This window comes from Raphanus sativus, chromosome 2 (assembly GCF_000801105.2).
Source record: "Raphanus sativus cultivar WK10039 chromosome 2, ASM80110v3, whole genome shotgun sequence".
In the NCBI taxonomy this organism is placed as follows: Eukaryota; Viridiplantae; Streptophyta; class Magnoliopsida; order Brassicales; family Brassicaceae; genus Raphanus; species Raphanus sativus.
This window is the reverse complement of record NC_079512.1, coordinates 31,104,189-31,240,042: the sequence shown is the minus strand read 5'-3', so window position 1 is coordinate 31,240,042 and position 135,854 is coordinate 31,104,189. Positions and strand designations below refer to the sequence as shown.

Sequence of the window (135,854 nt, the reverse complement as noted above, 5' to 3'; positions counted from 1 at the left end):
AGAGGCCTCAGACACAGCTAATGCAATCAAAAAGGTAACTATAACTTTTTTTTTCAAATTCTTACACCCAATTGTTCTTCACTTATTAATCATTCTCAAAACGTGAAATCGTTTGCAGATGAAAACCGGGATCACAGCCTACTTTGAAGGAAATGACAAGCTGCCTCCAACATAAGTTTCAAGACAATGGCAATGGAAAAAATGCGTAACTTTCATTCCCTGCATATAATTTTATCAGCGTATTATCAATCTAGTCACAAGACTCGCAACTACTTGCTACATGTGTAAACCAATGAGTCTTGATTAAACCGGTTTATGCATTTTGTTCCGATTAACTGACACGATCAATGAGTGATAACTTTGGTGTTTGTTAGATTATTTTCACAACTTATTACGTAAACAAACATATTGTGACACTTTATTCGCAGCCATAAGATTCGTTGGGAAATGATCATCTTTGTGACTTTACTTGTAATCTTTTATCAAATGATCTATCATCTTGTGACTTTACATTTAATTTCAAAAAATTAACAAACTTTTTCGTAATAATATAAAATGACACTGTTGGTGTATTGGTGGACATTCATAATGGATGACTGGGACTCAAGTCACTCAACAAACAACCTATTGTGATCGTGTACTTTCTACCGACAATATCACACTTCACAGCGAAACTGTTTGTTTTGTGATCTATTCTGAAGTGTTTACTACTTAAATGTCAGAAGCATATTATTTTCTGTGCAAGTAAACATGTTAATAATTACAAATTTGAAAAGTCAACAAAACTAATTCGAAAACACATTTAACTGAAAATATGCATGGCCGAACGACCACGGAACTAATTAATCTTATATTTTCTCGTAAATGATTATTTTATCTTAAGCTAAGATATTCACAAGTCAAGTCAACTAATATACAAACACTCTACGCCAGACAGTTGATTCTTAGTCATTAGTTACATGATCACATTTATTAATCCTGCAACAATCCACGTAATGAAGTTGATAGTACACGTACTTAACTTAGAAATATAAAAACTTAATATGTTAACAAGTCAAACAGATATGCTAACGTATAAGAGCTATAATTATAAGTTATTCATTCGTGGTCATAATACCTACTTCTTCATGTACGCTAGTGCGTCATTACTAGCATCAATGCATTTGAATACGACATATATTTTTAATTATTTACAATATGATTACTTATTACCACAGTATATACAAACTCAAATATGTTGAGAATCGTCGATTGGCCCGATTTAGTTTAATTAGATGCCGAGGAGATATATTTTGGTTCACAATATTGGTTGCAAGGGTCCATCCACGATCGTATTTGTTTGATGAAAGATGTGGGATTTTTGGAGGTGAACAAGTGTAAATTATTTTTTCGCCAAATTAAAAAAAATATATTCTAGAGAAAATAGCAATAATTTAGAAAATCATTCAACTTCAAAAAATGTAATAAATGGGATGTTTATTTTAAAATTTCATAAATTACTATTATTATCATTTCATCTGTTTCTTTTAGTCACCAGTTTTTCTACAACTATTAGTCACCAGTTGCAACCTAAAATAATACTCTAAAATATAAAAACGAATAACTATACATATACAAGTTTTCCAGAAAGTATAAACCTTTATATATAATATGAAATTATTGTAAAACAAAATAATGCAATCTCATTACACGGACCGGCATATTGGGGACTATTGATCATGAAATACCTTTATTACTCTAAATTTAAAAGATGAACGTGAAAATCATGGAGCATGGTACATTTTTATATAAAAAAATATAAAAACGAACAACTATACATATACAATATGACGTAAAGTAATACAACTAATGTCCCCCTAAAAAAGTAAACATAACAATTATGATCAAGCCATCTTGTTTTAAGTCTATAGTACAACTTATTTTTTTGTTGAGAATGGTTATATATACATATATACATAATATGTATAGTATATACTAACTATGTAATTTTTAACGTCTGATTAGTTATGCTATTATAATGCTGAGATATATTACATAGACGATTTTACGGCTGACAATTCTACCACCATATGAAAATATATGTTTGACTCTATCATTCCGATCCGATGATACGTCATGCACTATACTAAAAATCTTTTGTGATTTTTTTCTCAATAATCTGCATGATTTGCGTTTTCTAAGATCTATGTTCGATGATACACCATACACCATCCTGAAAACTTCTTGTGATTTTTTTTCCATAATCTGCATAATTTGTGTTTTCTGGAATTTGAACTCGAGATCTTCTAGTGTAAAAATACTAATGAATCATTAGTTAAATCACTATTTCCAGTGCCTTTAACCATGTCTTTTGTTCTCATTTTGAATGGTAATCGTGTTTTATAACTCTCACACATCATTTGGTTAAAACAATAATTTTTCCATCTGGTTGTGATCGAACTTTACAGAGATATTTTTGTTTAGATTTTCCATTGGACAAGTTTACAGATTTATTTTTAATATCATACAGTTGGTTCATTTGTCCATTGCCCATAAGATACTACTAATATCACGCCACAAGTTATATCAAAATACATATACATACGTCAAAATAAAACGATAATAAGGCAGACAGTGACACGAAATTGATAGCCCGTTTGATATATTTTCCCCGAGGAGTCAAATACAGCTGTACATCAATATTCTCAATCATGGTATAATGTAGCTCACAAGTAAAAAAAAATCAAATAAAATAATACTGGGATGATGATGGTCAAATGTAATTACAGCGACGATTTCAACATAACTCACGGGTGAAGGGTGATGATGTCCAAAGTCGTCCGTCAAATTATTTGAATAGATTAGGATTTTTTCTTGTTCTATATATTATATAACAAATGTCTATGGTGATTGTCGCGATTCTAATCATTTTATTGAGTAGGTTTAGTAAATGTGATTACTGATGTGGTTACTTGAGTCTACAGACAAAATGTGTAGTAGGTGTAGTAAATGTGATTGCTGTATTGAAATGTTCAAGTTAACATTATAAGTTAGACCCAAAATTTAAAACAAAAACATGATCAAGTAAGTTAAGTAATATTTTTATAATTAGATAAATCATGGATCGAATTAAATATTCTCAAAACTTGCATAAACAAACATTTTTTTGCCATTTCAATGTTTGCTAGTCTGCTAGAGGTGCAACTACTAAATTGAATAATTTAATTATCTTTTATATAGCTGTAGCTTTCTCTTTTTTCTCTTAATCCCAATTACATTTGCATAACATATGTTTGATAGCAGGGCCTTCTCAATTTAATTTTAAACCATGTTCAAAAATATTATCGATATATTTAACAATGTAATGAAATAGTTTTAACTATCTATATGAATATTTAATGTTTTAAAGGTTATTATATGCTCTAAATTTAGATATAAAGTTTTAGAATATAAATATATACATTTATTAAAAAAATATAATTCTTTCTATTTTTTATTTGAATCATGTTCGGCTGTTTACTTGCATATTCTATTAGACGGCTATGTTTGATAGTTCGGCTCTTAAATATTTTTACTCATTTCTTATATTACGATGTTTTCTGTCATTTTAACGAAAAATGATTTTTTGTATAATAAACGAAACAAGCAACACAAACTGTAAATATTTATGTGGGCGTCTTCAGAAAATCAATTCACTTGTTAGAACAACATGGAAACTCTCCAATTCAGGACGAATCAGTTAAACATATACATGAGATATTTCTTTTTGGGAAGGAAAAAGAAACATTAGATATTTTATCTAACGTTTTACCTGAATTTGAAATTTAGTGACCAACTTTTCCCTATCTTAAACTAAAATTTCAAACTAAAAATGAAACAAAAAAACTAAGAAAATAAATTAGACTTTTCTCTGTACACTTGGTGCCTTCTCCTCATCTCCCATTTTAGGTTTTACATATCAAAATCTTGATTCATTTTCCCTTCACCTCTCCCTATTTTCTTTAGCAAGAAAATAAAGAATAGTTTAATTTCTTTCTCTAGTCCCCCTCTCTTTCCAATTATAGAAAGCTAAGGGCAATCACGTAGTAGTACTACATATGGATCTCCGACTTCCGAGCAAGCATAATGGGCAGTCCGTTTTGGGGAAGCGCAAATGGCCCATACTGAATCCTGTCACTAGCTCCAACTATTGACCATCTGTAATAATAAAAGTTTCCCTTATCAAAAACATAACTAGAGAGATGAAATAAATCACTTTCTTGAAGGTAGAGAGAAGGCAATAAACTAATTAAATAGTATACACACCTGTACGTGGTGGTCAGATGATGAATCATGATAGATATTTCAAGCTTGGCTAATTCATTTCCAGGACACGAGTGTGTCCCATTACCAAATGGCATGAAAGTATTGGGTTTTGGAGCCACCTATACAGCAGAGATACATTATGTCAACATAAATTAGTCTTTACAATACAAAAAAAAAAAATAACTATCAGAAAGGTCCTGATAGAAAGATAAATAAATATACCTCAAATCTTGATGGGTCAAACTTCCCAGGATTCGAAAAGATATCAGCACTATGATGAATGTTTCTGAAAAGCGGCAACACTTTCCATCCTTTAGGAATCAAATATCCTGTAAAACAATTAAAAGGAAAAGTCTGATTCTTTAGAATAAGTTCAAAGAGTAGTTTGGGATCATCATCGATTATAGTACCTTCGTATTCTACATCTTCCACAGCTTCTCTGAACGTGAAAGATAAGATTGAAGCGACTCTTAACGTTTCTTGAATAACTCTTGAAGTTATTGGCATCTTCTTTGTATCAACCCACGTTAGAGACTCTCCTTCTTCTTTGTCTTTCCTTATTGCCATTTGCTCATCCTATTAAACACCAAAAAACAAAACTATCAAGAACACTCTTCTGTTTCTATTACTGAAATAGGACAAATACGTGTCAGTATATAAGTAACTTACAGTAACGGCCTCTAGAACGTTGGGATTCTCAGCTAAGTACTTAAGTATCCACGTCATCACACTCGCCGTGGTGTCTCTAGCGGCGAAGATAACTCCGATTATGTTATCAGCGATCTGCTCGTCGCTTAACTCTTCTCTGTCTCCCATGAATGACCCGAGAAGATCGTTGTGTGAGGATCTGTTCTCTCTTCTCTCTGATAAGATTCTTGCTAGGATCTGCGAGAGCTCCTTGCGAGATTTCATGGCTTTGTGGAAGAGTGTACCAGGGAAGTTTATAGGCATCGAGTTGTAACCTTTCTCGAGGATGTAGTAGCATCGTTTTAGATCTTCTCTGTATAGAACCTCGTCTTTTCCGAAGATCGAAAGCAACGCAACGTTGAATGTGTACTGATGAAAGTAAACAAGATAGAAACAGTTTAAAAACAGAGGAAATGGAAAGAAACAGAGATGCTCTGTTTTAAAACAGAGATGCTCTGTATTTAACCGCCAAAAAAAAAGGGGAAATATGTGTCTTACTGTCTTCATTTCTTGGTAAGTGTTGATCATGGTTCCATCCCAATTACGTAGAGAATCTTGAGCAAGTGATTCGATATCTGGAACCATGTCTCTGATAGAATCGGGCATGAAAGCACGAAGAACGAGCTTCCTGAGTTTAGCGTGATAATCACCTTGGTGGAAGAAGATGGCTTGTTTCCCCAGCATCCGCTCTTTACTAGCTGGAAAAGTCGGTTTAAAGAGATGTGACTTAGTCACCAGCACGAACTTCGCAGCCTCAGGACTAGAGATCATCACACAAGGACATCCTAGTACATGTGTCTTGAACACCGAACCATACCTGTGTAAGAGACCAACCTTTCAGTTTCTTACAACTTCTCAAGTTTTTTTTTTCAGATTTTTGAAACAACGCACTGACCTTTTCTGTTTGGATGCGAAAAAGACGTTAGGGTCTTGAGAATAGAGCTGGAAAGTCTCGCCGACGTAAGGCCAGCCCATTGTTCCCGGTGGGAGTGGGAGTTTCGAGGATCCATGGTGGCGTTGAGAGATTAAACAGCGGAGAAAGTAGAGGAAGAGAATCACGGCGGAGAAAGTTAAAAACAAGGCGGAGGAATCCATTTTGACAGTAGGAAGGGGTACGTAGTAGCTGAACAACAAAGAACTTGTGACTTCAAGCTATATAACCAAAAGTGTTTTGTTGTGTAATGGGAAGATGTATTGTGTGATGCAAAAGTGGGAGATGTGAAGGGGTTATATAGGGTTTTCTCATATGGTAGAGGAGAGAGAAAAAGTGATGGAGGGAGAGTGAGAGAGAAAGAGAGGAGGAGGAGGAGGAGGAGGTTTCAAATAGAGATTCCTATTACACCTCCAACCATTAAAAATCTTTATTAGAGTTCTAAGTGATATAAAATTAATAGTTTATTTAGAATTAAGTTAAATAATAAAATTTAGATATTTTGTAAAATATATTCCTTCAGTTTTAATTTTTGTTTTAGGTTTACGCACAAATTTTAAAATATTTAGTTTTCATATTTTAAAATAAAATATCATTGTTTATATACAATTATACATCACTATATTTCAACTAATAAAAATGTATGGTATTATATAAAATTTATAAATTTAACATTTAAGCAAAAATTATATTTCTTTTGAAATAGAAAATTTTATTCTAATAAAAATTAAAACAGAATGAGTAATAAATAATAGTTAGGCATGGACTTTGGAATTTGGATATCTGGAGAAGTTCTTACGATGGTTTGCAAAGAAATTGATTCTATCCTTCCTCTCCTCTTTTCTAGTACTTTTTATTTATTTTTAAAATAGCTTAGATACTCTTTTAAAATACACAGTCGGAAGGGCTCTAGAGAGACAGCTCATTTGAGAGAGACGAGATAGCACGTGTCACAGAGCATGCAAAATGAACGTGTGAGATTTTGACCAAACAAACTAATTAAAGAGAAGCAACTAAATTCAAAATGATGGAGAACCACTCAAAATGATTAATTAGTTTAGTTTTCTATAAAGCCTAATGTTTGGTTAATTAAACAAATGAATAATTAGAGCATTTAGCCCTTAAGTAGAGACAAATGTAGGGTGAGAGGGAAAGGTTTATGTTTTTCTATTTATTTATAATTAATTATGCTGGAACTTTTTATTTAAATTTAAGGCTATGCTTTGAACTCTTATTTGGTGTAAGATGTGACCTCTTTATGTGCTTATAAAATAATTTTTTGAAAGAAATTATTCTTGATAATTTAATTCAATACTTTTCAAGAACTAACCATCATTTAACACCAAAAGTATTAAAAAACACCAAAAAATTTATCAATACCCATCAAAGCACGCTCACACCAAAAAACTAAATTAATACTGTTGGAATCATAATATTTTATTAATTTATAGAGTTATTAATTTACAAAAAAATATATTTTTAAGTGTTTTTATCTTTTGTAAAATAAGTTTATATGTCAGTTAAACTTTTCATAATATTTTATTGTATTATTTAGTGTATAAGAAATATTATAGAATTTAAATTAGTTTTAGATATAATTTTACTAAGTATAACTAAAATATATTGAATTATTAAGAAAAAGTAAAGATAAATTATATTTGGAACATAAACAAACAATACAATGTTTTGTTTATACTTATACAAAATTATATATATATATATATATTAATTATTTTAATGAGACCATATATTTACATAGAACTTTTTAAATATTATTATCTTATTGATTTAATTCATATTTGAACTAGTTAAATTCAGAATTTGTGAAATTTATTAATTTATCGAATATTAATATATAGAGTTTTTACTATACTATGTAAAAAGTTCATCCCAACATGATTTGTCTACTTAGTAACTTAGAACCCAATTACACATCTACTAATCTTTTCTTCTTCTGCCATGAATAACCTACATTGCATTTCAGCCAGACCAAGGGAAGGATTTTCCACTTCTTATTTTAATCTTTCTCTCCTATGGCTTGACATTTTAAAATCAACACTTTGGGACAGAAACCATAACAAATATCCTTGAGTTAAATCATCTAGTCAAGTTGCATCTGAATTTAAAAAAAAAAAGTTGCATCTGAATATAGAAATTTCAAATCATATGAAGGAAAAAGACGAACCAAATTTTATGTTTTGGCAACACCGAACAACATACACGGACGAACAAACATAAATGGATATCGTTGATAATTGTACGTACCGATGGTATGACCTAATAAAATTTAACTAACATATAAACTATATATAACTAACTAGCATCCTTGCTAATCACTAAATATATATGATAATCATTTCAGAAACCTATCTAAATATGTGCAATCTCATAAGTATATGTTTCAAGCTTTACCGATTTCTTAATTAGCTTACGTACTTTACTAGAATTTATAATATATCTTATAAACCAAGTTACAACAGTGATCATGATCATCAACATGCAAATGCTACTTGTGGTCTGTAGCTAGTACTAATGTTTGTTTGTTTTTTGAACTGAGGCTTTCTATTATTAGCTAGTACTAATGTTTGGTTTTAATCTACGTACAACGATTTCCGTCCATTTAATAATTTTAAAATTTGATAAATGCTCGTGAAACGAATAGTTACGTTTGAAAAAGAAAAGTTACGTTTGTATGCGCAATAGCACACGTTAGCAATCCACGTAACTTAATAATACACGAGGATAATTACGAAAAACTAAATATCCCAAAGGTAGGTCATTCTTCGACCGACCATATTTTCATAACATGCAGACCTTTGTTTGCGTGCCTGACAGAAGCTTACTTTATATAGAGTTACGTTAGCAATTTCCCAATCAGGAAATCTAGATATATCTTTTCTCTTAAAATTAAATAAACAAGTATATCTTCTTTTTGTCCAAATAAATACTATGAGGGAAAGAAGATGGTGACGAATGAGATATGGGCACCATAAAAAAAAGAAACATTGATTAATAATTTAAATGACATACTCGAACTAAGTAGTGTGTAGTTTTTTTCAATTAAAAACTACTATTTACATCAATCACAATAGATACGAGTTATAGATGTAGTTATGTAGCAATATAATGCGAAATATATTTTGATCTTACCAAAAATAAATTATATTTTTGAATAAATAAATTATATTTTGAATAAATAAATTAAATCCCCTTTTAGTTCACTTTTACCTTTCTGCACTAACTTCATAGCGACGACACAACGTAGAAGACTTTATTGAGTCAGTTCGCTATATTTTCTATATATGACCACTATTGTACATTTATTTATCCTTTTCTGAAAACTATTGGGTTTCGTCTTTTTTTTGCCGAGGAATTTTGTTGGTTTTCGTATCACTCAAAACTGTTCCCACGGATGGAGAGGTATCCTACATGGCAGAGATTTACTAAAATCTAATCTGGGAAAAGCTATCGGAAATGGTCAAACTACTAAACTCTGGAAAGACTCTTGGATATCCTTAGATGAAGTTACAAAACCTATGGGCCCTATTGCTGAAGCTTCACTAGACCTAACGGTGGCAGATCTCCTCACAACTGATCTACAATGGAGGAAAGAAAAGATAGAGAGTCTGTTACCTATATATGCGACGCAGATCCAGTGCATCCAACCGAGTCTTAGAGGTGCTGAAGACTCGGTGATCTGGCACAACACCAGCTCAGGAATCTACACTACACGGTCAGGCTACTTTGTGGCATCGAACCATGAACCTACAGCAAACCAAGCAGAAGCATTGATCAGTTTTGATTGGATTAAAAATGTTTGGGCGGGGAATTTCTCACCAAAAATGAGGACATTCTTGTGGGCTATGCTTCAGAACTCACTCCCCCTTGGCGCTAACCTACAAACAAGAGGTGTATTGTCGGGAAGACAATGTGTTAGATGTCAAGAAGTTGAAACAGCAACACACTGCTTTTTCACATGTCCTTTTGCGAAAAGAGTATGGGAGTTGATACCGCTGCAAAGGTGCCTGCTAATATCTGATGAAGACTCCCTCCAGAGTATTGTCAGGAAGTTTCGATCAATGGTTTGCCTCCCCCCTTCAGGGATTGCTTTCAACGTCTTGCCATGGGTACTATGGGCGATTTGGACTTCTCGAAACATTCTAATTTTCGAGAACAGATCAATCCTGCCAGAGGAAACTGCAGTGAAAAGTCAACGATTGGCAATCGAATGGACGCAATCACAAGGGCAAGCAAAAGGAAACAAACACTTACAGTCTCAATCTCAGACGCGATCTAATCCAGCAGACACCAATCCTCCAGACGCTGACACTGTGACATGCAGGACCGACGCTTCATGGGACAAGACTTCGAAAGCAGCCGGACTCGGATGGGTCTTCTCAGGAGGATCGACAACATCTCCAGTACACGGATCGACGGGACGAAGCTCGATTGGATCCCCTCTAATCGCAGAAGCATTGGCGATGCGCGAAGCTCTCACTCAGGCGATATCCCTCGGGTACAGGAAGCTCAGGGCCTTCTCCGACAAAACAACGCTCGTAAGAGCAATTAACGGCGACGGACAGTCCAAAGAAGTCATCGGAATCATCGCTGATATCCGATCGATCTCCTCTGACCTCGCATATTTCTCTATCTCTCACTTTCCTAGATCGCAAAACGCCTTGGCAGACTCTCTAGCAAAACGGGCCTTACAGGCTTTTCTCATTTCTTTGCAACCAACTTTTTTTTTTTTTTTTTTTTTTTTTTTTTTTTTTTTTTTTTTGAAAATTAAAATTTTATTCAGCCCGAAATACGGGAATTTAGATCCGGTTACAAGTATGATTTGAACAAAATTTCCCATATCAGTGTATTACATCCTAGCTTCGCCCGCCCACTAAACCCGGCACAATCCACTAATCAGTTTTTAACATCCTTAGGAATCAGTTGCCGTTCTCACCATCGACGACAGCCTCGAGAAAGTGAGGTTGTCCTAGTTTCCTAGGATGCCGGGATTTCCCAAGTCGTCTTCGGTGTAGCTAGCTTCCGATGAACTCCTCAAAACTTATAACCATCACCGATGATGAAGCGCTTGACAGAAATAGAAGTGGAGGTTTCAAGTTACTCTTACCAAAAGAGCTCCGAGAAACCGAGCTTTACACACCTATATTTCGCCACGGACCATGCAAAAAACGAGTTGATCTCACCATCACCACCAAATCAGGTTATCTCCAATCACCTGCAAAGTAAGTCATAACACACTACCGCAAGGGATCAAGCGAACATTACGGCACCGGGAAATGAATATGACCAAATGTTTGACACGGAAACGATTAATGACCCCCCGAGAATCGATTCCACATTTGTGACCGCCGAGAACCGGAAGTCGATTACTCTGTCGTAAGAACCCAGACCCGTGTCAAGGAGAACTAGGATAAACCAAAAAGCATAGAGACTCGAATCCAAAATGAAAGCTGCCGCCTTAAACATTCAGATGAACTGATAGGCAGCCGTATTGAAAAGGACCGAGGTGATGTAGCGTGGAAAGATGCCTTCGACAGCCATAGACGACAAACGAAATCCACCAGAAAGTGAATACAACAGCTAGCCACACCCACACGAATCTGAACAGAGCTGAGCGCCATCTCCTCCTGCACACTGAAACTCACGACTCGCCTCTGTTGGCCAAGGAAACCATCAGAGCTCACCTAACTACCAGAAAGAAGGCCTGGACCGCTGCGACACCGAAGGAGCCCGAAGAACCTTAACCCCGTAGAAGATTGCTTCCCAACCAGAAACCGGCAGAGAACCACCGCTCAGTCGGAAGCAAACCGAACCTCATCAATAACGATGGTGAAATGAAGCGAAGAAGATCTAGAGACTGAAAATCGATCCTCTCCCAACTCAAAAAAGCCGACTACTCCGCTAATCTACACCTCGACAACCTCACTGCGGAACCAGTAGCAGCAGGAACATCACCGGGAAGAAGCTCTTGCGCAGGGAGCACCACCGGTTAGAAACCCTACACCAGGACCTGCAATATGTTGGAAACGAAGGTAGAAGAAGAAGAGCAGCAAGAGACGAAGAGAAATGAAGAAGAAGGTGCGCCTCCGGCACCGGCCGTCGCGCTCACGCGCTCACCGGACCGGAGCTTGACTCAGATTTAGTTTTTTCTTTTTTACAGAGGAGAGGATAAGGAGAGAGAAAGCTTCTTTTTTACAATAGTTGAAAACCAGAAAATTCTTTGCAACCAACTTTGTATTAGACCTTTCAAGATTGAGCCAATTTTGGGCCCCTTCTTGCTTTCTTTCATTTATGGTAATATGCAGTGATAAAAAAAAAAAAAAAGTATAGAGTGATATGATGGAAAAATATAGACGACTGATAAGTATTTTTATTATATTTTGGCTGTGGGATATAAATGCATCTTTAGACCATTAGCAATGGAAATTTCTTTTTATAGTCTATCACATTAAAATAAATTAAAAATGAAAAGGAAGAGAAAAATGTAAAAGAATTTCTTCTTTAAAAAACTGTTTAACCATGGAAAAAACCCAAACGATATGTGCTAACTTATAAATAGTGTTATTTAATTTATGTTTAAATTTTATCTATACAGAAAATTATACTAATATTTAATGGATGAGATATTACATGTGAAACTATATGATCGATGATGTTCTTAGTAGGAGGAGTTTTTCAGAATTTCAGAAAAGTATTTAAAAATTAGAAGTATGAAAGAGAGACTAGATTTAGAAAAACGTATTTTTTTTCCTAAAAAAACTTTCAAAAAGATCCTGCGACACTAGTTTTACACCTGTCATTATTTGAATTACACAACTGAGTTTTAAACATTTAACTTAAAATATATAATAAAATTATTTTACAATTACTAATAAATTTTGCCTAAAATCCAACGTTGAGCAACTAACGATTAAGATGCTCTATGTAATTTTGCAAAAGATTTTTTTTTTTTTTTTTTTTTTTTTTTTTTTTTTTGCAATTATAAGTACCTTTTATATAGTGAAAGTTTCCCTTTTAAGGGATCTGTTACAAACAGCAGCTAGGAAAGTGCACAGAAGACACAAACGAAAGAAGACATTATAATGATGATTATGGCTGGAAATATTGAAACCAAACGGAAAGGTAAGATCGTTGGTTAGCTTGGACTTGTGCTGCATGCTGATTTAGAGAAATGCTCCGATCCATTCCACAAAGTTTTGCTCTCATGACCACCTGAACTTCTTTAATCAAAAGGTGAACCGGTCTACTTGATGAATTGTGCAATCTCTTGTTCCTCTCATGCCACAAAGTATAGCTTACTGCATGGAGCAAAAGCTTACATATTAACTTAACTTTCTTGTTTGGAGAAGATCGCAGGACCCAGTTGAGAGAACCATCAAAAGAGAGAGGTGGTATTAACCCTTGGTAAGCAAAGAAAGATGTCCACACTTCCTTGGAGACGGAGCATTGAAAGAACAGATGTGAATGGGATTCATCTGAATTTCCACACAGTAAACAAACACTTGGAACAGTCATTCCCCACCCCAGTAGCCTGTCCCTTGTGGGGAGTCTATTGAGAGTTACAATCCATGCCAAGAAAGCATGTTTTGGAATATTTGAGCTGAACCAGACCGATTTGAACCATGAAACCTGAGCAGGGCCTGGATAAAGAGATTTCCAAGTCTTTGTCCATGAGAATACTCCAGGGACCGAGTCAGATGAATGACGCCACTGGAAGAAGTCTTGTACAGATGGATCCATAGTGGAAGAAACTTCAGCTAAGGTCGCTCGAAGAAACTGATTTAAAGGATGCCTCCCTCTTGGAATACGCCAGCCAGCAGACGACGCTGCCTCAGAAACCGTGGCTGAGTAGCTAATACCTGAGACCATAGGTCCAAGGTCTCCACATATCTCAAACAGAGGTCCCAGGCCTGTCCAGTTGTCATGCCAGAAGAGTGCTCTGGTTCCTGACCCTACATTACATACCAAGAAAGCACGCGCAACAGATCGGAGCTTCATAAGACTTCTCCATATCCAAGAACCAGTGTTCTGAAAATCCGTGTCCCAAAACATTCTAGATCCAATCAAATGCTCTCGTGCCCAAGCAACCCACAAAGACCCATTTGCTGCAAAGAGAAGCCAGATTAACTTTAAGCCATATACTTGATTAGAGTCAGCCATTCTTCTCAAGCCTAATCCTCCTGATTCCTTGGTTGTACAAACCGAGACCCATGACACTTTTGCACCACGTGCTGAGTCTGGTGTACCATTCCAAAGGAAAGCATTACACATTTTTTCGAGAGAATCAGTGCAAGCTTTTGGTAGAGGAAATACTGCTGTCCAGAAATTAAAAATTCCATACAAGACAGACTGAAGAAGCTGAAGTCGCCCTGCGAATGATAGCCTCTTGACTGCCCAGGAGTTAATCCGAGATCTGAATTTGTCCAAAAGAGGTTGATAATCTGGAGCTTTCAGCTTGCCAGGCATGAGAGGAAGCCCGAGATATCTTGCCGGCAGAGATCCCTGAGTTAGACCAAATCTTCCTGCAAGCGACCGAGTAAAAACCAAGTTCCCTCCATCAACAAATAAACAAGACTTTGACAGACTTAATCCCAGACCAGACACATGATGAAAATCAGTGAGAGTTTGCAAAATAGCTGCTAAAGAGCTCTCTGAACCATCAAAGAATATGAGCATGTCGTCTGCGAAACTCAGGTGCGTGATAAGAGGAGAAGAACACTTCGGATGGGGGGAAAACCGGTTTGCCAAAGCGGCCTGATCCAGCTTCTTCGACAAAATATCCATGACTAGAACGAATAGAGAAGAAGATAGGGAGTCCCCCTGCCTCAAGCCCTTCTTTCCTGGAAAGAAACCCACTAGCTCCCCATTCAAACAAACCGAGTAGTAAGGCGTCATATAGCAAATCCGAATCCACTCAATAAAAACATCCGGTAAATCAAGCGCCTTGAGAATGTTGAGAAGAAACCTCCAATCCACATTATCATAGGCCTTGGTGATATCTATTTGTAAGCATCCCCTCGAAATCTGTCCAGGTTTGTTGAAACCGTCTACCAACTCTGCTGCCAGCAGAATATTTTCAGATAGCTGTCGGCCTTTTACAAACCCCACCTGATTCCTTTGGACTGCCAGAGGAGTTATGCACTTGAGTCTTTCACTGAGTATTTTTGATATCACCTTGTACACCGTGTTGCATAACGAGATTGGTCTGAAATCTGATAACCTTGCAACTCCTGGAAATTTCGGAACAAGGGCTATGACCGTTGCATTCAGCTGACGAGGCATTGAAGGATTTCTGAAAAAGTCTTGGACTGCTGATATCAAATCAGACCCAACCACACTCCACGATGAACAGAAAAACTCCGAAGTAAAACCATCTGGCCCAGGTGCCTTGTTTCTAGGCAAAGCAAAGACAATAGCTTTAATTTCCTCCGCTGATGGAATTGAACAGAGAGAGGATGACATGGAAGCTTCACATCTAAAAGGGTGCAACTGTTGAATTTCATAGACAGAGAGGGGAACCACATCTTGATTTTCAGAGCCCAGAAGATCGGAGAAGTAGTCAACGGCCATCTCCTTTACCGCGGCCGGGTCATAGATTCGAGTATCAACTCCTTCCAACAGGTAAATAATTTTATTTCTTTGAAGATGCGCCTTAACATACTTGAAAAAGACCCCCGTGTTTGAGTCACCCACAGTTAACCAGCGCACCCTCGACTTTTGATGTAGAAAAGACTCCTCAGCAGCAGCAAAGAAGATCCAAGAAGCACGAGCCGATTGTTCATCATCAAATAGTTGGGGTGTTGGAGCTATAAGAACCTGTCTCTGAATACTCTCCAGGTTTGTGAAAGCCTCCTTTGCTCTCTTCTGAATGTCGCTGAAGTGATTTCTGTTCAGGGTCTTGCAACAGGCTTTTGCCGATCTTAACCTTTGGTAAAGTGAAGATATCGGTTCAGATGGTATGATGGGCTGTCTCCAAGCTTCTTCAATCAAGGTGAGATAGTCTGGATGAGCAGAGAACATGTTGTAGTAAAGAAACCTTGTTTTCCTGACCCCCGTCTCAGTTCCCAAAGATATCAAGCAAGGAGAGTGATCAGAAGATCCCGGTGCATCGAAATAAGCATTAGACTCCGGGAATCTTTCACACCATGCTTCATTTATAAGCGCTCTATCCAGTTTCCTGGCCTTGGGATTAGTGGGGCTTTTGTTTGTCCAGGTGAAGTAACAGCCTCTAAAAGTTAAGTCAAAAACTCCGCTCTCAGCCAGACATTCACTGAAGTCTTCCATGCCCTGAATGCAAAGTATTGGTTGAGATAAAGAGTATACTTCTGAGACCGAGAGAACCTGATTAAAATCCCCGAGGATGATCCAGGGAGACTGACTAAGCCTGGTTGAATTCGCTAGATCTTTGATTTTTGCCCATAGAGAAACCCTTTGCTCATATCTGTTCCTAGCATAGACGAAAGCCACTGAAAATTCTTGTCCTGAAACCGGGTTAAAGATTCCACATAATATCATCTGCGGGGACTTGTAATACACAATAACTGAGATAGCCGGGTCCCAAACCACCACAATCCTTCCATTCGTTGCATCTTCCGAATAATTAGCTTCATATCTCCAGCCAGGAGTAATAGTACTCAAAAGTCCACCTAAATTTTCTTCTTGCACATGTGTCTCAAGTAAAGCACCTACTAATGGCTTATTAAGCCTTATCCAATCTGAGACAGACGATTTCCGAGTTTCGCCGTTTAGGCCTCTAATATTCCAAAAAAAGCTCTTCATTTATGAAGGCTCAAAAGGGGTTAGTGCTGGGCACTAGGCTTCACCAGATTGGACAGAGCACTGGGGCGCTTGTCCAACTGAAGCGGGCGGTAAAGCAGACTCTGAATCCGGGACTTCACTTTCCAAGTCTCCAGAAGATGAAGAAGTCATTAGATATATTTTCTGTCTAAGTTTTCTTCTCTGATGCTTCTTGAATCCAGAAGGTAATCCCTCAGGAGGTTTCGATTCCATCGCCGTTAGACGACTTCGGAGGATGGATTGAGCCTTCTGTATTATCTCTTCTTCTGCTGCAAAATCATCGCTGGAGAGAGGAATTGGATTTGGAGCCTTTAAGGAACCACAGCCTGATGTCGAGGATTTTGGTGGGAGTTTGGATCTATAAGCAACTTCAGTCCAATCATTAGAAGATGATACATCATTGTTCTCCTTAGCAGGTGGATCTGGAGTCAAAGAAGCCAGGTTAACTGAGCGAGACAACTCCCCGGGAGTCGAGGAAGAACTAACAGCCACAGGATCTTGATGAGGGATGATGGAAGGAGACTCAGAGAGAGGATACAGAGGAGCTACCGTGCTCCCAACCAAAGGAGCTAAACCGCTTCCATCCTCAAGAACTACCCCGCTTCCGGCCAAAGGAGCTAGCCCATTTCCAGCCAAAGGTGGCCTGCTTTCCTCGGGAGGAGCCAGAGGTGAGAAAACTGTTGCAGGGGGGATTGCAGGTCCTGGACAGCGCATACGCAGATGACCGAATTCTCCACAAACCACACATTTAGGAGGCATCTTTAGGAACTCAACTGAAATCAGAACTGAATTTCCAAGTTTGTCAGTTATACGAGCCACAGTAGGCCTCTTTTTCTCTAGTTCCACCACAACTCTGAGCTTAATGATTCCATTTGAGTATGGCTTGATATCAGAGAATTCTGAGTGCACTGGAAAACCAACTGCCGAAGCTATGGTACTGAAACCCTGTATCGACCATAACTCTTGTGGAACCTTCTTGAATAAAACCCATACCGGAGCGTACAACAGCTTCGTAGTACAAAAGATACAACTAGGGGTTTCATTATGGAAGAATACCGCAATTAGCGTGCATTTTTAATGTACCAATTAGTTTTCGAATGCATCACTAACAGATACGTCTTTAACAAAAACATACATTAAAGGGTAAGAATTTTGCCCAAAAAAGGGTAAGAACAAAAGTCATTTCGCTATATTTTTCAAATAACGATTTTAAAATAAAGTGTTCTTTTAAGCTAAAAAAAACTGAATAAAGTTTTCTTTTTAGTCTCCTCTGGTCGTAAACTACCACTATACATGTTCTGTCGAATCGTAACATTCTTGCGGAGCCCTGGCTTTAATCTAAGAAAAAAAAATCCATCTCCTTATAACAAACACAATTTCAACTGCAAGCAACTGATCCATGAATAAATTATTGTAGTCGGCTTAGAACACTATCATTGTATTTTAAGAACGTTCTAAGACTAATCCCCACTACCCGCGACGGGCTCGATTTAGATTTGAGACGGCACGTGTAACTACCTTGATCTCTCGCTTCATCTATATTATATATATATAGTGTATAATTTGAATAAACACTTGATTTATTCGAAACTTTTAATATTAGATAAATTATAAGTTTTCATTTAACATTTACCAACGTTTTAATCGTTTTCCATGAGGTTTAAAATTCATTTATTTTCATGCTTTAGTTTACTCAATTTTTTGAAGAAGTCCAAAATCTCTAAAATTTGTTCCATAATAGAATCTATTAGTAATGAAGATATCTAAAAGTAGTTTGCATTATGTCAGAGTAAATTAAACATCCTACGATTAATCTTTTAGACGGAATACATGTGGAGTAGGTGAACTTTGAACACTAACGGGAGATCGATTACAAATGCAAAAGGAATGTTAAAATCCTGAAAAGTTGATAGTTTTAGTATCCAAATTAATGTATATAACTAGATAATATTGGCTACGAAGCTTCTGCATTGTTGCTTACGTATACATTATAAACAGATTTAGTAACACGTTTTTTATAATTCCTATCGGCTAGCCTATTAGTTCGGAGATGACACACTTAGGGCTATAAAATAGATTAGTCCGAAAATGTATTAAATTATCTAAATCAAATTTAAATATCTTATGACTATTGTTAAAAAATGAACCGACGGCTTTTAGGGCATCTGCATTAGTGAACTCCATAAGAGGAGTTCACCAAGCATTTTCTTATTATTATTTTTTTATGTTTGACTTTTTTTCCAAAAAAAAAAATATATATATATAATCGAATTAGTCGCGGGCTGTCACGTGTTGTGGAGTCCGCGTAACAGTCATGAATCGGTTCACTAGCAAGAGGCGCACATGCACAAGTTCATTCTCTCCTTTCATTTTAATATTTTTTTTTTGGGAATGCTGTGAACCCTCCACAAAAGCTTTTAATGCAGATGACTTTACGATCCACTATATAAATCACCTGTACCAAAATTTATTGACCAAATAAAAATTTAGTTTTCAGCATAAATTAAACTCAAAACGACGTATATACCCACTAAACCTCAAAAGATTACCACTAGATTGTTCATTTAGTAACATGTTTTATCAACATTATATTATTTTGGTATGCATAATTGTTTTAAATTATGTATATAGTACATTGTGCATATATATGAAAAGGATTAGCTGAAAAAACTCACAAAAATGGTAAAGCATTTATATAAGGATAGAGCCTAACGCCTATAACCATGGCCGATCGAGAGAACTTTAATACTCGTGCAAGGCCCAACTCTCACACGTGTCGATGCCTCTCTCTCTCTCTCTCTCTCTCTAAGACTTTTAGGGTTTCGTATACCAAACTGATTCGATCATATGTATATAATTTTTTTTTTTGATAATTATGTAATTAATCAAACGTTCTCTTTTCTATCTCGACGTGTCTGGTACAGTGTCTATATGCGCTGTTCTATTATTCTATATTGAGGGTCATATATATAAACGTCATCATCGGTATTAATTAACTAAATTATCTTATAAGTTCTACTTAAACATTAATACTGCTAATCATGGTTAACGTGTAAAAGCGTAGGCTGAGTAGCTAATATCGAAATTTTCGGTAAATGATCTGATAAAAACAATTTATAAACAAAATATTTTTTCCCAGAGTAAGTTCCAAATTTATTTGGATCCGTACTAATCCCATTCGGTCAGCAATCTATTAAACGGGCCCATTGTTTCCGGATGTTCTACAATATGAAAAATTTAAAATATGCTTTTATTACTATATGAGCTAAAACCCCTAGGCCCTAACTGATAGCTTCATTTGCATAATTTCGGACATGATCTATCTTTTAAGGATGGTAAAGCTACTAAACGAATATATTTTATGGAATAAAAGCTTAATTCTGTTACATTTTTATAATATTTACCAGATAAAATGAAAAATGTGAAATGAGTATTCCTTCTTATTCTATAGTAGTCTATAGCATTCTAAAAAGCAATATATCTTTTCTGAAAAGCCATTCCACGTTAAAAATATTAGTAAAAAAAATTGCAATTTTCATTCCACTAAAATCTATTAATATTTTTAATGAAATGTATTCTTTTTACTAATTACCAATTAGAGCTACTATATTTGATCAAATAAATAGTACTATTATTCATGATAACCAATGCATCAAAAATTAATGACGGTTTTTAGTCATTATTTTGCTGAAAGAACAATTTAGTAAGTATGAGATTACTTTATTAAATTCTCCCTTACCCTCTCATAAACATCAAACCTCATATATCAAGTACTCATATCAAGTACTCACCTCAAGCCTGAACAATAGAACATCCGTTTGATATCAAAAAAAAAAAATACTCGCTTAACTCGAACCATCATCTCACAGTTTTCCTTTTTTTATGTCTACAAAGTATTTTATGGGTATGATCTTCTACACTCAACAAGCAGACACACTTTTACGTGCATTACTATTAACTTAAAAAAATAACAAAATGCTCAATTGCTAGGTGTAGTATTAAACTGAAGGCTTTTTAGATTTCTTCATGTTAGTTTCATAGAAAATGCTATTTTAAAGTTATAATACCGGCATGCTTCGTGTGTTTTTTTTTGCTTCTCTAAATAAAACTACAAACCTTTCAGATCGATATGTATGAGTCTTTTTTCAATTTATCTACATATATTCAAAATTCTTCCCTTCCAAACTTTTGTCGAGATAGTGATGTATTGTATATATTTCTTTAGGTCAAAGGAGATATTCAACAAAACATTAATAAAGGGATAACAAGATCTCAATTTACTTCCCAAAGCTCAAACTTTGTAGGTTCTTTAGGACAAATGATATTATATATCTATATAAATTTAAAAGGAAAAATATATAACTATATTATCCGCACGTAGCGCGGACACGAACCTAGTTTTATTAAAAGTGAAGTTAAATGTTATTAATTATATGATCAGACGCATATGTTAGTTATTAAAACAAAGTATGTATCACTTTGCTTACCATATATTTTTATAGTTTGTAATTATTCTAGAATTGCGTATCATCCCTTCCAATTGTAAACGACATAAAATAATCCTTTGAAAAGGACAAATTGTTTGTTTTATTTTATCACTTCCGTTTACCATTAACCTCTCTTCTTTTCAATAACAGTTTATCTTCACATCCCAAAATTTTTAATTCAAAAAAAGAGTTTATTTTACAGCTAAAAACTGTAACCACTTTAGCCGGCCAAAAGAAAAAAAAACTATAGCCATTATAAATCGTCAAACGGATTGTCTAGCTTTTGCTCCAATCAGAACAAGTTTTGGTGTTTATTCTAAATCTTTTGATGGCGACAAAAAATCTGAATAAATAATTAGATATGATAGGATTCGACCACATGTCATATATAGACTGCAGATTCACAAATATAGGTTAATAATTCTTTTTTACTGCCTATTTATCTATAATTGTTGACTTGTCATGTACCATCTTTTGTGGTTACAGCTCTCTACAAAAACTGTATTAATGAATAATATTTTAATACAAAACCATTCTGGAGGACTCGTGTCTGGAAATTATGTGCAAGCTGCGAAGAGAAAAGGTAAAGAGCATCTATCGTATCATCTCCCAAAAGCGACAAGCAAAAGTGAGACTGAGCCTACTCGTTACTCACACACTCCACGTTGATCGTTACATAAATGATTGGCAACCTCAATAGCTATCTGTCACACAAATAGAAACCTCAATAGACCTTCAGTTAGTTTTTGTTGTTTATATTATAAAGATGAAGTGGATTGACTAAAAGTCTAAAAGATAGTAAATGTAGAGAGAAAATATTAAGGGTTACTACTACATCAACAAGATTTGTTCGTAGTCTTAGATATCCATTAAAAATCAATAATAAATTGTATTTATCACGTCAAATCTATATAATTATCACGAAATAATGAAAAAGAAAGACAGTATATAAGTTAGTGATACCAAAAATCACATCAAATTTTAGTAGTTAATCATATGACTCGCATCAACTCAGTCACCCACATCCATTCGAGATCGTGTTATTATCCAATCGATAGTTAAATATATAGCGTGATGATTTAAAATCCATCAACTGGAAAACCTATATAGTTATAACCAAATCTAGATCAACTGAAAAAGTTAAATGGTAACACTGATATTGAGCTTATCGTCTCTTATCTCATAATCTTTGCATCCTTTTTTACTTTCAAAACTGTATCCATTTTCTTTTCTTTTTTTTTGGGACGGCAACTATATATCTTTTTTAACGACTGCAACTATATCTATTAGGTCAGTAGTTTCTTATGATGCCGACCTATATAAATATGATAAATCTAAACCATGATCTTGTTGCTTTTGGCTGCAATCGTTAATTAATCCGTATATATACATGATTTTTTAATTAAATATGTCACTATTATTTGTTATTTTTTAACTGCCGCCCCAAATAATTTACACTATATGTGTTTTAAGTTGTTTTTGTTAATAAAATATTTTTTCCTTTCTTGTTGTAATATCGGCACAACCAAATTCTTATCACATATATTGAACCCCTTAACTATAACCCATTATAATATGCATTGTCTATACGGGTGATAATGACAAAATGAAATAATTCGTTCAACTCATCTCGGTTCATAGTGAACTCGGATCTTTCATGAGCTAACTCAATTCGTCTGGTTTATTATATAAACTTCAATGTGTAAACTCGAACCAAAATCATTTAAATCACGAGTTAAATGAACTAATTCATGATCAAAAATAAAAATAAAAATAATAAAAAATATAAAATTAGTTTCCTTACAATGTAATATAAAATTTAAATATTTCAAATCTAAAACATTAATATTAAATAGAAAATAAAATCAACACCTATATATTAAACAAAGCTAAATCAGTGATCCAAAAATTCCACAAAAAAGTTTTGAGATGATTCATCTATTCAAATCGTAAAGATATATATATATATATATATATATATATATATATATATATATATATATTCCACATGAGAGTTTTAGGAACATTTTGATTTTTATATTTCGATTTTAAAGATATATGATATGAGGGTTGATATTAATATTTTTCATTTTATATATATTTAAAACTTTTGGTTTTACATTTTAATTTTAGAAAATAAATATAATTGATATAGAAACTATATTTTTTACTTAAGAAAAATAAAGTCATATATATATATATATATATGACCAAGATAATGAATTAACTCATGTTCATTAAAGATTGTTCATATAACTCGTGATCTAATTTAAATTTGATCATTAAACTCGTCTATTAAATGATCCTAGAAAATTGAGTTGAGCTGAACCAACTTATGAGGTATAACTCATTTTGACACCCTAAATGTATGTGCGCCTCTTTGGAAATATTTCTCTGGCGATGGGGCAAATGATTATGGAGTACATTAATCATAAAGAATCACGTAAAATCTTGAAAGTGGCATCTACTGATATTTTAAACTTTGAAGTTTTTGGACTAACATTTTAAACTTTAAAAGTGATACTAGATTCTGAGTCGCTCTTTGAAAAGGGTGAATATATATATATATATATATATATATATATATATATATATATTTGAAATTTTTAATTTTTTATATTTAGTTTTTAATAATCATATTTGTGTTCAATATTAATTTAATTTGATAGAATAGTCTCTTAAATAAATAAAATACACAGTTGGACATAACATTTATCAATATCATATTCTTATTTTAGTAGAATAGATTTGTATCACAAAATACCTTCAAGATGGCTTAGTTGTTCATCAAGTAAAAAAATTAACTTGCTTTATAGGTAAATGTAATGATATATTGTTTTTTTCTGAAAGAATAGTTATTTAATTAAAAATAAATAAAAATTAAATAATGAGTCAGAAAATTAAATAAAAAATCAGAAAACTAAACAAAAATACAGAAAATAAAAGAAAACAAAAATAAAACCAACATCACCATCACTGATATGTTTGAAATTGTTATTTTCAATGATGATATATTTGTTTTCTTTAAAAAAAAAATCTTGTAATAAAAAATATTTTGAACTTATTTTTTTTTACAAAAAAACAACTTGTGATTTTTTTCTTTATTCTTTTAATTTTATGAATTTTATTTAATTTCTGCAATTTAATTTAATCACAATATTTTTTTTTGAATTTTTTTAGTTTTCTGTATATTAATTAACTCCAATTTATTTTAAAATTTTATATTATTTTCTAAAATTGTATTTAATTTTCTGAAATTTAATTTAGTTTTCTGATTTTTATTTAATTTTTTGATTTTTATTTATTTTTTTAGTTTAATAATCATTTTCTAGAAAAAATGGACATATCATCACATTTATTTGTATAGCAGGTCCATTTTTTACTTGGTGAACAAATAAGTCATTTTGAAGATTTTTTGTGATACCAGTGCCACCTTGAATGTTTAAGGTACTATTAAAAAAAATCAAGATTTAAAGTGTTAGACCATCTTCAATGATTTATTCTATTTTCTACTGTAAAATAGAGTGACTCTATAATAGAATTGAAGTTTGCTCCAATGATACTATATTTTAGAATAGAAAATAGAATGATGAACAAAAAAAACAACTTACTTTATATTTGGTACTTTATATTTAGAGTAAATCTATTTTTCACTCTATTATAGAATGAGAAATAAAGTACCATTAGAGTGAAAAATAAAGTGAGTTTGGAGATGTCCTTAGTAGGTGCTACTTTAAAGATTTTTATGCGATTTTAACCTTGAATTTTTCATATAAATTTTAATAAAACTTTCGAGAATAAATTGTTTACTTCCTTTGGTATAAAGAAAAGAGTCAATTGACTCAAAATACTAAGAGAACGTGGAAATTAGGCAGTTGCCTAAAACAAAAAACTTGGGAGTCTAGCAATCAAGACACCAGCTTGTGGGATTTGGTGTATTCAACTAATTAGTGAGAACGTTTTGCATATAAGGTGCAATTTCTCTTGTTCTAATTTGATTTCCAAATCAATTTTGCCATGTCATTCGAAACCCCAAAGACATTGACGTATTTCTTTTTATCGGGCTCAGAAGTCAACTCTAAATTTGTTTACCGACCATCTATTTTCCTTATCTATTTATATAAAGTAAGGTTGGATCTCTCCTGCTGACACATCAGCATCCATGTCACTAATTCGAGTATCCAGACGTCGACACGTGTCCCATTCATGAAACTCAGCGTTTCATTTTCTGTTGAAGCACTGCTCTTCTCCGCCGTTACGATGAAGCTCCAACTCTAGGGTTTCGATTCATCTTCTTCCTCAGAGCCTGATTTTCACCTGTTACACAATCATCTTCTTAAAGTGCTCATTGATTCCATTATACACTATCTCAATTTACTGCATCTTCTTCCTTAGAACGCTGTTCTCTTGAAATCATCCTGACGTATTCAAACATATCCTTCCTCCGACAATGGTACGTCAAAACCCGCTTCTCGATTCTGATCCTGATTCTGCAACCACCAAAGAGAATTTCGAAGCCTGCTTCGGCTTCTGTAGAGGCAGTGCCGGTTAAATCTCCAACGGAAAGCTTCTCCGCATCTGATAATAGAGAATTTAGGCTAGGATGATGCAATCGAAAGGTACTAATACTCCTTTCACCTGTTACTATATTAGTATTCATGTTAACACATCTTTGTTACAGCAAGAGATCAAGCATACCATAGAAAACAAGCTTCACTGGAATGCGGGTCCAGAAGATCTAATTGCAACAGAAGAAATGGAATCACTGAAAATCCAGGAAAATACAGTGGAGACTTTGTGTAGCAGTTCAAAATATTCCATAATGAGCTTAAGGATTTCTTGAATGCTGGAAGGTAGCATCGGAACTTTCTGAAGCCAACTCTATTTTTTTTTATCAATAGAAGGTAATAGCGCCATTGTGTCTTTTGTTGCAGCCTCACTGAACAACTTGATTCTATGAAAATATCTATGGATGAGAGAGGTCTTTCTTCTCTCAGTCTGTTTTTTGAATGTAAAGAGGTAAGCTCTCTCACTGTATGGGTCCATAGATCACATCATTGTAAAGTTTGTTATATTGCAGTCTCTTTCGTGAGTCTTGACTGCATAAATTTTATATTTACCAGCGCCTTGACGCAACAGGAGAATCAACCAATGTTTTGGAGTTGATTAAAACTATGCATTCTCTGGCTTCTCTAAGAGAAACAATTGTTAAGGAACTCAATAGTGGCTTAAGAAATGATGCTCCTGATACTGCCATTGCAATGCGCCAGAAGGTGAGCTTTAAAAAAAAAACTCAATTCCAGCATTATCAATGTAGATGTTTGTTTAATTTATATAGTTTGCTACCTTTGAATAGTGGCGCCTTTGTGAGATTGGCCTCGAGGACTGCTTTTTTTGTTCTACTAAGCAGGTCTGCCTAAGATTTTTTATTTATTTTTGAGCTTTATTTCTCCGCTTCACTTCTCTTGACAATGGTTTTGAGTAGATTCCTCAACGCTCTTGAAACTATGGGAGGAGCTTTTCAACTGGCGAAAGATGTGAAATCATAAAATGTTTCCTCCTGGAATTATCCTCTAGATGCTTTGGTCTTGGGTGTTCATCAAGTAGGTCTATCGGGTTGGAAGCAGGAAGAATGTTTAGCCATTGGAAATGAACTACTACCGTGGCGAGAGAGAGACCTACTTGAAACAGAAGGTTACTTCCTTCTCTCACTTATGTCAACTCTTTTCTATGTAAATCTTCCTGATCATTATTATTTTTTTCATGCAGGGGAAGAGAATGGTAAAACATACACTTGGTTCTGAGGGATGGGACGTTATTGTACCTGGATCCACTTCTGGGCCATTAGTTCTGAAGGAGCAAGCAAGTCAGATTCTGCGGGAAGAAAGGTCTATAGGTCATAGATGATCTGATCGATATGGAAGTCATGAAAAGAAGAGAAAAGAATCTGACGAAGGAAACAAGAAGAAGCCATGAAAAGGTGGGAGATTTGCTTCTTTATAGGCAAAGTGAGCAACTTTGACTAAAAGCCAACCAAACACATCGCTGTTCAGATGTGTATTCATGAACCAAACCGGTTGGTGAGATAGATAAACGTGTTATTGTATTGTGCGTAATACTTTTGCTAATTTTTAATATGTAGTATATAGTCAGATATGTGTGTGTAATATATTAAAATAAAATAACATATAATAAAACAATGAGGAGATATGTGTGTGTAATATACTAAATGTATATAGTCAGATATGTGTGTGTAATATATCAATCCCCACCTTTATAGAGTAACCAAATGTAGAAATGTTGCTCTATAAACTCTTAACTAAAAGCGTCTTACTTGCTACGTGGTTAGAGAAGTAATGAGGTGTTAAAGACAGTTCAAAGGAAAAATAGTTCATGATGCTTCTGAAACAATAGGTCTACGTAAGAACTCACCTTAACTAAAATAATATCTTTCAATTGCTCTTGAGGCCATGGACTTAATATGGATTGCAGATCCACTATTTTTCTTTGGCAATGATCGACAATTTATAGGATTACCCATAGCTTTGCAATGCATAGCCATTACGTTTGCCATATATAAAATAATTGTCTAATTATAAAGATTTAACTATTCACTTTTTCATTAATTTTTAAAATAATAAAATTTATAATAATAATAAAAATACCAAGAAATTCAAATATAGTTCGAGTCTAAAGACCACACGAGCAATAAGAACTATACTCTGCTTACTATATATAATCCAATAAACATTTTAAAATTGTATAACCATCACAACTATATATAAATAATAGTTTTAAATGATTACATAAATTTATGATCTAAGAATAATAACAACAATAGTTTTAGATATATTTTCTAGAATTTAAAATCACAACAGAAAGAGAAATAATAATTAAAATAGTACAGTATCTCATAATATTTAACCATAAATAAAAACAAAAACATATCAAAATAATAAAAATACTAAAGAACATCTTGAATACAAAATACCTTCTTACGGACTTGGAATATTTGACAATATAGTCTTTTTACCATCGATTGTATTATTTTACTTACGCCAAAACATTCTAAATATCAAGTTTACGTTGACGTTTGAGTTTTATGAGAAAATGATATATTATATGTTTTTCATGTAGAATAATTTCTAACCGCTAACAGTTAACAGTTAATGAAAACTAAATAAATAATCAAAACATAAAATTTTAAAAATATAAAACAAAATAAAACATAAACAAATAACCATCTACAATATAGGTAAATACATAATAGAATCAAAGATAGACAAAAACTGGTGTTACATTTCCTGCTCCTGTGCACAATAAGTTCCAAAGAACTATTTTTTTTTTGTCAACTCTCCAAAGAACTGCTGATCTTTTACTTGCGTGTCCTGCAACAACACAAACATTCTTGGAGTGCTCTGGTATATTAGATCATATGTTTATTTCCGTTTCGAAAATCCTCACATACAATCAACATTTCTTACATCCCGCCCGTAGGGCGGGCCGGTCCTAGTATATTAATATGTAAATCTTTATATATAAAGACGTTTTTCTATAGCAATAATGGTAAACATGAATAACTGAATAAATACAAAAGAACAACATTATCCCTATACCACACAAAAATATGACTAGTAATTACGTTACCAAACATATGAAAATGAATCCATAGAGACAGAACAGAACAATGGGCTTAACGAGGCGGTATGTATTGAAAGTTTGAAACCATGGATAGTTTTCTCTTCACTCCAAGGTGCTAGTTGTCGCACCAATTTTTAATTTATTTTAGCATGCTGGAATACATAATTTTATATAATTTTGCATTTCAGTATATAAAAGTTCATTATACATATTGGGATGCATACAAATTAGACAAGACAAAATGATAGTTGGAAATATTATATAAGAAAATGTAAGTATAAAACTAATAATTCATTATTTTTCCAAAAGGAAAAAGTATCATTCCTCTTATAAAATTTGTTAAATTACCATCACAAGAAAGTTTAATGCTTTGATAAGCTTTTGCAGAATAAAACAAATAGTAAAGCCTGCATGAGAACCTTTGGTAGTTCGAACCATCAATGTTATGTTGTTTTAAGTTTAAACTTCCAACCAAAGTTCATAAAGCTATATAATAAAAGTTAAACGCAGAAAATTTGGTAATAATATGATAATCTAACATTTTACCAAAGAAAAAGTTAAACGCTAATTGGCCAATGTAATTCATGTACAAGTTGATACTTGATACCAGGCTTTACACGATTAGCAAATTTGATTTAACTAGCTCATGCACTGTTGTCCAAAAAAGGGAAGATCGTGCACTCATAATATTTTCAAAATACTATATTTCAACAACTTATATGAGTATATATATTTACTATGATGTGTATGTTTATCTAGTAACTTATTAAAATATATAAATACTCCCGTGATCATAAGTACATATTTAACCAATATTATTGATTGAACCAGTTATCAATGATTAGTTTGTTTTTTTTGCTAAATTTTGGTGCATATATCATAAAAGTGGCAAAAGCATTAGTTAAAATAAAATGTATATAATTTGTCAGTTGTATCCTGTTATAATAGGCAAAACTCATCCACATGCCTGCCGATCATGGGTTTACCAGCTAATTTGCCTTTACTTAATCATTTTTATGATAGATTCGTACTAACTTTGGATGCATAGTCATTATATAATTACTTAACATCGTATGTCAACGCATATCTAATAATTGCTCAATACATTACTCAATCAGGACAAATTAATTATAAATATAATACACTAAATCCTAAAAATCAATCATAGCTTCATGTGTTTAACTGCGAAACTTAGAACCTTCGCCCGCACCACCACTAATAACAATAAAAATCTTTACATATATTTATATAGTTTTTTTTAACAACAAGTATATATCTATATAGCTATATATTTTTGTTTTTTTGATAAAAAAATAAAAATAAACAAAAATATTTTTTTGTTACAACTAAAACAACATCGTAGTTTTTTTTGCAATTGTGCTGCATGTTACTATTCGAATCCTTGATATTAATACTAAAACAACTCGATCATCATTCATGAGTCACTCATTATAAGGTGTTTTGATGACATAAAATGATGTTTTGACTTTAATATAGACAAAAAGGAGCTTGATATGAATGTACTAGTACTGTAGAAGACAAGTGGTATGGTTAGTTTGATAGCGCGAAAGCTGGTGTACGTCACACGTTATAGAAAGTCAATCTGCATTAATAAACCTATGTAGTTAACGGCAATTAATGCAGTTTAAATCAGATTTAGTAATAAGATTCATTTCGAATAACACAAAAAGCGATCGATAATACTTATAACTATAACAAATTACTACTCTCTCCGTTTCTTATCAAGCGTTGTTGTAAAAAGAAATTTTTTATTATAAAATAGATATTATTTTAGTATTTTAATGTATAATTTATTAACTTTATTTTTAGTCTATTTTTATATTGGTCAAAATATAAATAGATATATGGATAACAATATTTTATATAGAATATATAAAAAATTAAATAATTTTTTAATATACATACACAACTCTAAAACAATAGTTAAAATGAAACAGATAGAATAACATTTATATGCAAATACTTTGGGAGAGGTAACGGGTACAGTACTATCTGGGAGAGACTATAACTAATCATTACCCCAATAAACTATTTAAACATTATGATTCTGAGTTATTTTTAATCGCCAAAGATCATATGTTCAAGAGCCATTGGTACCTAAACAAAATTTCAAGATTTTATTCAATTTCTGATAAATAATGTCTCTTGTCAAACTAATCGCACAACTACGATGCAGTTATCTTATGTTTATTTCTTTTCATATTGAGTGAAATTGTTAATATCCATCACTAATTTATATAATTTAGAATACTCAGTTCTATTTTAAAAGAAGAAAATGGGGTGAAGAGATGCGAATTCATGTACCAAACAAATAATTACTAAAAACCATAGACAATAGAGATGCATAAATAATTAGTTGCGACAACAAATTAGGAAAAGCCCAATTACTTAGATCAGGTAGAGACCCAATTAGAAATTTTATATGGTATAGTAATTTGATTCATCAAACGCTATTTCTCGGCGTTATTATCTAGTATAAATCTTTCGAAAATATGTCCACTAGTTCATTGTTTGGAAATAGAGGCTGGTTTGATATCTAATTCTAACTTATGCAATACACTGATGAATGCAAAAATGCGAGGATTTGAGCTCTGTGGAGTGTGTATTCCACACATATGGAGCCCTGAGACATTGTTCCTTGGAACCCAATCGTGACTAAATGTCTCGCAAATAGTTATTCAAGGAAAGTGTTTGAACTACTTCAAGTTGATTACTGGTTCAGGACAAGAAGCTGATAATGTGACGACTTTCTCATGCGTTATATCTCAGCTTGTGCCTTTCTCTTGAAGATCTTTCTTTAGGTGAATCCTTCCACCGTGGTTACAGAGACTTTCATGTTATCTCTTAGTGATGCAAAATCAATTGGTGTTTAAACTCAGGGGTGAGATCAACTGATGCTTGGAACTACGCTATATGACAAGTCTATATAACCGCAAGGAAAATAAATAATAGGCAGTTCATTCCTTATGAAATCCAAATACAACAGTAGATTAACAGCTCAGAAAGTAGAAAAGCCAAAAGAAACAAAGGTTAAAAAAAAGATTCAGAAACTCTTATTATTGCTCAAAAACTGATGAACAACAATCAAAAGATTTGAGAAGAGTAACATCTCCTAAGGAACTCAGAAAACATCGCAAAATATATCATCTCGAGCTCATTTAGATCAACTTCCTCACATCAAAACACCTTCATGTAACTCGCAATGATTTGTGATCATGTCCTATGTTCTGTGATGAACCCATAAAGGAAACAAAGAGAGAACAACAATCATTTCAGATATTCGCCTCTCCATAAAATGCTGTGTGATTGACAAAACGATCATTGGGTTATAGAGATTAAGAACCTCATGGTAGTTGTCTTAATCGTCCAAGTAGTAGTACGAGCCTGCAGACTTTTGCTCCCTGTCTTTAGTCGACTCTAATTTGTTGATTCTTGGTCTGAAATTTGTGGGATCCCTTCTGAAGGTGATGTTCAGATGCTGCAGGGTAAATATATAAATCATTAGCACCAAACATTAGTTCCATTCCTCTTGAAGAAAGTGATTAGGACACTTACGGATAAAAAGAGATTCATCCCAGTGAGCAGTGACTGAGGACAATTTGCGACACAATCAATGGATGGTTGTCCTTCATAGACGATGACTCGGTCTGCCAGATAGGTAGCCATTATAAAGTCATGCTCAACTACAAATGCGGTTTTCTTCGCGTGGAGAATGAACCGCTTGATGACTTTAGACGCCACAATACGCTGCTCTGAATCGAGATATGCACTTGGCTCATCGATCAGGTATATATCCGCAGGCTGCAAAAGGGATTCACAAAGTTTGTGTATGCATGATGAGATCACCACTAAGGACAAAGCTATGATTCTAACACAAAAATACTCTAACCTTTCCGAGGCACAGAGCTAATGCAACCCTTTGCAACTCTCCTCCTGAGAGATTGACGACTTGTTGATCCATCAGCTGCTCAATCTGCAGTGGTTTCATCACGTCCGACACAAACTGAGGGTGCATGTAAGAATCCCGAATCTTCTGATGTAGCAAGTGTCTAACTGAATTCTCGAACTTGGGACTGATCTTCTGTGGCTTGTAAGAAACATTGAATTCGGGAATCTCTATGTCTGATCCTTCAATCTCGTCAGGTTTCAACAAACCCGCCTGCAAAAATACAAGTTTAGAAGTCCAGCCAGCACTCACTAACCAAAAGAGAAGAAGATATCATGGAGGAAGGAGAATACCAGCATCCGGATAAACGTTGTCTTCCCTGTACCATTCTCCCCAAGCATAACAATAATCTGGGAGTCGGTGAATTCACCTTCTGACACTTTCAGCCTGAAGTTTCCTTGTGTTTTGGTCATGGTTGGGTACTTGTACCTAGCGTACGACTGTATTTCCTCAGCACTTTCTTGTGGAGTCTCAGAAACCTTCACAACAAAAGAACAACCATCATAACACACACAACGTTGATTATCTTTGTGAACCGCTGCCACCATCAAAAAGAAAGAAAAAAAGTTTACCTTGAAGGTCAGAGATTCATCTCTAAAACGTAGATTTTCAGTGGGAACAAACCCAGCCAAGAAAATGTTGATTCCTTCTCTGACAGAGAAAGGGAGAGTCACCACACCGTAGGCTCCTGGTTTCCCATACAGACAGCAAATGAAATCGGACAAGTAGTCAAGAACACTGAGATCATGCTCCACCACAATGACGTAGCTGGAAAATAGGAAAAAAACACTTTAAGTGGGTTATCTTATAATAATCCCATTTAGATGAAATAATCAGAAGATGAACCTATTAGGCCTGAGGAGAGAACGAACAACTTGAGCAGCTTTGAGTCGTTGCTTAACATCAAGGTAACTAGAAGGCTCATCAAACATGTAGATCTCAGCGTTTTGTATGGCAACAACAGCGATAGCAAACCTCTGAAGCTCACCACCAGATAAATTCACAACATCACGATCAATGACCTGGTTCAGCTCCAGATCAGCACACAGCTCTGCCTTCATGTTTCTCTCGTCCTTCTGGTCTAGGACCTCTCCAACATTGCCTCGAACAGCTTTCGGGATGTGGTCCACATATTGTGGCTTAATGATGGCCTGTCAGGACCGGATACCACAAACTTGTGTCATTAAAGCACACCCTCTAGAAACAAAATTAAATGTCAAAAATTTACACTATACCTTTATATTATCTTCAAGAATACGAGTGAAGTAGTTTTGAAGTTCTGACCCACGGAAGTGAGTCAAGATCTCTTGCCAGTCTGGAGGGTTCTGCACAAGAAGGAAACTAATTATATATCTCAAATCGTCAAAAAGACAGAGCTTACAAATAAAAGATCATATACTTAAATTCCTAAGAGAAAGTTATTACAGAGAATCGGCCCAAATTTGGTTTGAGCTTCCCCGCCAAAATTTTGAGAGCAGTTGACTTTCCAATACCATTAGTCCCAACCAACCCTAAGACCTGCCCTGGCCTTGGAACAGGGAGCCTGTGCAGCTTGAAAGTGTTAGGCCCATAGCGATGGGTCGTATCTTTCTCCAAGTCTCGGGGGAGATTGATAATCTGAATAGCTTCAAAAGGGCATTTCTGCAATTGTAACAACAGCAGAAGGTGTTACAGTGTCCCCAGTTTTGGGTACATGTAGAGAGAGAGAGAGAGGTATATTCGGGTTTTAGAAATAAGGACATACCTTGACACAAATACCGCAACCAATGCACAACTCCTCTGAGATAAAAGCAACCTTGGAAGCAACAGTCACCTCAATACAAAGTTTTCCTAAGAATAATAACATATGTTAATATGTATAGGGTGGGTGGCAGGTTGGCAACTAATTGGCCATGCAGTCACTGGACATAAGCAACCGAGTAAATGACACAACAGCAATAGGAAATCCATATGCAAGAACACAAATTCAAAAATTGGAATAAGAAGAAAAAGGCACCTGTCTTGACCACAGGACAGCTCTTCTTACACTCTTGGCGACATTTCTTAGGCTTGCAACGGTCTGAACTCACGATAGCAATACGTGTCAACCGATCGGCCATCTCTCAAAGATCTAAGAAAACAAATAAAAATCAACAGATTAACAGCCTGACGAAGATTCAATAATTATAAATCAATAACAAAAGCTCGTAACTAGAATTATGATTCCACTCACAATCAGAGCAAAGAAAAATGATTTGATTACTGAATACCCCCCCACCCCCCAGATTTTAACAATAATTGATGCAGCAGTTTTCATGCAAAATCTAAATCGTCAAAAAAAATTATTCATAACTTCAAAGTGTGACAATAAATAACAAATTCGACCACACATCAACAGAGATAACTACAAAGGTTGAAACTTGCCCAAATATCGAAGGTTTCGATTCACTTCCAGATGTGAAACAAAACTAGTAATCGATGGAGTACCAAACACGACCATGAAATCAAAAAAAAAAATATCAAACGATGAGAAAGGGAGAATATGAGAAAGGACCTGAGATTGATTGAGAGATTCAGATTGACAGCTCTGAGGAAGATCCAAGTGAAGAAGCGTGTGCCGATTCTTTTTTAAGGAGCCAGCGGAGAGCACACGCACCCTGACCTGAGAGTTCTTTTTCTTTTTTGCACAATTGAAACACTAAAAGAAAAAAAAAAACTTAAGAGGTAGGGTTTTCACTTTTCAGAATTATCTGTTTCCGACAGGTTTGCTTTACATTGGGCTTGGTCTAGTTATGGGCCCAACATTGCAATAAGGATACAGAGAAGTGTCTGTTTTTTATGGGTCTTGTCTAGTTATGTATGTTCCAGTGACTACACTTCAGTGTCTGTTTTTTTTAAAAAGACTACCGAGATTGGACAAGGACCAAAAGATGAGAACTACAACATCATTTAACTTGTTGTGCCTTTGATTCCGGAAATGGATGCATCTCTTTAAAGTGTGGGTGTGTGTGTGACCTTTCTTCAAGTAATGAGATAATATATCTTCTCTATTTTGTGAAATCAAGATCATAGCATATACAATTTGTGTTTGTTCTCCACTGTTAATATAGTTCATGAGTAAAATTAAAAAAACTCGGAGGAGCTCAGTTTGAATATTTAATCACATAATCATATCCATAATCCACTAATGAGGTTTTTCAGTTACGGGAAGTGCTGGCGCTAAGGCTCTGGAAGAGCTCAGGAAGATGTGCATTGGTGAGTTTGGTTCTCTTGGTGATCTCTTGTCTCCTCTTCTTCTTATGCTTCGGTTTACTCATCACTATCCCGTACTTCTGTTCACCAGCTCTCCTCGCTGCAGTGTCTGTCACCGGCTTCAAACCGTGCTTCTTCAACTCCTTCTCCACTTCCAAGAAGTCGCTCGGGACCTCTGTGTCTCGGAACAGAGCTTTGAAGTCGTCGTCAACCGTAATCTCGCACTTGAAATCATTTGGATACGCAACGTCCTCTTGTGAGTTTGATAGCAACCAGATGTCTTCCGAAGCTTTCAAGGCCTGATGAATATAATAACACAAAGGGCAAAATATTAAAGACCTTATCTTGTTTGGTATATACATGTGTGTCGTTGGTACCTGCAAATCCTCCATGACGTTAGGGTAAGCGTCTTTGAGTTCACTAGACGCAATACCATCAGGATGTTTGTTTATCAAGGAAAGAAGCTCGCTCTTGTCATTTACATTGTGCTCAGCCTGTGACGGCAAGAGAGAGATAGAGCAGAGTTTTCATTGTAAACACACAATGATGAAATCTTTTAAATGAGAAGAAATTAACCAGTCCCACCTTGTAAGAGAATCTTCTTCCGTCGTAGTGAGCTTTTGGGTTCTTTCTCATACTGTCAAAAACAGCCTTATTCGCATGCATATCAACGTAACACCTCTCATTTATCTGCTCTGGAGTAAAGGCTTGCCTTGTCTACAAAGCAAACAAAAAAAAAAGAACTCAATATCAACTTTCATTCTGATTCATATAATAGCGAAGAAGAATTAAAACACATCAAGAACAAACCTCAAGGAGAAGACTGATGACACGCTTGATTTGAGCTCCAACAGGAGCTTTTCTCACACTGTTGATAAGCTGAAGCCGCTCTGTATCGCTTGAAAACTTGACAGGAGCACAAGGCTTACTGTGACTTATAGCCGCTGCAGGCACGGGCCGCCTCAAGAAAGAAGAAGAAGAAGAAGAAGGCCCCGGTCTTGAAGAAGCAATGTTTGAAAGCGTGGTTTGGCATTTTACTTGCTGCTTCTTGAAGTTATCTAGTTGCTCTTTTAGAGACATCTGATACGTTTTTTACACAGTACAAAAACGTAACCTTCTAGCCGTTAATACGAATATTTAGTGATGATGATTACGAATGCTGAAAATTTAATAGTAATCTGATCAAGTCATGGTCCAGAATACATAAAGCATGGACAACATAACATTCTAGAGAAAACATCTTCCAAAAATTTAATTAGGGTTAATTTCAATGGATTCATACAACCAAACCGACCATGGACTTATTATCAACCGATCGTGGTGGAGAATCCTAAAACTTACGGTTTCTCAGTATTTACAGGTTCCCAATGAGTTTCGAATCCTCAGAGATCTTAGAGCGCAAGAAACTAGGGTTTATTTATGTATCAATAGATACAAACCTTCCTTGATCGGTGATGAACGCTTCTTCTCTAAGTTGTTGATTTATAGATGGACACGATGGTGAATATGTCAATTTAATGGAGAAGTTGAGAGAATGGGTTTGAGTAAATTAAGCCCATTTAGCAGTTAATAGTCGGTTTAGTGACCAAATAAGGTAAAATAAATAACCCTAACCTGTTGTTGCAGGGATATTTTGGTTTTCAAAACTCTCAAAAAGAGTCAGAAATCAAACTCATCTCTTCCTGAAGCTGATCACATATTGTCTACGCCCCTCAATTTTGCGTTAGGTGTTATATATTTTTCCTTATTTCTCTTAACACTCTTGCGTTTAATTTCTCTGATCCTTTGGATTCCTTTTCGCACTACCTGATGATTGGGTGTATTCATGGATTCTTCTCTGGTGATTCCTTTTGATCTTGCTGCTAGTTTCGTTTTGGGAGTCGAGTCTTGTCATCTGAGCTCGTATTCCGATCTGATAGCATCTCTTGTTGGTTCATGTGTTGTTATTGAACGGTTGGTGGCCCTTAAGCATAGTTTCTTCTGACACTCTACCCAATGCTGTCCTCATAGCCTTGAAACACTGAAACACTGAAAACATAGCTCGTGTCCTTTTATCGTCTTCACGTTTTTGTTTATAAAAAAATCTTACGTTTCCTGTACTGCCCTGTTTTTGAGTTTGCTCTCATTGCCAAAAGTAATCTTGTGCTTCCCAAGTTTGTATCAAACACAAACCTAACGCTGGTTCCTCCCGGGCTGTTATTTGTAAAAGTATCTGGTTTGCTAAACCCGATGGAAATATCAGTCCCCCTGCAAAAAGCCACCGTTGTGCCCAAGCCTTTTATCAGGTGATCTCTCTCTTACACCATGAACACTTTTAGTTTCATATACAAGTGTTCAAGCAGGGCCTTTTTTATCAATTTTTTTTTTGTATTCCCTATGTTGCTAATTTGCATTAATATCTTCAGGCTGATGAGGCTTTTAGCAAGGACTCTCTATGATGATGATAATCTTACTACGTTAAGCGATAATCAGAAGAAATCTGCAAAATGTGACAGCAGAGGGAATATCGTTATGGTGCTAGATGCTCTTATGAGGTCTGTATTCATCTCTTTACCCGTTCTATCCCCCCAAAAGTCTATTATGTGATATAAACTCGTCACCAATGGTCTTTTCATTTATGGTATGTCTTGTGTTCTACGTCTTCTAGGCGGCAATGGGTTAGAGAAGAAGACTTGGCAAGAGACTTGAAGAAGAACCCCAAGCAAGTTCGAAAAATATTAAGACATTTCGAAGAAAAACAATTGGTCACGCGTTACCAAAGGAAAGAGGTTTGTGCAAGAAACTAGTTGCTCTGTTTTCAGATTTGGTGTTTTTAATTAACGATTCTCAATCCTTTTCAATAATAGACTGCAAAGCGTGCGAAGATATATAATGTTGCAGTGGCTGCGAGAACTCATGGCCGTGCAGAGGACAATGTTAAGTTCAACACACACTCTTATTGCTGTCTTGATTATCAACATGTAATGCTTCTTCATATCCTTACTACTTTATTTTGCCTTTATTTTATAAAAATTAAACTAGCATATATCACTTTCTTCTCTCGTAACAGATGTATGACACTGCTCGTTTGCGTCTGCAAAAGATTAAAAGGAAACTCAAAGATGAACTAGAAGATAATAAGTATACTCTTCAGAAGTATATCTGTCCTAACTGCAACAGGAAGTAATAAAACTCCACTACTCTTTTTTACTTTATAATAAAATATTTACATTTATCATGGCACTGAACCTGAATAGATTCTCATTATATGGTATTAGATATAGTGCACTAGATGCCCTGAGATTAATTTCTATGGAAGACGACGCTTTTCATTGTGAAAGATGCGATGGTGTACTTGTTGTGGAACGCAATAAGCTATCTTCCAAAGAAGTAGTAGATGGTGGTGACAATGTAAAGAGACTGCAGCGCCAAAGACTCCAGTTTGCGGAGGTCTGCGTAATAAACAAGAATTTGATTTGCATAACGTTCCATGAATACTAGTTTGTGCGTTGACACAACTGAAAGTGAAATGCAGGCTCTGATGGATCAAATTAATAGAGTGAAAGACCTACCGTTTCCTGTCTATGAAAGTTTTCCGGAATGGGAGGCTCGTGCAGCTATTGATGCTCGTGAAAATGGTGATCTTAATCCTGATGATCCTCTGAGGTCACAGAGTGGATATGGTTCAACACCAATGCCGTTTCTAGGAGAGACAAAGGTGATCATTGTTGTTACACTTCTCAATGCATATAAAAGTTTTCTTCACATATACAAGAAAATATATGTTGTGCTGTAAAGTTTAGTATATAAATGTAGTTTTGGTTTTCCTGTATATTTCAATATATTTTTATTAACCAAATTAGAATTTCCTCTCAGAATCTATAATTGTCTAGATGGAAGTTATCCTATAGATGTTGTATCCATGCCTGTTCAAAATGTGCAATCATAGTATTCATTGGGAAAGGAAATGATAATACAATAGAACTTTTATCCTTTTTCAGTTGTGGTTAGCCTGATTTCTTGAATCTTACTTATCACATATGGTTAGGTTGAGATTAACCTTGGTGACGGAAAAGAAGATGGAGTTTCTAGCATCAAACCGATGCCTCAATGGATGATTAGGCAAGGAATGAATCTGACCAAGGAACAAAGAGGGGAGATGAGTCAGGAAGAAAAGGTTGGTGGTGTCTCAGAACGAGGAGAAGTAAAACTTTCTGATGACAATAAACCATCAGCCATGGGAAATGACAATGATACTTACTTGAAGGTACCTTTTGCGAGCTTTTTTTTTTGTTGTATTTGTTTTAGATCCCTACAGTAGCACCTTGCGAGTTGTATTCGGAGAATATTGATACATTTTAGTTTCAGGAAGCTTACCATGCTGCTCTCCTGCAGCAGCTAGGGATTCCATCTGCTACTACAAACTTAGATCGTCAGGTTGGTATGAAATCCAAACGTGAAGAAGCAGATGCTGAATGTGAAGAAGGGCCTCATGTTTCAGGTCAGTTTGAGTTTACCGATACTTCAGTCCTAATTCGCTAACCTGTAAGCTGATCAAAATGTGACAACACATTACCTTAGCTATAAGGAACCTCTTTTAGTGTTTTTAAAAAGTATAAAACTGAAGCAGAGCGTTTGCATCTGATCAGAATACAGAAATGACACATTCTTTGAATATGCAGAAGATACTTGTTAATCCACTTAGTTCAAATTATATTAGTGGACCATAAATGATAAAGAGAGACATATCCTTATATATGTATTATGTGATGCTCTGGTTGGTAACTTTTCATGTACTTCATTTTGCAGCAAATGGAGCAGATGTTGAAGAAGAAGAAGACGGCGTCGAGTGGGAAGAAGGCTGAATGCAAATGGATCAAAGCCATTGATAATAGAATTATATAAGGTTAACTGTCAAATTGTCATGTGCACTCTATAGTGATTGGTAACGTATTGTGAATCTCATCATCCGCATCAGTTTTACTCAAACTCTCAAAGGTTATTAAGTAGAAGAGCAAAATACAAAATCAGTATCTACAATAAGGATTCACCAACATCAAGTCATCAAACATAATATTTAAACTTAAAGAAAAAAAGAACCAGAACAAACACAAACTGTCAATTACAAAACCAAAATCATAGATAAGTTTCAAAGCAGATACCAGATCAATTTTGAAATTGCTATTATTTAATAAAATATATTTTGATTAAAATTTATACACAAATATGATTACAAAGAAAAATACGAATATAATCATAAAGAAAACACAAATATGAGAGTTAAATTAAAACAAAAAATATACCCGCCCTTTAAAGGGCGGGTCAGAATCAAACATAATATTTAAACTTAAAGAAAAAAAGAACCAGAACAAACACAAACTGTCAATTACAAAACCAAAATCATAGATAAGTTTCAAAGCATCTGCTATTGAGAGATTGAAGAAACCTCTTCTACAGATACCATAAGGTTTTTACATTATACTATCACTCTCCATTTTATTTTCTCTAAACCAGCAATCTCTAAACCGATATATAGTTAAATTGTAATTATTTTGAGAGGGGGTTTGATTATTAGAAACATCGGCCAGGTAATGAGACTACTGGAGAAGAGAATCTCATAGGTTATTTTTTCTGTTTGAGATTACTTCCACTTCTTGAATTTGCCTCCTCCAAACATACCGTGCTTCCCATGCTTTCCATGCTTGAACTTGCCTCCGTGCTTGAATTTGCCTCCATGCTTTCCGTGCTTGAACTTACCATGACCATATCCACCGTGACCAACGTGGCCAAACCCTGCGGGCCCTGCATGCCCGTACGGGTTGTGTGCTCCATGAGCAATGTGGTGAGCTCCATAGGCAGCTGCGGCTGCACCAGCTGCACCGGCGATCATACCTCCTAGTCCACCACTAGAATGTCCTGATGAAACACAAATCAATTCAATAGTTTGCACAAGTGTGCATCAAGTTAAAGAGAGGATAGGATAATAAACTCGCCATTGCATAGCATTTGCATAAACATAACTAGCAAAGTTTTAAAAACTATTGTTCTTCAAAATATATACTTCAACTCGAAAACATTACATAGCAGACACATCAAACTACAAGGAAATTGTCTTAGGCTTTTGCATAGTATAACAGCACTGAGTTTACTATTTACTTTTCCTATTACTATTCAAACAAAAAAGGTTTATAATCCAACAAAACAACAAGAACAGTGCTTAGCTTTTAGCATAGCAAACATCGAAATATTAGAAGCTATTGTCCTATGATTCTTCAAACACTGCACAACTATTTAGCAGTTTGTTGATGCAATAAACTACAAAGGAGAGTCTCTACCTGCATGGTGAGGAGCAGGATAGCCTGCAGGAGGATAACCTCCGGGAGCACCAGGAGGGTATGCACCGGGTGGGTAACCTGCAGGTGGGTAGCCTCCAGCTGGAGGATATCCTTGTTGTGGCGGGTATCCCGCGGGTGGGTAACCTCCAGGTGCACCGGGAGGGTAATGATGTCCACCTCCTGGAAAACCATGAAACCCTTTGTCTTGCTCATCATGATGCTTGTCTTTACCACCTCCCATTGTTTTTACTAACTTTCAGCAAACCAAAACCTACAAGAGTTTGACATTTACATCATTGTCAAAGATCACAACAATCAAAATGATATACAAACGATCATATAGAAAAGTGTGAAATAATTGAGAAATAATTTACCGATACGAACTTCGAAGATTGTTTCAGAACGAATTAAAGCAAAAGAACAGAGCCTTATGTGTGTATATATATGGATAGGCGTGCTGCGTCTGCATCATTGATTACTTAACGCGTTACCATTTTTGAACAAGTGTATTTCTATATTTTTAGTTTTTTTTATTGTTTTACTTAGTCCTCGTATTTGTATTACAATAACAAATCCAACACTTTAGTCTTCATAATTTTTAATCGAGTCCTAAAGTCTAAATACTTATAACGGAAAATAACCACCGTAAAATAATAATTATTGTGATGTTATGAGTGTAATGATGTGTGAAAAATATTATAACTCTTTTCTGGTTATTTATTTATGAACCTACTAGGATGTTTATATAACTTATAAAAGTAAAAGGGTTAAAATGAGAATATGTAGAACTAAGAGGTGAAGTGTGATAAATAAAATTATCTACGTCGTGGGAACGCGCAAGTAACACGGAGTTCCACGAATATGATTAAGTAAATATATTTTCCTGTAATGATTTATCTTTTAGTGGCGGAGAAGTCTTTATCCTTTAATTTGACAAACGCCAAATAACAATGGTGGTGGTGAATAAAACGACAATAGAACCTGGTCCTCCACAAATCAGAATTATCTTTTACTTTATATCTTCTTGATTGACTATTTAAACATTCAAATGCTGATAAATAGTGGAATCGTACTAAACACAAAAATAGATGGTGGTGGGTTCATCATTAATGGATCGACATGAATATAGATCTGTTGGAGTGTGGGGCCTCTCGGTATCCATTGAGTTAAACAAGGCTCACGTGCTGAGCCTGAAGTGAAGTCAATAAAAACTTGAAAACTTTGGACACTTGGGTAAGTTCAGTGGCCGTTCACAATTTACAGTTCTCATTGATCTTCTGACATTAATATGAGGAACAGAAAGTACATCCTTGCTTCCACCAAGTTTCGTTCGACTTCTTCAGACAAGTCTTGCTGCACTTTGCAAACTTAAACAAGTGCAATGAAAAGTCATGTCTGCCAACAAATTTTGCTTGTTCCTCCTTGAGACTGCCACTTCGCAGGTTATCCTCATATGATTATCGGCAAATAATGAGATGTTTCTGGCTGTTTTATATGAATATAGGAAACAAAAAATGTTATTGTTTGGAACCAACCTTCTGATCAGGAATCTGAAGTTCATGAGATTGTTTGGAATATACCCATTAAGCTCTATAAAGATTAAAAGCACATCACACAAACATAAAACCAGCATAGATATTTCACAATCTCATTCAGACTGGAACCAGAACTCTCGTATTCAAGTGACAACAGACTACACTCCGTTTCTCCTTTGCTTAGTGCCTGTATCGATGCTTACGAGTCTCCTCTTCTTCCGATGACACCTAACGCTTCTGCTGCTTCTTTCTACTAACCGAACCAGATTCTGATTTCTTCGCGCTTCTGTATCTATCAGAAAACTCTCCAGGATCATCAGATGCATCATACACATGCTTTTCTTTGCCCTTCACACTCCTGTGATGCCTTCCGGAATCATGATCATCATCATATCTCGGTTTCTTATCGGATCTATGACGCTTCTCGGACTCAGAATCGACATATCCGTGTCTTCTCTCATCATATCTCTGCTTTTTCTCAACTCTATGAAGCTTTCCAGACTCCAAACTGTCATGCCTCAGACTTTTCTCAGAAACAAGATCATTATTGTGCACTTGCTTCCTCTCCCTATGGTGGCTTTTGTGATCTTCTGATCTTTTCTTTCTACTACTGTGGTACCTATAATAATCAGAATCATCAGATGACGCAGAAGGTATATCCACCATTTTCTTCCGTTTCTGGTGCCTCTCGTCCTCGGGATGATTTTCTCTGTGGCTGTTTCCTTGGTGGCGAACCTCAGTTTTTAATGTCTCCGATGAATCTAAATGCTTGCTGCGCCTTCTTCTGCTTGAGCGGTATCTATCAGAGTCTGAATCTTCAGAGGAGAGTGAGTCAGAATCATATTGATTCTTGCTCTTCTTCTTCTTAAGTTCCTTTCGCTTCTTCTTCGATCTTCTCTTCTCCCCACTATCTTCTGAGCCTGTGGAAGATTCATCAGTTTCCTCAACAGTCCGAGATGAGTGCTTCTTGTGGTTTTTGTTCCTTTTGGACTTCTTTTTCTTATCAGACGCTATACTCCTCAGTAATTCTAATGGGAGGCTGCCCTCAAGGAACCCTGTGATGTCACAACGAATTGAGAAAATTAGTATATACAATCTTATGATGAGATGGGTCTTTATATGGAATCAAGAACTTCACCTCCATACTCGTCAAATATATCTTCAGCGACAATTTGTTGATTTGGATCTTCGGGATCAAAACCACCACGAGGAGGACTCAAGCCAGGCTTTTGTTTCAACTCCCACTTCAGAGGCTGCCAAGAATTAGAGAGAATTTTCAGTTTCCTAAAACTAAAGTCTTCAAAGATTTTGAAGAATGAGAACGCAAGGGAAATTAAGACCAACCTCGCCAGGATCTGTATGTGCAATAATAGTAGTCAACGGATCATCTCTTTTCAATCGTTGTTCTTCACTTGGCATCACTGTATCCTTCAATGGACATTCACGATCACCACTTTGGTGCCCAAAGTTACCACACCTGAGACATTTCACATTACGCAATTCAACTGCAAATGGCTTTGCTCTTCCGGCAATCCCAGTCTCCAGCCTGCACAATTCCGATCATAGTATGTGATGAGAAAAAATGTCCACTCACATGTCACCGTTGCAATATTTTCACTATGACACTTGGAACACTAGGCTACTAACACATCAGAAAAGAGTAAGAAAGTACCTTGGTGCATTTTTAAGGACATCAAATTCTTCTTCAGTAGGAAGAGCACGCCCAAACACATCTTTGGGTCGTGGTTTCTTCCTTTCCTGACCTGTATGTTCACTCCCGAATACTGGCTCTGCTGGTCTGCAAAAAAAAAAAATATTCTAGTTAACATACAGAGCAAAGAAAGACAGAAGTAAACAAATTTGTCTGTCAACATACATAGAACCAACGTTGTCGTCCGCCATTGGATCCTGACTAGAAGAACCCTGACCCTGGTGTTTCTCTTCCGCGTATTCTGCTGCTTTGGCACTCTCAGGGTCATAACCAGGTGGGCGGATATACATGAAACTCACAGCTTTCATCATTTCAATCTGCGAATTAAGCTCAGCAATTAATATCACAAACATGCTTCCAAACACAAGATTTGGATAACATAAACCCTAATCTAAAAGCATTAGGGGACACTTGCAAACAAAGTTATATACTCAAACACAAGATCTGGATAAACATAAACCCTAATCTGCCAGCTAAAAAAAGCCTAACCTTCTCTCTTTCTTTCTTGGAGATGAGAGCTGCTTGCTTGAAGAACTCCTGCTCTTGCGCAAACTGCCAAAAAACACGAATAGAATCAAATCGAATTCGAGACGACCATGTACAGATGCTGCCACTTACCTCACGTGCCACCTCTTCGGCTCTGCGATCGTGCTGGGCGTTGGTCTGCTCGGCGATCCACTTGCGTCTCTGGTTCGGATAAGAAAGCGGATGCCATGGCTTCTGGTTCAGGAACGAGTGGCTCCACGCCGTTCCCGATTTCGTCTTGTAATCTACCTCTAAGCCAGTCCCGGTGACTTTCCCGCCGGCGAATCTCTTGCTCAGCCGTATCCCGCTCCCTTCTCCGCCGCCGCCGTCCATCTGATTCCCCCTTCGCAATGTGGCCCCTCTCGATCGATTGTTTTCGCCCTCGTGCTTTCTGAGATAACCCAACAAGGAAACGAAACTTATTTAATTGCAATTTAACCCCCAAATAAAAATTGCAATTTAGCCCAAAATAAAATGAATATTACAAAATTAGAAATTACGTAAAGCGAGTGAGTGAGAGAGAGAGGAGATTTTGGTTGAGCTTTAACCAAACGGAGTAAAGGACCTAACTTTAATTACTTTGATTGATTAGTCTCTCACGGAAGATCTGTTTTCATCTCGATAAGAATCCTGAGAAACGCGAGATCGAGATCGAGAGAGTGCGGGGGAAGTGTGAATCGGAAAGATGACGGCTGCGGCGATGGTGCTGAACGTAGGCGGATCGGCGGCGGAGAGAGACGCGAGGTTGGCACATTACGCGATGGCGTTTGTTCAGCTGTTTAACGGAGGATACCATGTGATTACGAAAGTAGCTCTCAACGTTGGAGTCAACCAGCTTGTCTTCTGCGTCTGCCGTGATCTTCTCGCTCTCTCTATCCTCGCTCCTCTCGCCTATTTCCGCGAAAGGTTTCCTCTTTTCTTTTTTTTTTTCACCCTTAACTCGTAAAGTTTTGTGCTTCGGATTCTAATTAGGGTTGGTTTCTCTCATAAGACTTGGGGGACAATGTGTGTTGAGTTAAGTTCATTCTGGAGAATGTTTTATGTGTTATGATCAAATAAGTGAAATATTTTGTGTTGGTAGATAAGATTTGGACACTTATGAATTTGAGATCATTGGTTGTTGCTCTTTGTGGATTATGTTCTAATACTGTTAGTAGATTTGTTAGTCTCTTCTTCTCGGTAACTACATTTGAAACTAGGATCAGGTTTCATGATCTACTGTAATATAGTTCTTTGTTTTTAAAGGCGCGATGATCTAAACGCCTTATGCTTCTATGGCGAGGTGTCCTCCCTATAGTAGTATGTTGTTGGTATCTTCTATCTCTTCTCCTCCTCCTTCCCCAACGAGATAGGTTACTTATCAGAAAATGAAGGAATAGTGTGGGCGAGGCTGTAACTCGTCTATGTTTATGCTAGTTTCACTTGTAGGCTTTGTGATTAATAGTTAAGCATTCATAACCTAATCAAGGAATACTGTTCCTTTTTTTTTCATATATGCAGAAGGATCAGGCCTCCGATGACTAGAAGCCTTCTCTTGTCATTCTTCTTTTTGGGCTTAGCTGGGTAATAAATCATTTCTTTTCCTGTCTCAATATCTTGTAATCAATGTTTATTGCAGAGTTAATTATCTTGCTGATGCTTCCTTTGCGTTATCCTGAATCTTATAGGGTATTTGGCAATCAGTTGTTGTTTCTTGTCGGTCTTACATACACAAATCCAACTTATGCTGCTGCCATTCAGCCATCCATCCCGGTCTTCACCTTTCTTTTGGCTGTAATGATGGGGTGAGTATGATTATTTCTTTTCCACAGAGTTCACTTTTTTAGATGTGATTCCACTTTTCTTTTTTTTTAACGTCGCTTACTTTGTATGCAGTACAGAAAGAGTGAACTTGATGAGAATCGAAGGTCAAACTAAGGTTGGAGGAACACTTGTGTGTGTTTTGGGTGCCGTATTTATGGTTTTATTTAGAGGTCCGGTCTTGTTAGGAGATAAAGATGCAGACTTTGCGATGCACAATGAAATTAGCGCTAAAGGTCAACCTGAGCCTACAGGGTGGCTAGTCACTGGCTTTCTAGACCTTGGATTTGAGCAGTGGCACATTGGTGTTTTATGCTTGATTGGAAACTGCATGTGTATGGCTACTTTTATTGCTATTCAGGTGTGAATCACTTCATTGTTTCAGTTACGTTTTTAGACAAACCCATATATATATAAGCCTACTAAGCTCAGTGCATGTGTCTTTTGATATGTGGATGTAATGGACACTCTCCAGGCGCCGGTTTTGAAGAAGTATCCGGCAAATCTTTCGGTTGCTGCGTTATCATACTTCTCCGGTACAGTACTAATGGTCACAACAGCTTTCTTTATGGTAAAGGAGCCATTAGATTGGAAGCTAACACAAGCTGAAGTTCTCGCGGTTATATATGCAGTAAGTTGCACCAATTATTATTTTTAATATCTTCTCACACGTTTCTCTGTTAAATCATTTACACAATTTCATCTGTGGTTTGTCTTCTCTTAAAAGGGAGTTGTAGCGTCAGCACTAAACTTTGGAATGTTAACTTGGTCCAATAAGATAATTGGTCCTGCCTTGGTTGCTCTCTACAATCCTCTTCAGCCTGCTGCATCAGCTTTCCTATCGAGAATCTTTCTCGGTAGCCCTATCTTTCTCGGAAGGTGAATACACATTGAAGCATCCATGCTCTTCAACTTTACTTTGGATTATCAACATCTTTATTGATCAATCATCTCACACAGACTTGTTTTCGTATGTGCAGTGTTGTGGGTGGGTTCTTCATCATTCTAGGACTCTATATGGTGACATGGGCATCGTTTAGAGAGCGGAAAGCAGTGGCTTCGGGGATTGGGATACCGTCTCATAGTGCAAGAACCTCGGAGCCTCTAAAGAAGAACCCAGTTGTTAGCAGACTAGGGCAGTTGTTCTCTGGACTAGCCAGTTCCTCTATGAAATCTGCAGACTAAAAAAGAAAAGAAACCATAAAGTTAAAAGAAACAGACCAGAGAACCTATTTTTTTACAAAAAGATTTTTAACTCTATTTTTGTTATAATTCATCTCATATTATTATCTTAGTGGATTCTTCCTTGGAATTCAAGACTATTATGTATATGACATGTTATCTTTAACTTTTGCATATGTTTAACTTAGCAGTGGATTCAGTGCGAGATAAATTGAATAGAAGTGTATCTGGTTTTAGGAGGGTTTTTCATAAAGTTGGAAAAAAGGCATTCGACAAAAAGATGTGGCCGTTCTGGTAAGAAAACATAAACACTAGTGGGAACTTTACGAATTTCTAAATGTCTATGCCAATTTTAGTTATTTTTATAATAACTTGTTAAAAATGATTTTAAAACATACGACCTAGTATGATTTTTTTTATATTTCAAGTCCACGTACGATTTTCAATTAAATTAGTTTTTATTTATGTATCATTTCGAAACAATTAAATTGGTATTGACACCAATTCACATTGTCGGACACACCATAAGCATTGTTTAACTAACAATTAGACCGACGATTTTATAGATTTATTGGAAATTAGGAAAAATTACGTTTTGACCCCAAACGTTATTAATATTCCAAATCTTCCCCCAACCAACCCACCAGGTAATGAAAATTTCGCAAGACGTTTTCTGTTGTAGAGAAGTAGAAAAAAAAAAAACAGCATAGAGAGGAGGAGGAGGTCGTTCTCCTGCACAAAAACGGATCTCTGTCGTCTTCGTTTTTCTCTGGTCCGAGTGGCGGTTTTAGCACCGATACTCCTCAGATCTGCTGAAGAAGATTCTCTATTCTCTTCCACAAAGAGAGAAAACGATTGGTTGATTTGTAAATGCGCTTCACCTACCTTCGGATACACGAGATCTAATGCTGGCGAAGCTTTTGACGGTGGCTTGAGTTGTCCTCTTCTCTCTTCTCCAATGCGCCTTTCTGGTATCGTATTCTGCCTTCGTTAAGTCGATTTTAAACTGCAAGATCGCTCCCTTTGTATTGGCTTATCTCTTTTCGGAATGCATTTGATTTTGATTTGTGTAGTTAAAATCTTCCACTGAAGGAGGAAGAATCTGTATCTGTGCTGCTTCTTCTTCTTCTGCATTTGAGGCTTTTTTAAGTGTATGTAGGCAAAGAGAGAAGATGGTTTTCGGCAAGATCACTCAGCTCTTCACACCAAACCGCTACGGAACTACTACACAACCTTCAGTTCCATACATCCCTACTGGCTCTTCATCACCAGACGTAGGCACCTCAGCTCCAGACTCCATCGCCTTTGGAAACGGTGGACGCAAGAGCAAGAACGGTCTCAGACACTCTGCCTCTCTCCAAGACTTCTCTTCCTATCACGGCTTCGATCCTGAGGAAGCTTTCACCGACTCAAACGCTAAACATCAGCGGCAAAACGGGAATAGTTTCTCCAAGGACAAGGGAGGTGTCCCCAGTGCCACGACCAGTCCATCCACGCGCCGTGGGCGTAAATGGATCCGCGCGGTGATGATCGTTGTGTGCATGTTTCTGTTTGCTTCTCTGGTGTATATAGCAGGCATGTATGTTTACACGAACTGGTCTCGCGGAGCGTCGAGGTATTACGTTGTGTTTGACTGCGGGAGCACGGGGACTCGGGCTTATGTCTACCAGGCGTCTGTAAACTACAGGAAGGATAGTAGTCTCCCTATCGTGATGAAGTCTTTGACTGAAGGTATCTCTAGGAAGACCAGTGGCAGGGCTTATGATCGGATGGAGACAGAACCTGGGTTTGACAAGCTTGTCAACAACAGAACTGGATTGAAAACCGCGATTAAACCACTTATTCAGTGGGCGGAGAAGCAGATCCCCAAGCATGCTCATAGGACAACGTCTCTCTTTGTATACGCAACAGCGGGTGTTAGGAGGCTTCGTGCTACTGATTCGAGCTGGCTTCTAGGTAACGTGTGGTCTATACTTGCGAAGTCTCCTTTCACTTGCCGGAGGGAGTGGGTTAAGATCATCAGTGGTACTGAGGAAGCTTATTTTGGATGGACCGCTCTTAATTACCAAACGAGCATGTTGGGAGCCGTGCCAAAGAAGGCTACGTTTGGTGCGCTTGACCTTGGTGGCTCGTCTTTGCAGGTAACGTTTGAGAATGAGGAGCGAGCACATAACGAGACCAACCTAGATCTCAGGATTGGGTCTGTTAACCATCATCTTAGTGCGTATTCTCTCGCGGGGTATGGTCTTAACGATGCGTTTGAAAGGTCTGTTGTTCAGCTTTTGAAGAGGGTGCCAAATGTCAATAAATCTGAGTTGATTGAAGGAAAATTTGAAATGAAACATCCTTGCTTGAATTCTGGATACGAAGGGCAGTACATATGTTCTCAATGTGCTTCTAATGTCAAACGAGGTAAAAAGGGGAAGTCAGGAGTTCCTATCAAGCTAGTCGGTGCTCCAAATTGGGGAGAGTGCAGCGCTTTGGCCAAAATAGCTGTTAATAGCTCTGAGTGGTCAAAGCCAAAACATGGTGCTGACTGTGATTTGCAGCCTTGTGCCCTTCCTGATGGTTACCCTCGTCCTCACGGTCAGTTCTATGCTGTATCTGGATTCTTCGTGGTGTACCGATTCTTCAATCTAAGCGCTGAAGCTTCCCTTGATGATGTGTTGGAAAAGGGTAGGGAGTTTTGTGAGAAGGCCTGGCAAGTTGCCAGAACCAGTGTTTCTCCACAACCTTTCATTGAACAGTACTGCTTTAGAGCACCGTACATAGTCTCTCTGTTACGAGAAGGTCTGTATATTACAGATAAGCAGATCATAATTGGTTCTGGGAGTATAACTTGGACACTAGGAGTAGCTCTTCTGGAAGCAGGGAAGGCTTTATCTTCTACACTGGGACTAAAGGGGTACGAGACTCTGAGCATGAAGATAAACCCAGTAGCCCTTATATCTGTTCTGTTCGTCTCACTGATTCTGCTTCTCTGTGCACTGTCACGGGTCAGCAACTGTACGCCAAGATTCTTTAGAAAGTCATGTCTCCCTCTTTTTAAGCACAATAGCGCCTCAGCTTCGTCCATTCTCAACATTCCGTCTCCCTTCAGAATCCAGCGATGGAGTCATATGGGTACATGTAAATTCAATTTGCATAATCTTGAGTTATTGCCGGTTCGTTGTATCAATCTTTTGTCTATGTGTTCATTCAGGGGTAAAGCAACCGTCGAGTCCAACAGTGAGGAGTTCACCGCGTAGGCCATTTAGTTTTGGAAGCAGCATGCAGCTGATGGAGTCTTGTTCATTGTACTCATCGAGCAGCAGCGTTATGCACAGTTATTCTTCTGATAGCTTAGGGGAGATGCAAGTTGACAACAGTGGCTCCTTCTGGTCCTCCCGGAGTCAAATGCGTCTCCAGAGCCGGAGATCACAATCACGAGAAGATCTTAGTTCGTCGCTGGCTGATGCACACATGCTCAAGATGTAGTAGGAGAAAGACGTTTTTGGGTACGGTTTTTTTATCACTTCGACAGCCTCTCACTTTTTTTTTCTCTTTTCTGGTATCATAGAATATAAAAAGAAAAAGAAGAGAAACTTCATGAGAGCAAAGATATTCCTTGTTTCAGTTAACTTTAATTCATTCTATACCACCATATATGATTATTAATTTAACCCAATTCAGCTATGTATCACTCTCGTGCTCTTTATCCTTCTTGTATCCAAGTTCTCTTTATAATATAGAACATGACGGTCTGAGCAGCTAGAAAGAGGAGAATATAATACCCTGGATTGCGTTTGACATATTGCCGTGTATGTTTCATCTCTAGACCACACCTTGTAAGTGCTTGTTTTCTAGTCACTGATTCTTATAAAGGAAGGTAAAAATAGAATCTGCTATACATAGTCGTGTACTTCATTTCAATGCAAGATTCGAGGCTAAAAGTGTCTTTTTACTTTACCATGGAAATATCTACTTTCAACAATGTACTTATGTTAGATTGTAGAGCTCTAAATAAATCCTTTGGGGGACCATTGTGTGTGGTTGGCATTTAGATAGATGGATCAATCATGGTAACTATCACCTGAACAATGACTTATAGATCACGTTTAAAAATATATGGCTTAGATTTTTTGCAGATTGTATCATATCAATGATATCATCAAATTCATTAATTTGAATCCAGGGATTAATTTATTTTCAACCCATCCTAACCACTTCTAATTGTTTACCAAATAAAAAGGTTTATCTCAATGCAAGTCCGACTTTACATTATACTGTAGTTGGACGCTAAAGTATATGTAACAACTTTTTCCATAACTTTTGATGCTTTTGAATATTTTATATAAGTTTTATGGTTTGCCCAAATCGATGATTTTATGGTCTGTAATCTATGTTTTCATTTTGGTCAAGTTTAAAGAGGCACTTTTAACCATTGTTTGTTCTTTAATTAGTCCAATGGCAATAAACCTACACAGACTAGTTTATAGGTTTGGTTTCTTAAGAATCGTTTGACAAATGTGATTGATCAATTATGTGACAAAACGAGTATTTCTCAATATTTTTCATCGCTATAGATGTCGAATATTGCTCTCGATTCTGACATTTGGACAGGAACATTTAGTATATCAATCTCAGCCATTGGTTGCAATTGTGGCTTAATCCACAAGCAAAATAATTGAAAACCTTTGGTGTCGAGCGAAAGGAAAGAAGTCTATCTTCGTCACTCTCGTTCGTTTATTGCCATCGATCCCATGACACCCAACTAAACCAATCACAATATAATTCAATCAGAAGGTCAAGTTTTTCATAATTCTTGAAAAACATTTTATTTTAGAAGACAGTAAATAAACAAGGACGTTGCGACATATCCCTTATCCATGTTCATGTCTTGGTCAGAATAATGTCTCATTGGTCGTACCACTCGCTTAAACATAATCTTTTTCACGTTCCAGTTTATTTATCCAACGGGCACCACAAGTACCTTCTTCTTCTTCATAAATACCTTTCTTTTTCTTAAATTAATTGATATCCATCATTATATAACTGTAATCACAGCTGTCATATTGTTGTATTTGGTACACAATTTATTTTCTTTAATTTATTTTTCAAAAAAAAATTCTATTTCACTATTTTTTCCTTTATAAAATTATATTGAACATTCAATGAAAATAACAAAAAAAATGGATATCATATAAGAGGTTCTTCAACTCATTGGTATTTCCACCTCTAAATATCATAGCAAAATAAAAAGTGTTTCGGTCTATTTCTATTTCTTCTTTTAAAATAGAAATTGTTATTTTTTCCTCTAAATATAAAGACGAATCTAGCATGTATTTATTATAGAGTTATATTTTTATTTACAAAATAATTCTTTAAATTTTATACTTTTATAGTTATAATCAAAACAAGTACTTTTTAGAAAATACAAATTTTTATTAACATAAGATCACATTTTATTTATAAATGTCTTTGAGAAAAGAATTTTACTTTGAGAAAATTCATAATTTTATGAAAATCTTGTAAAAATTTAAAATATATAGGGTTAATGTCAACTTTCATAAGTAAAGTTATGTGTTGTAAAATTTAAATAGATTTTTTAAAAATATTCTTTTTTTAGAGGCAAGCATATAAGATTATATTGGAGAAACACATTTTTATTCTAGAGTTATTATATTTAAAGATAAATATATATATATATATATATATATATATATATATATATATTGGAGATGGTTTAAACAGTGCTTCTATGCTCTATTAAACTCAAACTTTGTATAAGTTCTACCTTTTTCTCTCACCTTATCTCTCGAGGGTTTGTCAGAATAAATTCTGTTTCAGCCCTAGACTCAAACCTTGCAAGTGCTCATTCTACTCCGTGGTTCGTATCGTCAGAATGTGCTCTGCAAATGTGTGCACTTCGTTTCATTGGGAGATTTGAGGCTAAACTTGAATTTTTTCCTTTACCATGAAAATATCCAATTTCAACAAATTTACATATGCTAGATAGTAGAGCTTCAAAATTCTTTGGGACCATTGTGTGTGGTTGGCATTTAGATGTATAGAGCAAATATGGTAACTATCACTTGAACAATTACTTATCTTTACTATGGATCACATTTACAAATGTATGGTTTAGATTTTTCCATTTTTGCATATCGGTATCATCCATTTATTAGTTTGAATCAACAGATTGATTTATATTCAACACATCTTTAGGGTATCTCTAATGGTGGTTTATAATCTATTATATTTTTCATTTTAAAATATTATAATTCTATTGGTTTATTTTATAATAAAATTACTTGGAGTGAAATATAGAAGAATACTATCATTTTATTATATTTTTAAAGCAAAAAAGCAACATTGAATTACTCTATTATAGAATGAAATATTGAAATTAATCTAATTATATAATAGCTGACCAAAAAAAATCTAATTATATAATAGAATTACCTTATTTTATAATCAAATATATAAAAAGTTATAGAACCATTGGAGATGGTCTTAGCCACTCATGATACTTGAATTATGAAAAGAATATGATTACCAAATAAAAATGTGTATCCCAATGAACTATGTTTTCATTAGTTTTGATCAAGTTTACATAAGCATCATTAACCATTTCTGTTCCTAATTAGTCAAGTGGCTACAAATTTACATACTAGTGTTTCTTTTGTTAATTGCCGACTAGATTAAATCAAGCTACGGTTGGTAAAGAAATTACTCCGTAATCCAACTCCGCCTAACCAATTTTAGCTTACATAGAAGAATAAAAAACTGTGTTCGTGTAGAGAAGATGATACAAATATGGTTTTAAAGAGAAAATCTATCGGTTTACCGGATTTTCAATAATTTCCTACCAAATCTAAGTAATCCATCTCATTACAGATCATAGTAATCTGTTTTTTTTTACAGGTTGTTATAGGTATGGTTTTTAAGAATCGATTGCCAAATATGGTTGAGCAAATTATGTGACAAAACGAGTCTGTCTCAATAGTTTTCATCGCCTTAAATGTCAAATATTGTTTTTTGTAGAAATTGCTCACTCATCACGTGAAATTTGATTCAGAGATTTGGACAGGAACATCTAAATCAATGTCAGCCATTGGTTGCTACTTAATCCACAGGTAAATAATTGAAAGCCTTTGGTGTGAAACGAAAGGAACAATGTAATATCAGCGTCACTGTCGTTCTTTTATTGCCTTTGATTCGACAACACACAACAAAAATCGATCACTATAATTTTATGAGAAGGGTATTTTTTTTGGCTCAACAACTTTTTCATTAACTAAAGTTTTGGAACATACAAATTATAACCACAATGCCTCACTAGAGGCTTTAACCATATGTTATCAGCTGGATGAAGATATAGTATCACAATGAGAAGGGTGTTAATTTCAAGCTTTTTCATAGTCCTAGAAAAGAAAAAACTTTAAAACACAGTGGATACACGGTTAAAAAGAAGAAGAAAATGACGTTGGACCATATCCATATGCTCATGTCTTCCTCGGAATAATTAATGTCTCGTTGGTCCTACCACTCACTCAACCACAATCTTTTTCACGTTCCTAATTATTTTCGTGAATTAATTATTGATTCGTTATCCAGGAACTGATCATTCCACCGATCAATTTTTCCAATTTAATTTACCACAATATTTTTTTAAGAGAAAAAAAGTTATTTCCAACCAGTCGACTGGTTGCATGCATATTGTCATGAGTATATGATTTTTTAATTTAAACCTATCTTTTTAATAAAAACCTTTACTAATTTTATACTCTTAAAATAACATTTATGTAAGGCTTTACAAGAGACTATACTTTTCGGAATAAAATACTACTATTTTATGGATGGAACATAGAAGAAATGAATAAGCTTCATTGCCCAAAAAAACAAAAAAAGCATAATACGTTTTTTTATTAACAGGCTTTGATATTTTTTATATACATTCGACCACTACCAAACTATATCTATACTATAATGTTTAAAATGCAACAACAAACACTATATAATATGTTCTGTTTCCATTACACGGAACGTGATTAAGAACTTAATCCTTTGTTTTTAGTTTTAGCTATAGACTATAGTTAAAGCTTATTAAGATCACTCTCCTTAACAAATAGACCATGGAATCCGTACGGAACTCTTCGCGGCAACCTCACCGCGGCCACGACTTCAAGCTCGGGAGACTTGGCGTCCATCACAAGAAACCTCGACTCTCCCGCCACCTCGTCATGAACATACGTCACCACGTAACCGTCATCCTCCTCCGCCTCCGGATCACCAGGATCCCTAGCCACGAAAAACGGCTCCCCTCCGTAACATCCCGGACCGTACATCCTACGCGCCACCGTGCAGTCGTCCCCGTCTCCTCTCGCCACGTCGAGCTTCACCACCCCGGAGATCTTCGGCATCGGGTCTCCGATCGCCGCGTAGACGTACCGGTTCCGTCTCCCGATGAACGCCGGATTGACGACGGCGAAATCGAGGTTCCTGGCGGAGATCGGGTGGCGCGTCACGATCCCGGTGACGAGATCGATCCTCACCTTCTCCACGAGGGCGTGGACGAGCTCCATCCTCTCCAGCGTGTGCTCGATCGACATGATGTTGGGAGCGATCAGGACGACGGCGTCTCCGTCGTCTTCGTCCCAGGCGTTGATGGCGTGGATGATGTTGAACCCGGGAACCTCGAACCACTTCATCTCCGATTCGTCCTCGGCGTAACGCGGGATCACTCCGAGCCGCGGCGTTTTGCCGTTATCGGCGCCGACGGGAGATCCTCCCTCGAGCATCGAGTCCATCCTCATCTTAATCTGAATCTCCGAGAAGATCGCGTGGCGCTTCGTGATCGCGAAGTCGTGAAGGAACGAGGGCGAGGTCATGGAGAAAACCGGAACGTCTTTTTGCTTCTTCCCGGTCGAATCGAACCGGAAAAACGTTAGAAACGGGGGAACCGGACCGTACCGGAAAGCGAACGTCTCTCCGGTTTCGGGATCGGTTTTCGGGTGAGCTGTCATGCTCATCGCTAACTTCCCGTCGAAATCGTGCCGTCCGATCGTAACGATATCTCCGCTCTCGGTTAATCGAACGGCGTACGGGAGATCGGATTCTCCTAACGCGAAGAGACGGTTACAGAAGAAGGCGAGACTCGTGTTCGCTAGACCAATGCCGTTGATGGGATTAAACTGTCCAGCTAAAACCCTAAGCGCCGATAAAGCTCCGCGAGCCATCGAGGCCGGTACGCCGTTAAATCCCGAAAACACGTTAGGGATAACCGGAGAACCGGTTTGTTTCTCGACGCTGTACTTGTAAGTCTTGACGTATCTGCTGCAGAGCGTGGCTTTACCGTCGCGGATGCGAATCGCGTGAAGCATACCGTCACCGTCGAACAGGTGGTAGGGACCACGAGGGAGGAACTGCGGGTTGGGGCCGTTACGGATGTAAGCGCCGTTTAGAGACGGAGGAAGAGAGCCGTGGATGATCTCGCACTCGGTGGGGGGAAGCTCGTCGAGGACGGGAGCGAAGTTGTCCGAGAGGACGTGTTTTGGATCTACGGAAGGACGTGACGGTGGGTCGATGAACGTGTTGATGACTTCTTCGAAGGTGGTGAAGAGAGCCGTTGCGAGAGACGTTTGCGGTCGGGGTTTGGAGGGAGATGAAACTGCGGTGCGGTTGTTGGTTCGAGTGTAGAGTGGTTTCTTAGGTTTGGTCGGGGAAGGTCATTGTTTTGGGTTGGGTTACTAATGATGGGCGATCGTTCTTCGACGACGGCGGAGTTGACACGGAGGAGACGGCGAGAGGAGGATGGGCGGTGAAGAAGAAGAGAGGATGAAGGAGAGAATGTGGAGATAAAGGAGGAGGAAGAAAGAGAGTCCATTGCTCTCTGCTTTGTGTTTTACTTTCTTTACCTCCACGTTGAAGCCTGTGAAAAGATGAGTGTGTGTGTGGGGCTATATAATAAAAATCATGAAATGAAATAAATCGTTTTTTTGTTCAACATGAAATAAATCGATAATTATCTTTTCTGAATATTATATTTTATGTGAAGCTAATATTATCCTTGGGTTCGTTGGTAGTTATGTGAAGTTCTAATCTACAGATAGTAATTTGTCTCCTTCATGATATTATTATTTGTTATTTTCGAATAAATATTAATATCCCAATCTCTTTCATTTGTTTGATATTTTGAATTTGTGTATTTGTAAGTTTTTAAAAATAAAAACTAGGCTAAACATAATAGTAATCTAGTCCTAGACTCATAATAGCAAACCTACACACTTTATAGTTGTTTTTCGAAGTAAGTTAAGATATTATTTCTTGTCAATACTTTGAGTTTATTTTTTTGTGGAAGTAAGAGTTCAAGAACGATTTTACTAGACATTCTCTTACCATGATTTGAATTATCCACAGTTCAAGAAAAGTAGAACCTTGATGACAACTCCATAATGTCCAACGAACTGACACATTTTGGATAAGTATGCCTAAGAGCTGATATTGGCCGGAATTGTAGTACCCACACATGTTGAAAGTATAACATGTTCGTTCGGTCACTTTGGTCGGGGTTAAAAAAAGATATATTTTCTCTTTAGTAAATAATGAATCAGGAACTTTTTCTTTTTGATATCTTTTAATTAGTTAAGGAATTGAGGGTTTAGAGGCATAATCATCAGAGTTCGAAGAGAGAATGACAGGTAATGGTACAAGTGTTGCATACATGGAGGTTAAATATTGCCACTTTGGTTTTCTATGCATGTAACGGTTGATGCATCACTACGTCCTAGATACGTGTTCATTTTGGCAAGCTAATAATGTACCAAGTTATTGTAAACACACAGATTGTGTGTCATATACTTCTGTGACTCGATTGAGTGTAGATCATATATATATAATAGCCCCTTTTTCTTCAAAAACGTAGATTGTGTGTCAATATTTTTTTTGCTTGCTTGAAAGAAAAAAGAAGGAATATTTTTTTTGGTAATATGGGTCCCAATAAAAAACTTTATTTCCTCTTTTTGGGTAAACTTTGGAAGTTTATACTCTTAACTCTCAAGAAAGGCATGAATTCTCAATCATCCAATGTTGTAACTGATCACTTTCTAAATCTGCTTTAGTTTGCAGATGTATTCTCATGGGAATGTTAGCATGTTGGGTGGAAAGTACAATGTTTGTAACACACCAAAGCTACTTAAACACCTAACCAAGCTCTATACATAAGGAAAGGATGTAATAACACACGTATTCGATCAATAATGGTCGGGATTTTCACAATTGAACAGTAAGAACAAAAACAAGACAAAATGGATAGCAGTTGCTTAAAATGCATAAACACTAATAAGAAATATGACGAAAGAATGATAAGTATGGTACATGTGTTACATAATACACAAATGGTATGTGTCCGCGACTCTTGCATTTTTTAATATGTCCTGGTCTGGTTGACCAAGAAAAAACGTGAAAAGTTAATACTATATATCAGACTAATTATTATATTGTCTGAGTTTAGAATATATTCCGACTAATCTTAAAAAATTGCGATATTGTAGGTTGTAAGTTTGTAATTGTAACCCATCCTAAAGTGACTAAATAGCATTAGCTTTCTTCTCATCTAAGATCGAAAAATCACACTCGAACCAGACGAATTTACACCATATCCTAAGTCAATCCTCACCACTATACTACCACTACTTATTTTCTTGCCACTATGCATGCATGCATCCATGTTTTGTAAAGACATCAATTACAATTCGCATGTTTAAATATTTTAGATTGTATGTACAGTAGAAGTATTCAATCCTGATAACTGGTTCAATCTTCTGGTTTGGAAAAAATATTAACCTTAGTATAGGTTCTGGTCTAGGTTTAAAGGCTGAGTGTAGAAAACAGAATTAAACCGAAACTGAAAACTAAGATTTCAATCCGGTTAGTTTTGGACTGTTTACTTGTTTGTTTCATAATAAGCTCAAGTCCATGTTTTGTCCCATGGGGGATATCAATTATTACTCTGACCATTAGAAAGTAAAAGAGTTACACACAACAAAAGTTACATGTATCCCACAAAAGGGTTTATCCAAACACAACAGAGAGATAGAAAAGAGTATTTACAAGTGAAGTAGAGAAACAGAGAGAGTTTTTTCAACGAACGGCCAAGCGATCAGAGCCAAAGAGCGACGACTTCAACGAAGACAGTAGATGAAGTTTCTCAACAAAAAGCGTCAACACTTTTGCTTCTTCTTCATCAAATGCAAAGGCTATACATATGCTAAGCTCTTGAATCGCCTCTCTACTTTGCCTGCTCAAGAATTAACCATTACATCAAAACTAAACCAACCAAATACCAAATGTTTACACAACCGTGACAAGCAACTAATCTATTGACTTAGAAGGGGTGTTACCTGGCGTAGTAGTGCATCATACCAAGGTCTCTTCGAAGTCGCCAGTTAAGAGGTTCCAATATCAACAGCCTTTCAGCAGCCGCAATAGCCAACCTTTCATCAGCATAAAACCTTAGGTTAGATGAATCAATCAAAGGCCTTCCCTTCTTAATGTGCATAGTACCTAAGATCTTGAGGTCGCAACAATGGAAAATTAGAAACACTGTTGTTAAGTTGACTAAGAGGAGAAGTCAGCATTAGTCCAGGTGATGGCTTCGAAGCACGTCTCCAGTGAACCCTCTAAAAAAAGCAATAGAGAATAGAATCTGTATCAATGTGAAATCTTTTGAAAAGGTTAAGAATGTGTAGATTAGTTAATAGGTGGATAGGGACTTACAATCAAGTTGGCGAGAGCAATCCCTATAATGTCTCTGTTTGTAGCAACATCAAGGTCCAGAAGTGACTTTCCGGTTAAATCTGATGCCATTGAACCAGGATCATCGACGCACCTTCCATTGATAATAGCAAACAAGCTCTGTCCTGAAGTCACTTTGAAGAGTTCTTCAGGATTCTCCGTCTTAGGCCAAATCAAAAACTCTTCCCCAACTCGAGCTCCCACAATAGGCAAACCGAGACGCTGACAGACTTCAATGTATATTACGCTAAACAAGAATGCTGCACAGTGGAAAATTAAGATTAGAGACAAAGGAGATGACTCATTTCGAGAAAGCTTAAGAAACTTTTTGTTTTACCAGTGCCGCATCTAGAGTCAAGTACAGAGTGAAGGTAGGAGAACTTGGGGTCTAAAGTCAAGCTTTTTGATGTCCTCTGGAAGCCTCTGGTGTCGAAGAGAACTGTATTTACAGCTTCGAGAAGTTGAACCGAGTGGCAGCCGATGTCTCGTGAGACTAGTTCTGCCTCTACTTCTTTGGAGATTGCATCTAGTTCGCTCAGCCATTGGGATATACTCTTTCCATCTAGCTGCAATAGCTCCTCCTCCTCAGAGTCTGTCTTACTCGGATAAGATTGATCTTGGACACTTTCCAGCTCCTGCTCAGAATCAGATTGGTCTTGGACAACATTTTCCTTCTCTCTGAGGAAAGACATAGCATCCATCTCCCGGTTAAAAGCCAAGAAGGCTTCATCTTCAGCAGCAATGGTCAAGAGAACCTGTGAGTCCATTTCCACAAGCATATGAGTTAAAAAAAGAGCTTCTCGAGGGTATATGACATAAATAGAAACATCACCACAGAAGTGTTTGGTTTTATCAAAAAAGCATGAGACTTGGCAACTCCTTAAAACAGGGTGGGTCAGTCAATAAAGCCGAAACCAAACTCATGTTGAATAATGGTCTCAAGCAAAAGCAGATGATCAAGAGACAGGGATTATACCTTAGAGAATAGTAAGTTCTTATATATACCTTAGCAATCGAAATATCAGAGTCTTTCGATTGTGCAGAGATCTCTCGAGCAAAGATCTGGCGGAAAGGCTTAGTGACCTGTAAAATTGAAGTAAACAAAGAAACAGCAACATGAGCAAAACCTTATGAAATTGCCCAAGAACAAGAATCATCTTAGTTACAATTTCTTATTTTTGCAAAGTAAACCTCTTTGTAAGTTTTGGGTCTTCGTGAGTGTTTCTTAAGCTGATTGAGAAAGAGAGGGTAAGCAGAAGCTGAGGCAGTTCTACGGGGAGGAGAAGGGTTCCTCTTTTGAAACCCAATAGAACAAGGACGACGTGGATCATGATCATACCTGATGATGATGATGGTTAAAACAACATAAACCCACCATGTTATGTATGTATCTTCAACAACCAAAGAAAAGACCCAACCTTTTGATCATATATATAAGTTAAAATAGGATGGATCATGCACCTGAGAGTAATAGGATGACCGGCAAATCTGGAAAGTGGTGGTGAAGAAGCAGCCATAGTCATAGCAGCAGCTGATGCATGACCAAACGAAGATGACGACGACAACACACACAACATTCTTTTTTTTTTTATTCTTTATTATGATATAAAAAAAGAAGATTTTGAAGATTGAGATTGAAGATCATAAGAAGCATGGAAGAGAAATATAAGAAGAAGAAGGTTTGGGAATAGAATTGAAATTGATGGCTCCTATGGTGGCGTCTGGATAGTCACTTCCAGCTACAGAGTAATCGGAGAATCTAGATGGAGAAAAGCAATTACTCATGTACAGTCGAGATTTACCCAGTTCCATATCAAAAAAAAAACAAATTGAGAGAAAGCAAATACAACAATGGTGGATGTTAATTCTTTTTTTTTACACGAACAGAGCTCCGACAGTTGTTGAGGAACAGATAAGTTGGAGCATTGTGGGATTCGATGTGGGATTTTGGACAAGGAATCGAGGGTTTTTGTGTCGGAAGGAGAGAAAGTTGATCTCTTTCTTCCTTCTTCTATGATAATGGTGTGGATTTGGTAAAAGGCAGAGAGGGGGGGTTTGGTTTTAAAAGGGGAGAGAGAGAGAAATTGTGTTTTTTTCTTTCTTTTGCAGAGTAAATATATTATTATATACATATGGAAATGACCTTTCTCTTCTTCTTTTTTTTTCTTTAATTCTATTACAACCAAAAATTTAGTTTTTTAGATCTAAATTTCTACCAAGATATATAAATATTATTTTGCATATAATTTGATTTTTTAGATTAAAGAAAACTCCACCTTTTCTACATTCTTACACCACAATATCTATTAATTACCCTATGAAAAAATAACAAAAAATTGTATCTTAAATAAATAAAAAATAGAATTAAAATTAGATAAGAATTTTTCCCCAAATTTCTTTATATAGTACATTAGGAAAAAGAATAATTTCATAACACTATGTCTTAAACCTTTGACAAAAAATAATTTAATTAGTGTAGAATTGAAAAAAAAAATTCATCATATTTTTTTCTTATAATTATTAATTAAAATCTAAAGTTTTCATAAATTGTATTATTCATTACAAAAATAATATAGAAAATTTCAAAAAATTGACTGGAAACTATGATTTAAACAAAAGAAAATTTGGAAATTTGTTTGGTTATTATTATTTTTTTGAATAAATTTTAAATTTATTCAAAAAAGCATTTTTACAATAAGTGTGAACCAGATTAAATCAACGAAACTCAAAAGAAACTCATAAGAGACTTATAGAAAACTTCAACACTCCGAGCAAAACCCCACTGCAAAACTCTTACTCTCTTGTTTGGAACCAAAACTGGAGAACATCCTCCATACCCTTCATTCCCTTCTTTTTTTTTTTCCTTCATTCCCTTCTTACTAACCAGACTTGTCTGAGCTTATTTCTTATCCCTTTATCAATGAGTTTAATATGACCACAGGCTTCTCTCCATGCTTAGTTATGTTCCTCTCTCGCCATATAGCATAGATAACTAAATTTGTTTGGTTAATACGTTACTTAAGAATATTGTTTATTTACACTTTAACGTTAAATGTTTTAAATTTGCTATAACACATTTCATTATGGAAATTCATCATGAAATTATGCAGATATGAACCTATTAGTTATGGTTCAATATATCTGAAAAGAGAATTCATCCATAAAATTATATTTTCTTTTATGAATTAATTTAAATCACTCTCTATATTTCAAAATATCTCCATTTTAAAGAAAGAAGACGAAAATTATAGCAAAAATAAGAACGGGAATCACGAGAATACATATGAAATGCATGAAACAACCCTCTATAGAAACATACAAAATTTCACCACTAAATAGTATTGTAATGTAACAAGTTAAAAAAAAAGTATTGTTTTGACCCAAAAAAAAAGTATTGTAATATAAAACTTTTATATTACCAAGATATGACGGGTCTATTACACAATATATATATATATATAACTTACTAACAGATCAATAACGTGGATCATTAGTTAGGTTGCATAAACAATCTACATGTTAAACTTTTTTTATAGCTTTGAAATGATCAATTATGCTTTATATTAATTTTAGGTATACGTGTGCTAAAATTTATTTTTCCATATTTTATATATTTGTAGATCTATAATAAATTTATGTACGACTCAGATTTTAAAATAATTACATTTACTTATTAACAATTATCATCAATGTAGATAAAAATAAATTAACTCAAACGTTAATTTGTATTAATATATATATATATATATATATATATATATTGTTTACCTAATATAATTTTGAATTTTGCATCATAAAAAGTTTCTAAATTTTTTATGTTTTTACCACAATATTTTTTTCCCGTTCGTTTTACAAAACTTATATAAAAGCTGTCAAAATGACTGAAAATTATGATAAAAAGATAATTAAGATTTGGAAATTTGTTTGGTTGGAGTTACTTGTTTTCCTACTTACACTTTAACACTAGAAGTTATTTTTTTTGTGATGTCAAATTATGATTTTTTAACAAAAATATGTAAGTATAGCAAAAAAATAAAAGCGATAATCACGAGAACATGTATGATGCGCATGACAAAAATAATGTATCTCGTAAGTGTTTAACATAAATTTTTAAATGTTTAACATAAAATTTTAAGTGTTTAACATGAATTTTTATTTAGTCATTTTCTCTATAAATAATGTATCTCGTAAAAAAGATATCAACGTAAATGAAAATAAACCCAGGAAAATATATTGTCAATGGAAGGAAGATAAATCATTCCAAGTGTTTAAACAAAGTTTCAGATGTCTAAATAGATGACAATAAACCAACTCGATGGTTAATTTGCGTAAAGATGATGTCGTATCATAATTTTATATATTGAAAATTTATAGTGTGTGTGTAAACTGTTTTACAATAAAAAAAAATGAACTAAAATGCATATTGAAAACCATATATACTTGTTATCCCCCTATTACAGATCATGCATGGTGTAATATAAACTGTATATTGAAAATGTAATTAGCCATACAAACGTTACTTAATTTTGTCCTTTTGGAATCAATTTTTCAAAAATATCTTAAGTTAGGTCCGGTATATTTCTTAGATTCCTCAAAAGCTGAACCTACATATTAAACTTTTTCTCCTTACTTGCCAAACCTACAAGATAATTGGTGTACTTAATATAGAATAATTATAAGATAATATTAATTATGTCGACAACTTTTAGGTAGGTCTGAATGGATGCATTGGTTTTGGAAGTGTTTCTACTTTTATAAGAATTTAATCCTCAGAACATTAGCATATATTCCCGCAGATCCCTTATACAAAGAAATCCCGATAATGTTGCCGCTAGTCTATATTGTAAGGGATCTATGCAGTGTTTTGAAACTTCGTCCAAATCTGTGGTTGAACCAATAAAACTCGTGATTCATACTAAATTCAATTTAAATTTTATGAAAATCAATATTTAAAAATTTAATACAACTTGCAAAAGCTTATTAAAATCCAAAACACAATTACTAATTGAACCATTATATAACTTTTACTTATTATTTTTATAGTTTTATCTGAAGTAAATGAAATGAACGATAGTAAAAAGAACCAAAATTAACTGATTTGTTTTAGTGTTGATTTATTTTTGTTATCAACAAATCTATTAATAATGTTATACATTTAGTTTATTTTGGATATAAATTTTAGTTTTATTATTCACATTAGATTTTTAAATATTTATAAATTTTTAAGTTTTGATATTTTCTTGTAGATTTTATAACTCTTAACTTGTTACAAAAAATTAAATAGTCTAAACTATTTTCTGATATTTTGTATGTCAAGTGAAAATAAATATAAAATTAAAATTAAGTATTTTTTAAATATCTAGACTATTATTTTATAAAACACTTAACTTTAGTTCTATATATCTTTTTGATAAATTCTATATATTTATTTTCATAGCTAATATATTTGTACATAATAAAAATACATCATTTGCTAATTTGTGGTTCACTTACGGTCGATCCGATAATGTAGTGAGCTGAAAAGTCATTTGGTTCAGTGTTGAGTAGGTTTTAAAAATATTGGTTCTATGGTATATATTTGTATACTTTGCAAGTGGTTTACTTTAATAGGATCGAATAATCTAATGAAAATTACATTATGATATAAAGGAATAAAATAATATGTTGCTTCTTTATTTTCACAGGTTTTTTTCTTGGATTTTAATGCAAGTCGTGAGTGGATGAGATCCTCATCCACAACAGTTGGCAGGTACAGGGCATATAATTTTTTTTTTTTTTTTTAAGGCTTACAGGGCATATAATTGATATGAATAATTTCGTTACGCTTACATTTACATTTACACTTACACGTATATACGTTATATGTATCTAATTGTAACAAGTATATATAAGAAAATAATTTAGCGTAACACAAACGAATCGCGTGAATAATCCACATATCATTCATTAATTATATCTTAGTAATGTTGGGTCGTCATCTTAACCAAACCATATTATCGTAAAGCGACATTGACTTGCAATTTTACGATGGTATATTACTATTGAGGTAATGACGTTTGATATCACCAAAGTATCAACTTGAAAGGAGTGCTTATTCAAATTGTACCCCACATGACGATTGCTGATTGACAAATTTTTTTTTTTTGTAACACAATTGCTGATTGGCAATAATTCTTAATGATTGTATAGATATATATTTGTCCAAATGCTTTAGTTTTTATTTTTAATATAAATTACATATATCGTGGAAACGCAGGTCTCCGTATCTGTATGGATACAATATCCCAAACTCCATTATCCATACCATTTTCTAGATTTTTATTTTTTATCAGAAAAAGAAGTATATAATGATTATTTCACCTTTGATTGGAAAAATACAACTTTATTAAAAGGCCAAATTAGAAGGATTCCACGTATGTATGACGCTGATCAATTGACTGCTTCTGATTTTGATATTTTATAATAAAATCGGTATAAATGTGAAATAACAAACACTGTTTTGTAAGTCATTGTAATTGTGACTTTACAATGTTGACATTCGTTTTATTTGCTATAGAACGTTATATCCTTTGTTGCGATTCTCAAATATCACTGGTAGGACAATTTTTTAAAAATAAAAAATGTCGAACAAACAAAAGAATTACATAGTTTATAAAGGGTATATACGTTTTATGTGGGAATCCTTTATGAGTTTATCATTTATAACTTATAAGTTGATTAGATGGAAAAATGCTCGAAGATTTTTATTTACAGTGTCATGGATCACTCATAACTTCAATTATATGCAACTTGCTGTATAATACAACTAAATATTTTGTGTTTTATATAGGATCTGAATTTTGGAAATTATAATATGATGATTTGAGGAACCTTCCCATGCAAATTGGACCTATCTTGGTCCTTTTTTCTAAGTTGGGATCATATCCCTTTACCCGGTACGGCCTATCTAATCTTTTTGTTCCAAGAATATATTGTATATTTGTATCTACTTCCATTTAATTAGTTTTTGTAACTTGGGAGACAATACTTTGAATAGACTTTCTTATTGAACAAGTAAGACCGATACATCGTATATATACAACTCGAATGACAAGATATTCCATAACAGAATTGGAAATATCCCTAATACAAAGGAAGTTATCCTAATCTCAAGAATGAGAATATTCTATTCCCTAATACTCCCCCTCAAGTTGGAGAGTGAAGATCTTGAACTCCCAACTTGGACAGTAAAAACTCAAACTGAGGTCGACCAAGAGCCTTCGTAAGAATATCCGCCAGTTGATCCTTGGTACGAACATGACACATTGATATCAAACCAGAGCGAACCGCATCACGTACACAGTGACAATCCCTTTCTATATGTTTGGTTCTTTCATGAAAGACCGGATTGGAAGCGATATGAATAGCAGCCTGACTATCACAATAAAATGAAACAGGCGTCGAAGGTATAACTCCAAGATCTTTAACAAGAGGTACAATCCACTTCATCTCTTTAACTGCACAGGCCATTGCCCTATACTCCGCTTCAGCTGAGGAGTGAGATACCGTATCTTGTTTCTTTGTTTTCCAAGCAATGGGAGAGCCTCCCATCATTACTACAAACGAGCTAAGAGAGCGACGAGTGAGAGGACATGATTGCCAATCTGCATCACAGTAGATAGACAATTCTAGGTTGATATCGGCGCGCAGGAGAATACCTTGACCAGGTGACCCCTTAAGATAGCGGACGACACGCAGAGCCGCTTCCCAGTGAGCTTGACGAGGAGTCTGCATGAACTGAGACAAAAGATGAATAGAATAAGAGAGCTCAGGACGAGAGATAGCAAGATAGACCAATCTGCCTATCAACCGTCGGTATTGACCAGGGTCCGAGAACAAAGGACCATCATCGGAAGCAAGTTTATGATTCTGTTCCATGGGTGTACTAGCAGGTTTCGATCCAAGCAAACCAGTTTCACCAACGATGTCAAGGACATACTTTCGCTGAGATAGAAAAATTCCCTCTTCTGATCTAGCAACTTCAATTCCCAAGAAGTATTTCAATCTTCCCAAGTCTTTCATATGAAAACAAGTACCTAAGTAGGCTTTAAACTTTTCAAGTCGGTCCAAATTATTGCTGGCAATGACGAGATCATCAACATAAACCAGAACTCGTATCTCAACATCTCGTTTGATGTAGATAAACAAAGAAGCATCCTCGTAAGACTGCTCAAAACCAAACTTGATAAGAGCTTGAGAAAGCTTAGCAAACCAACAGCGAGGAGCTTGGCGCAACCCATATAATGACTTACGTAACCTACAAACTTTGCTAGGATCAGAATGCGAGAAGCCAGGAGGAAATCTCATATATACTTCTTCTTCGAGATCGCCGTGAAGAAACGCGTTATGAACGTCCATCTGATGAACCTCCCACTTCTTAGCTGCCACGATTCGGAGAAGAGCTCGAACCGTGGTCATCTTAACAACTGGCGCAAAAGTTTCATTAAAATCTTCCCCCTCTATCTGGTGATTTCCACGTACAACCAGGCGCGCTTTATATCTTCGAATAGTTCCATCAGAATTATACTTAATTGTGAAGACCCAGTGACAACCAAGGGCTACCTTCCCTGGTGGGAGCGAAGTCACATCCCATGTGCCTTGGTCTTCAAGTGCCACAACTTCATCTTTAACAGCAACTCTCCACACTTTCTCTTTGACAGCCTCCGAGTAATTTTTAGGTATGACACCTGCAGTAATCGCTGCGAGAAAAACTTGATGCGCAGGTGAGAAGGAAACATCAGATAGATATTCAACCAGAGGATACGGTGTCTTACCAGGAACCGAGTCGGAGGACACTGAGCAAGCGGTAAGAGGAGCGAGAGGGGTATGTCGTAAGCTGACTGTATTATAAGCAATGTAGTCCTGAAACTTAGCTGGAGGTATACGTACTCTTTGACCACGTCCTAGTTGCTCTGGTGGAGTAGGGGACTGAGAACCACCATTAATAGGATCAGATATAATTGGTGAAGAAGCTGTAGGAACTACGGATTCCTCAACATGCTCTGTTTCAGGAGTATTATTTTGAGAAGACGTCTCTGCTACTTGGTCGTTTACAGAAGGTATATGATCACTCCCCCTTTCGTCTGAAATTACTTCTGAACATAATATCCAATCCTCGTCAGAAGCAAGTATCGGAGATGGAGTAATTGACGTCGACGGTGGCGGAATCAAGACTGAGGCCATCGGAAACTCTGTCTCATAGAAGACGACATCTCTACTGATAATAAATTTCTTCTTATACAAGTCATAAACCTTCCAACCCTTCTGACCAAACGGGTACCCAAGAAAGATGCAACGCCGACTCCGTGGCCCAAATTTATCACGATCACGCGATCGATGATGTGTGTAACACAAGCTTCCAAAAACACGAAGATGATCATATGACGGCTTAGTTCCATAAAGCAATTCGTATGGAGAACAACCTTTAAGAACTTCTGTGGGCGTTCTATTAATCAAGTGAGCTGCTGTCATGACAGCTTCACCCCAAAACTTCACAGGTAGCTTACTCTGAAACAACAATGCCCGAGAGACATTCAAAATATGTCTGTGTTTTCTCTCAACGCGTCCATTCTGTTGCGGTGTGTCAACGCACGACGTCTGATGAACCATTCCTTGTTCTCTAAAATATCGAGTGAGACAAGTGAACTCAGTTTCGTTATCAGAACGAACAATCTTGACTGGTTTCCCAAACTGTTTAACTGTCATTGCAAAGAAGTTTTGAAGAACAGTTTTAACTTCTGACTTTTCAAGAAGAAGATACACCCACACAGACCTTGAGTAATCATCTACGATGGTTAAGAAATAGACTGCACCAGTGGAAGAACGAGTTCTATATGGTCCCCAGACATCACAATGAATCATATCAAAACAATCTTTTGCTTTATTAGAACTGTTAAAAAAAACTTCTCGAGTCTGCTTTGCCCTAAAACAAGTGTCACAATGACTAGGGGAAGCTGATTTATTTGTAGAAAACATAGGTAAGGATGATAAAACTGAAAACGACGGATGTCCTAGCCGTTGGTGCCACTTAAACTGATCAGCCGAACTAACAACTTGACTAGTTACACGATGAACCCTTGCAGCCATGACATCTTGAAAGTAGTATACCCCATCTCGCTCTTTACCGGCTCCAATCAGGGTCCTCGTAAAACGGTCCTGCAAAACACACATTGTATCAGTAAAAAGAGCGAAACAATTCGTCTGCTTCAAAAATTTCGAAACAGAGATCAAGGAGCAATTTAGATTCGGCACAAATAGTGCTTTTTCCAATGTAACTCGATCTGTCAATGGCAAACTTCCAACATGAGTTGCAAACGTTTGATTTCCGTCTGCAAACCCGACCGGACACGGTGGTATGGGAGACACGTTTACCAATAGAGAGAGATCTCCTGTCATGTGGTGAGACGCACCCGTGTCCAAAATAAGATCACCATGTCTCATCTTACCGGTTAGCTTATCAGAAGAAGTAGAAGGACGTGCTCGTTCGTTGATCATGTGTGTGAGAGCTGTCCATTGTTCTTCGGTAAAACCTGGAAAAGAAGAGGAGTTGGAAGTGGTGGCATGAGCATTGTTGACACGAGCTCCTGTGTTACGCGACCGGTCCGAGCCCGAAGAACCACGACCACGACCTCCTCGTGAGCCACCTTTGTTTCCTCCAGTACCACCTCTATTTGCTAGAGAACGCTCTTCCCACCAGTCAGGGAACCCCACTAACTGCCAGCAATTTGTCTTATCATGACCGGTCCTCCCGCAGTGACCACACTGTGATCGTCTTCCTGGACCAGCATTGGTAGAACGAGGAGTAGCTTGCTCTGCCTCTGTTTTAGCTAAGAACCCAACCGCATTCTGTTGTGATTCTCGTTCTTTGGCTGAATTCAGACGGTGCTCCTCTCTGATAACTTTAGCATATATCTCTCCAATATCAAGCTCTGAATCTGAAGAGATGATCGACTGACATATTCCACCAAAACGAACTTCATCCAAACCCATTACAAATTGATGCATCTTCTCAGCTTCTCTGGCTTTCTCTATCTCATGAGCTGCAGAACACGTACAGCTCGGGAGAGGACAGTACATGTCCAACTCCTCCCATAATTTGGACAAGCGCCCAAAGAACTCAATCACCGATTGTCCATCTTGACGACACGATGCTAGCTGCTCCTTTAGGTGATGAACACGCACCTTATTTGCTACGGAGAACCTTTTTCGCAGATTTTCCCACAACTTGTGAGAGTCTTGCACAAACGTAACAGTAGACCGCACACGCGATTCAATTGATGTACGTATCCATCCCACGATCATCGAGTTAACCGAGAGCCAAAGCTCCAAGTTAGGATCGTTCATGGACGGCTTCGGTATCGAACCATCAATGAAACCAATCTTTCGTTTGGCACGAAGAGCATTGGTCATCTCACTGGACCATTCATTATAGTTTTCTCCAGTCAACGTCACTGACGTAATCATCGCTCCCGGATTATCAGAAGCATGAAGAGAGTAAGGCGTTGCACGATCAGCGCCTTTGTCTTCCGATACCCCACTCTTGGACAACACGGATTCTTCTCCACCAACCATGTTTGCTGTATCTCACAGAGAACTAGCAACACAACAGACACAAGACTTCGAACTTCGAAGTTTCAACTCGACAACTCAAGCTTTTAGGTCTCAGAAAATTTCTGCTCTGATACCATGTAACTTGGGAGACAATACTTTGAATAGACTTTCTTATTGAACAAGTAAGACCGATACATCGTATATATACAACTCGAATGACAAGATATTCCATAACAGAATTGGAAATATCCCTAATACAAAGGAAGTTATCCTAATCTCAAAAATGGGAATATTCTATTCCCTAATAGTTTTTATGATTTTATTTGCTATATATATAGTGTTTTTCACAAACAGAAATACGTCGAATAGGTAAAATATCTCTCTCGTGGCCATCATTCTTGATTTCTGATTTCTGATTGACCAAAACATTAACGTTTTCACATTAGGTATGACCGTATGAGTCCTATGACAGTATGCGTTTCTCGATGCTGCAATCTTTCGTAAATTGTAAAGGCATTTGTAAACCTTGATCATGATCCAAATTGAGTTTCTTTTTTTTTTCTTTTGTCATTATTCGATCAAATTGAGTTGTATATCCTTTTTGCCTCATTTAATTTATTTATGTTGCCGAGTATTATGTATGCGGATATACTAGTACAAACCATAGACTATATATATATATATATATATATCTTTGTCTTATATTTATATAAATTACTAGGTGTTTTCCTGCACCATGTGCAGGAAAAGAATTTTAAAATATTTTTAATAGATAAATATAAATTATATTTAATTTTTATTAATATTATAAATTTTCTTTTTTCTTATCAATATTTTAATATAAATTTAATTTAACTGAACATTAAAATTAAGATAATAACAATTTTGTTTATTTTAAATTATATTTAAGAATATGCATGTATATATTTAAAATTATAATCTTAGATAGATTTTTCTATCTATTTATTTTAATTAAATATATTAAATAAATATGTAAAATTGTATAATTTTCAAAAATTAAAATTAAACAATATTTATAAAATCTGTAGATATATATAAGAAAGTAATGGTTGTAAAAAAAATATAAGAAACTAATGATTTTACGATTTAATTTGATTTTATGATTTAATTTTTATAATTTTCTAAAAATATGTATATTTGAAATATTTTTAATTTAAATGATATTTCGAAATTTGAAATGCCATAATTAAATATATTTATTTTAATGATGATTTATGAGTTATTACCACATTTTTAAAAAGTCCAAAATATAAATCGACAATAAATATAATATATGAGTTATTACCATATTTTAAAACGTTTACCAAAAATATAAATTAACATTAAATATAATTGTTCATGTTATATTAATCTATAAGACATGCTAACAATTTTAGTAGTCATGTCACAATTATTAATCTAGGTGTTTTCCTGCACCATGTATAGTGATGAATTTTTTAAAAGTTAAATTTTATATTTTAAATTGTAATTTATTAATATTATATATTTTATTTTTGACCAATAATTAATATAAATATCATTAATTAAGCATAAATTAAGAGAAAATATTTTTTTTTTATTTTAAATTATATTTAATAATATATATGATATATATAAAGTTAAAATCTTAGATTAAAAAAATTATTTATTTCATTTGGTTAAATGTATTAAATCAACTTATACAAAATTACTAAAAATCATATAAAATTGTATAGTTATCAAAAATTAAAACTAAATAATATTTATATAATTTGTAGATATCTAAAAGAAACTAATGATATTACGATTTAAATTGTTTTTTTAATTCAGAATATTTTAGAAAATTTTAATTTTATAATTATAACAGTAAAATTATATAATATTTCGAAATTCAAAATGTCATATTTGAATATATTTATTTTTAGTGATGATTTATGAGTTATTAACATATTCTACAAAGTTTACTAAAAATATAAATCAATATTAAATGTAATATATGAGTTATTGCCATATTCTAAAAAGATTTCCAAAAATATATATCAGCATTAAATGTAATTGTCCATGTCATATTTAACCATATGACATGTCATCAATCTTAATAGCCACATCATATTATTTTTCTGAAAACGATTGTAAAGAAGACATGTGGCAAATCACTTTTCAAATATAGAATAGGGGATAATTTGTGTATAAACGAGTAAGTTAACATTTTTCACAATTTCTCGAAGAAAACAAGGTAATAAACCCACACGAAAAAAACTATTTTACTTTTAGCATATTCTAATTTTTAAGAAAATCGTGTAAAATGGGCTTTAGTTTAGGCTAAGCGCCCAACTTTCACACGATTAAACCGGCCCGTTTGAATTTCACCCGGGACCGCGATACTCTCACTGGTACGAATCGAAGAGCTGAACAGAGAGAAACAGAGAGAAGACGAAAATGGCAGGCGGAAGCGAAAGCGGCGGCGGCGGCGGAACAACATCAGGAGCATCGGCGGATCTTCACTCCGCGGCGAGATCCGGTGATTTAGCGGCAGTTCAACTAATCATCAGCTCTAATCCTCTGGCCGTCAATTCTAGGGATAAACACTCTCGGACTCCGTATCCTTTTCTCCTCATTATCTTCTCCGAGAGTTGTATTTGCTGATGATTGTTCTTTGATATGGCTTTAGTTAGGGCTCATCTCGAGAATCTTACTGGCTTCAAAATGTCACTGTATTTGTAGAATGGCTAAGTTTCAAGCTATTTTTTGTTGATAGATTATTTATAGCTAAGAGAAAGGTTAATTAGTGCTCATCTCGAGCTTCTTGGTCACTGCACTGTACTCCGTTTACATGTTGTATATAGCCTTCATGTTTGTGTTGGTTGTTAAGGGAATGGTTAAGTTTTTAAATTCATAGATTATAGCTAAGAGAAAGGATATATTGTATTCGTTCTTTGTCCTTAACATGGTGATCTCGTGGAGCAACAGACTACACTTGGCAGCATGGGCAGGGCACCACGAGGTCGTGAGCTACTTATGCAAGAACAAAGCCGATGTTGGTGCTGCAGCAGTGGATGATATGGGTGCGATCCACTTTGCTTCTCAGAAGGGACACTTGGAAGTTGTGAGAACTCTACTGTCCGTCGGAGTTTCTTTGAAGTCCATCACTCGCAAGGGACTGACACCTCTTCACTACGCTGCTCAAGGTTCTCACTTGGACCTCGTCAAGTACTTGGTTAAGAAAGGAGCCAATGTCAGAGCCACGACTAAGGCCGGGAAGAATCCTGCGGATGTTGCGGGGAACCCTGAAACGCAAAGCTTCCTTGAAGAATGCGAAGAGCAAGCGAGGAAAGATAAGGTGAAGAAGAACAGTCAGAAAAAGACAGAGGAAGTGAAGAAACCAGAGAGTTCTAGTGTCGAAGGAGCAGCTGACAAGGGTTTGAAAAGAAAGGATTCTGAGGATGATGGGAACGAGCAGGAGGAAGAGAAAGTAGAAGCTTCTTCGAAAGCGAAGAAGCCAAAAGTTGTTCTTCGTCATCTTCAAGAGGAGACTGATGACACCGAAGCTGATCAAGAAGAAGTGTCTACTTGAAATGAGTTGTAACATCCATCACATGAGATAATTGAGAGATTTTACCAATACTTTAGTTTGTTTCTATGATACGTATAAGTTTGTAGAAGAATTCATCAGTTTCTTTTAGGCTGTTTAATCAAAACGTTCATCAGATTCTAAAACTGTTCCTCTGCATTGCTTACTTTTGCTGTAAATGGTTTAAAGATTACATCACACAACTCTTTATACATGTGTTTCTTCTAAGCCTGTGGAAACAGAATTTTCAAGTACTGTGTAGCCATCCATCCGAGAATGTAGAAGTAAACAATGACCAAACACGCACGCTTCACTTGTACCAAGAGATTCACTTTAGACAGCTGGCTCTTAACCGAACAACAAGCTCGAGGGAACCAAGATTTTGCATCACTTAAGATCCGGACGATGAAGACTGCGATGATGGAAGTTGAGAAGCCAGATACAACGCCAGCGATCACATCATATCTCCAGAACTTTGGTCTTCCTTTTCCATTGAACCAGGACTGTATTAACTTGGAGACTCTGGAGAAAAAAAAACAACAAATGAAAAGATAAGAGATTACTCTGTCTTGATGATTCTCATACAGTGTGTATGTGCTTAGTGATGATTGGAGTTCACTAATACTAATGAGTGAAAGAATATGAACTTACAAGACAGCGTATTGTTTAAAAATGTCGGTGAAAGAAAGATCATTTGGTTGGCAGCCGAAAAAGCCGTCCTGATAAAGCTTGATTTTTGGAATCCCTAATGTGTACCAGCAATCGTAAGTCTCATTCACCTGGAGATACAAAAAAGGTAGATTCATAAATAAGCAAATGAACTCTAAGAAATCTTGATGATTAAAAAGAAAAACATGCCTTGAAGTTATCTTTGGTAAGCAAAGCAGCACCAAAGTTAGGTCTGCACTCAGGAGGAAGGGCTTCATTTGGTGCTTCTGAGAAGGCTAGCCTCGTTTGACCCATTAAGTGATCTTTATATTCTACCTGTGAATGTGAAATGGCGTTTCATGAGCAAAGGGCAAGCAAACTATACACTTAAATGGAAACACTCTGTTGTAGACAAAAGTCAGATGAAAGTAAAGAAGTGTGACTTTGAAGACAGAAGCCCAATAGTAATCATAGCGACATCTGAATTTATCTCTCTCAAAAGGGTGAAACACATGTTGTGCTTTGCTGTTCAAAAGTCCAATGCCGCACACTTTGGAAGACCTAAGATCAACAGCTACATCAATAAAAAAAACAACATCAGTTTCTCTTATCTTCTTTATCCATAAAAAGCCTTCTCCTTTATTTCACCATGTGACTCATCAAGTGAAAGGTCGAAGCTTTTAAGTTAATTCAGATACTTACAGCTGGAAAGAATCTTGCAGCGGGAAGCAAGAGAGGCGGTGGAAGAAGAAGAAGAAGAAACCCACAATTCACCGAGTATAATCACTAACACTCCTAACAGAAACGACAAGACGAAGAAGACGATGATCCAGAATCCTATCACTGTACAGAATCGTAAAGCTAACAAAGAGAAAACCCTCTTTTGCTTCTTCTTCGTATCTTCCGAATCCATTTTAAGCTTTCTTCTTCTCCGTGTGAGTTTACTCAGAACAGAGAAACTCGAGAATCCATTTTTCAACGGTGATCGGAACACCGAACGTCGGGTCACCGGAGATCAAATCTTATGGATTTCTGATTTTTTTTTTCAGATTGTTTTTTTTTGATTGGCCGTTTATTTCCCCTTTTGACTGTCGTTGTGACGATTTGAGTGCCAGTGTATGCAACTAAAACTTAAAATAAAAGAGATTTTTTTCGGACAGGGTTGATCTCAAATGTAGGGTGAATGAGTTGAGATCAGAGATCTGCTGACTCAGCCGTACACTTGACAGTTGACACGCGTTCCACAAAAAGTTGTCGTTTTTTGCTATTTTGGGCCCGGTCATGGACCTAAGCATGTCTATAAATGGGCCTGAATCTTATCATAAACATTCCACCTTGAGCAATATGATAAGATCATCCAAAGTTCAAGCTAATGAGAGAAATAATCCATAGCTCACGCAAGTGATCAAACCAGAATTCATTAGAAAAAATATCCGTTTTTATTTCCAATTCGAAATAGTCAGATAATCGTAAATTTATAGGGCACAACAAATTTAAATTTAGATTGAAAATTTCCAGATTAGAGCTAAGATCGACTACAGCATATAGTAGTGGAACTCTTTTGATAAAAAAAAGTTTTGTGATTTTTTTAATTTATTTTTATATTTGCAAAGGTTGATGAAACTATTGATTAAATGAAAATGGTTTATGCATACACAAAAAGAAAAGAGTTAGAATTCATTTTCATTGCGTCACTTTCCATTGGGCTAGACATCAAACATAGAAGAAAAAAAAGCAGGTGTAGTTAGCCCGAACGCACAAATAAATGACCATTGAATTAATTTGACTGATTTTAGTGGCAAATTTTGTTTTTCATCATTTTAGAGGTTGTTGGATAAACTATTTATATTATATAGTTTAAAAATAAGACAATGGGAAATTTTGTTTTTCATCATTTTAGAGGTTATTGGATAAACTATTTATATTATATAGTTTAAAAATAAGACTGGTGTAAAAAGACCTAATCACACATGGGAAGATGATGGACTGTTAACAAATTTCCACATGGGGGGAGGTGAGCTTCCATTATTTTCGAACTTAAGACTTATTCAAAAAAGTTATATGGCTTGTAAGGCGCATTTTAATAAATTTTGCGAGATCCGGCCAATGGCCATACCGACCTTTTGTGATGGCAATTATGAGTAACTAAACCTGTAAAAGTGTCAACAAACTAGAGATGGTCATCATCTTCCATATAAGTATTAAGAAGTCAAGGCTGCTATACATTTGTAGATAAATTAGCTAGAGTCGGAGTCTTATTAGTTAACAGATTTGTACAAACTTGAGAACATACCAACAATACACTCTATGCAGCCACACGATTTGAACATTTACAGTGTTTCATAACCTGGCTCAACTTTTTAATAATTCTAATTAAAAAGAAAATCATATGAATTGGAGAAGATGTTTTATTCTATGTATTAAAGATTCAGACTTGCAGTAAAATACAAGTGAGCTATAGTTATAGTCGAAAATTGACTTACTTTGATCAAATAATTTTTGTTTCAGCTTGGGTTTTTTTTTATGAAACACACAGGTTGGGTTAAGCATTGTGTTTCACATATAGTTCTTCTACTATGAGTGCTGATAGACCAATACAGTAATTGCCGGAGGTTGTTGAATTAGAATAATCAACACGTAGAATATTATACACACACTGCAGTCCTTTTTGTCAAATAAATGCACTATAGTCTCGGAGGAAGAGTGTGTACATAAACGCGGTTTAATTAAAATAGTCAACACTTAATAATTCAGAGTTGCTGTGGATCTATCTCAAGTGACAAACCCACCGACTAACTCGGCCACATTCCAATAACTTCGATTAATTATTCAACTGCGAATCTACTCCTTCTCGGGAGTCTTGGATTATATTAAACCTTCTCGTATTCTTAATTTTTTCTGTCAACATTAATTATTTTTGTTAGCAAACAAAAAAACATTAAATTCTCTTCGCTTTGAAATAATGTAGTTCCAATATTTATCCAAACATATACTACTGTATTATCTGTGTAATGGTTTCGGAATATACTTCTAGTAGCATACGTTACTAGTCTTAAGAAAATAATAGCATTTCACCTAAAAAGGGGACTTATATGGGGTTATGCATGGGAATTGGGGAAGGATCGAAACGAGGAACATCGTAACGCTGACGCTGAGGCCGACGGTGAATCGTTTTGTCGGTGGTGGGATCCATTTAATATCTTCCTTAATTAATTAAATCAAGTAATTTAGAATCTAAAAAGACGATTGGTTGATGTGGCTTTAGTAAAAGGAAAATAATTATGAATGCTGTTTCCGAAACAAACCTAGAAATCCGGAAATGACGATCTAATTTTTATTTTCTAGACGAGGAGGATCTATCAATTATAGAATTTCGTATTTTTATTTATTTTCATATCTGTTTTTACACCTTAAGGCCATAGTGTCTTTTGTTTGTTTTTATTTAATTATTGAATTTTGATGAAAGCAAAGAACCAAAAAAAAACAGGCACGTGTTATTTGTTAATTATTTGATGAAATCCTATTCTCTACCAAATTACTTTCCGGTGGATATGAAAATTACGAGAAGTTTTTTTTTTTGAAACAAAATTCAATAATTAAATAAAAACAAACAAAAGACACCAACAATAAAATTACGAGAAGTTTTTATTTTTTTTGTTTTTGAAACAAAAAATTACGAGAAGTTAATAGTCATAAGTAGTAGAACGAAGGAAAAAAGATAAGAAAATGAAAGTAGGAGAGACGAAGACAGTGAAGGAAAGAAAAAAGACAGTAAAAGAGGAAAAAATAAAATGAAACAAAATAAAGTGTTTTATTTTAATTAAAGCCAACCAACTAGATATGAATAAGAGGAAGAAGAGAAGAAGAAGAAGCTATATATGCTAAGGTAAGCTTCTCTGCAATCTCTCATCTCTCTCTCCCATTTACACTTCAAAAATCGAGAGATCGAGAGAGAGAGAGAGAGAGAGAGAGGGAGAAAGTCTAGTCTCTCTCCGTCGCCGGAAAATCCTCTCAACAGGAATTCACGGAGACCACTCGAATCGAAAAACTCCAAAATCGAGCTCCAGAAATAGAAGGAGGATAACTCGAATCAAGGGTAAAACACTTTAAACACCTTCGTCTCTCTCAATCAATCAAATTGTATACCTACCTCTCTACATATCCAGTTATATTGTTTTCTTCATGGGATCTTCACTGATTGTCTACAGTATTTTTATTAAGAACCATCTAGATCTACACACATTTCTCGATGTTCGCTGATGATTACATAGCCACTATTATAGTTCATACTTCACGTAAACAAATCTATTCATTCTTCGCTTGTTTGATTCATTTTTAGTCTCGATTCGAGTGTGTGTATGTGTGAAATTCCAGATTCAATGCTTATTGTCATTAGTTTTTCGATTATTGAGTTCTCAAATGTTAGTAATAATAATAAAATAGTATTAAAGACTTTTCCGTCTCTGCCAAGTAATGATTAAAATGCTAAACTATCTTTTCCCCTTTTCTGCTTTTTTTTTGCTGTCTGCAAGCGTTCTTTTTTTTTTATTGTTTCTCTTCTGCAGATTTGTTTACAGACTTTAAATGCGAAAGTGAAACAGTTTTTTTTTTTTAACTTTATTCTAATATATATAGAATTCGTTCCATGTGTATGCATTTATTATTTTTATCTATCCAATTGTGTCCTTTGAGTTTGATTGCAAAAATATGGTGAGCATGTTATGGCGGTCGAATCTGTGTGTCACTGGGTCCCTAACAGCATGTGAGAAACATTAAAGCAACCATCTTTACATGTCGCCCCATTCGGTCATGTTTTTGTTGTCTGCATACATCTCAGATTCTTAATCTTTCTTTTGTCCAAGAGTGAGTGACTGTCACCCATCATTTGTTTATTCAAGCAGGAATAAAGGGTTCTCTTTCATTAATGTCAAGTGTTTAGTGCTCTTCTTGTCTACTCATGTGTTGATCTAATCTGTTTGACCTTTTGCAGGTGTTGTTAATTTTCTACAGAGAGGATTCTATTTATCTCTTTTGATTTAGTCCAAAGACGATGAAGTATAAGGATGAGAAGTACGAGAAAGCTGAGAAAGGTTCATTGAAGGTCTTGCCCAAGACTGTGTTACTGATTCTGCTATGTGGGCTTTCATTCTACCTCGGTGGACTTTATTATGGGAAGAACAAACTCCAAGTTAACAATGTTGCAAAAGCTGGATCTTCCTTGGACGTTGACAACTCTCCTCAAGTCAAATCCGTTTCTTTCTCGGAGTGTAGCAGTGACTACCAAGATTACACTCCCTGCACAGATCCAAGGGTACACTCAGTTTTCCTTATTTTCTAAGTTATTTTTTAGTTGTTTGTGCTTGAATCTGTGAAACGTATAGCTAAGGTTTCGATTTCGTTTTTTGGCATGGTGGCAGAAATGGAAGAAGTATGGTACTCACAGGCTTACCTTCATGGAACGCCATTGTCCTCCTGTGTTTGATAGAAAGCAGTGTCTTGTTCCTCCTCCTAATGGGTATAAGCCACCGATAAGATGGCCTAAGAGCAAAAACGAATGTTGGTACAGGTAAAATGTTGTTCCTTTTCCACCAAACTCACTTACTCCACCTCTCGCCTTGGCTTGCTTTCTAGCTCTCTCTTGTCCTCAAAGATCTTTGAAGTTGATTGGCAATTTGAATTTGATTTAATTTCAGGAATGTGCCATATGATTGGATCAACAAGCAGAAATCTAACCAGCATTGGCTAAAGAAAGAGGGTGAGAAGTTTATTTTCCCTGGTGGAGGTACAATGTTTCCAAATGGAGTTAGCGCTTACGTCGATTTGATGCAAGATTTGATCCCTGAAATGAAAGATGGGACTATAAGAACTGCCATTGACACTGGTTGTGGGGTGAGCTTCTTGAATTTAAACAATATTAGAGGTTCCTTTCTTCAATTTCTAAGATGTTGCTCTGTTTTAAAAGGTTGCAAGCTGGGGAGGAGACCTTTTGGACCGTGGTATCCTCACAGTGTCACTAGCACCAAGAGACAACCATGAAGCCCAAGTCCAGTTTGCTCTAGAACGTGGAATTCCTGCGATTCTCGGCATCATTTCAACTCAACGTCTCCCTTTCCCTTCAAACTCATTCGATATGGCTCATTGCTCAAGATGCCTTATTCCATGGACTGAGTTTGGTAATTAACTGTTTTTGATCAGTTGAAGAGTTATCAAGAAACTGTAACTCATGTAACAATCTTTGTCTCGTTCCTGCTTTTTCTCAGGTGGGGTCTATCTTCTGGAGATTCACCGTATTCTAAGACCTGGTGGCTTCTGGGTCTTGTCTGGTCCACCAGTCAACTACGAGAACCGTTGGAAAGGTTGGGACACGACCGTTGAAGAGCAGAGATCAAACTACGAGAAGCTGCAGGATCTGTTATCATCAATGTGCTTCAAATTGTATGCCAAGAAAGACGATATCGCAGTGTGGCAAAAATCTCCAGACAACATGTGTTACAACAAATTGTCCAACGACCCTGATGCATACCCGCCAAAATGTGACGATAGCCTGGAGCCAGACTCTGCTTGGTACACGCCGTTACGCCCTTGCGTTGTGGTTCCAAGCCCTAAGCTTAAGAAGACAGATTTGGAATCTACTCCCAAGTGGCCGGAGAGGTTGCACTCAACTCCTGAAAGGATCTCTGATGTTCCTGGAGGAAATGGTGGCTTGTTTAAGCGAGACGATAGCAAATGGAAAACGAGGGCTAAGCATTACAAGAAGCTGTTACCAGCTGTTGGCTCTGATAAGATCCGGAATGTGATGGATATGAACACTGCTTATGGTGGTTTAGCTGCTGCTCTGGTCGATGATCCTCTGTGGGTTATGAACGTTGTCTCTTCTTACGCTGCAAATACACTTCCCGTTGTGTTTGATCGTGGATTGATTGGAACTTACCACGACTGGTAAAATCATCTAAAAACCTGTTCTTTCAACTTCTAAATCACTTTTGAGTTTGCATACATAAAGGTGATCTGTTTGTTTCTTAGGTGTGAAGCTTTCTCGACATATCCGAGAACTTACGATCTTCTTCACGTTGATGGGCTGTTTACATCTGAAAACCAAAGGTAATGACGTAGCAGAGAACTCAAACTTTAACTTCTTTAAAACTCATTGATGATCTGATAAGAAATGGTCTTGTTTTGTGCAGGTGTGAGATGAAATATGTAATGCTGGAAATGGATCGGATCTTGCGTCCAAACGGGTATGCGATCATACGAGAATCAAGCTACTTCGCGGACACCATTGCATCAGTCGCTAAAGAACTGAGATGGAGTTGCCGTAAGGAGAAAACAGAGTCGGAATCAGAGAGTGAGAAGCTCTTGATTTGCCAGAAGAAGCTTTGGTATTCATCTAACGCAACTTCAGAAACAAAATAGAAAAATGGACATACAAAGCTTAAGCTAAAAGCTTTTGTTTTGTCTGGAGGCTTCTTGAGAACAAAGTCACAACAACAATCATAGGTTCTTTGTCTTTGCTTCAAAGCTAAGAAAGGTGTTTAAAGCATTTTATTATCCCAGCATATTTTACCAACTTTCGATTCTTTCTTATAGTATATGCTTGGTGAGAAATACATTACCGATTTTTTATTTAAATTGTAATTTTATTTTGAATGGTTAAGTTCGAGATTTCTCCAATGTTAGGTATATTGATTTGAGATCTAGTTATTGTTTTGTACGCTAAGACGTTGGTGGTCCATTATAAACACTAGGAAACAAATCCGCGCATCCGCGCGGACTATTAAATTCTTTACTAAAAATTTAAATTATTTATTTTAATAAAATATATATACTTTATGGTTATATTTATTTTTACTTTCTAAAAGTTATTTATTTCTCACATTTTTAATTTCCCACGTTTATTAACTATATATTTTATTATGCGTGAAATATTACATACATATACAGAATTAATTTAAATTACTTTTAAGCTTACAAAACATTTTTATTTTAAAATAATGATCAACAAAAAATTTATAAAAAATATTGACAAATTAAATACTCAAAAGAAGAAATGAAAATCCGTATCGTTGTTTTAATGGTCTACCAAAAACCAAAATAACAATTTATTAACAAATCCATTTACAACTATAAAAAAAAAATCAGTATTGACCTTTGTTTTACAGGAATATTATTACAACATATATCTTTACATCTATAAAAATATAATAGTTACTGAAGATTAAATAACAGACGACTGATGTTAATATACAATGTTAAAGAAATAGAGTGCCTTACAAATTGTACAGAGTTTTATACAATTTGATAGTCTTACTAAAATATAATTGGCAAATGACAATTTTAGAAGAACAACTTGTGTTGAAAGTAATGAAAGGAATGAAGTGGCTATATTAAGATATGTAACTACTTAGATGAATAGAAGCCTTCAATTTCTAATCTCAAGACTCAACCCTTTAGTAAGTTATCCATATTTAAAATAAAACAATCTAAAATACTTAACTAAATAAATTTATAGAGAATGATGATACATTAAAAGTGAGATTCCCTCATATTCTAATCCAAAAATACGAAAGAGAATTCAATTAAAATTAGGCAAAAAAACGCTGGTAGTATATATATATATATATATATGTTGTATAGAGTTCTCCAAAATAAACATATTTTTAATTATTAATTATTATTATTCTTATTTTTATTATTATTATTATTATTATTATTTTATTATTATTATTATTATAGATGACCAGAAAAAAACATCATAATTAAAAGAAAGAGTAATCATCGTAAGAGATTAAATTATTTCAATGAACATATGCTTTTATTTTTGATATGAACCCTACATAAATAATTCGAATATATAATATCAACGTAGAAAATTAAATTAATTTCCTAAGAACCAATCTCGTATACTTCTAATATGAACCCTAAATGTATTTATTCAGTTTAGAGATAGGTTTTCATTTTTATACAATAACTAAAATTTATATTTTATAGTTATGTTAAGTGTTATTTTTCATTAACATCACCATATTTATTTATTAAATTATATTTTAATATAAAAGTTTTAAAATATTTACCATATTAAGTTTCAAACTTCACAATTGTTTGATTAATTTTCTTTGAAATTCAAACAAAAGTAAAATAAACTATATAAGGAAGACAAATGAAAAAAAAATTACTACATTTTAAAAATCATTTTATACGGCATACTCACATTATATTTACGGTGAAATTCAATAATTTATTAGATATTATCAGTTTATTTTTAAATATTTCTATAATATACTGTCGGAGATGGTTTATATATATATATATATATTCCTTTTATTTTTTGTTTACATATTTGAAAAAGCCCCCAATAAAACAATATATCTATTGAAAATATAACCACACATGATTTTGTTAGTGGTGTGATTATTGTGATCATGTAATGTTGGAGATATGATTTTCTGCTCATGAACGTTGGTCGTCCAGTATAAAAATGCGGGATTGAACAAAGATATGTGTTGTATAAGAAGCGTGCTAAGAAGACATATCATCTTTATTGCATTACTCTTATTAAAATTTGGTAAGATCTAAGTGGAAGACTTTCTAACTCAAGTCAAAGCTGCTCAAACACTCTCCCTTCTTTTCCAATACATTATGAATAGTATTTCTTAAATAACAACCTATTATTTTCCAATACCTTCGAGCTGGGAGATAATAAACAATAAAACTGGAAAATCTTTTTACACTTAGTGTGGTTCAGCAATAATTACAAAACGGTTTGAAATTACAAATAACACAAGAGCGCAAATGTTTAATCATGCTGCAGTGGTTGGTTTATTATCAAATGGTGAAAAGTTTATCATCAACTGTTACATTAGTTAATAAAGAATGCAATGGTTGACTTAAACAAACATTAACGAAAATTTAAGAGGCTCTCGATACACCAGAAGTAAATTCTTCTACCTTATTATTATCACTAAGACCAATTTTTCGCATGTACAGATGATACGAAAGGAAAGAGGCCCTTGCCAATCTGGTCCCAAAGCGCGAGTTGAAACCTAATTGTTCGGTGAGAAGAAAACATCTTATACTCTCGTTAGACTAAACATATCTACACTCTAGGCAATCAGTTAAATCACATCTCTTCTATATAACGTGGACGACCAAAATAAACTTGGTAAAATACCCTTTTGATTAAACTTATTCATGGAATTAAAATGGACAACGACTTTACATTCATCTTCATATGGACAGAAAATCATAACTCTTCTCTTTGAATCCCTTGTTAAATGAAACAATTTTAGGAGTTGTAAGTCTTACTTTTGTTTGTGTTTCAACGATGATTCAGTCTAGAAAAGTACCTTTTTGATTTGGAGAAACGGTACCAAAGAAGATCAATAAGTTCTTGAGAAAAAAAAGTTTTCTCATTAAATAACTCTACATTTGTAAATTAAGATATTAGTGGGTTAGGGAGACAGTATAAAAGAAGAGAAGAGAAAAATCAAGACTGTGGTGTGGTGAAGACAGGGGAAAAGTTCAGAGAGTTTGACAATTGGTGGTGGTGAAAACAGACAAGGAAAAAAATTGGAGAGGGAGTCACTTGTTTCATAACAGAAAAAAGCCACAGTAAGTGACGCAAAAAGCTGTAGGACAATAAATTGGATGTGAGTGAGAACAATGATGAAGGGAAATGATAAAGAAACGATGAACCAGAGGACATCTAAGCAAAAATACTGATCGTGTGGACATCGAAGCAGCAAAAGTGCAGAGGAGTGTAGCGCACGGAGATGCGGCTGATATATATTCTGATTGTTTGTATTTCCACACGATCAATCATAAAATACCAAAAAAATGTCTCTTGAAGACATAGCTCCTCTGATTCCTTGTTTGATCAGTAATTTTTGATTATATGTCCTCTGGTTCTCTCTTGAAGACATACCTCTTCACGTATCAGAAATTTTTCAAAACACCAGAAGACACACTTCATCCTATTATATATAAGTGCAATAATTAAGATTCTGAGAAGACACCAAAGACATACCTTCAATAATTCGTGGATCCGACAGTAACTTATCAAACAATGAATCAGAGGATATTAAAGCAAAAATACGCTTACTGTAGTTGCAGAAACTCCAAGGGACAATAAATTTAATAATTAGAAAAATTGCAGAGTAACAGCACTACCTTAATCTGAATCTGAAATTATCGCTGAAAGAGAGAGGGCTATAGGAACAAAGATCTGCTGCGGCAAAATCAAACTAACGGGTTTGAATGTAAAAGGAGTCGGAGAGAGATAAAAGCACAAGGAGAGAATCACCGAAAACTTGAAACAAGTTGGCAAAAAAAAAAGTTTGAAAAACTTTATATATATAAACAAAAAAAAAAAGTTTGAAAAACTTTATATATATAAACAAATAACTCCTGAAGGAAGATGATGACGTTCCAGTGAAACTCTGAGAGTGAAAAGATACAACTGTTAAGTAAAAAATAATTCTTGCAATTTAGGGGACGCCTCTGAAGAGATAGGAAGAAGACGTCGTTTGCTAAAATGACACGGTGACGTCATTCCCTTCATCTAAAACAAAATTGAGTACATTGGATGTACTTTTACGATAAACTCCACCGTTAGATACTAACTTTTTTTTCCTATAAAAAAATGCTGATGTCACCATACACTGATTGTGGGTTTGCTATTATATATAGATTTATCTTCCTTTTCTTCTTGCCAAAGGAAGGCATTATTATATGTTTATCATCATATTTTCAACCCATCATCATCATAAAAGAGAAAGCTACTAATCTATACTATTAAAACATCATTTTAAAAGAAATTATTGTACAAGTTCGTTGGACCTGTTCACTTGTAAACTTAACATATTTTATTTGAAGCAACAGTTGAGAAGAGTTTCCTCTTTTAGACTAACGATTTTTCGGAAATGAGAGTGGTTAATGTGTGCGTAAAGTGTATACTCGGAACATATTTTTAACAGAGAGGAACTGCTGGTAAATAAAAGTCATTATCTTAACAAAACCCATCTCTTGCATCTAAAAAAGAATTCCATAAAGAGATATAACCAAACTTGGAATTCTTCAAAATGAATGGTTCATATGTGTATAGCATAATAGGTTCAATCTAAATTGATTTGGCTTGACCGTTTAGATGAAATTGGGACCAGCAGTCATTGTAGAACAGTTATCGAATACAAAATCTATATTCTACATTCGCAGACCAAAAACATGAGATAAATACACCAGAAATAACATTTTTATTCGTTTCTTATTTGTATATTACATAACAACACAAGAAAACAAACAGTTTATAAAGTTTCTCTATGACAAGCTATATCAAAGTTGGAGACTTTGAAAATTATTCAATCATTCATTTATAGTGAGAACCTTTAATTCAGACAAGGGAGGCATTCGTCTTGTTGCTGAACTGAGCCTGTTGTTTTTGCGGACTCAGTAGGAGTTTGAATTTCAGGCGCAATGTCCCTGGCACAACAGACAGAACAGAGTAGTGAGTGTGCAGCAAAACAAAACAAAAAAAAAAGATTTCGATTTAAAATCTTTTCCTTTTTTAGTTTATACTTACTCGTGAGGCTGGTCCTTTGAAGATGAAGCTTCTTCTGTTATCTTCGTTCCCATCTTCAGTTCCACAAAGGTAGCTGTAAATCTCGGACACTTCTCCTTTGTGTACTTCTCCTGACTCAGACTCGGAAACTTAACTCCATCCGATGTCAAAACAGGCAAATCAAGAAGGTACAGCTTCCAAAGCTTCGGTAGCTCTACTGCTTCTTCTACATCGAACATTTTCTTCAGCTTATCACAAAACTTCACACGTAGAACCTCAAGGTTTACAGGAACTTGAGAGGCTCCAGTAAAGAGCGTCTCGATGTTTCGACAACAGTCTATACTTAGCTTCCTAAGGTTCTTGAATCCTCCATTACTACTACCTCCACTGTCTAATGTTTTGAGCAATGGAAGATTCGAGATCCAGAGAATCTCCAGTGATGACGGTGATGACTCGAAGAGATTCTCCATGTTCTTGCACCTCTCTACCCAACAACCCTTTACAGATTTCATTCCAAACTCGTCGAGGATTGAAGATACGTTTTGGGATTCATTATCAGAAACAGAGACATACTCTGCTTTGGACATATCATCACCCACTGGTCTGTTAGTGTCAACGATCTGGACACCCGAAGGAACTTCAGGGTCGAGAACTCTGTATCTATCTCCGTGACGAACAAGCTTCTCTTTCTCATCTCCCGCTTTGTCGTCTAGACTAGGGAAGCTAGAGCCCTTGGGATCCTTTCTCAGTTTCTCCTTTATCTTCTCCCACTCTTCGTCCTTTAAAAACCTCGAATTCGCGAGAACGATGCGTTTCGAAGAAGAACAGAGGATGCTCTGTTTCGGCAACTCGGGACATGTTTCCAGCTTAGTCCCAGAGAGGTTCACCTCGCAGAGGTGAGACATGTTCTCGAACGATCCTTCGATTTTCTTCAGCTCGCCGCAGCCCGAAACATCCAGGATCTCGAGATGTATCATCTTCTCGAGATCTGGAAGGGCCTCTAGCTTGCCGCAGTTTCTTACGACGAGCTCTCTGACGTTAGCTAGCTCCGACATTCCTTTAGGTAGCTCGCTTAGATCCGTACCCGAAAGATTCACTTTGTGGAGGTAAGACATATTCTCAAAGGTCCCGTCGATCTTCGCCAGCTTGTTGCACCCGGAAACATCCAAAACCTCGAGGTGCGTCAGCTTCTCGATGCTCGGAAGCTCTTTCATCGCGGGGCAGTTCCTTACGAGAAGCTGGTTGAGATGGACGTCGTCGTTGATCGTGTCTGCTAACTCAGGGAGAGCTGTCTCCGAGATGTCGAGGATTCTAAGCTCTTCCTTGTCCTCCAAACACACTTCGAGCATCTCCACCAGCTTCTTAGAACCAGAGACGTCGAGAACCTGGAGTTTAGTCAAGGGCTTGAGCTGCGGGAGCCTCTTGAGCTCCGTGCAGTTTTGCACCAAGAGGCGTGTCAGTGCAGGCATGGTGCTGAAATCGTTGGAAGAGTCTTTGAGATGAAAGATCGGTAGGCGGATGATCTGAGTCCCCGAGAAGTCCAAGTGTTCGAGCTTCCGGAGGTGAGCGAAGTTCTTGTTCTTGCCTTTGTAGTCTTTCCAGTCTTTAACTCTGTCGAAGTAAGACTTGAGGTCTCTAGCTCCGCGGATGTCGATGACTTCTAGCTTTTTCGTGTCAACGTTGAAGTTGGGAAGATCTTGTAGATAAGGGCAGTCTCTTAGTATGAAGCAACGTAGCATGCTTAGGTTTTCGATCGTGGATGGGGAGGACCTGATCGAAAGCTCTGAGAGGTTAAGGCTTTGAAGCTTGTTGATTTTCTTGAAGAGATCATCAGCTATGTTATCTAGATAACTTGCACCAGAGACCTCAAGAACCTGTAGGTTTTCAAGATCCTTGAGCTCGTCTATGTTCTTGATCAGGTCGCAGTCTCTGATCACCAGTACTCGGAGTTTATTTAGTTTAGATAGAGACTTAACAAGATCTTGGAAAGTCGGGTCGAATAGGACAACGACTTCGAGATCTTGCATCTCTTTTCTTTCGAAGAACTTGTTTGGAACCTCTCTGCGTAGACGGTTCCCGCTGACGATAAGCGTTGTGATCTTCTCCTCCTTAGATTGGATGGTCCTGATCATGTCGTCGATTACGATGGTTCTCCCAAGTCCTTTTGCCTTGTCTCCACCGTAAACTCTGTTGAAACCGAGACAAGATCTTCCGAAGAAGCCACAGTCGTCGAGATCTAGAAGATCCCTCATAGACACCTCTGGAACCACCGTGTTGTCTTCTTGTATCTTCAAGATTCCTCTGCTCATAAACTCCATCAAGATGCTGTGTCCTTCCTGGTAAGCTTTCTCAACCGACTTGACCGGATCAAAGTATCCTTCGAGCATCCAGTGCACGATTAGGTCTCGGTAGTAGGCGCATCCGGAGTACTCGTAGAAGTCCAGGACATGCCAAAAGCAAGCGGTGACCGGTCTTTTTACGATCTTTTCCTCGGGCTTTAACAGCTCGTAGCTTAAGCGCAAGACGGGATTGTAGCGGCTGCGTTCTACTGCATTCTTGGAAGCAGCAGCTGCGTCTAGTGACTTGGGGGATAAGATCAGTTCTTTGAAGATCTTCCTCTGTTTTGGAGATAGAGTCTTGATGCTGTTTAAAGACTTGGTTAAGACAACAAGTGCAGCGGGTAAGCCCTGGCTCTTCCTTGCGATACAAGACATCAGAGTAGGTTCGTTGATCTCTCCTTTTTCGAAGAGGCTCTTCAGCAGAACAGGCCAGTCTTCAACGGTGTAGGAATCAAGTAAGACCCGAGAATCACTGAGTAGTTCCCGTGACTCGTTTTCTGTAAGCGGTTCGACTTTGATCGTTGTGGCTGACTCTTCCTTTTTTATCTCACCTCTTCTCGTGACTAGAATCTTTAGAGTTTTGTCTTTCAGAACATCCTCCAGAAAGTTTTGGAGCTTTAGCTCTTTCATTACATGTTCCTCAGTTGTCATTTTTCCTTCATCATCCAGAACCAGCAGAAGATTCTTCTTCTCGGTTTTGATGATCTCGTTTGATATCTTCTTCTTCAAGGTTTCTGGTGAAGCATCAACCTCGTTTTGATTTGCGCCTTCCTCGTACTCGAAAAACAAGGATAACTGAGCAGCTAGATTCTCGTAAAGTGTCTTCTCGTCTCCAATCTTCTTGTTCAGATGTAACCAGAGGACATTGTAAGGTGAAGAGGCTTCTTGCGTCACACGTTTGCTGACTTCTTTTGCAAGCCACGTCTTCCCTATGCCAGCTTCACCAACGAGGACAGTTGTTGAAGGGACACCGTCTTTTCCCACTAAATCCATTATCTTGTTGAGAACCTCGTCTCTGCTTTTCAGATCTTTTTTCTCTTTGTTCTCCATTTCTGGAAATGAGAGAAAAACAAAAACCCTAGGTTACAGTTTTTTCAGGTGGAAAGGAACTTTTTTTTTTTCAATTTGAAACTAGAAAAGAAACTATATTGATCAAAAACAAAAACAAAGATATCACTGATACTATTATAGTAACCCGAAATTTGAAACTAATGTATTTTATGTTTTTTTTTCCAAGCTTGATAAAGTTGACTTAGATCATTATTAACATAAATGTAAGCAAATACGACCGCCACATTTTGTATATCAACTCATATCAAATAACTAGAGGAATTAAGGAATATTTTGAAAACTAAAAGAAAAATGCATTCCAGCAGTACTGCATTCCAGGAAACTGAAACTGAGAGAAATAAAAACCTTAGTTGTTCAGAGCGACTGATGATCAAATTGTTTTCTTTGTTTTTAGGTTTTCTCTTGTTTTGTTATATATCCTTCGTTAACTGATTCACTTATTTATACAACTTAATCTCCAATGACTTGCATGTGAAGCTACCTTGATTTTTATCAAACAACTGTTCTTTTCAGTTGAGGTTATATTCTGTTGGAAACAAAAACGCCAAGTATTATATTCTTCCTTAGTTCTCACTCGTACTGTTTTAGATAAACAAAACTTTATTCGGAGTGTGCAGGTAACTCATTGGCTTTTGGAATTGTCTACTACACAAGCAAGTTACATGCTAGACACATGTATTTCCCTACTTTTGTGTGGTGGATCATGTGTGTGATACACATTTATAAATAAAAAAGTAGAGGCACAGATGTTTAACTTAGGGAAGAATCTACAACTTCTCTTAAGGTCAAAGGAAATTAATATTCTATCACCGTACTGACTGATTTATTCTATCACCGTACTGACTGATTCATTACTTCCTGCAGCAGCATATAAATATGTTAAGTAATACTCCTTCCATTTCAAAATGTTACATATTTTACATTTTAACACATATTAATAAAATATATTAAATCTTATTTACATTTGCATATTTTTTTAATTATTTTTTCTTATAATTTTAAGCCAACAAAATTCTAATAAGTACAATTAATTTTTTTTTTTGAAATTTACAATTAGGAAATAAAAATACATTGAAAATGTAAAAATAGATTTTTTTGAAATAATTGTTTTCTGGAGTATCTAATTTTATGAAACGCAGAGAGTATTATCTTTTGTATTCGAAATAAAAATTCAGTCAGTGAAAGATGCATATTTGATCACTGTTTCTAATCGAACGGTAACGTAGTCATTATCTCAATGTTGTTATTAAAAATATGATCACCCATAAAATGATATAATATATGATGATTAGTGTTGATCTGCTTGAATGTATTACTCCATTTTTTCTTTTCTTAAAATAGAAGTAATTTCGCAATAGAATTGAGTTTTACTGTTATAGTATTTCATTATGCAGTGAAAATATAGTAATCACTTAAAACAATTAAGTCTTTTTCTATTTTTAAAATAATCTCGTTTTTATTTCAGTTACAGTAGAAAATGAATTGTTTAACTTCAACTCTATTTTGGAGTGTAAATTTGAGTGAGGTTAAAGATGGACTTGTTAGGTTAACAACTGTATATTTATATAATGAAACATTAATTATCTTAGAATTGACAAAAAAATTATGTTAAAACTCTTTATTACATTGTTTATTGTCAAATACCAGCTGAGAGTTACAACTTTTCAAGTACACAACAGTTTCTATAGGAGAATATAATAAACTTGAAATACAGTAGTAATCTTGCAACGTGTCCTTAGGTTAGTTAGAGAGTAAATAACATCCTTGCTTTACAAGTTATATCTACAAGTCCTTGTCTTCATCATTTTTGAGAGGCTCCATCTTCGCCAGCATTTGAGCAGCCCAAGGAACACCACCAGACTTATCCATAAGCTCCTTCTTGTATCTCCCTGGATACCTCGGGTTCACTACCCATTTTGTTGTACCTTCCACGACCTTTTCGACAGCATCTTTCATTGGCTCTCCCTTTTCATCTTTCATGGGTTCTCCAAATGCATCTTTGTAGATCTCCCACACGCTCTCTACGTCTGATCTCGGGAACAAACGTTGCACGTTCTCTTCTGCTCCGACAATCTTCTTGGCCAGGCCCTCGTCTCTGCTTGTCACAATCACTCTCCCACCAAACCCTTTAGGAAACCCGCGAGAAAGATGCGGTTTCACCCGCAGTGTCTTCTCATCATCGAGCCTCTGGTTCCACTCGTTATCCTCCCAAACATCGTCCAACACGATCAGATATCTTTTACCAAACAGATTCGAGTTAAGAGCATCCAATAACCGAGAGAGCTCCGGCTCTTCATCTGTATGACCTTCTTCTTGTTTGTCTTTATTCTCTTGCACTGCATCTGTTATGATTTTGTCAAGCGCCTCATCTTCAACTCCAAGCGATCTCAACATCCTCTTCAGCACAGCTACCTTTTGGTCTTCACCTTCTTTAGTTTCTTCGCTGTACATAGACACCCACACCCTCGGGAGATAAGCTTCTTTCACGTCTTTGTCGTTGAACACGTCCTGACACAAGGTCGTCTTCCCAACTCCGAACTTCCCCACGATCGCTAGCGCCTTGAACTCTTGGGATCCCTTACGCTTCAGCAAGAAGTTCTTCAAGAACAAGGACTCGTTTACAAAACCGCGGATAGGTTTATCCGGGAGCTCAGGTCTTGTCTCCACTCGGCTCGTCTTCGATCTCCTTCCTTTACTGGTGTCGGGAGTTGCTGCTGGTGATGAATCAACTTTGATTCCTTTAAGCCAATAGCCATAGTTTATTGTAAAGCTAGACTCAATAATAGAGAGCTTCCTATCCAATTTAGACAAAGTACTCCTAGCTAGTAGATCCATAACCAGCGCTTTGTGTTTTTCTATTTCTTGAGCCATAGTTTATTTCTAGGCGCTTTAATGTCTCTTTAGGTTGAGACAAGACACGTAAAACTGTATATATACAATCTTCCTCTGCAAATTCTTTATCACTACCAGAAGCAAGGAATAAAGCAGCTCGACTTGTGAATTTAAAGAAAAAAAAGGAGAAAATATATTATTTGATTATTGGGCAAAGCATATACCTAAGGTGTAACTTGTCTTCTTTTTGCGAAACACGTTTAACTAACCTGAGCCGTCTCTATGAATAATGCTACTGTCAAATCCCAAACCTCCCTCTCCATATTTAACATTGACGATCAGTTACAAGTGCTTCAGGTTTTGTTTTTCAGTGTAGGAGGAAACAGGTTCTGAATTATGCTGAGTTACATGTCACAGCCACACATGGTTTTCGTGACCTTCACCAAATGATCATCCTCTCGCCGGGAGAAACTCTGGTGGCTCGTTAAGTTAGCAACGCCGTTCAAGATCTTTGTTGAATATTTTTTTACTTCTCCCATTACGTTATCGTGCTTCTCGATCGGCACCTGCTTGGTCAATGTCATGAGGAGAGGTTGGGCGTCAAGTCATACCCAGGTTCAAATATCAGATCATGAAACGCTGTTAGTTGCATAACATGTTAAGCTAGATGGGCTTCACACTTAAAACCAATTGGTGATTAGTGGAGAGACCCATCCCTCTTATATATTACTAAGGATCTCTTCCAATACCCGATGTGGGACACTTTGTGTCTAATACGCCCCCTCGAGATGATGGTTCTTTGAGCATCAATCTCGGAATGCTCGGGCAAAGATCGATGGGCCAACTTTGGGCCAGATCGATGTGGATCGGGTTGGACTGTATGAATCGGGCTCTGATACCATGTTAAGCTATATGGGCTTCACAATTAAAACCAATTGGTGATTAGTGGAGAGACCCATCCATCTTATATATTACTAAGGATCTCTTCCAATACCCGATGTGGGACACTTTGTGTCTAATATAACAGATGTTGATTTTGACCATAGTCTTTTGATTTGGCACATTGCCACCGAGCTGTGTTACCAAGAAGAACCTTCCACCAAAGACACTAACCGTGTGATCAGCAAGATGCTCTCAGACTACATGATGTATCTGTTGATCATGCAGCCCAAGCTCATGTCAGGGGTAGCTGATATAGGGAAAGTCAGATTCAGAGACACCTTGGCCGAAGCTGAAAGGTTCTACAAAAAGATGAGTATCAGAAACTCCAGGAGTGCGAAACTAACCAGCGTACGTAAAGATCCTTTCGGTGGACAATAGCATCGAACCGAGAGATGTCAAAGGGAGCCAGAGCAAGTCAGTGTTGTTTGAGGCAAGTTCACTGAGTCTGGAGAAAATTTTAGGAGAAGACATGTGGAAGATAATTAGCAAAGTTCCTCTTCCAAGCAGCATCACATTGTGATGGTAAAATGCGTATAGAGCTTCTTAGCAAAGGTGGAGAGTTCATCAACTTCGCTTGGCTACTGATGGCTCACTTTGGCCTAGGGACTTGATTACCTAAAGATCAAGAACGATGATTCAGAATCAAAACTTGAATATGTCTTTTATATCTTCTTGTGTTTTTAATACTCTGTGTTTCTACTGTTGTATTAGCTTCATCAAATACAAAATCGAACATTGAGACAATAGATTCTCTTGGACATCTACACAGATACATAAATGAAATAAAGAAGAAACAAACTACACAAATCGTTTCTCATACACATTCACAAAGGTTTTTCTATTTTTTTCATAAAAATTGTTTCTAAAAAAATTTCAAAAAAAAATTCAAACCTTTCTTAAAAAAACAAAATTTCCATTTTTAGTAAAATATATATATATATTTATTGTCATGAAACATATTTTCTGACAAATGAAAACTATTTGGTGTAATAAAAGTTTTTGTAGGACTGCACTAGAAATCATGGGATAAGGTGTGCTTTCCTAAGGAGGAGGGTGGTTTGGGTTTTAAGAATATTATGAATTTCAATACGGCAATGCTTGGAAAACAACTTTGGCGTCTAATAAATAAACCGGATACTCTATTCACTAGAGTATTCAAGGGTCGGTATTTCAGGAATGCTTCACCCCTGGAACCAATCCGTTCTTACTCTCCATCATATGGTTGGAGGAGTATCGTCTATGCTCGATCTCTGGTTAGCAAAGGACTAATTAAAAGGGTGGAAACAGGTTCATCTATCTCAGTATGGAATGACCCTTAGCTCCCAATCACTCGCCCGAGACCTGCAAACAAAAATCATCACAATTTACTTTCGGACCTCACGGTTGACTCTCTTATTACTCCAGGTTCTAGGACGTGGAACTCACAAGCCATTCGGGCTTTAGTGGATCCATTGGATGCGAAGATAATCGAAAGTATACTTTTTAGTAGGTTTTGTATAGAAGATAAGGATGACTGGTATTTCACTAACAATGGAAAATACACGGTTAAATCAGGATATGAGGTGGAAAGGGTTTACCCTGACAAAGAAAAACAACCAGCTTTCTATGGACCGACGGTAAATGTTTTGAAAGCTTTTTGTTGGCAGGTTAAGTGTCCACCAAAAATTAAGCACTTTCTTTGGCAAATTGAATCAGGGTGTGTTGCGGTTAAGAAGAATTTAAAAACCCGAGGTACGCAAGGGGAAATTAATTGCGATAGATGTGGGAGTGTGGAGGAATCTTTGAATCATGTTTTTTTTGAATGTCCTCCAGCGCGGCAAATATGGGCATTGTCAACTATACCAACAAATCCAAATGTTTTCCCATCGGAATCATTGTTTGCTAACATGGATCATTTATTCTGGAGAGTTTTACCCAAGATGAATGATCATCAGTTTGCATGGATCCTATGGTATATTTGGAAAGCAAGGAACAGCAAGGTTTTTAGTAACTTGGATATTGATCCCATGGATACACTAAAGCTGGCAGAAACAGAATCTACTATGTGGGCTGCGGCACAAGATTTGACTATCCGTTAATCCATACCACCACAAGTACATCAGCCTCCCTCAATTCCAGGGAGATGATGCTTCATAGATGGCTCGTAGAAGGATAAGGATTCATTCTCGGGACAAGGTTGGTTTAGTATTCTGGAAGGATATGAGGGATTAATGGGGCACGAAATGTTCGGGCAAGTATGTCTCTCCTTCACTCGGAGGTGGAAGCATTGATTTGGGCAATGGAATGTATGAGGAATTTACGACAGTATCAGGTTACGTTTGCAACGGATTGTTCTCAATTGGTGAAGATGGTTTCGGAACCAGAAGAGTGGCCGGCGTTTGCAAGTTATCTGGCGGATATCAAGAGCCTACAAAGTAGTTTCAATAGCTCACAGCTCATTCATGTACCAAGGACGGCAAATTCAAAAGCGGATCGTTTAGCACGCAGTGCCAGACAACAATCGTCTTTTGTCATTCACATGGATGCAGAGCTACCAGATTGGTGTACAGAGTCAATATGAGTCTGTATGTTTGATGACAAAAAAAAAGTTTTTGTAGGACTATTCTAGTGTATTTCTCTACAACACATTTAAATAATACTAATACAAATATAAATATATAGTATTTATTTAATTTTAAAAGTATAAAAATAATTCATGAATGAAGAATTATAGTATAGCTAAATTTAAATTAAAAATAAACTATATAAATTAATTTTTATATATTTGAAGATGTTTTTCTATTTGATTATTTCAAATCAAAATGTATTTATACCGATATATATATATATATATATATATATATATATATATATATATATATTAACAACTGAAGATAAAATTAATTCATATAAAAACATAAACTATCATATATTAATTATATCAGACAAGGTACAAAATCACACTTATAGATTTAGATAATTTATAGCACTATATTTGAAATAATATTGTATTATTTTATTATATAAACTAAATATAAATAATTATATATCTAATTAAAAAACTAATCTCAGCCAATTATTGTAGCTCAACTGTTCAAGTGTATTGTGGTTCACACCACACGTAATCTAATATATTAATACGTGGTCGATTTCTTATCTGCCTAACACAATAAGCTCACCGTCAGCGACCTCGAGAATGGACTGCCTCGTCAGCTAATGACGACAAACTAAAAATGGGGCGTTAGGAATTGATTAGGCCTGACTTTAAATTAATCTAATAAATAAATTCAAAAGATACTGACAACTCAATTAAATTAGAGGTACTATTAATTATGTTTTGTTAATTAGTTGAACAGAAACTTACGTCTTTGGCGTGATTAGTTTTATTTCACTTACAAAATTAAATTAATTTTGTTAATAATAAACATATCTCTCTCTCTCTCTCTCTACTGTGATTATATTCTCTCTTACAGAAGATTTCTATTTCTATTTCTGTTTGAGTCAAAGTTGAATCCTTTGTCTCTTTGCTTTTTCGTTGGCGTTGAAATTTAGAGAAGCTGTGTGTGTGTGTGTGTGAGCTCATAGATCTTCGCTGCGGCTGCGGAACTCAACACACCTGATTCCGTCGCCGATGAACAGTCATCAGGTCATCTAGTTAGTTCCGATCTTTAAAAAAAAAGAAAAGGTTCGATTTTTGGGAGAGGTGGGGGGTGGAGGAGGAATGTCAAAGGTGGTGTATGAAGGGTGGATGGTGAGGTATGGAAGGAGGAAGATAGGGAGATCGTACATTCATATGAGGTATTTCGTTTTGGAGCCTCGCCTTTTGGCCTATTACAAGAAGAAACCTCAGGATTCTCAGGTAGGTCTCAAACTCTTTTTACTTCATTTCAAGTTTCAAACTTTCCCCTTCCCTTTTGGGTTTATTGATGTTTATGGCTTGACATCAGTGCTACTACATGTCTCTGGAATTCCATAGTATGTTTGTCTGATAGTAGACAAAAAGTCTCAGACTTTAGCTGTTTTTGTTTCTCTCTCTCTCTCTCTTATGACATGTGAGTTTTGTGGGTTTAGTAATGCTTTCTACCTTGTGAATATAGGTTCCTATCAAGACCATGTTAATTGATGGCAACTGCAGAGTTGAAGATCGTGGCTTGAAGACTCATCATGGACATGTCAGTCTTATTTTTTTACTCTTCTGTTGTTGTTCGAAGAAGCGCTTTTAGATGTTTATGTGATGCTTTGCTTTGCTTTGCCCATGTTACATGGTTTTGGAATTGCAACAATTATTCTTTAACGTGATGCGTCTAAGATAGGTTCCCTACTAAAATCTCCTTCTCCTTTCTTCAGAGGAAGTTAGTCAGGATTATCTTCTCTTCCCTCCCAATATTTGAACTCTCTAGGAAGTTTGAGTGACTGCTTGGTAGATAAATATTTTCTTAGTTTTCAGGAGTATCTTTGTGAGCTGAGTAACCGAGTAGAATACTTGAGTCAACTTAGATATGGTTAGCGAATGTGCTCCAACTCTCTTAAGAACCAAAACTAAGCATGTTTATATATGTATATTATATAAAATTCTTGGGTTTAACGTATTAAACTAGTGGGTTCATCTTAAGGTTGTGAAAAGGTAGCTTTCCTCTCTCCGCTAGAGAAAGACATTTCATAACATTCGGTGTGAATCAATTGATTGTTTTCGCTTGTCAACTTAATTTGCATTTGTCATAACCTTGTCTGTGCTACCCCTCCCTTATACCTTTACAAATTCTTTTGTGCTTGCCATCTTTATTCTGCAGATGGTTTACGTCTTGTCTGTCTATAACAAGAAAGAAAAGCACCATAGAATAACGGTATCTTCTCTTTACTTCCAATAAACTATATATTACTTGACAATTTCTTGCGTCTCCTTTATTTAATATGGTGTAGTATATTCTTGTTAGATGGCAGCGTTCAATATCCAGGAAGCACTTATGTGGAAGGAGAAAATTGAGTCTGTAATAGACCAGGTTTTGTCTTCTGCCCTCCCAGCTCCTAGATCACGAAATTAATTATTCAGTATTAACTGTCTAAACTTGCGTATATTGGTGCTTTATCTGATTTTTACCTCACTGTGTTTTGCGCAGCACCAAGAGTCCCAAGTTCCAAATGGTCAGCACTATGTTTCGTTTGAATATAAGTCTGGAATGGACAGTGGAAGGACTGCTTCATCTTCAGATCATGAAAGCCAGTAAGTACCTATCTCATATGATTTCTCTATCTTTGCTGGCATGTTGATCCAATTTTCCAATAACTTACTGGTTCAGGAGAAACATAAGATTTCTCTCACTTAATCATAAGTAGCCCTTTTATGGAATAGTGCTCTGATTACTCTCTTCGCTTATAAACTTGGTTTGCTTGATTGATGAACATTCATAGTATCCAAATAAGAAATAAGTGGTTTGTGGTGATCATGATTGTAGAGTAAAAAAAGTGTTATCAATAACAAAATTAGAAAGTCAACTATGGCTCCAGAGTATCAATAACAAAATTATAAGTATGTTACAAATGCTGGAAGATGCTATTAACATGTTGAATGCTGGGATGTGAATAGCTTCGTTTCAGATATCACACGTTTAGATGTTTGGCTCTGTTTTGTTGATTTTTTTTTAACTTTAATATGCATATAGTAAAGCAGTAAATATTTGCAATTTTCATCAGGTTTAGCACACCAGAGGATGAAGATGGCTCTCGGCGTAGTTTAATGAGACGGACAACTATTGGAAATGGTTCTTTCCATTTATTCATGAGCCAATCTGGTCAGCTGCAGTCCTGGTTGTAATCTAATCACCTCAAGAAAATGTGCAGGTCCTCCGGAATCTGTACTTGATTGGACTAAGGAGTTTGATGCAGAGTTGGCGAACCAGAATTCTGATAATCAAGCTTTCTCGAGAAAGCACTGGCGTCTACTTCAGTGCCAAAATGGTTAGTGGTCTCGCAGGGTAGAACATGCTGCCATTTCTGCAATGCAACATAGTTTTCTAAATTTCCAATTCTAAATCACAATATATGTGTGGGAACTTGCGCAACGGTTGCTATAATAACTGGAAGATTGCTTTGAAGGAAAGAGCTAGACTTTGGTCTTAATCTTCCTTGTTTTTGTTTTCTATACGTCTGACAGGTCTTCGGATTTTTGAAGAGCTTCTTGAAGTTGATTACCTTGTATGGAAGTTTCTAATACCTTCCCATTTTGTATTGAGTGGTTGTCTTATGATTACGTAGAAACTTTATTTAGACAAAAACCGTCATTTACAGTGCTACATGTGCAGCCTAGAAGCTGCAGCAGGGCAATGAAAGCTGTTGGTGTAGTGGAGGCAACATGCGAGGAAATATTTGAACTTGTGATGAGCATGGATGGCACTCGTTATGAGTAGGTGTTTCTCTACCTTCTGTTTTTCCATTTCAGTTTCCAATTGTCGCAATTAGTCATTATTATATGGAAAATATCTTAGAACTTGCAGTGCATTACTAGCGTTGGTCTATATTTTTGTCTGTCTCTTTCTTTGTAAAATAATTTCTATGGTATGCATCCGTAAGTATTTTTTTATGGTCTGTATCTGAAGTTATTTATGTTCCTCTGTGATGCAGGTGGGACTGCAGCTTTCAGTATGGTAGCTTAGTGGAAGAGGTGGATGGTCACACAGCAGTCCTCTATCATAGACTTTTGCTCGACTGGTTTCCAATGTAATGTTGCACCTAGAAATATACCGTCCAGTTACAGTCACACATTCTGCACTTAAATCTTTAAATGAATGGCTGATAAGTGATATTGATTCGAACTGAATTAGATCTTATATGTTACATCTAGCTCCAGGGGAACAATTCAGGACTATAAGTATTGTTATCATTTGTGATCTTCCTGTTTCTGGTCAGAATATTTACTTTATTAGCTTTTATGCTAATAATAATTCAAATTGGCTCCAGGGTTGTGTGGCCTCGTGACCTCTGTTATGTCCGCTACTGGCGGCGTAATGATGATGGGAGTTATGGTACCTTTCCTCTCCCCCTTTACTCATGACATAATCTGGAAATATTGTTTTACAAAGCTTTTTGGTTATTTATCCCCCGCTCTTTCTGTGAAGTTGTGCTGTTCCGTTCTAGGGAGCATGATAATTGTGGTCCACAGCCTGGATGTGTCCGTGCTCATCTTGAGAGTAAGCTTAAGAAACTAAAGAATGTCTGTGTGAGCGCTTAATATGATCGTTTGATCTTACTACTTTTGGTTATCTTAGGTGGAGGATATAATATTGCCCCTCTAAAGCCCCGAAATGGGAGGCCTAGAACACAGGTGCAGCATCTAATACAGATTGATCTAAAAGGGTGGGGAGTAGGCTATTGTCCATCATTTCAACAACATTGTCTTCTTCAAATGCTGAATAGTGTTGCTGGTAATTTCTTTCATGGTTTCTTTCCTATTGGTTGCTTCAGGTCCTTGCGGCAAAAAGAAAATCCAGTGGCAGTTTTATTTATCATTGCAGGTTTGCGGGAATGGTTTTCACAGACAGATGAGAGAGGTGTTCATACACGGATCCCTGTTATGGTTAACATGGCATCGTCTTCCTTGAGCTTGAGTAAGAGCGGAAGGTCTCAGCACCAGTCTGCATTTTCTATTGATCAAACAAACTCTGCCAACAGAAACTCCGTGCTCCTGGACGAAGACTCAGATGATGATGATGAATTTCAGATCGCTGAATCAGAACAGGAGGTTTGAATACTGAGCAATTTAGATTTTTCTAATAGTAAGCAGAATCTGGAATTGAATAGTTATTCTTGTGTAACTGTTTCAGCCTGAAACAAGTAAAACAGAGACTGATGTCAAGAAGACAGGTGAGCAGCACCCTATCATTAAGTTTAGAATTCCTACTTCGAGCTAATTAGGCTATCTAATACCGAGGACTCCTTATGTGATTTGAAACTTCAGAAGAAGAACCTGCTCACAAGATTGATCTATCATGCTTCTCGGGTAACCTAAAGAGAAATGAAAACGAAAATGCTCGCAACTGCTGGAGGACTTCTGACGGGAACAACTTCAAAGTTCGTAGCAAGAATTTCTGTGACGATAAAAGAAAGGTCTGTAAACCTACCTCTCGCCTTGCTAATAATATAGAATGGTTGGGTTCTTACATCCAGCTAACTTCTGGTTCTTTTCCAATTAATAATGCCTACGCTGAAGATTCCTGCTGGAAAGCATCTTATGGATCTTGTTGCTGTTGACTGGTTCAAAGACAGTAAAAGGATAGATCATGTTGCTAGACGTAAGGGCTGTGCAGCACAAGTAAGAATATATTCCAACTTGCTCTTTTGTTTGTTAACTTCATTCTTTAGTGTTGTTACCTAAAGGAGGTGACTATTCCAATCAAATCTTTGAATGCTTCCCATGCTATTATTCTCTTCCTTGTGGATTGCTCTTAATTATTGAGTCTTATGCATATGTTCAGGTTGCTGCAGAGAAAGGTCTATTCTCAATGGTGGTTAATGTTCAAGTAAGTTTGGTCCAATCAAACGACTATTAAGATTCAGAACATATACAGTGTCATATTTATATACGTTTAAAACTGTTTTTTTTTTTAAATAATAATAGGTTCCGGGGTCAACACACTACAGTATGGTGTTTTATTTTGTGACGAAAGAACTTGTACCAGGGTCCCTGTTGCAACGTTTTGTTGATGGTGACGATGAATTCCGAAATAGCCGGCTAAAGCTTATACCTCAAGTTCCTAAGGTATGTTTTATCTCTCATTCTTATTTTTGTGATTACTATACACATTTATTTTTGTTCTATATTATAACCGAAATCTATACAGGGGTCATGGATAGTACGGCAAAGCGTGGGAAGCACTCCATGTCTCCTCGGTAAAGCAGTCGACTGCAACTACATTCGTGGCCCAACATACTTAGAAGTGAGAGTGGTGGTGTATAATGTTGAATTTGAAAGCTCCGTGGTAACATTAATAACTCAAATGAATTTATCGTGTTCATGATGTGTAGATCGATGTGGATATTGGTTCATCAACGGTTGCAAATGGAGTTCTAGGTCTTGTCATTGGTGTAATCACATCTTTGGTTGTCGAAATGGCTTTCCTTGTACAGGTAAACTTGTCAACAGATGATATCATATGTTTTTTGCTCAAGTAGTTATAATAACAAATATGGTTCGGTTTTGCAGGCAAATACACCGGAAGAATTGCCGGAAAGGCTCATCGGTGCGGTTAGGGTTTCGCATATAGAGCTCTCTTCGGCTATAGTTCCGAACCTGGAGTCAGATTAATAATATAGTATAGTGACTCCTTAAAACCCCCCTTGAGAAAATTACCATCAATACTTTCATATATTTTCTGTCACATAAAAGTGTTTGGTTACTCTTTGAAATGGTCACTCTGCTTCAATTCTTTATTACGTCCTCTTTTCTTTTACTTCTGTCTTTGTTTCTGTTTCGATACATCTTTTTATATTCCTTGTAATATCAATTCATAGTGAAAATAGTTTGTTATATCTCTTTACAATGCAATGTTCATAATAGTGTAAAATGTGCAACTTTTATTTTGCTTTGGTAACTTACTGATCCCTGCATATGAGTAACCAAGTTTAAAATGGCACTGAAGCTACGACAATGATCATAATGCCTCTAGGCTTTATAATGATTTGTTGCCTACCAAAAGAGTTATTAGTAAAATGCAATTTCCCATCATTCAAAGCCATGGCACATCTCCATTTGTTATCTTTGGTTTTTAATTGTTTTTTAATTCTTGTAATTTCTTTCCTATTGTATTAGTACTAGGATCGAGCCTTTATAAAGCTCGAATCATTTTACAGTCTCTTCTTGAATAAAAATAAGTATATTGGGTTTACTTCAAGCTTAAACTAAACACATTTGTGAAAATAAAAGAAAATAAAATATATTTAAACATGGTTTTATCAGTCATAACTAATCAACAAAATTTGTAGTTCGATGAGAAAAAAATGATAAGAGTTTGAGCTCAGAACGTCTTCGTTTAGCTCAACCCTCATGTAGAGAAAATAAATGGTAAAAGGTCTGCTATTGATTTTCCAAGTCGAACTATATAATTTCTAGTGAGGACTGGTTTCTTGAAGCTGAAGGTAACTTGAATGAGAAAACTTCTGGGGAAGTTCTATCATATTCTCATCACCGGCTAGACCACGGAAAGCCATACCAAGAGAATAACCCAAAGCACGAGAAACCGAGACCGCCACTGCATTTCCAATCTGACGGTACCTGTACAGAACCGAAAGCACTGAGTGAGATTTGCTAAGTAATCTGTCACCTAATTATCTCTGCAAAGAACACAAAGTAAGTACCTTTGTTTAACGGTTCCACAGAACTGGAAGTAATCAGGGAAACCTTGAAGCCGTGCGGCTTCTCTTATGGTTAGTACTCGATCTTGCTCCGGATGCAAAAACACCTGTGAATAGCAAAAACTCTCAAGGAATGTTAAGAAAACAAAAGATGAATATTTCAAGTGAAAATCTTCTACATGGGTAAATGAGTTTAAATGGAAATACCTGATTGGTGCAGCTTGGGACTGTCAGAACGGTTGGAACTGTCTCGTCCCACCAAAGACGCCCAAACGGTCTGCCATATCAGAAATCCAGAGAGACTTTAGAAAACATGGGAAGAATGTTCAACAAAATAGTTTCAGGTGGAGGCTGACCAAGAAAATTACCTTTTAGATTTCCCTTTCTGAAAAGTAAAGACGTATTCTGGTACCTAAAGAGGGACACACGTGAGCTGATTCTAGATACATATATCGTTTCTAAAATTTCTACAACTGTTGAATCAGCAGACTTAACAAGTAGAATGTCAATAACTACATTTTTTTTATATGGTTTACTTATATATAAGAGGAGTCTTTACCAAATGCTTTCCTGATGGCAGAAGAACAGGTTCCATTGATGGATCACGGTAGACTGTATTGTTTCTGACGATTATCCCTGGAAGATCCCTGAAATTAGCTCCCTGCAAAATTATCTACAGTGAGAATGTTGCTGCTGGAGTATCGGAATTGTTTTATATGTAGACACTAAGTGTGTTACCTTCTTCTTTGGGATTTGACAAACTCGGTTATAATCATCTTCAGACAAACGGGATGGCCTGTGATCATACAGTGGCATCGTCCTTTTTGTACATCTATCAATCTCAGAGCCAGTCATTTCTGACAAAGCAAAACGCCGACGCGTGAGTAACTTATAGCACTCCAGAAAAAAATGTTGTGAATGAGACTGAAACTACAGAAATCAAGAAAGGTTCAAACTTACCGTGTTTGGTTGATCTAATGTATCTCTGGAAATCCGTCTCTGGTAGACTTTCGTAAGACATTTTTTCCCGGGTTTCGTTGTATGACACCTGGAGTTGTAAAATAAAAGTATATTAGAGACATATGGGTTTTTATAATCCTGAACTGCACTTGGATATAATGGATATGAAACTTACATGAGGAAGATCTGATATCGCATCTTTTAGAACAAGAGCTGTTTCGACGTTTCTTGGCTGGCCTTCACTGTAAGCAACTACATTCCACTGAAACATGAGAGTCAAGATGGGTTGAGTTGGGAGAACGCCAGGGCTCAGGGAAAAGAGTACGAAGTAATCACCAGTTTTTTACAATTATGTTACCTCGAACTCAATAGGAAGCCCATATCTGACAATAACATCATGGGTTGGAAGCGGAAACGGAGGTAGTTTCTGGAATAAAATAAAATACCAAATTATTTTAAATGTGTTGGAAGGAAACAGTCAGTCAGCTGGAGGAAGTTAAAGTAGGCATATATATATATATAAACTCACCATGTCTGGATCAGCACCCCACATGAAAACTCGGGAACGAAATTGGGAAAGACCATAGCAACCAGCTGTCATGATACCTAGCCTCGCTTGGTATCTCATGTCCACAAGACGGCTCAAAGCGAGTCTCCCAAGAGAACCTTTGTCCAAACGCAGAAGATCAACAACGTTTTCCATCAACACGAATTTGGGTTTCAGATACTCCACTATGTCCATGAAAACTCCAATTTGCTGATTCCTTTCATCAGTCAACGGAGTATCAACATCCCTATGGCGGTTATAGCCACTAATTCCTTGACATGGAGGTCCACCACATATCACGCCAACACCGCCCTGGATTACATTCATTGAAATAAGATGTTGATAGTACACTCATCATACAACTTCCAAATATCAAGCATTCAATTTATAGGCAAGGAAACGAATCTTACGGGAAGTGGTAAGATCTTGTTCTTGAATCCTCTTGTAACAAACTCGCGCATGGCATCTTCACAATTGCTAAAATTTCAAACAATATTAATCAGATCGGGATAAACAACAGACACCCCTTTTAGCATTGTTTTAAATCATATACCTCAGTTCCTCTGCTGGCTCCCAAGTATCTTCGTTGCTGCTATATCCTTTCCAGTGCACCTTATCAAATAGTCATGACACATAAATTTAACGTCGCAAGAGAGAAAAGACATGCAGAATATCTATCTTGGAAGTTATAAAAGGTGAAAAGAACATTCTTAAACCCGTAAAGAGTAAAGAGTAAAGTCGATCAACAACAAAACTGTAACATACGTCCTCTTTCCGTACCTTAAACTTCAGGCCAGATTCTCCTGACTTGTCAGGATCACCATAACATATATCAACCAGCTTTTCAACTTCGTACTCATCAGGTTCTGAATCATCGTCAGTAGAAGAGCTACTTTCACTGGTTTCTTTTGTTGAATTTTCGGGGTTTAATGTAACAGTCGTCTGACCATCACCATCGTTACACACATAGCGCTTGCATAATTTATCCCACTCCTTCAAAAGTAGGAGGAAATCTCCAGCAGAATCATTCCTAACCTGTAAACAAACACAGCAACATTAGATTTTGGCATCATTCTCCTTAAAATGATCTAGCAATTGGCTTGGCACCAAAAGTATTCTGACCTGCGTATGTGGATGGTTCAATTTCAAGCTCTCACAAGCAGCCAATTCCTGGTCAATAGCCCATTTCTGAAAATAAAGAATTGAGACGTCAACATATTAAATGAATCTGAGTGCAAAAGAGCAGTTCCATCCTTAGTTAAAGAGATAAATATTAATTACTTAAAGCAACTACCGTCACAACGTCAACTCCAGAAACCTTGGCTCCAAGATTCAACCCAGTGGACATTCCACCACAACCACTGTAAAGATCAAGCACCAGAAGCTCTTCTTTGCTATTACTTTTATTTTCCAAAATAGATTCAGTGGATTCTGTAGGTGTCACATCGGCGGCGCAACATTCAAGCTTGTTCTCGGAAGTTTCTGAGACCAAAAAGAAAGAAACGATGCTCTCAAGCTCCTCTGTCTAGGATCTAGATAGAGATACTGTGGATATATATATTGCTTAACAGCATGAGAACTTACGATTTCTCAAGGTTCGAAATGTCGAAAACTCCACGCAATATTCCATATCAAAATAAAAGTCAGATTTAATAGAATTGGGCTTTAATCCTGCCTGCAAAGTCACGAAACTAAAAGTATCAAATGCAGATTGTAAAAAAGTTATTGCCAGAACTGGTAAGATTGAGAAAATGCAGAAAAGAAGAGAAAGAGCTTGCTCAGCATACCCTAGGTGATACTTGTAAAACAGTAACTTTAGAAATAAGACAATCTATTGGATTATCATTCATTACAGTAGAATAGAAGAGACGCCTTGTCTCGTGATCAGCAGCCTCCTTCAGCATTACCTACAAACATTAGACAAATCAGTAACTAGTTCTTGCATCGCAAAGTATTAAACAAGAAGAAAGATAAGAAACTGTATACACACTGTATCCGTTGCTCTGTACAACCACTGAACTCGGAAGTAGCTTTCGCCATCTGTTGTCTTAAAAAACTCTATTATCTTGCCGATAAGTCTCTCTTTTCCTTCACCCTGTAAAATTATTGTAATGAATAGGAAACTATTATGGAGACGGACGTTTGATTAGCTATCTATCTCCTTTTCACAAGTGCATAACATTCTAGAAAACCTAAGGCTCTCGAAGGAAAAAAGTTGCGTGTCCAATAAAAAACGAAAGGTAGCCAAAGGATACTGAAGCCAAGAATACAACAACCATGATAGAGAAGCACGTTTTACCTTTACGTAGGCAAAGTCTCCAAGGCTAAACGTTTTATTGTCGACTTTTGCTTGCGAATAATGGCATTCCACATTTGAAACAATCATGTCTTCGTCATCTCTTCAAAAGAAGGATAGTTTAATGTACGGTAGAACAAACGATGAAGCAAAAATAATTTAGGTAAACAGTGAGTTCATAAAATATCGAGTACTTACTCTGCCTGTTTGCCTTTTCTCTTGGACTTGCGTTCCTGAAAACAAATGAAACTCACAATCAGACACGCGGCTGATATTTCGAGAGTGAAAAGAAAGAACTGAGATAATTGTTTATTTTGGATTAAACAAAGGGAGCCTATCTTAAGGGACGGACAAAGACACTGGTTTTTCATGTAAAACACATTAGACTATGTAAGTTGCTAATGAAAACTAAAGTAGTGAATTAACCAACTACCTTGAGGTCATATCTCCAGCGCCATCTTTCTTTAGCCTCCTCGCAAGGAATTGGCTCTCCAATGAAAAAGCAGGAACCATGTTCATGCTTTTCACGGACAGCAATACGGGTCACTCGCGCACCCTTTCCCTTAGTTGATTTGATTGGAGTATTTTGATCCAGTGGTGCTTGTCTCCCGTTTTCCCCTGAGGAGAGGGTAGATCCACTTGCATCTTGCATCAAAACATCTCCATCAGAGCTTGTCGTATACAAAAATTCAACCGAATCTTGTACGTGCTGCGGCTCTTCATCGTCGTCAGAAAGATAGATCACAGTAGCATCTGCATGCATCTCCCCACTTACTCCGTTATCAGCATCACTAGCAGTCACTAATCCATTACTCGTACCATTTTGACTAATTTTCAAAGAGCTAGTGTGAACACCACTAGCATTTGGGTCAGAAGATCTGCGTTTTCCTAACGACTTGACCCTACTACCATTTACAGTTGTCTTGACGCAACCTGTGGGAGAATTTAACAGCTCTTGCTTAGATGAAACAAGGCCATGACCTTCATAGCAGTTACCATTCTCCCTAACTTGCACTAGCTTCTCAGTTCCTCTCACCTGTTTGGCATCACATAATCCCAGGCGAATTTCAAAAGTTCCAGATAGCCTTGAAGATGTAATGGATGGGACAGGCTTGTCGCCTAGATTCTCCACCCCCGTGGTGAACCTCGAAGATCTCCTCGTCCGTTTGTTGATCTGGCTAGAAAGCTCGATACTTGAAGATAATAATGCAGCATCACAGTCGTCAAGTTTCCTCTTAGGCGGAACTTGCGATCTACCTTGAGCGTTGCTATCCTGGCACTCGGAAACGATACCCATCTCCAAGCTCTTGCCAATCGCAGCTATGTCTCTGCATCATCAATTCCACGGAAGATTATTTCATTAAAACCAACCAATAACAAGAGAAAGGTTAATGATGTTTAAAAAAAAAAAAAATCAAGACTTTGAAGCTTTGACTTACTCGAATGACAATCCGACAGAGTCTAAGCTTCCCTTCTGCATCATCAATCCATAAACAAACAACATCCCATCAATGAAAGAACTATACGATCTAGCAAGCATCTAAACAAAGTAAGCTCCACTGCATTGCATTGCGTTCTTTACTAACAAGAAAATTTTGACGACTAACCTTAACGGGAGCACTACTAATCTTTCTATTACTAGACACAGTCTTTCTTGTGATCGGAACAGAGGACACATTATCGATCTTTCCATCCACCGGCGTAAAAAATCTCGGCGACTTCCGAGCACCAGGCGAATCACAATTGAGCCTCGTGGATCTCCTGCTCGTGCTCATCTCTGCCTCGGAGAGCTTCATGGGTTCTTCTAGAGTAGAAGACTGAGCAGCAGCAGCAGCAGCAGCAGCTTCGGTGGGGACGAGGGAGAGACGTTCGGGTAACCCGGATCTAGGTGAAGAAGAGTGGAGGAGATCCAATTCAGCAGTGGGCTCCTCCTCTGACTCACATTTAGCCGGGGATAACATTTGGAGCAAGGTTTTAATACTATGAGAGAGAGAGAGATCTAAAGAATGGCCAAGTGTGGAAAATGTACTGACATTTGGTAACAAATCATGTGACTTTTTTGAATTTGTGACTTTTTATTCAGTGTTCTAAAATGCGCTATGCCTTCGTTAGTCTCGTCTTTTTATACTTAACCCGTTAACCATATATGTGGATATCTAAACGGGTATTGTGTAAAAATATACTGATATTTGGTAACAAATCATGTGATTTTTGAATGGTGAGTTTTCAGTGTTCTAAAATGCGCTACGCGTTTGTTACAATGGTAGATGAATCTATTACGTTTAGCCGTACATGTGGACATCTAAACGGAGATTAAAAATATTCTAACATTTGGTAATAAATCTTTGTGATTTTTGAATTGTGACTTTTTTCACTGTTCTAAAATGCGATACGTGTTCGTTGTGTGGCCGATAAATTTTTTGTGCTTATCCATATACGTGGATGTCTAAATGAAATCTAGACGGATCTATGTATTTTTTTATTCACCATCTAGACGGATATATGTTTTTACATAAAAATATAAATAAAATTAATATATACACTAATTTAAGGAAAATGAACATAAATTATACTTACAAATGTAATTTATATGTATAAAAGTATATATTTAACAAATATAAACAGTTTTGACTTCTGTATCACAATTTAGTGGATATGAATATATTTAGAAAGATATGACAGGACAAAGTCAACTAATGGACATATGAAATCAAACATGAAGATAGTCATTTTTGCATTTAGAGCTTGAAGTACTTCCTTGAACAATGGAAAACATGCTACTGTTTTCTACATGTCAAAACTTCAGAAAATATTATAAGTACTTGATTATCATAATTGTGGAGTATAAAAACATGGTTAAATTTTTCAATAGAGCTGAAGAAAACAGAGGCATTACAACAAAGATTTCACACCTTCGTGATTTCTATATCTCTAGAAAATAAAAAGTTGTTTTAGTTCTTTAATTAGAACTACAAGAACATTTCGTAAAGAACTATATTTTGTTGATTGTTTTATTTCAGTTTATCCTATTAAAATATCTCAGATTTGAGTAATGAAATCAATTTTGATGTAAGGAAAACAGTTTTGAATTATAAAAGTGTTTAAATATACAAAGATGATAAATTTATAAATTTAAAATTATTTTGAAAACAATTAATCATATAGATACACACAATAACCAAAAATAATATTAATAATATATACTGTATAATAATAAATTTAATTTTGAATATTAATTTTATAAATTTAAAATTATTTAAAGCTGCAAACATTTATAACATAAAGCTGGTATATCGTCTAAAGTCTAAACTCCGTATTATCGGACTGTATATAGAACATTGCTTTTCTTTAATCTATTTTTTTGCTATATTTTTATATTTGACTGTCATGTGTCACGTGCTCTTTTTCATCTTTTTGACAAAAAATTATTTCTAAACTTGTCTGAAATGAAAAAAAATATATTATACAATTGATGATTTATTCGTTGATGAACTTTGCCCGATAAGTTACATGATTCAAATATTTCTAAATTATTTATTATACATGCATTTTTTTTTTGACTTAACATGCATTTGTTTTAGTTCGTCAAATTGAGCACAAAAATGTTTGAGTGATTAATCAATTGTGTTTTCAGTTACAAAAAGAGAAATCAATTGCGTTTTCAGTTACAAAAAGAGAAATCAATTGCGAACTTATTATACATATGATACCAAATCGATATTCAAGTCTCACATACATAGAGCTGGGAATCTGAATCTTTACCCGCGGGTCCCGTCTCATTTGATCCGCTGCGGGGCGGGTGCGGGTCAACAAATTTGAAAAATATGCAGGGCGGGTGCGGGTGCGGGTTGAGCATATTTTCTGCGGGGCGGATGCGGGTCGATCGAATTTAGACTGCGGGTACCCGCCAACCCGCAAAATAAAAAAAAATCTTTTTTTTTATTTTTTGTTTATAAAAATATGTTTTTTATTAAAAATAATAATAAAATTACGAATATTTAAAATAAAATTATTAAAATATATTATTTATATTATTTTTACAAAAAATATAAATAAAATAATTATTTTTTATTTTTTTATTTTACCCGCGGGTCCCGCGGGTCACCCGCTAATTTATGCGGGACGGGACGGGTCTTATTTTTTTCAGTTGCGGGTCAAGCGGGTCGGATTTTTAAATCAAAAAAATGATTCGACCCGCAGCGGGGCGGGGCGGGTCGGGGCGGGTCGACCCGCAAACCCAGCACTACACATACAGACCTTTTTAAATATGTCAATTCTGTTCAGAGCTCTCATAAAGTACTACCATTGCATCGAATCAAGTAATTAACTTCCATACGGTTCCTCGAGATCAAGTGCTAACTCTATGTCCCCTTGACCAATCATTAATGGTTGAAAATATAATGTTTAATTATTTAGTTCTGTAAAATCCATTGAATCACTGATTGAGTACTAAGTTCTGTTAGAATTGTTTTAACTTTCTATAGCTATTTTTATTTATTTTGAAAAATGAAAGACTACCTGGGAACCCCAATAGTGCTGATGCTATTAAATTTATCTCATTTTCAAATTTTATTTTTCGATAAATACAAATTTTCCCTCCTCAACTAGTTTGCAAAAAAAAAGATTTTTATTTTCAAAAATCTCTCCCTTCTTTCTACTTCTTTTGATCTTTTTTTTTCCGCTATTCACCGATCACCAGCTCCAACTGCACAGAACCAGAGTCGGGGTTACTCCTTTTATTCAATCTCTTCAATAGTTTTCATCGGTTGAATTGCATGTGGATTTTGATGGTGATAAGTTAAATTTTCAGATATTTTCTTGATCTATTTTGCATTAGTTTGCTTTCGAGGTTTTAAATCTACAAGATGAACGGGTGATGGTTTGTTTTCAAGCTGCATGCATCTTCTCTCCATTGTTGGTGTTTTTGACTTCTTTCCGTTTCGATCCTTCATCCATTTTGTTTCTCAAAACAGATGTTTGAATGGATGGTGGTGATACGCCATGTCTTTTCTCTAGAGGTTCGATCGAGTCCTCGTATCACACAAGCTTCTTCCTAGGCGTTTGCATGTTGTTCTTCAGTTTCCTCGGAGTTTGCATGTCGCTCCTCAGTTAAATTTGACTCCGCCGTTTTCGGATAAAAGTAAGAACGAAGTATTCTGTTCTACGATTTGAACCTTAGGTTTCTCTCGTTAAATTGCTATGCTTATTAACTATTGGAGGTTTCAAGTTCTCCATCAAAGATGCGTTTGGAGTGTTGGTGTTTTCATTTTGGAGCTTTCTTTCTTTTCATTTTGTTGGTTTTTAATCTTTTTTTAACTTTAATCTCTTAATCGCCATGCATATTCTCTTAAGTTGGTTTTTAAAATGTTTCCTTAGTCAAGGACTATGTCTCCGGAGAACTCATTTTTGCCGGCTTAATTTTGATCAATATAATCTTATTTAGTGTTAAAAAATGTCCGGCTTAACTTTAAAATGTTTCCTTAGTCAAGGACTATGTCTTCGGAGAACTCGTTTTGTTTGTTTTCCGTCCATGGTTTAAAATGTCTTAAGGAGACATAGCCCTTAACTAAGGAAACATTTTAAAGCTAAGCCCTCTGTATAATCTCTTAATCTTTTATTTTGTCCGGCTTTGTTTGTTTTCCTTCCATGGTTCTCCTCTGTAAAATCATTTGATCAATATAATCTTGTTTAGTATTAAAAAGAACTACAGTTTTGCAAGTTCTGCTCATGGTCTCGACTCTCGAATAATGCCTTACTGTGATGAAAAAATACTTCCATCTTTTTCAAGTGACGATCTCTCTCAGCTTCCCAACGAACCACGTCGGCCTCTCACGAAATTAAAGTTATCAATTGTCGCTCATCAACTTCTTTTGCACCCTAGGTTACATAATTAATGGATCAAGAGATTATTCATATAAATATAATATTCCAAACTTACATAATGATTAAGCACAAAACTGTGAAAGTTGATAGGGTATACACTTAAAACCAGCCATAGGTTAAAATTTTTAGGCACCAAAATTTATATAAATGCTCTGAATGGTGACTGCACATTAAGCGGTGCGGAACAAGTGGTTTAATTGTGGTGCGGTTCTAACATTTATAAAAATGTATAAATATATAGTATATGTAGAGATTTTTGTTATTGTTAACTGTGGTGTGGAACGGGACACTGTTTATCATTCGAAACCAGAATTTATACACTAATTATCATTAAAAAATTTTAGTATAATGACTTGTTGACTTGTTCAGTGCTTTCAGTTAGAAGGTTCGACCAACGTATCTTCCTATTATCCTACCATTACATTACACAATATCAAAACCTACATTTGCAACATACACATTCACACAACCAACATTTTACAACGGCGACAGCAACATTTTATGGGTCCACAAAATATTTTTCCACATAATAAATTATTATATAGTACTCCCTCTGTTCCTAAATACTTGATGTTATGGATGATGACACAAGAATTAAGGAATGTATTTTTATCTTAAAAAGTAGCATTAAAAAGAAAAGTTAAAACTAATCTAACCAATCATCAAAAAGATTATAAGACTCTATTGGTCACACAACTTTTAATAAAGTTATAACTAATATAAAAATATCAAAACATCGTCTATTTTGAAATATCCAAAACTCTCCAAAACATCATCTAATTTGGAACGGAGGGAGTATTAGATGTCTCTCAAACTTTGATTATATTTCTCTATATTCTTAATTCAAAATTTATATATTCGATTTCACATAAATGTTGGTTTTAGTGGTTTGTGATGTAAACCAGTAATCAAACTATCAAACCCCAACAATAAAATCAGACCAAAATGACACAAAGAACAAAAACTCAACAAAAATTATTGTTTATGGAACAATTACGAATAAAAAAACAACAATCACTGTTAATGGGACAATTAAAGAATATAAACCGGTGAAGGGACAATGACACGTGAGAACACGTTTAAAAGTAGCGGCAAGTAACTCCGACGTTCATTTATTTCCCCATCTTAAACTCCGCCTGCTACTGCTTCTCCCTCTCACTCTAATGGCGGCGGCGACTCACCTTCACACATCCCCAAATCCTAAAACCCCAACGCCCTCTCCTCCTCTCTGGTTCTCTCCCCTCACCGGTATCTACACCAGCAAACACCCTTCACTCCACCTCCCAACCGACCCCAACCTCGACGCCGTCTCCGCCCTCTTCTCCCACATTCACACCATCCACGATCCCGCTTCCTCCGCCTCCGCCGCGGCCTTCGTCGACTCCTCAACCGGATTCACCATAGCTTACGCCGAGCTCCAGATCACGGTCAGATCAATCGCCGCGGGGATCCACCACGACCTAGGCCTCCGACAAGGCGACGTCGTCTCCCTCGTCCTCCCCAACTCCCTCTACTTCCCGCTCCTTCTCCTCTCGCTCATCTCCCTCGGCGCCGTCGTCACCACCATCAACCCTTCGAGCACCCTGGGGGAGATCAAGAAGCAGGTGAGCGAGTGTAACGTCTCCGTAGCGTTCACTTCTCGCGAAAGCGTCGAAAAGCTTGCTTCTTTAGGGGTTACGGTGATAAGGGTCCCCGAAAGTTTCGATCTTGATTCGATCCGGATCGAGAACTACCCGAAGTTTTACTCCATCGTCAGAGGAGGTTTCGGGAGCGTGCCTAAGCCGTTGGTTAAGCAAGACGACGTGGCTGCGATTATGTACTCGTCCGGGACCACGGGAGCTAGCAAAGGAGTTATGTTGACTCACAGGAACTTGATCGCGTCGATGGAGCTCTTCGTGAGGTTCGAAGCTTCTCAGTACGAGTATCCAGGCTCGAGGAATGTTTATCTCGCGGCTCTGCCTCTGTGCCATATCTACGGGTTGTCGCTCTTTGTGATGGGGCTCTTGTCTGTTGGATCCACCGTTGTTGTTATGAGGAGGTTCGATGTTTCCGATGCTGTTGATGCGATCGGGAAGTTTAAGATCACTCATTTCCCTGTTGTCCCTCCGATGCTGATGGCGTTGACGAAGAAGGCGAGAGGAGTTTGTGGGGACGAGGCGTTTAGAAGCTTGAAGCAGGTTTCTTCTGGAGCAGCTCCGTTGAGCAGGAAGTTCATTGAGGATTTCCTTGGGGCTCTTCCTCATGTTGATTTGATACAGGGATATGGAATGACTGAATCAACTGCAGTTGGTACGCGAGGGTTCAACTCTCAAAAGGTTAGGAAGTATTCTTCGGTGGGACTACTTGCTCCAAATACGCAAGCAAGGGTTGTAGATTGGAGCTCTGGCTCTTTCCTTCCACCAGGTAACCGAGGAGAGCTCTGGTTACAAGGTCCTGGAGTCATGAAAGGTAAGATTAAATTCTTCCTATTCTACTACCTTTTTTTAAGAGGATGCATAGGTCTATGTCAACGGTTTACATCATAGAGAACCTCATTAATTGTAAATATAGATTGGCATCTTTCAACTGTCCTGTGAAGTATTTTGATGATTGTCTTAGAATGTTAGGCTTATTGTTATCTTGTTCTTGCTTGTCTGTTGCATGTTTTCGTCAAAACAATTTTTTGATTTTACTCAAGAGAAAATATAAAATCATTCAGGATACTTGAATAACCCGGAAGCAACTGAGATGACAATTATTGAAAAAAGTTGGCTACGGACTGGGGACATTGCTTATTTTGATGAAGATGGTTACCTGTTTATTGTTGATCGTATGAAAGAGATTATCAAGTACAAAGGTTTTCAGGTAAAATCAGTTTATCTGAGTAAACTCTTTTTCTTTATCTTTCATTAGATCACAGTGAGTGATCATGGGTCTTTTTTTGGCAGATAGCACCAGCAGATTTGGAGGCTGTTCTTGTTTCACATCCTTTGATTATCGATGCTGCAGTAACAGCGTAAGTCTCAAAATTTTTTGACAAATCTGGTTCTTCGTCTAAAGATTTTAATATAATACGTTTAATAAGTGGAGGAAACTGGACAATGTGCCATACAGTCTGTTATTCTAGTCTAAAGAATTCAAATTTTGTGAATTATGTTGTGACGTAAGAGTTTTGATTATAGTGCCCCAAATGAAGAATGTGGAGAGATTCCGGTAGCATTCGTTGTGAGGAGACAAGAAACAACACTTACAGAACAAGATGTAATAAACTATGTAGCTGCTCAGGTTAGGCTCTCTACTAATTCAATCAAGGCTTTTGCCATATATTTTGGAAACGGAACATGTTTTCTACGTTTGGAGATCGAGGAACTGATGTAATGATTTTGTTTAGGTTGCGCCGTACAGGAAGGTGAGGAAAGTGGTGATGGTTAGCTCAATACCAAAGTCTCCAACTGGGAAGATATTGAGAAAGGAACTAAAGAGAATATTGACAAACTGTGTTTCTTCAAGACTATGATTCTTCCATAATCTTTGTTTCATCTTTTTGGGTAATCTATATATAATAGCAAACCCACTTTGACATCATTCTTTTTTTATACGAAAAAAATTATTAGATATAATGGTCAGGATTGATTTAATTATACAATCCAATTGACAAGGGTTTAATTTTCTCTAAGAAAATGACGTCATTATTTATTAAACCGATTTAATTATACAATCCAATTGACAAGGGTTCAATTTTCTCTAAGAAAATGACGTCATTATTTATTAAACCAAACGAGTGTTTTGTTATTCCTGAACCAAAGCCACCCCTCAAATAACAATGGCACATTTTTAAAAGAATTATACATGTCAAATATATGTATCACCAATGGTTAGATTTTTCTTTTAATGATCTAAGGGATAGACTACACTATTCGTAGAATGTTTACATCATCCAAACAATACAAATTGACAACTCTTCTTTGAAGAATGGTTTCTTTTTCAAACAACATATCCCATTTAGAGTAACAAACATACATTTTCATAATTATTTACTTTTTGTTAAAAGTAATAAACATACCTTTCCATAATAGTTTTTAATTGCTAAAAGAAACTAGAAGTGTGATTTTCAGTGTAATGATTTAATAAATATTAATTCTAATTTTTCTGTTCGGTTTATTTAGTCGAAATCTCAACAAATTAAATCAGAAAATGTTCGGTTCGATTTCATTTTCACTTAGTTCGATTTCAAAAATTTATACCGGAAAATTTGAATTTGGTTAAAGTTTAACTATAAGTTTTGAAAAGTCAGTTAAGTTCTATTATTTTGGTTTGAGTTGGAATTTTGATTATTTCGGTTTAAAATTTTGGTTAAATATTTTCTTTTAGAAAAGTGAACAAACCGTTTACTTAAACGAACCGAATCGAAAACCAAAAAAAAAAAAAAATCTTAATTGCGGAATCGAACATCTCGGTTAATGACCACAGGCCTGGACAGCATATCTAAACCCAGTTGCAAACGGAACATTGTCGGGGAAAAAAAAAAACCAGAGTTGGGAACCAAAAAACGGTCGGGGTTCATCGATTTCGCGTGTTGTTCTGTCGGGTTCCACATCTGGTTGGGATTTTATCTGATTGGTGGGTTTTCGATAAATCTGATTTCGATTTCTTTGATTCGAGATTTCGATTCCTTTAGCTTATGTATCCGATCTCCACAGTTTCTCTCCCTCCAGAGATTCTAGTTGTTTTTGCTAGTTACAAAATCTAACAATCGTGATTATATTCTCTCTGTTTTATGGGTCGTTATTTGATTCTGTGAAATAGATTTTTGACGGGTCAAAGATGCAGAAACTGGGTGATTTCAAGCTTCCTCAATTCTTCAATTATCCTCCATACTTCACGTATATCTCCTCAAATAATCTCTCTTCTTCAAGTTTCCTTTTTTCTCTTTTTGAAGATTATGGATTGATCAAAAGTATGTTTCTTTTTTTTTATTGACAGTTTGCAGCCAGTGAGGGACACTCGGGAGAAGCAAATACAGCTGTGGAAAGAGCTTATCTTGGACTACTGCAAATCCCAAAAGGTTTTCTTGATCGGCGTTGAAGATGACTTCCCTCTCTTCTCCAACTCTTCTATTGATAGTAATCTTCCTCCATTACTTACTTCCACTTTGGTTTACCCTTCTTGATTACTTGTTACTTTATTTCTCCAGTATATTGCTGGTTAACATCTTAGTAAGATTTGTTCATTCTGTTGTTAGGCTTTCACCGCTGCTCTTTCTATGTTTTCAAACATCTTAGTGTCGTTTGGTTTGTAGGAACTCTAAGCCATGAAGCAAGGGAAACCTTCCTCTCAGCCATTGTCGGTGAAGGTTAGAGATTCTCTGTGATAAAGATTTTTTTTTTTTTTATGTTTACGCATTGTTTATCTATTGACAGGGCGTGCGGAATGGCTAGATAAAGGACATAGGAAATGTCTGATCCTGTGGCACCGGATTCAAGATTGGGCAGACATCATTCTTAAGTTTGTGAGCCACTTGTCTCTGACTTTTTCTTCTTCTTGGTTTCTTGCTCCTTTCTCTAATCCGATGTCATGTTAAGGTGAGAGAGAATGGATTAGAGGACAGTGTTATGACTGTTGAAGAAATACGTTCAGGGTCTGAATCCCTTGGAACAGGTAGAATTAAAAAAAAAACAGACAAATTATGTTTATGATTTTAAGTTTGTGTCACATAAATACATAATGTGAATGTTTCAGAACTTGAAGGGATTGATCGGACGATTCTAATGAGGGCCTTGAAGCTGTTAGAGAACAAGGGCAAGCTTGCATTGTTCAAAGGAACTTCAGCCGATGATGAAGGCGTCAAGTTCTCTGTCTGATGTCTTTTTTCTTTCTCTTTTTTTTTGTCAACAAGGGGGAAACAGGAAGAAAAAATGGATAAACTAAACATCTTGATTAACAGACTTCCATTCTGTAATCACAACTTTTGAGTTCTGTAGAATAAATCGCATTTTTATAACATAAGACTAGACAAACCATTCTCTCTTAGCAGATGGTTTGTCATAGTATGTTATCACTTAATGCACTCATGATCACTTCTGTTAGAAGGAAGTCTTGAAGGATTCTGATTTATCTTCTTCTGACTCCATGATCTAAGAACATGTACACAAAGATAAAAACAGAGAGCTTTAAGCCACTTGGAAATCACAAGAGTGGTGAATCTTTCTTCTACTTAGTTTGAGAGAGCTTCATTTGAGAAGAGGTAACTTGATGAACTGCAATTGTAGAACTGCAGTCTTGTAAATTTTTTCTCGTATCTGTAGTGTCATTTGAACTATCTTTAATATAGCCTGTGAACCATGTTAAATCTCCGTTTCGTTTATTTGCTTGTTTTTATTTATTTGTTTCCACACGATATTCATTTAGCCCTTATAAGAGCATCCCCATAGAGTTCAAACGGGAGGGTTCACACAATTTCCAAAAAAAAAAAAATATTAAAATAAGTTGTTTTTGCTGAATTTCTCTCTCACAAATTCTTCGCACTGAACATATATTATCACTATTCTACGGTTGGTTCGATTATTAATTTTAAAAAAAAAATCAAACAGTAAAAAAAAATAAAAAAAAATTGTTTTGTGAACTTCTCCATGAGATTCACTAATGGGGATACTCTACCATCTTTGATAACAATAATGAAAATATATTAAAAAAAATCTTCATCTAAAATCTGAATAATGGATTTTTAGTAGATTACTATACAACAACATATGTGACCTGTACTGCTGTATAGAAATAAATAGATTTTTCAACTATACACAAAGATATTGAAAATGAACGATGGCAATTCTGTAGACAAGTAAGGAAAGGAATAGTCTTTTTTAACAATTCCTACGAAAAGATAGAAGCAAAACTTAGACAATTCCATGGTCTTCTCTTTCCCACTTTGACGCATCTTAAGAAGAGAAAAACACACAACAACAAACATCTTAGACCATACAAAGAAAGAGAAACCAAACCACTTTTCTCTTTGTTCCGAGTTTTCAAAGAACCTAAAAAAAATGAGAGATTCAATATACCTTTTATGGGTTGATCTTCGCTTAAAGGTGATGATCATGGTGGTGATGATATTCGTATCATGGAGAGGTGTTTTGGGGTTGGAGAACATAAACCCCATTTTCTTCGACGAAGGTCTTTCTCATTTATTTGGTGAATCTAATCTCATCCGATCTCCTGATGATCGCAGCGTTCGATTACTCCTCGACAAATATACTGGTGATTTTCTTGTCTTTCAAGTTATTATATAAATAGTATAGTATGTAGATTTCTGAAGAAAATACAACCAATTTCACGTTAAGAGACTCGACTTTTATTAGTTTTTGATGATCATCCTCATTTGTATTTTAAATTCTGCGAGCTGCATGAACATGATAATGGATAGAAATGGTAATTCGGTTATGGTGATAAGTGATAACATGATTATGCGATCATACCCTCTTTTACCAAACATGAAGATTTCACAAAAAAAAATCTTGATTTATAATCCATATTTATCCAATTAGAGCACCGCATAATGGTTGTAACATTATTATGCGAATATACCATCTTTTACCAAACATGAACTTCTGCAAATTCTTGATTTACATATAATCAAAGTATGTAAATGTAAATGATGTAGTACTATATTTCACCGTTTCTCAGATTTGTTAAGTTTCTTTTTCAACTTCATAAATTGAGTTCATTTTCTGCGATTCAAATATCTTTCAAATGTCACTAATCAAAGTCGTTGAGTTTTAATTATATAGAATTAATACGAAATTGTTTTCAAAATGAATTCGATAGGGTCAGGATTTATATCTTCAAACATGTATCAACATGGATTTTTTAGTTCGTTGATAAAGTTGCCAGGAGCTTACACGGCTGGTCTTGTAGTCGCCTTCTACGTAAGTCACTATTTTTTAGAATTTCCTTATCGAATAATATATAAGTACTAAACTATTTTTTTAATAAAGTGATTGAATTCAAATGACATTGCATATAGACATCAAACGGTGATGTGTTTGTGAAGAACCATGACGAATTAGACATAGAGTTCTTAGGGAACGTTGAAGGAAAGCCATGGCGGTTTCAGACGAATATGTATGGTAATGGTAGCACAAACCGTGGCCGAGAAGAACGCTACCGTCTTTGGTTTGATCCTTCCAAGGAGTTTCACCGTTATAGCATCCTTTGGAACCCAACCAAAATAATGTTAGTTTTCTCTTTCTCACAATCCTTTATCTATAAGTCAACAAATTTACTTAATTTAAAGACCGGTGCACGTAATTCAATTCTTAGTTAGGTGATCTAGATTGGTGCATGTGGTTTTGATAGGGTGCATGAGATATGTATATGTTGAATATAAAGAAAGTAGTTGTTGTGCAGTATACATTTTAGTAAATGCAGTCTCATTTACACCGCACGAGAGTACTGATTGCCAAGGCAAACACTTCTTTAGTCTTAGTTTGATTAACAATGGATCGGTTTAGGTCATCAAGATTTGACAACCTCATCGACAACAACTTGCTCTAGTTAATTAGCCAAGAAAATATGCAACATTTTTTTTTGAAAATATGCAACATAATATGACAACGTTGGTTAGTTTAAATTTTTTTTTTTTTAAACGTTGGTTAGTTTTTGTTTTTTTGATAAAGGGTTTACGTTGGTTAGTTTATGACATGCAGATTTTGGGTAGACGATGTGCCAATAAGAGAAATCATAAGAAAAGAAGAAATGAAAGGAGACTATCCACAAAAACCAATGTCTCTCTACGCAACCATTTGGGACGCCTCAAGCTGGGCTACTTCCGGCGGAAAGTTCGGTGTCGACTATACATTTTCACCTTTCGTCTCCGAGTTCAAAGACATTGCTCTCGACGGTTGTAATGTCTCCGACTCATTTCCCAACAACAACAACAACACTGTCGGTTATAACTACAGAAACTGTTCTGCCTCCGACCAAGATCTCATGACTAGCGATTACTCAACCATTAATCCTAAACAAGGAGCCGCAATGCGACGGTTCCGGGAACGTTATATGTACTATTCGTATTGTTACGATACCGTAAGGTATGCCGTGCCTCCACCTGAGTGTGTGATCGTGGCAGCTGAGAAGGACCGGTTTAGGGATACTGGACGGTTAAAGTTTGGTGGTAGTCATAGAACACGGAAAAGACGGAAGCGGAACCGGTCTACGCCGGTGGTTTCGGCTGATCAGTAGCATTAATTAGTTCAATTATATTCCCGAGTATGTATATATAGTGTTTAATTATATAGATCAAGAATAATATACTATCATAAAATTCATCAAGTTTTATGTTTCTTTTTTTTGCTCCACCGTAAATAATGCATATATGTCAAGAATATACTCTCTCTATTCCTCAAATTAAAATTTTGTAGATTTTTTATTGTTCCACGAAAATATTTTTTAAATATTTGAAGGTATTTTATTTATTTATAAAAAACATCAATTGTGAATATTTAAATGAATTAGATTCTTTGGTTGATAGATTTATAAATTTAACTGTAAACATTCAGCATTCGTAATATTTGTGAATACTTAAAAAGATATATTTACAAATAATAGTGGTAATATACTAATATGTAACCTTCACTGTTTGACAGTTCGACTTCGATATACACTACTAGTGGCTAATTAATCTAATTAACCTTCACTGTTTTATCTAATTTCTTAAAGCGTGTGTTTATACGACATGTAACATTCCATAAACATAAGATAAACTTCATGTTGATTAAACTAATGTGATATACTTGAACCATATATTCAGCCCAAAGTCAAGCTGATTTTTAAGGTACCAAATTGTTTTATTTAAACAAATAATTTATTAATAATAGGATGATTAGATTCGCTTAACATTACTTTTCCAAGGTATCTCTACCTCTCGGCTGAGTTTCACAATAGCAGACAAAGCTTATAAGGCTCATTTTAGCGAGCAAGTTGCAGAATCCCATGAATGTGGACCAAATACAAGATCTACAAGCCAAGAAACCAATTACTTCACAAGCAAACTCATATATAACTCAATTTAACATACACGGAGTATAAGATTTGATTCTTATGGTTTTCCTCTTCTCAAGAAATCAAACAATAATGTAACAATAAATAATAATTATTAAGTTAACATCTTACAATATTAAATAATGGAATATTATTTCCAGTACTAAACTTTTCTTTATTAGAAAAAAAAATGTAATTCCATTCGGTTAATTTCAAAGCTGTTCTATACAAATACAACAAAAGCAAATCTAAACCAGATCGGTTCTCATTTTATTTTGAAATAATTAAACTTCCAAAAAACCGGTCATCCTAAGAACGGAGTTCCGGTGACGACTTAAGTCTCTTCCTTTAAGTGTACAAAATGAATACGCCATTTGCGCCTCCTTTCTTCGTTTTCTGATTATGACATGTGGCGGAGTCATACGCTCCTCCTGCTCCTCCTCCTCGTTCTCAACCTTACACGGGGAAATAGTTCTTGACGGGATTCTGACAGGAGATGACTTCTTCCCCGTCGCCATCGGCTTTCTTTTGGTGTTTTCTTTGTTGCTACTCTTGACGTTGTTACTCATGAAATATTCATCAGAAAATATAATCTCGGACTCTTGAAATTCTTCTGACATTGAGAGAAAATGTTTTGCCAAGAAAAGTTAGGGATTATTTTGGTTGAAGAGCAGCAAGGTAGGAAAAGAAGACACAACTGTGAGAAAAGTTGGAACTTATATAGACCAAGCCTTCGCTAATAGAATCTCATCTTTTACACGTATATATATGTATGTATTATGTGTGTGTATATATACGTGTAAGTATTAATTATCTTTTGTTGCATCAGATGACGCCATCACGAATGTGTTTGAGTGCAGTCAAGTGATTCGATATGTAAAGATTAATTAATCATTAAGGATGGGATTACACAAGTATTTATATACACTTACACATCATTTTTTCCTACAATCTAATGGGATAATGTAGTTGGTACGTAAACATTTTTCAATTTGCAAGATTATTAAAAACATTATAAATTTCTCTAGTATATGTTTTATTTTTTTGTTTCTACATATTTGATATATAAATTCAAATAAACACTAACGTAAAAATTAAGTACAAATATATATATATATATATATATATATATATATATATATATATATATATATATCTTATACTGAATTAATGAACGAAAATCAATAAAATATTTAAGTGAACTTATAGGTATCTATATGTTAATGTAGTTACGTAAATATTAAAATATCGTGTATGTATGTCTACTAATTTATCTCTTGACGATATTTTAATTTGGTAAAATGTTAAATTAATCGTTTTGATATCTTTTACAAGTTACGGTGAAACTCCAATGATTGCGAATCTGAGTCGGTGTAACGCTACTGGACGTAATCGTCGCGCGTTCGGCGGCTACGCGGTTACTAGCTAAACGCTAAACACTGCATAATCTCAAACAGATGAAGGACGACACCCACTCGTGAGCCAGCACGTGTCGAAAACTGTCTTAATGTCAGCCAAAGTTTAACGTAACCAGGTTTTCGCTAGCGTGTGTTTATTTTTTCCAGAACTTCGGTCGTTCACCTTAGCATTACGTGGCGGCGTTAATTAACGGCCGACAATTTGTTGCTTTCGGAGAAGAAAAAGGAGAAATTATCAATGTGGCTTAAAAAGTCTTCTGTTTTTATTTTCTTTCATCTTATTATTTTTTTTGTTTCTTGATTACCTATTGACGTCGATATGTGCTTAATGAAGTGAATCTTACAAAAATATTACAAAAAAACACTTTGTAGGATAGATAAATAATTAATCTTACTGAATGTGATTTTCTGGAAATATAAAATAACTATTCATACCTTTCATGTTTCCATGGATAATTTGGTTGAGTGATTCTAAGGCAGGATGAAATTTCAGATTTGCTGTTAATGCCATTTTAGATATACTTTCTTGACAAACAACTTTATCCGTGAAGTTGTCGCAAAAGCAAGTTTTCATTAATTGAGGGACAATTATTAGCGATTAAGACATGCATTGAGGAGAACATATAACAAAAAAGTTACTGAAAATGATTGATTCATAAATCATGATATCATATAGGTGGAACCCTCAACCAAGGTTAAATTTACAATAAGATTAAAGAAAGTCGAGTAATATTTTCTTTTAGTTTGGTTTAAGTTTGATTATAAGTTTAAATTAGATAAAACTAACATAATCTTAGCAGTAAAACAAAACAAATGTATTTAGTGTAAAGCATACATGTATTGGGTGGTAATTTTGAAAGTATAACAATTAGCAAACTTTTTTAATTTTTGTAATATCTATAATGATTAACACGAAAATCTTCTTTTTTTTTGGGTCAGAATTCAGAAAATAATTCCTGTAAAAAGAATGAGATAGGTTTACATGTATGCCTTGGGAATTTTTCTTACAAATTATTGATTTTTGTAATATGAAATTCTAACCACACAAGGGTGTCAAATATTACGATGGGTTTGACAAAATGGTAAAAACTGGAGATTTGAAACATATCTCGGATATATTTTTATGTAGTCAGTGGATATGAATCTCTGATTCTCGTCGCAAACAATTAGGTATGTCAACCATCGGTGGACAAATTCCAAAAAGACTAGTTGGTCGAGTTTCAATCCATCGGATATTCCACATGATCTAAAAATAATATGGAATTCTATATGAACAGTAACGTATAAGTTTTGACGTGATCACGACAAAACAAACACGGTAAATGCATCATTGTTGACACAACGTTGGGACAATAAGGTGAAATCAAACTTTGTGCATGTCCTACTTGACAATCTTAAACTGTAAAGAGACAATGAAAATGAACAAAAAGGTGGAGTCCAGTGAATTGGGCAGTGGACGAATTAGGATGTTTGATATATGCGTCATGCATATATCGTCTCGTGCTAGAGACAGTGACTTAGCCAAAATTCGGATATGTTTGGACTATAGTGTGGTTCCTACTCCTAGTGGTCCCTTCGACCATTTCAGATGTTGGATACTCTTGTATTAAAGTGTGTCTTGTTCCGTCTTTCTTCTTTTGTGCTCAATAATTGGTCACAACTATGGAACCTTCCCTATATACATACAAATTAAATTTGAATTATTTTGCTAATTTGTTCGTATCATGAACTGTGGTCCTGGTACATACTTCATTCATAAATGTATATTATATATACATAGAGAAAGTGAAAGCATTGTTTTAACGGTATGTACGTAACTTTCTAGTGAGCTCATGCATGAAGCAGACAGTGAGGGCACAACTTGATTAGTTTAGAGATAAGGTGTTCGTTTTTTTTCTAATTTGTTCAATATCAATTGGTATGGGACCTTCTTAATTACATCGACGTTGATATTGATTTTGTTAAGTGTTCTTTTATCTCGTATTGCTAATCATCTAGATCTATTCAAACATTCTTTCAACTTAAAAGTTCCAAAATCTGAACATATATGTTTATCAGAAAAAAAGTTCTATCTATCTATACTATTATTTGCGAATTGATTTTTCGCAACGGAGCTCTCACGTTAAAAGTTAGAGTGGTTAATATCGATATTATCCTTAATGAATTTGTATATAATTTATTATATAACTAAAAACGAATTTTAAGTGAATAATATTATATTTATATGTTATATTTGATTATAAATTACTATTGTCAAAACCATAAAGATAATTCTTATATATTGTGTTGTTATCTGAAAGTAGTACACTTAAAAAAAATTAAAGTTAAAAAACGAATTTTAAATTAATAATATTATATTGATATGTTATATCAGATTATAAATTATTATTGTCCAAAATAAAAGATAATTCTTACATATATTAAGTTGTTATCTGACAATCATATTTTTTTTATTTTAAAATTTTAAGTTAATAATATTATATTTATATGCTATATTATATTATAAATTAAAATTTTCAAAAATAAATAAAAAGATAGTTCTTATATATATTGTGTTGTTATCTGAAAATACTATTTTTGAAATTATAAAAGTTAAAAAATAAAATATAAAACAATTTACGATTAGATATTATTCAATCAGAAACATTTGTATAAATTTATTTTCTAAAATATTTCAAATATGTGAGTGTTTTTAAAATTCCAACACAATAATAAATGTATATGTTTTTATGAATTTTTTTTTATCATACTTAAAAATTGATATTTAATTTAAATTTTGATAACATAAATAAAACCTTATTATTATAATTTTGAATTAATAAATATTTAAAATAAAATTATGCCCGCATATGCCCTTAATGAATAAACATATAAATTATCCATAAAATAAAAACGAAATTTAATTTTATGATTAGGTAACTGAATAAAATTAATAATGATAAGAATTATCAAATTTTAAAAATATATTTTAAAATAAAAAATTAGAGTGATTAATATTGTTTATATCTTTAATGGATAAATATATAAATTACCTACAAAATAAAAAGATATTACTTTTTTATTACATAAGTAAATAAAATTAATAATGATAAGAATTATCCAAAATCTAAAAATATTTTAAAATTAAAAAATAGATGGTCAATATCATTTATACCCTTAATGAACATCCAAAAACTAATTTTCATTTTTTATTAGATAAATTATTAAAATTAATATTAATAATAATTATCCAAAATCTAAAAATATATATATTAAAATAAAATGAACTTATATTAATCATATTATTTTAATAAAATATATATTATTTTTTTATTTCAATCTAACAATAAATGTATTGATCCAACTATTAATTTTTGTAATTAAAATTTTTATGGAAAAGAAATGGAAAATATGAGCAAAATATAAGTAAAAATAAGTGTACAAAAAGTGGTAACAAAAGTATAAGATTTCAAAATCAAAAATATCTTTAATATGTTAGTGTTTTCAAAAAATTTATACAATAATAAGCATATATATTTTAGTAAAATATATAAACTAATAAATATTCGTAAGAAAATTGTGCGCGCATATACGGACAACACACCTAGTATACGGGCAACACACCTAGTATGAAATTAAATTCGATGTAACCTCATTCTTCTAACCGGTTGTGGTTTCACCATATCAATTTGTAGCTTGTTACATCTGGTCATTAACATGCAATGAAAAATGCTTATACGTTGAGGTAGACCATCTTATCAGTTATTTTTATTGTTAAGTTATGATCATTGGTCATATTTATGGATGTATCACACATGTACGTGTTATATATATATCGATATGCAAAAATGTATATAAACATTAATGAGACAATAATATTGAAAGTTTTGAGTGACAAAAAAAATTACTATGTAAAAAAAAAAAACAAAGGGACAGATGAGTCTAGCCGTGGCTCTCTCATGTCAGTCAAACATTTTCTTCAAGTCTCTCCATGTGTTCCTTTAAGCTTTTGGGATCAAGCAATCGATCTCTCAGCAGATTTTGTGTCATTAACACTCAAGTCTCTCCATATGGAAACAACACGCGCTTTATCCCAATTGTTAACGATCGCTCTCCTAGCGATTCTCTCTAAAAGCCTCTCTCTCTCTTTAAACTCTAGCTCTCTCTTTTCTTAGCTATTCTCTCTTTACTCTCCAAACTATTGTTATCCTCTCTTTCTATATACAGGTTTATATATTTTGGGAAATTTTCATAATATAATAATAACTAACAAATTTGATAAATATATATTTTGGTAAGATTTTAGAAAATATCTAATAACTTTTTTATATCTATTAAGATAATGTATTTATATGTTGTTCAAAAAAATATTTATATATAAATAGTAATTACAAATATAATTTTACATCAATTTATGAATCATGGTTTTTATTATTAAAATAAATGTAGTTATATAATTATTTATATTTAATGTATATATTTATTAGAACTATTTATATATTTACAAACACAAATATTAAAATAAAAGCAACTAAATAAATACAATATTAATAAAAGAAATTCGTAAGAAATTAACTTTTATTAGAATTTAAATAAAATAAAAAGTTAAAGCAAACTTGAATAAATCAAACTAAAAATAATTATATTATGGTTTTAGCTTTTAAAAAAAAAGAAAATTAAATTTTAATATTTTTTAAAAAATTTATACTTTAATTAATCAAACTAAAAACAATTACATTATGGTTTTAGGTTTTTATATAAAAATGAAAATTGTAGTAATAAAAGACAGAAGTTTGAGGGTGGTACTCTTGGGTTGGGATCACATATTGAAATTGAAATTGTCCAAATAAGACCCATCTTTACGGTAAAGGCCCAATTACACACATCCATCTGAGGTTTCAACCAAAAAATTAATTCGGTTTATTAGTTGGTTTAGTAATTGAATTGGCTAAACCGATATGCCTCGGCCGACCAAGACAAATCCCTAATGGTAAGTGTGAAAAGTAGGAGGAGAAAGAGGAGTCATGGAGCTCTGCAACTTGAATCAAAACCTCTGGAGATACCCTTTGCTAGAAGGATTATCAGTGAGTTTCTTTTAGACACTTCAATTTCAACACTGTAACTATTTACCTTACATCAGATGTTTACTTTGTGTTTCTCGTAATTGCAGAAATCCCATGAATTTTCGAGCTTTTCATTTCTTGAATTCTCAAGTCGTTTGAAGGCAAAAAGGTTTGGTCTTGGCATCAGGGCAAAGGTAAAAATGTAATCTTTTAATTGCCCACTTTTGTTCTGCCTTGAAGTCTTTTTCTTTAGCTGTAAAACTTGGTTCATGTGTAATGAAAACACAACATGTCATAACGGTAGAGTTTGTTTTCAAGTTCTCAGAAACACAAGCCGGTAAAGTGAAGGGAAGTTATGGAGACACGGTGAAGAGGTTTGTTGTTTGCGTTTACACAAGTGAATATAGTCGTAGTTTATTTTCACTTATGTCTGATTCTATATCTCGAGTAAGTTTTATTTGTTTGTGTGGTTATTGTAGGAAGGAGGTAAAGAAAGTGGGGAAGAACGAGCATCATTTGTGGAAGAAGAATGACTCTGCTGGCTCCGGCCAGAAAGCACTTAATCTTGTCCGAATGGTAAGTTTGAAAAAAAAAACATATTATTATTATTTGAAGTATAAGTCCATGTTGATTTATTATCTCTCAACCGACAGCTCTCTGGACTCCCAAATGAAAAAGAAGCTGTTTATGGAGCTTTGAACAAATGGGTAGCTTGGGAGGTTGAGTTTCCCATCGTTGCTGCAGCTAAGGCTTTGCAGATCTTAAGGAAGAGAAGCCAATGGCACCGTGTGATTCAAGTAAGTAACGTGACAGTCATATGCCTCAGGTGCGAAGTTTTTTGCTGTAGATGGTACACCATGAGTTGATTGGTTTAGTGGAAAAAAAAACGTTTAGGTGGCTAAGTGGATGTTAAGCAAAGGGCAAGGCGCTACAATGGGAACATACGATACCCTCTTGTTGGCATTTGATATGGACGAAAGGGCTGATGAGGCAGAATCTCTATGGAACATGATCCTGCACACGCATACGCGATCCATCCCGAGACGCTTGTTCGCTAGGATGATAGCTTTGTATGCCCACCATGACCTTCAAGATAAGGTTATCGAGGTATAGACAGTTCTGTAGATACTCATTAAGCTTTGCTTGTGGAACTCATTTTTTCATGTTCTGTCTCTTTCAGGTGTTTGCAGACATGGAGGAGCTGAAGGTGAGGCCGGACGAAGATACAGCGAGGAGAGTGGCAAGAGCTTTCAGGGAACTAGGCCAAGAAGAAAAGCAGGAACTGATACTTAGGAGGTACCTCTCTGAATACAAATACATCTACTTCAATGGTGAAAGGGTTAGAGTTAAAAGATACTCTTCTGAAGAAGATTGAGTTCTTTCTCATGAACACACACAAACGTGTATATATATATATATATATTACCCCAGATACTATCTTATAGTGTTCATTGTAATTTATTATCTATGGATCAAAATCTCTCAGTCACGGTATAACAACAGTCTCACTTTATCATTTTTTAGCATAAGACAAAACAGGGTTGGTATTAATTATTAAGCTAAGCACTTACCAACCCTATTCATTCCGTCTTTATTAATGCTTTTGGTGACTTACTTTAGTACAAGAGGGTTTGGATCTTTGTGGACAATTTGCTTCGCAATTTGGTCCCAAAGTGATTATGTTACTTTATAAGTGAAGCATGAACAAGGAATTTATGAACTTTAACCACCGGATTATATCAATGATGATGATCATCGTCATGACATAGTGTCTCTCTTCCTCTTGCTAATTAATGTTTCTAACCATGTACCTCCATTAATACATTCATCCATACTCCCAACATGATTTTTTAACCCCTCAGTTCGAACCCAACCATGATCAAAATCTTAGCCGTTAGATTGCCATAATCCCAGGACACAGTGCACATGATCAAAAGATTATGCAAGTGGCACTAGCATT

At 35.6% G+C, this 135,854-nt stretch overlaps 24 protein-coding genes and 2 long non-coding RNA genes across 34 annotated transcripts in view; 13 read left to right on the top strand and 13 right to left on the bottom strand.

Moving 5' to 3' along the window:
* Positions 1-468, top strand: part of LOC108839635 (uncharacterized) — a 2,019-nt gene extending 1,551 nt beyond the window's left edge. Inside the window, exons 7-8 of the mRNA XM_018612389.2 lie at positions 1-34; positions 119-468. The exon at positions 1-34 is cut by the window's left edge and continues 59 nt beyond it. Coding sequence (XP_018467891.2) covers positions 1-34; positions 119-175 — 91 coding nt within the window. The 3' untranslated portion in view covers positions 176-468. The remainder of the gene's footprint in view (positions 35-118) is intronic.
* A 3,189-nt stretch (positions 469-3,657) lies between these two features.
* LOC108840164 (abscisic acid 8'-hydroxylase 1) lies at positions 3,658-6,248 on the bottom strand. The gene is made up of 7 exons (XM_018612991.2): positions 5,867-6,248; positions 5,470-5,788; positions 4,954-5,340; positions 4,695-4,860; positions 4,507-4,613; positions 4,285-4,403; positions 3,658-4,176 (listed from the first exon to the last, which is right to left on the bottom strand). The coding sequence occupies exons 1-7, from the start codon at positions 6,064-6,066 to the stop codon at positions 4,071-4,073; spliced, it is 1,404 nt and encodes a 467-aa protein (XP_018468493.2). The 5' UTR covers positions 6,067-6,248; the 3' UTR covers positions 3,658-4,070.
* A 19,223-nt stretch (positions 6,249-25,471) lies between these two features.
* Positions 25,472-27,544, top strand: LOC130508013 (uncharacterized). The gene is made up of 7 exons (XR_008942669.1): positions 25,472-25,823; positions 25,886-26,057; positions 26,139-26,223; positions 26,328-26,477; positions 26,561-26,614; positions 26,690-26,898; positions 26,974-27,544. It is a non-coding gene; the product is annotated as an uncharacterized LOC130508013 (long non-coding RNA).
* A 4,259-nt stretch (positions 27,545-31,803) lies between these two features.
* Positions 31,804-35,501, bottom strand: LOC108843192 (ABC transporter E family member 2). Its single transcript, XM_057003077.1, has 12 exons — positions 35,346-35,501; positions 34,809-34,922; positions 34,557-34,642; positions 34,238-34,453; positions 34,048-34,137; positions 33,659-33,963; positions 33,385-33,580; positions 33,106-33,291; positions 32,756-33,025; positions 32,422-32,667; positions 32,210-32,344; positions 31,804-32,093 (listed from the first exon to the last, which is right to left on the bottom strand). Exons 2-11 carry the CDS (start codon positions 34,909-34,911, stop codon positions 32,225-32,227), a joined length of 1,818 nt encoding a protein of 605 aa, XP_056859057.1. The 5' UTR covers positions 34,912-34,922; positions 35,346-35,501; the 3' UTR covers positions 31,804-32,093; positions 32,210-32,224.
* Positions 35,502-35,820: 319 nt separating this feature from the next.
* On the bottom strand, positions 35,821-37,533 carry LOC108841255 (uncharacterized). 2 transcript variants are annotated; one of them, XM_057003074.1, is made up of 5 exons: positions 37,385-37,533; positions 36,854-37,123; positions 36,629-36,760; positions 36,421-36,537; positions 35,821-36,342 (listed from the first exon to the last, which is right to left on the bottom strand). In XM_057003074.1, exons 2-5 carry the CDS (start codon positions 37,121-37,123, stop codon positions 35,989-35,991), a joined length of 873 nt encoding a protein of 290 aa, XP_056859054.1. In that variant the 5' UTR covers positions 37,385-37,533; the 3' UTR covers positions 35,821-35,988. The 2 variants fall into 2 exon arrangements, with proteins under 2 accessions (XP_056859054.1, XP_056859055.1); XM_057003075.1 differs by having other exon boundaries at positions 36,854-37,202; positions 37,385-37,480.
* A 281-nt stretch (positions 37,534-37,814) lies between these two features.
* LOC108840672 (uncharacterized) lies at positions 37,815-40,967 on the top strand. The gene is made up of 10 exons (XM_057003073.1): positions 37,815-38,328; positions 38,449-38,577; positions 38,691-38,811; positions 38,890-39,003; positions 39,093-39,205; positions 39,301-39,472; positions 39,558-39,740; positions 40,071-40,289; positions 40,385-40,523; positions 40,832-40,967. Exons 1-10 carry the CDS (start codon positions 38,273-38,275, stop codon positions 40,885-40,887), a joined length of 1,302 nt encoding a protein of 433 aa, XP_056859053.1. The 5' UTR covers positions 37,815-38,272; the 3' UTR covers positions 40,888-40,967.
* Positions 40,968-41,383: 416 nt separating this feature from the next.
* LOC108818243 (glycine-rich protein A3) lies at positions 41,384-42,853 on the bottom strand. 2 transcript variants are annotated; one of them, XM_018591146.2, is made up of 3 exons: positions 42,732-42,853; positions 42,358-42,628; positions 41,384-41,938 (listed from the first exon to the last, which is right to left on the bottom strand). In XM_018591146.2, the coding sequence occupies exons 2-3, from the start codon at positions 42,596-42,598 to the stop codon at positions 41,664-41,666; spliced, it is 516 nt and encodes a 171-aa protein (XP_018446648.1). In that variant the 5' UTR covers positions 42,599-42,628; positions 42,732-42,853; the 3' UTR covers positions 41,384-41,663. The 2 variants fall into 2 exon arrangements, with proteins under 2 accessions (XP_018446648.1, XP_056859056.1); XM_057003076.1 differs by having other exon boundaries at positions 42,358-42,623; positions 42,733-42,824.
* A 1,003-nt stretch (positions 42,854-43,856) lies between these two features.
* Positions 43,857-46,523, bottom strand: LOC108843471 (uncharacterized zinc finger CCHC domain-containing protein At4g19190). The gene is made up of 7 exons (XM_018616675.2): positions 46,222-46,523; positions 46,093-46,155; positions 45,769-45,920; positions 45,565-45,690; positions 45,237-45,438; positions 45,031-45,145; positions 43,857-44,947 (listed from the first exon to the last, which is right to left on the bottom strand). Exons 1-7 carry the CDS (start codon positions 46,459-46,461, stop codon positions 44,121-44,123), a joined length of 1,725 nt encoding a protein of 574 aa, XP_018472177.1. The 5' UTR covers positions 46,462-46,523; the 3' UTR covers positions 43,857-44,120.
* Positions 46,524-46,669: 146 nt separating this feature from the next.
* LOC108820733 (WAT1-related protein At4g19185) lies at positions 46,670-49,286 on the top strand. The gene is made up of 7 exons (XM_018593744.2): positions 46,670-47,034; positions 47,629-47,691; positions 47,796-47,912; positions 48,004-48,289; positions 48,404-48,559; positions 48,656-48,807; positions 48,909-49,286. Exons 1-7 carry the CDS (start codon positions 46,814-46,816, stop codon positions 49,111-49,113), a joined length of 1,200 nt encoding a protein of 399 aa, XP_018449246.1. The 5' UTR covers positions 46,670-46,813; the 3' UTR covers positions 49,114-49,286.
* A 449-nt stretch (positions 49,287-49,735) lies between these two features.
* On the top strand, positions 49,736-52,777 carry LOC108843322 (probable apyrase 7). Of its 3 annotated transcripts, none has more exons than XM_057003072.1 (3): positions 49,736-50,081; positions 50,270-52,239; positions 52,313-52,777. In XM_057003072.1, the coding sequence occupies exons 2-3, from the start codon at positions 50,283-50,285 to the stop codon at positions 52,585-52,587; spliced, it is 2,232 nt and encodes a 743-aa protein (XP_056859052.1). In that variant the 5' UTR covers positions 49,736-50,081; positions 50,270-50,282; the 3' UTR covers positions 52,588-52,777. The 3 variants fall into 3 exon arrangements, with proteins under 3 accessions (XP_056859052.1, XP_018472001.2, XP_018472002.2); XM_018616499.2 differs by having other exon boundaries at positions 49,737-50,081; positions 50,184-52,239; XM_018616500.2 differs by having other exon boundaries at positions 49,740-50,081; positions 50,184-52,233.
* Positions 52,778-57,000: 4,223 nt separating this feature from the next.
* Positions 57,001-59,048, bottom strand: LOC108833987 (probable carotenoid cleavage dioxygenase 4, chloroplastic). Its single transcript, XM_018607360.2, is given in 2 exon segments — positions 57,001-58,817; positions 58,820-59,048. Coding segments are annotated over 2 exon segments (1,788 nt in total). The 5' UTR covers positions 58,979-59,048; the 3' UTR covers positions 57,001-57,188.
* Positions 59,049-61,069: 2,021 nt separating this feature from the next.
* LOC108839636 (uncharacterized) lies at positions 61,070-63,972 on the bottom strand. The gene is made up of 8 exons (XM_018612390.2): positions 63,349-63,972; positions 63,079-63,226; positions 62,893-62,970; positions 62,225-62,642; positions 61,870-62,147; positions 61,657-61,772; positions 61,494-61,586; positions 61,070-61,390 (listed from the first exon to the last, which is right to left on the bottom strand). Exons 1-8 carry the CDS (start codon positions 63,462-63,464, stop codon positions 61,234-61,236), a joined length of 1,404 nt encoding a protein of 467 aa, XP_018467892.1. The 5' UTR covers positions 63,465-63,972; the 3' UTR covers positions 61,070-61,233.
* Positions 63,973-75,823: 11,851 nt separating this feature from the next.
* LOC108843091 (uncharacterized) lies at positions 75,824-77,172 on the top strand. Its single transcript, XM_018616181.2, has 2 exons — positions 75,824-76,055; positions 76,426-77,172. Exons 1-2 carry the CDS (start codon positions 75,895-75,897, stop codon positions 77,027-77,029), a joined length of 765 nt encoding a protein of 254 aa, XP_018471683.1. The 5' UTR covers positions 75,824-75,894; the 3' UTR covers positions 77,030-77,172.
* Positions 77,143-78,839, bottom strand: LOC108843090 (uncharacterized). The gene is made up of 5 exons (XM_018616180.2): positions 78,377-78,839; positions 78,118-78,248; positions 77,885-78,010; positions 77,678-77,805; positions 77,143-77,548 (listed from the first exon to the last, which is right to left on the bottom strand). Exons 1-5 carry the CDS (start codon positions 78,585-78,587, stop codon positions 77,251-77,253), a joined length of 894 nt encoding a protein of 297 aa, XP_018471682.2. The 5' UTR covers positions 78,588-78,839; the 3' UTR covers positions 77,143-77,250.
* Positions 78,840-81,512: 2,673 nt separating this feature from the next.
* On the top strand, positions 81,513-85,391 carry LOC108842739 (probable methyltransferase PMT21). Of its 2 annotated transcripts, none has more exons than XM_018615745.2 (8): positions 81,513-81,770; positions 82,665-82,985; positions 83,092-83,240; positions 83,368-83,563; positions 83,637-83,847; positions 83,935-84,613; positions 84,698-84,775; positions 84,859-85,391. In XM_018615745.2, the coding sequence occupies exons 2-8, from the start codon at positions 82,725-82,727 to the stop codon at positions 85,085-85,087; spliced, it is 1,803 nt and encodes a 600-aa protein (XP_018471247.1). In that variant the 5' UTR covers positions 81,513-81,770; positions 82,665-82,724; the 3' UTR covers positions 85,088-85,391. The 2 variants fall into 2 exon arrangements, with proteins under 2 accessions (XP_018471247.1, XP_018471248.1); XM_018615746.2 differs by lacking the exon at positions 81,513-81,770 and adding an exon at positions 82,318-82,537.
* A 2,073-nt stretch (positions 85,392-87,464) lies between these two features.
* On the bottom strand, positions 87,465-89,305 carry LOC108859414 (uncharacterized). Its single transcript, XR_001950478.2, has 2 exons — positions 88,841-89,305; positions 87,465-88,644 (listed from the first exon to the last, which is right to left on the bottom strand). It is a non-coding gene; the product is annotated as an uncharacterized LOC108859414 (long non-coding RNA).
* A 598-nt stretch (positions 89,306-89,903) lies between these two features.
* On the bottom strand, positions 89,904-94,051 carry LOC108842770 (putative disease resistance protein At4g19050). Its single transcript, XM_018615791.2, has 3 exons — positions 93,983-94,051; positions 90,249-93,618; positions 89,904-90,148 (listed from the first exon to the last, which is right to left on the bottom strand). The coding sequence occupies exons 2-3, from the start codon at positions 93,614-93,616 to the stop codon at positions 90,055-90,057; spliced, it is 3,462 nt and encodes a 1,153-aa protein (XP_018471293.2). The 5' UTR covers positions 93,617-93,618; positions 93,983-94,051; the 3' UTR covers positions 89,904-90,054.
* A 1,189-nt stretch (positions 94,052-95,240) lies between these two features.
* LOC108839889 (probable disease resistance protein At4g19060) lies at positions 95,241-96,548 on the bottom strand. The gene has a single exon (XM_018612668.2). The coding sequence runs from the start codon at positions 96,506-96,508 to the stop codon at positions 95,420-95,422; it is 1,089 nt and encodes a 362-aa protein (XP_018468170.1). The 5' UTR covers positions 96,509-96,548; the 3' UTR covers positions 95,241-95,419.
* A 923-nt stretch (positions 96,549-97,471) lies between these two features.
* On the top strand, positions 97,472-98,145 carry LOC130508688 (uncharacterized; the record flags this gene model as incomplete). Its single annotated transcript, XM_057004321.1, is given in 3 exon segments — positions 97,472-97,788; positions 97,847-97,903; positions 97,905-98,145. Coding segments are annotated over 3 exon segments (492 nt in total), but the record flags the coding sequence as incomplete, so codon positions are not given.
* A 2,708-nt stretch (positions 98,146-100,853) lies between these two features.
* Positions 100,854-106,947, top strand: LOC108843626 (protein ENHANCED DISEASE RESISTANCE 2). 2 transcript variants are annotated; one of them, XM_018616857.2, is made up of 22 exons: positions 100,854-101,249; positions 101,488-101,562; positions 102,181-102,234; positions 102,325-102,390; positions 102,508-102,611; positions 103,082-103,149; positions 103,229-103,345; positions 103,542-103,582; positions 103,690-103,790; positions 104,009-104,104; positions 104,345-104,409; positions 104,503-104,574; positions 104,653-104,808; positions 104,881-105,125; positions 105,208-105,247; positions 105,342-105,490; positions 105,594-105,695; positions 105,859-105,903; positions 106,002-106,142; positions 106,225-106,320; positions 106,409-106,510; positions 106,587-106,947. In XM_018616857.2, exons 1-22 carry the CDS (start codon positions 101,112-101,114, stop codon positions 106,686-106,688), a joined length of 2,175 nt encoding a protein of 724 aa, XP_018472359.1. In that variant the 5' UTR covers positions 100,854-101,111; the 3' UTR covers positions 106,689-106,947. The 2 variants fall into 2 exon arrangements, with proteins under 2 accessions (XP_018472359.1, XP_018472360.1); XM_018616858.2 differs by having other exon boundaries at positions 100,857-101,249; positions 104,899-105,125.
* Positions 106,948-107,300: 353 nt separating this feature from the next.
* Positions 107,301-113,567, bottom strand: LOC108843473 (DNA (cytosine-5)-methyltransferase CMT2). Of its 2 annotated transcripts, none has more exons than XM_018616678.2 (23): positions 113,145-113,567; positions 112,977-113,011; positions 111,971-112,865; positions 111,736-111,770; positions 111,541-111,640; positions 111,232-111,336; positions 111,095-111,148; positions 110,826-110,916; positions 110,536-110,723; positions 110,364-110,429; positions 110,022-110,276; positions 109,795-109,853; positions 109,652-109,718; positions 109,224-109,553; positions 109,053-109,121; positions 108,870-108,956; positions 108,695-108,782; positions 108,473-108,591; positions 108,294-108,395; positions 108,103-108,146; positions 107,942-108,011; positions 107,738-107,841; positions 107,301-107,654 (listed from the first exon to the last, which is right to left on the bottom strand). In XM_018616678.2, the coding sequence occupies exons 1-23, from the start codon at positions 113,496-113,498 to the stop codon at positions 107,489-107,491; spliced, it is 3,483 nt and encodes a 1,160-aa protein (XP_018472180.2). In that variant the 5' UTR covers positions 113,499-113,567; the 3' UTR covers positions 107,301-107,488. The 2 variants fall into 2 exon arrangements, with proteins under 2 accessions (XP_018472180.2, XP_018472179.2); XM_018616677.2 differs by having other exon boundaries at positions 111,029-111,148; positions 113,145-113,566.
* Positions 113,568-118,507: 4,940 nt separating this feature from the next.
* On the top strand, positions 118,508-120,984 carry LOC108818568 (4-coumarate--CoA ligase-like 6). Its single transcript, XM_018591534.2, has 5 exons — positions 118,508-119,868; positions 120,119-120,264; positions 120,348-120,415; positions 120,582-120,684; positions 120,791-120,984. The coding sequence occupies exons 1-5, from the start codon at positions 118,584-118,586 to the stop codon at positions 120,914-120,916; spliced, it is 1,728 nt and encodes a 575-aa protein (XP_018447036.2). The 5' UTR covers positions 118,508-118,583; the 3' UTR covers positions 120,917-120,984.
* An 876-nt stretch (positions 120,985-121,860) lies between these two features.
* On the top strand, positions 121,861-123,503 carry LOC108829873 (vacuolar protein sorting-associated protein 25). Of its 2 annotated transcripts, none has more exons than XM_018603471.2 (7): positions 121,861-122,019; positions 122,206-122,282; positions 122,383-122,522; positions 122,699-122,752; positions 122,820-122,908; positions 122,982-123,057; positions 123,139-123,503. In XM_018603471.2, the coding sequence occupies exons 2-7, from the start codon at positions 122,224-122,226 to the stop codon at positions 123,258-123,260; spliced, it is 540 nt and encodes a 179-aa protein (XP_018458973.1). In that variant the 5' UTR covers positions 121,861-122,019; positions 122,206-122,223; the 3' UTR covers positions 123,261-123,503. The 2 variants fall into 2 exon arrangements, with proteins under 2 accessions (XP_018458973.1, XP_018458967.1); XM_018603465.2 differs by having other exon boundaries at positions 121,879-122,019; positions 122,213-122,282.
* A 796-nt stretch (positions 123,504-124,299) lies between these two features.
* LOC108840541 (probable xyloglucan endotransglucosylase/hydrolase protein 29) lies at positions 124,300-126,779 on the top strand. Its single transcript, XM_018613369.2, has 4 exons — positions 124,300-124,653; positions 125,221-125,321; positions 125,420-125,628; positions 126,102-126,779. The coding sequence occupies exons 1-4, from the start codon at positions 124,440-124,442 to the stop codon at positions 126,634-126,636; spliced, it is 1,059 nt and encodes a 352-aa protein (XP_018468871.1). The 5' UTR covers positions 124,300-124,439; the 3' UTR covers positions 126,637-126,779.
* An 838-nt stretch (positions 126,780-127,617) lies between these two features.
* On the bottom strand, positions 127,618-128,188 carry LOC108841005 (protein S40-3). The gene has a single exon (XM_018613797.2). The coding sequence runs from the start codon at positions 128,052-128,054 to the stop codon at positions 127,719-127,721; it is 336 nt and encodes a 111-aa protein (XP_018469299.1). The 5' UTR covers positions 128,055-128,188; the 3' UTR covers positions 127,618-127,718.
* Positions 128,189-133,782: 5,594 nt separating this feature from the next.
* On the top strand, positions 133,783-135,486 carry LOC108839926 (pentatricopeptide repeat-containing protein At4g18975, chloroplastic). Its single transcript, XM_018612712.2, has 7 exons — positions 133,783-133,915; positions 134,002-134,088; positions 134,213-134,268; positions 134,374-134,470; positions 134,548-134,691; positions 134,789-135,001; positions 135,075-135,486. The coding sequence occupies exons 1-7, from the start codon at positions 133,856-133,858 to the stop codon at positions 135,267-135,269; spliced, it is 852 nt and encodes a 283-aa protein (XP_018468214.1). The 5' UTR covers positions 133,783-133,855; the 3' UTR covers positions 135,270-135,486.
* Positions 135,487-135,854: the final 368 nt, after the last annotated feature.

Excerpts from the sequence above, each read along its gene's own strand:
- LOC108843471 (XM_018616675.2), bottom strand. The coding sequence starts at position 46,461 with ATGGACGGCGGCGGCGGAGAAGGGAGCGGGATACGGCTGAGCAAGAGA. Across the intron at positions 45,691-45,768 it reads GACGACAACGTTGGTTCTAT|ACCAGCAGAGCCAGTATTCG; the intron begins GTATGTTGACAG and ends TTTTTTTTGCAG. Across the intron at positions 44,948-45,030 it reads TATATTTGACGAGTATGGAG|GGTTCCTTGAGGGCAGCCTC; the intron begins GTGAAGTTCTTG and ends GTGACATCACAG.
- LOC108843091 (XM_018616181.2), top strand. The coding sequence starts at position 75,895 with ATGGCAGGCGGAAGCGAAAGCGGCGGCGGCGGCGGAACAACATCAGGA. Across the intron at positions 76,056-76,425 it reads GATAAACACTCTCGGACTCC|ACTACACTTGGCAGCATGGG; the intron begins GTATCCTTTTCT and ends GTGGAGCAACAG.
- LOC108840541 (XM_018613369.2), top strand. The coding sequence starts at position 124,440 with ATGAGAGATTCAATATACCTTTTATGGGTTGATCTTCGCTTAAAGGTG. Across the intron at positions 124,654-125,220 it reads ACTCCTCGACAAATATACTG|GGTCAGGATTTATATCTTCA; the intron begins GTGATTTTCTTG and ends TGAATTCGATAG. Across the intron at positions 125,629-126,101 it reads TGGAACCCAACCAAAATAAT|ATTTTGGGTAGACGATGTGC; the intron begins GTTAGTTTTCTC and ends TATGACATGCAG.
- LOC108839889 (XM_018612668.2), bottom strand. The coding sequence starts at position 96,508 with ATGGCTCAAGAAATAGAAAAACACAAAGCGCTGGTTATGGATCTACTA.
- LOC108843322 (XM_057003072.1), top strand. The coding sequence starts at position 50,283 with ATGGTTTTCGGCAAGATCACTCAGCTCTTCACACCAAACCGCTACGGA. Across the intron at positions 52,240-52,312 it reads ATGGAGTCATATGGGTACAT|GGGTAAAGCAACCGTCGAGT; the intron begins GTAAATTCAATT and ends GTGTTCATTCAG.
- LOC108843090 (XM_018616180.2), bottom strand. The coding sequence starts at position 78,587 with ATGGATTCGGAAGATACGAAGAAGAAGCAAAAGAGGGTTTTCTCTTTG. Across the intron at positions 78,249-78,376 it reads CTGCAAGATTCTTTCCAGCT|CTGTTGATCTTAGGTCTTCC; the intron begins GTAAGTATCTGA and ends TTATTGATGTAG. Across the intron at positions 78,011-78,117 it reads ATTGGGCTTCTGTCTTCAAA|GTAGAATATAAAGATCACTT; the intron begins GTCACACTTCTT and ends TCACATTCACAG.
- LOC108839926 (XM_018612712.2), top strand. The coding sequence starts at position 133,856 with ATGGAGCTCTGCAACTTGAATCAAAACCTCTGGAGATACCCTTTGCTA. Across the intron at positions 134,692-134,788 it reads AATGGCACCGTGTGATTCAA|GTGGCTAAGTGGATGTTAAG; the intron begins GTAAGTAACGTG and ends AAAAACGTTTAG. Across the intron at positions 135,002-135,074 it reads TTCAAGATAAGGTTATCGAG|GTGTTTGCAGACATGGAGGA; the intron begins GTATAGACAGTT and ends TGTCTCTTTCAG.
- LOC108842739 (XM_018615745.2), top strand. The coding sequence starts at position 82,725 with ATGAAGTATAAGGATGAGAAGTACGAGAAAGCTGAGAAAGGTTCATTG. Across the intron at positions 82,986-83,091 it reads CTCCCTGCACAGATCCAAGG|AAATGGAAGAAGTATGGTAC; the intron begins GTACACTCAGTT and ends GCATGGTGGCAG. Across the intron at positions 83,848-83,934 it reads TATTCCATGGACTGAGTTTG|GTGGGGTCTATCTTCTGGAG; the intron begins GTAATTAACTGT and ends GCTTTTTCTCAG.
- LOC108841255 (XM_057003074.1), bottom strand. The coding sequence starts at position 37,123 with ATGTCTCTAAAAGAGCAACTAGATAACTTCAAGAAGCAGCAAGTAAAA. Across the intron at positions 36,761-36,853 it reads TCATCAGTCTTCTCCTTGAG|ACAAGGCAAGCCTTTACTCC; the intron begins GTTTGTTCTTGA and ends TTTGCTTTGTAG. Across the intron at positions 36,538-36,628 it reads GAAGAAGATTCTCTTACAAG|GCTGAGCACAATGTAAATGA; the intron begins GTGGGACTGGTT and ends TTGCCGTCACAG.
- LOC108843626 (XM_018616857.2), top strand. The coding sequence starts at position 101,112 with ATGTCAAAGGTGGTGTATGAAGGGTGGATGGTGAGGTATGGAAGGAGG. Across the intron at positions 101,563-102,180 it reads TGAAGACTCATCATGGACAT|ATGGTTTACGTCTTGTCTGT; the intron begins GTCAGTCTTATT and ends TTTATTCTGCAG. Across the intron at positions 103,791-104,008 it reads ATGGATGGCACTCGTTATGA|GTGGGACTGCAGCTTTCAGT; the intron begins GTAGGTGTTTCT and ends TCTGTGATGCAG.
- LOC108840672 (XM_057003073.1), top strand. The coding sequence starts at position 38,273 with ATGGAAATATCAGTCCCCCTGCAAAAAGCCACCGTTGTGCCCAAGCCT. Across the intron at positions 38,812-38,889 it reads CGCGTTACCAAAGGAAAGAG|ACTGCAAAGCGTGCGAAGAT; the intron begins GTTTGTGCAAGA and ends TTTCAATAATAG. Across the intron at positions 39,206-39,300 it reads TGTCCTAACTGCAACAGGAA|ATATAGTGCACTAGATGCCC; the intron begins GTAATAAAACTC and ends ATATGGTATTAG.
- LOC108843473 (XM_018616677.2), bottom strand. The coding sequence starts at position 113,498 with ATGTTATCCCCGGCTAAATGTGAGTCAGAGGAGGAGCCCACTGCTGAA. Across the intron at positions 110,917-111,028 it reads TTTTACAAGTATCACCTAGG|GCAGGATTAAAGCCCAATTC; the intron begins GTATGCTGAGCA and ends GTGACTTTGCAG. Across the intron at positions 108,012-108,102 it reads CAGAAAGGGAAATCTAAAAG|ACCGTTTGGGCGTCTTTGGT; the intron begins GTAATTTTCTTG and ends CTGATATGGCAG.
- LOC108840164 (XM_018612991.2), bottom strand. The coding sequence starts at position 6,066 with ATGGATTCCTCCGCCTTGTTTTTAACTTTCTCCGCCGTGATTCTCTTC. Across the intron at positions 4,614-4,694 it reads GGAAGATGTAGAATACGAAG|GATATTTGATTCCTAAAGGA; the intron begins GTACTATAATCG and ends ATTGTTTTACAG. Across the intron at positions 4,177-4,284 it reads CATCTGACCACCACGTACAG|ATGGTCAATAGTTGGAGCTA; the intron begins GTGTGTATACTA and ends TTATTATTACAG.
- LOC108820733 (XM_018593744.2), top strand. The coding sequence starts at position 46,814 with ATGACGGCTGCGGCGATGGTGCTGAACGTAGGCGGATCGGCGGCGGAG. Across the intron at positions 47,692-47,795 it reads TTCTTTTTGGGCTTAGCTGG|GGTATTTGGCAATCAGTTGT; the intron begins GTAATAAATCAT and ends TGAATCTTATAG. Across the intron at positions 48,560-48,655 it reads TTCTCGCGGTTATATATGCA|GGAGTTGTAGCGTCAGCACT; the intron begins GTAAGTTGCACC and ends TTCTCTTAAAAG.
- LOC108818243 (XM_018591146.2), bottom strand. The coding sequence starts at position 42,598 with ATGGGAGGTGGTAAAGACAAGCATCATGATGAGCAAGACAAAGGGTTT. Across the intron at positions 41,939-42,357 it reads TCCTGCTCCTCACCATGCAG|GACATTCTAGTGGTGGACTA; the intron begins GTAGAGACTCTC and ends GTGTTTCATCAG.
- LOC108841005 (XM_018613797.2), bottom strand. The coding sequence starts at position 128,054 with ATGTCAGAAGAATTTCAAGAGTCCGAGATTATATTTTCTGATGAATAT.
- LOC108842770 (XM_018615791.2), bottom strand. The coding sequence starts at position 93,616 with ATGGAGAACAAAGAGAAAAAAGATCTGAAAAGCAGAGACGAGGTTCTC. Across the intron at positions 90,149-90,248 it reads TCAAAGGACCAGCCTCACGA|GGACATTGCGCCTGAAATTC; the intron begins GTAAGTATAAAC and ends CTGTTGTGCCAG.
- LOC108829873 (XM_018603471.2), top strand. The coding sequence starts at position 122,224 with ATGCAGAAACTGGGTGATTTCAAGCTTCCTCAATTCTTCAATTATCCT. Across the intron at positions 122,753-122,819 it reads CTCAGCCATTGTCGGTGAAG|GGCGTGCGGAATGGCTAGAT; the intron begins GTTAGAGATTCT and ends ATCTATTGACAG. Across the intron at positions 122,909-122,981 it reads CAGACATCATTCTTAAGTTT|GTGAGAGAGAATGGATTAGA; the intron begins GTGAGCCACTTG and ends TGTCATGTTAAG.
- LOC108843192 (XM_057003077.1), bottom strand. The coding sequence starts at position 34,911 with ATGGCCGATCGGTTGACACGTATTGCTATCGTGAGTTCAGACCGTTGC. Across the intron at positions 33,026-33,105 it reads CAACGTTTATCCGGATGCTG|GCGGGTTTGTTGAAACCTGA; the intron begins GTATTCTCCTTC and ends GTATTTTTGCAG. Across the intron at positions 32,668-32,755 it reads TAGCTCTGTGCCTCGGAAAG|CCTGCGGATATATACCTGAT; the intron begins GTTAGAGTATTT and ends TCCCTTTTGCAG.
- LOC108818568 (XM_018591534.2), top strand. The coding sequence starts at position 118,584 with ATGGCGGCGGCGACTCACCTTCACACATCCCCAAATCCTAAAACCCCA. Across the intron at positions 120,265-120,347 it reads TCAAGTACAAAGGTTTTCAG|ATAGCACCAGCAGATTTGGA; the intron begins GTAAAATCAGTT and ends TTTTTTTGGCAG. Across the intron at positions 120,685-120,790 it reads TAAACTATGTAGCTGCTCAG|GTTGCGCCGTACAGGAAGGT; the intron begins GTTAGGCTCTCT and ends GATTTTGTTTAG.
- LOC108839636 (XM_018612390.2), bottom strand. The coding sequence starts at position 63,464 with ATGTTGTGTGTGTTGTCGTCGTCATCTTCGTTTGGTCATGCATCAGCT. Across the intron at positions 63,227-63,348 it reads GGTCATCCTATTACTCTCAG|GTATGATCATGATCCACGTC; the intron begins GTGCATGATCCA and ends CATCATCATCAG. Across the intron at positions 61,773-61,869 it reads TTGCTCTCGCCAACTTGATT|AGGGTTCACTGGAGACGTGC; the intron begins GTAAGTCCCTAT and ends TGCTTTTTTTAG.